Here is a 137,504-nt window from a genome sequence, read left to right as displayed (position 1 = left end):
ACACCTAGTAAGGTGTGCATACCAGTGATCCAGCAATTTTACTTCTAGAGAAACTCTCACGCATATGCACCTGGCGGCGTTTACAAGGCCATGTGTCATATCTTATTTGTAATAGTAAAACCATTGTAAACAATTCAAATGTTCATCGAGAGAACAGATATAAGCTGTAGCCTACTCACATAAGGAAATTACTATGCAGCAGGTACAATAAATGAGCCAGAGCTTCTTATATAAACGCTAGAGGCCTGGTGCACGAATTAGTGTATGGGTGGGGTCCCTTGACCTGGCTGGTGATGAAGCCTATCGGGGAGGCCAGTCATCTGGGGGGAAGGATCCCAGGAGGTGGGCTGGCCAGGAGGAGGGGCTGCAGGAGGTTGGCTGTGGGAGAGCACTGACCACCAGGGGGAAACTCCTGCATTGAGCGTCTGCCCCCTGGTGGTCAGTGTGCATCATTGCAACTGGTTGACCAGTCATTCTGGTTGTTCATTCATTCATAATGGTTGCTTAGGCTTTTATATATATGTAGATGGATAAATTTTGAAAACATACAGTCGACAGAAAAAAAAAAACCTTCCAATATGTAGAACATAAGGCCGTCTATGTAATACTGTTTGATGCACAAGATAGCACTGTGTATTGTGAATGAATATATACCTAAGCAGCAAAACTATAAAAACTTGAACAAGGCGATGACACATCAACTTCAGGATAGTGTTACCTGGAGGAAAACAAGTGAATGGGAAAAGGCAGGGGTACAAAGAGCCTTCAGCAGAATAATAGTTGTTAAATCTGAGTGCGGTGGGATCTCATGGGTGTTTCTTATATTAGTCTTTATACTTTCCCATATGTTTGAAATATCTCATCCTTTTATTTTATTTTTATTTTATTTTTTAAATATATTTTATTGATTTTGTACAGAGAGGAAGGGAGAGAGATAGAGAGTTAGAAACATCGACGAGAGTTAGAAACATCGATCAGCTGCCTCTTGCACACCCCCTACTGGGGATATGCCCGCAACCAAGATACATGCCCTTGACCGGATCGAACCCAGGACCCTTCAGTCCCCAAGCCGACGCTCTATCCATTGAGCCAAACCGGTTTCGGCTATCTCATCCTTTTAAAAATATGTAAAAGGGAGCAAGGCAATTTTTCAGTCTAGCAGCAAGAAGGTGGGCTGCCATCTTGGTTTCTGCACAGATCCCAGCTTATGCCGACCCTCCTTCACTCAACATTTCAGTGTTGCTCCAGCACTCTTCTCTGACCCAGATGACTCTGTCTTCATTCCTGGGCCTCCCAGACCTAGGCAGTCCTGCCCCTAGGGGTCAGGGGGGAGGGGACAATGTTTTGTGTGAACTTTTATCAGTTCCTGCCTGGATCCACAGATAACATTGAGATCCTAGAGACCTAATGCATTCCAGTCACTGTCACAAGGACAATCTAAAAAATGTATAGAAATCCCCACCCCACCCTTGTCTTTAGAAAGATGTCTAAGGGCCCCGCCAGTGTGGCTCAGTGTTTGGATCTCAACCATGAACCTGGAGGTCACTGTTAGATTCCCAGTCAGGGCACATGCCCAGTTGCAGACTCAATCCCTGGTGTGGGGCATTCAGGAGGCAGCTGATCAATGCTTCTCTCATCATTGATGTTCCTTTCTCTCCCTCTCCCTTCTTTTCCGAAATCAATAAAGATATATTGAAAAATAAAAATATGTCAAAAGTATCAAAATGTGTGATCTACTGCACCACGGATGAGAGCGCCCTTTCCTCACCTTCCACCCCACAACTGGCTAAGCAGATCTTCTAGAAACTGCCCACAAAACCTCTCTTCTATCCCTGTTCTAGCTGCATGGTCTTTCCCTCAGCAAGCAATTCTTCCTCCTCCGGTAACTGAAGTGGGCCAGTAGGGAAATCTGGCACAATTATTAACCCCCTTTGAGCAGACCAGGGGAGGAGGACATCTGTAAATGCTCACAGCACAGGGCCTAAGAGCATCTGCAACACGGCCGTCCAGCCTCCCTCCGCTGTCTCCCAGGGAGAGTCACGGCTGCCTTCACAAAGCCATTCCATCAGCCTGCAAGGCCAGCTGCTTCCAGATGGTGGGGTTCATGGGGAGACCTCACCCCATACTTCTCCAGCTGTAAGGATATGAAACTTTAGCAAGTTCATGAATGGTGGTACTGGCAGAAGCATGATACCCAAGTAAACTAAATTCAAATCCCACGTTAGCCTCTTCTGAGATACAGACAAGTTACCGATGACCTCACAACTGGAAAGGACTGAGCCTGACTGGTCCCTACTGAAATATGGTAGCACTCATACTTGGGTAAAAACTGCTGTTTGAATTTTAACCTTGCTATCTGACTTCTACCTTCATTTGCTTGCTTAAACAATAGGGTAGTTACAGGAGATTGACTCCCACTGACTCAGTAGCTTCAGGGGTAGAAACTGTAGATAACCTTTAGTTCTGCTTTTGTATTATGGGCAAGATAGGGCCACATCCAATGTCAAGCAGAGTGTGACTGGGAACCAACCCTGCAGGCCGTCCCCAGTCTTTAGAATTTAGTCCTGAGGGGCCAATCAGGGTTAGCCGAGGCAGTGACATCACCGACCTGAATAAAACTCCTGGACTGGGCGAAATTCGCTCTCTTCCGCCATGCTGCCGGCATGAGTGGGATAGCCTATGCTAGCATGGAGATGGCTCTTTTGTTTATTGCATCGGACTTGGCTCCCTGGTGGTCCTTGGGGATCATGACTGGAATCCCCAGCCAGGACCATGAGGGACCCCCATTCCGAAGAGCCTGACTGGCCGCGGTAGGTGTGTGTTTGTCTGTGTTTTTGTGTGAGCGCTCTGGAGGGACTGCCCCTCCATCAGGGCTCTTACCTGGGTGTTTGCCGGCTGCTGCATCAGCCATGGTTTGAGTCCAGATTCGAATCTGTAATAAATTTTAGCATGCTTAATCAAATTGGCTCCGGTGGTCCATCTCTTGGGGACTCGCTTCGTAACACCTACTGGATTCGGGATCGGTACCATTTTGCTGGCAGTGGGCACTCGGGTCAGGCCTGGTGGGACAAAGCCTTGCATGCTTCCTTTCTCGCCACAGTACCACTGTGGTCACAAGCCCACTGAACAGATGACAGACACCAGGCTGGCTGGGGAAGGAAGCACTGCAAGACTGTTTAGAGGACACAATGCTATTTGAGCTCCTCCAGCAGCAAGATGTTCCTTTGAGTCGGAGCTCAGGGCACACGGCGCCGCAGGACTGCCCCCACAGGGGAACGTGGCCTCTGTCGGTGATAAGGCGAGAGGCAATAAGGGTTGAGTAACCTCTGATAGAGCCCTATCTTAAATCAACTTCTTTCTCCTTGGGCCTCAAAAGCTGCTTTGTTTAACTTCGTGCTGTTTGGATGAAGATAGGATAAGGTCCCCAAGGTTTAAATAAACTTAGAAGTCAGCAGCGGTTACTACCCTCCATTCCCTGGAAGGTAGGCTTAGTGAGGGGAGGACACAAGACCCCCGAGGGGCAGGGACCTACGGCCTCCCACTCCTCTCTCTCCTGGAATCTGCAGCCTCAGCCAAACCCAGCTGAGGTTCCTTGAGTTTCTTTCTTTCCCTGTTTCTCATTTTGGTTGCAAGTAGGGAAGCCAGGGCCAAAACATGTAACTACAAAGCTTAAGCCAGAGCTCTCAAACTCAAGTGGCTACAAGGACCAAATGAGAAACAAAAATGCATGAAAGGAGCCAAGTGAGAGACAGTGGATGGGCGACTTCCACTTTCAAGAAAAGGGAGTAGGCAAAACCAGGGGACAACAAACAAGAGGAGATTGACTGTGGAGGGAAGGCAAACCAGCCAGGGACCTCTAGACACAAAGAGGTGTGACACCCTCGTCGTTGTCGCCATCCTGCGGCCACCCGCAGGCTCCTCGGGGCACACAGTGGGTGGCTTGGGTTCTCTTTTTCCCTCAGACATCCCAAAACACGGAACTGAAGAAGCAGGCAACTGAGACACGAATGGGCACAGACAAAAAACGTCCCACCAAAAACCTGTTTTCTCTAGTCAGAGAACCAAAAGAGAGGCAGACCAGAAACACAGAAAACTTTCTTCTTCTTTTTTTTTAATTTTTAAAAATATATATTTTATTGATTTTTGCCGAAGCTGGTTTGGCTCAGTGGTAGAGCGTCGGTCTGCGGACTGAAAGGTCCCAGGTTCGATTCCGGTCAAGGGCATGTACATTGGTTGCGGGAACATCCCCAGTAGGGTGTGTGCAAGAGGCAGCTGGTCAATGTTTCTCTCTCGTTGACGTTCGTTGACGTTTCTAGCTCTCTATCTCTCTCCCTTCCTCTCTGTCAAAAATCAATAAAATATATTTTAAAAAATAAATAAATAAATAAAAATAAATATATATTTTATTGAAAATAAATAAATAAATAAATAAAAATATATATTTTATTGATTTTTGACAGAGAGGAAGAGAGAGGGATAGAGAGTTAGAAACATCGATGAGAGAGAATCATCGATCAGCTGCCTCTTGCACACCCTCTACTGGGGATGTGCCCGCAACCAAGGTACATGCCCTTGACCCGAATCGAACCTGGGACCCTTCAGTCTGCAGGCTGACGCTCTATCCACTGAGCCAAACCGGTTTTGGCCACAGAAAACTTTCTGACAATAACCACTCTACTCTAGCCAAGGACCAGGGAAAAAACTGTGTCTCCCTTCCCCTCCTCCCCCCCCCCCCCCCCAGCCCACACCACAAAGGTCAGGTGCAGAAACTAGATCTCCATCCTAGTAGAGGCTGTAACAAAGCACACCAACACCCCCACCAGGGTGGTGTCACAACCCCCGCCCCCACAGCGATGGAGACCACGTGGTGAGTCTAGCCTTCTCTACCTACTGATAGTAAAAGGCACCCCACCCACTGCCCGCTGGGCTGGAATCATAGGAAGCCACCCAAACCACACAATCAGTGGAAAGCATCTGGGGAGCTGGAACTCCCACCCCTATTTAGCAATAACAAGGAACCACCTTCCTCCCTTGCCCCAGGTGTCAATCAAGGCTTCTAGGTCTACCTGGCAATATAAGGAAGCCCTTGGCCCTTCTCCCGTAGTGTCAAGCTAGTACAGATTTTGTAAGATTTAGACTTTTGGAACATAATACAAAACTGCCCAGGATCCCACTAAAAATCACTCATCAGACTAAGAACCAGAAAGATCTCAAACTGAATGAAAATAGGTGCCAACACCAAGATGACAGAGATTAGAATTGCCTGACAAAGATAATTTTAAACCAACCATGATCAAAATGATTACAAGAGTAATTATGGATGCACTTGAAGCAAATGGAAAATAGAAAAATTTAGCAAAAAAAATAAAAATAAAAAAGAGAGAGAGAGAGAGAGATGTAAAGAAGAACCAATGGAAAGTTTAGAACTGAAATAAAAAACTCAGCAGATGGCACAAGAGCAGAAGAGAGGAGGGTGGTAAACACACAATACAGTGTGCGGTTGATGTGTTATAGAGTTGTGTACCTGAAACTTGTACAATTTTGTTAACTAGTGTCACCAATAAATTCAATAAAAAGGAAAAAATAGATGCATTTTTTAAAAAGAGCAGCCTTTGTCAGTTTGGCTCAGTGAATAGAGCGTCGGCCTGCGGACTGAAGGGTCCCAGGTTTGATTCTGGTCATGGGCACATGCCTGGGTTGTGGGCTCCATCCCCACTGGGGGGCATGCAGGAGGCAGCCTATCAATGATTCTCTCATCATTGATGTTTCTATCTCTCTCTCTTCCTTTCTCTCTGAAATCAATAAAAATATGTTAAAAAGTAAAAAAAAAAAAAAAAAAAAGGCAGAAGGGAGATGACAGAGAAAATAATGAATGAGCTGAAAGATAGAAAGATAAAAATTACTCAAGAGTGAAAATAGACCGAGGAAAAAAATTAAAAAGAACAGAGCCTCAGGTAACTGTGGGACTATAACAAACATCTAACTTTTGTGCCATCAGAGTCCCCGAAGAAAGAATGAAGCGGGCAAAGTTAGAAAAATATTTGAAGAAATAATACCCTGAAAACTCCCCAAATTTGGCAAGAGACATAAACCTACAGATTTAAGAAGTTAAACAAATCTCAAACTGATAAAACCCAAAGAAATGCACACTAAGAAATATCATGATCAGACTTCTTAAACCGAAAGACTGGGGGCCAGGGGCAGGGAAATCTTAAGAGCAGCCATAGATAAATAACTTCTTACTTATAAGAGAAAACAATTAGAATGATAGCAAATTTATAATCACGTATCATGGAGGCCAGAAGGAAATGGCACAATATTTTTCAAGTGCTGAAAGAAGAGAACCTAGAATCCCATATTCAGTGAAAATATTTCTCAGGAATAAAGAAAATCAAGACATTTATGGGAAAAGGACAATTAAGGGAATTTGTCACAAGCAAATTACTATGACTCTCTCTTTCAAATTACCCAAAAAACTTACTATGACTCTCTCTTTAGAAAATCCCAAGAAATCTACAAAAAGCTCCCAAAATAAATGAGTTCAGCAAAGCCACAGGATACAGGATAAATATATATTGTAAAATAAAACATACAGTTTTTGCTCTGTGGAAGACCTTTTAAGAGGACAAAAGGACAAGCTATTGAGTGGGACAATAGTTGCTAGCCACACATTCAACAAAGGATATATAAAGAACTCTCAAAACTCAAGAATTTTTTTTAAAGTAAGGAATCCAATTAGAATATGGACAAAAAGCATAAAGAGACATGTCAATGAAGAAGATATACAGATATCTTCTTCAAATAAGCAAACAAGCACAGGCAACGATGTTTAACAGCATTAGTCACAGAGGAACTGCAAATTAAAACCACAATGAGATACTACTGCACACCTAGCAGGTGCTGGAAGTCAACTATACCCAATGCGGGCGAGGACACACAGAACCGAGGTCGCTGGTGGGTATGGACAACAGGAAGGTTTTGCTGGGAGCAACTCTGGAGAACAAGGATAGTAGTTTCTTTAAAAGCTAAGCATGCAGCAACCAGAATTTGCATTCCTAGATATTTATTATTATTATTATTAAATTGTTATCTGTGCATTCCTAGACATTTAGTCCATAGAAATAAATACATGTTCGCCCTAAAAGGTTTGGCTCAGTGGATAGAGCATCAGCCTGTGGACTGGAGGTTTGATTGGTTTTGATTCCAGTCAAGGGCACATGCCCTGGTTGTGGGCTCGATCCCCAGTGAAGGTAGGGAATGCAGGAGGCAGCCAATCAATGGTTCTCTCTCTCATCAATGATGTTTCTATCTCTCTCTCCTTCTTTCTTCCTCTCTGAAATCAATAAAAATATTAAAAAGAAAGAAAAAGAAATACATGTTTGCACAAAAACCTGATGTCTACTTCTTGGGGATTGGACACTTGGCAGGAGATAGGTAATGGACCAGTTTCTTAGCTGTGGCTACTCTTCTTTCAACTCCTCTCTTCTTAGCCCTTTGCTCCTTGGAATCACACACACACACACACACACACACACACGCACGCACACACGCACGCACGCGCGCGCGCAACATTCTGCCCAAATACGCCTTGTCAGCTCCACCAGCTAAATCCTTCTCCACCAACTCCTGCCCGACCTCAACCCGGCTGCAGAACTGCCCTTCCCATCGTCACGCACATGAGGGAGAAGCTAGGTCTCTGTGGTTTCGCTTTGCATTTCTCTAATGACTAATGATGTCAGACATCTTCTCGTGTGCTCTTGGCCATTTGTATATCATCTTTGTCTATTCTCAACGTCTATTTAGATTCTCTGACAATTTTCTAATTGGGTTATTTGTCTTTTTAGTATTGGTTTGTAAGAGCCATGGTATATATTGTATTAAGCCAAGGTTGCAAGAACACACACACACACACACACACACAAACGAATTGGAACTGCTTTGCCCAGAGCCAAAGTCTTCTTTGCAGAGCCCCTGAAGTTTGGCCCCGGGGTCATGAAGCTTTCTGCCCTCATCTCCTCACAGCCCTGCCCAGCAGACCCACCTAGCTGGGGCTCAGGAACAACGCACCTCTTTCTGCCTGCCCACCCCCCTCACTCCCGGCCCTAACCTGAGCAATCAGAACATACTCCTCTGCACACAAGAGGAAACTGAGACTAAAGGTGGAAAAGGACTTTCTCAAGGTCACATGACTGGTGGAAGTAGAGACAGGGCAAACTCAGGACTGCCCAGCTAAACCCCACACTTTCTCCACACAAGTTCCCTGACCTGGTTGTTTTCTGGTTAATTATGCACTTATATCACCTCTATCCTCATTACAACCTCGTGAGATGGGTCACATAAACATCATTTTCTTCATTTTACAAAGGAAACTGAGCCTAAGAGAGATGACATGACTTTTCCCCAGCCTCAGAGCCAGCAAGAGACGGAGCTCACAGCACTTACCCAGACACAACCACCGGGGAACCCACCTCAGCCCTCCACTAAGCCCATTCACACTGCCTGGGGGTTCTGCCTCCCTTCTGGGTCAAAGCCACCCCCACTCACCAGGAAACTAACAGCCCGCAGTCTGCTGAAACGGACCTAGCCCCTATGAACTTCCCCCACCCGCACCGCACCGGCTGGGCACTCCCGGCCTTGCCCAGCCCAACCCAATAGGCCCCACCCAAGACCTTTGCCCCTGTAAGAAGTAGGACCCTAGTTTCCTGGGCATCTGGCCCTGTTTACCTTATCTTTTTTTTTTTTTTTAAAGAAATCGTTTCGGCCGGGACTGGTTTGGCTCAGTGGATAGAGCGTTGGCCTGCGGACTGAGGGGTCCCGGGTTCGATTCCGGGCAAGGGCATGTACCTTGGTTGCGGGCACATCCTCAGTGGAGGGTGTGCAGGAGGCAACTGGTCGATGATTCTCTCTCATTGATGTTTCTAACTCTCTATCCCTCTCTCTTCCTCTCTGTGAAAAGTCAATAAAATATATTTAAAAAAAAAAAAAAAGAAAGAAATCGTTTCGTTGTTGTTTTTTGTTCTTGGTTAATCCTCACCAAGGATATTTTCCCATTGATTTATAAGAGAGAGTGGGAGGGAAAGGGAGAGACAGAGAAACAGATGTGAGAGAGGCACATCAAATTGGTTGCCCCCTGCAGGAATGGACCAGGACCAGGGATCGAGCTTGCAACCCAGGTACATGCCCTTGACCAGAATCGAACCTGGGACCCTTCAGTCCTCAGGCTGATTCCCTACCCACTGAGCAAAACTGGCCATCGCTACCTTATTCTTATATCATCCTAGGGCAGTGGTCAGCAAACCGAGGCTCAAGAGCCACATGCGGCTCTTTGGCCCCTTGAGTGTGGCTCTTCCTCAAAATACCACATGCAGGCCACATACAGTGTGATTGAAACTTCGTGGCCCATGTGCAGAAGTCGGTTTTGGGCCTGAGCGAGTCTATTTTGAAGAAGTGGCGTTAGAATACTTAAGGGGCCGAAGAGCCGCATGTGGCTTGCGAGCCGCGGTTTGCCGACCACAGGCCTAGGGCTTTGGCACTTATAGAAAAGGATACAAGCTACATGCCTGTGATTTGAGAGATATGGAGGAAACCAGAAAATCCCCCACTCAATGAGGTTTCTTTTGTTGTTGTTGTTAATCTTCACCTGAGGGTATTTTTTCCATTGATTTTTAGAGAAAGTAGAAGGGCCCTAGCCAGTTTGGCTCAGTAGCTAGAGCGTTGGCCTGCAGATGGAAGGGTCCCAGGTTCAATACCTGTCAAGGGCACATGCCTGGGTTGTGGGCTCAATCCCCAGTAGGGGGTGTGCAGGAGGCAGTGGATCAGTGATTCTCATCATTGATGTTTCTATCTCTCCTCCTTTCCTCTATGAAATCAATAAAAATATTTTTTTTTTTAAAGAGAGAAAGTAGAAGGGAGGGAGGATAGGAGAGAGACAAAGAAAGAGAGAGAAACATCCACGTGAGATTGACATGTCTATTGGTTGCCTTTTGCACACACCCCAATGGGGTTGAACCTGCAACCCAGTTAAGTGTCCTTGACTGGTCATTGAACCTAAGATCCTTCAATGAGAGATCAACGCCCTAACCACTTAGAAAACTGGCCAGGCGCAATGAGGTTTCTTATCTAGCTTGGACGTGTGCTTGGTTTCTGCCAGATTACAAAGCCCTCTGGTTCAGGAAACACAGTAGTGTCCTGTTATCAGTCATTTATGCCAGTAGGAGGGCCTAGGCAGGCAAGGCTGCAAGAGCACAAGAAAGGGATGTCCTTCCCTCATTCAAGTCATGAAACCAAGTTTCATGAAACCAACGTTTTAGTCACTAGAGATACTGCAGTGAATGGAACCAGCGGAAATCCTTGCCCGTCTGGGGACATTCTGGCTGTCCGAATGGAGCTGACAACCTGGAGCAGAGAGAGAATAAAAAATAACTAAGAGGCCAAAACCGGTTTGGCTCAGTGGTAGAGCGTCGGTCTGCGGACTGAAAGGTCCCAGGTTCGATTCCGGTTGGGGGCATGTACCTCGGTTGCCGGCACATCCCCAGTAGGGGGTGTGCAGGAGGCAGCTGGTCGATGTTTCTCTCTCACCGACGTTTCTGGCTCTCTATCTCTCTCCCTTCCTCTCTGTAAAAAATCAATAAAATAATAAAAATAAATTTAAAAAGGAGTGATTAAAAAAATAATAATAACTAAGAGGAATAAGGAGTATGGCAGGTGGTGTTAAAATCAAAAGAGAATATAAAGTATGTAAAAAGGACAGAACACTGTGGAGTGAGCAGTTGTAATTTTAAATAGTGTGGTCAGGGAAGGAAGGCCTTGCTGGGAACAAAAAGCTGAAAAGGTAGGAATGAGCCTTGTAAATATCTGCACGTGCCCCATTGTTGAATGCCCATGGGGCCGGAAGTGAGAGTGTGCAGCTTGCTGAAGGAAGAGCCCGGAGATCCCGGCGCTGGAGGAGGGGAGGAGAGGGATTGGGTGAAGGGGAGGGATAGCCCGGGTGTGGGAGCAAGGGGTTGCAGGTAAAGCCTCTGACTTCCCACTTTTGCCGGGATCCAATCTTTCACCACCATTTCATTAGGGTGAATCTCAGCACTGACTTGGAGCCCGGAGGGAGGGACGACAGGGCGCGAGGTGAGGGGAGCAGCTCCGCTAAAGGGATCCGGAGTCACTGCGAGGGATTAGAGTTGAGGATTAGGCTGGGGGTGGGAGTTTTAGTTCAGCACCGGCTCTGGGGCGTCTTCTGAGTGCTTTTGAGGGCGATCTCTGGCTACCAAGTCCAGATCTCTAGGGCTGGCAACCCCAGGGGCTTGAATCAGGCGGGTCCCCGGCGTGGCGAGCGCTGCTCGGAGAAGGCCCGGGGGGACGGGGGAGCAGGTGCGCCGCTCACGCCCGCGAACACCACGGCCACGGCCACGCCGCCCTCCCAGGCCACGGGGACCCCGGGCTCCTGGCAGCGACCCCGTCACCACGCGGGCGGCCGTGCCAACTGCGGAGTCTGGGGACCGGTCAGACAGCCTGTCGTGTGCAACCTCCCCCCACCTGCGGGGGAATGGTTACCTGGCACCCGGGACTCGGCGAGGGGGCGGGGCTCGGGCTCAGGCTCAGGCCCCGCCCGCCGTGGCCCCCCCCCCCCCCCCACCTGCGATCCGGCCGAGTCCCTCCTCCCCGGCCCGCGGCGCAGGTGGGCAGAGGGGCCACGTCACTGTGCCCAGGTCCCGGAGGACGCGGCCCCGCCCCGCCCGCCCCCGCTCGCGCCCCGAGCAGGACCGAGGACCAATCGGCCCCGACTCCGGGCCGGTTCAGTCGCCGCCGCCGCCGCCCACAAAGCCGCAGGCAGGTGCGGGCGCAGCCGCGGCGCAGCGGGCAGAGCGGGGCCGTTAGCGCGCGCGCGGTTCTTCGGCTCGTCGGCCCGTCGGTCCGTCCGTCGGGGGGGCGTCTTCCCAGTTCTTGCCCAGGCGGCCCCGCGGCCGCGCCCCCTCGCCGTCCGTCCCCGATCGCGGAGCCGCCCGGCAGAGCCGGCTTGGGAGCGGCAGCCATGTCCATGGGCCTGGAGATCACGGGCACGGCGCTGGCCGTGCTGGGCTGGCTAGGCACCATCGTGTGCTGCGCGCTGCCCATGTGGCGGGTCACGGCCTTCATCGGCAGCAGCATCATCACCGCGCAGATCACCTGGGAGGGCCTGTGGATGAACTGCGTGGTGCAGAGCACCGGCCAGATGCAGTGCAAGGTGTACGACTCGCTGCTGGCGCTGCCGCAGGACCTGCAGGCAGCCCGCGCGCTCATCGTGGTGGCCATCCTGCTGGGCGCCTTCGGGCTCCTCGTGGCGCTCGTGGGCGCGCAGTGCACCAACTGCGTGCAGGACGACACGGCCAAGGCCAAGATCACCATCGTGGCGGGCGTGCTGTTCCTGCTGGCCGCGCTGCTCACCCTGGTGCCGGTGTCCTGGTCGGCCAATACCATCGTGCAGGACTTCTACAACCCGCTCGTGCCCGAGTCGCAGAAGCGCGAGATCGGCTCGGGCCTGTACGTGGGCTGGGCGGCGGCGGCCATGCAGCTGCTGGGCGGCGCGCTGCTCTGCTGCTCGTGCCCCCCGCAGGAGAAGAAGTACGTGCCCGCCAAGATCCTCTACTCGGCGCCGCGGTCCGCCGCAGGGCCGGGCACGGGCACGGGCACGGGCACCGCCTACGACCGCAAGGACTACGTCTGAGGGGCCACCGCCGACGCGTGCAGGAGCGCCCACCCGTCCAGCCGCCAGCCTGGCATCGGAAACCGGCCCAGCTCAGACGTCCGGCAGCCCTCTCCCTGGACTGGCAGGGGCCAGCCCGTCGCCCCTTTCCCCAGCTGCCACTCCTCCTCCGCGGGCAGGCAGCGGTGGGACCGCGAAACCAGGGGAGCAGCCCGCATAGACAATGAAACCTCCCCCTCTGGAGCGCGGGGTAGGGTGGCCACGCTGCCCCAAAGCCCTTGTGGGGCAGGCCCCGGCGGCCCTGGAAGGGGCCACTTGATATTCTTCTTCAATAAAAGCCTTTCGTTTTGCAGTTGCCTGCGCCGCCTCCTTGCCCTGAGTTGCGTGCTCAGGGCTCAGGCCCCCCCCCCCCCCCCCCCCCCCCCCAAAAAAAAGACTTGGCCTGGGCTGGATTCTGCTAGGGATGAAGCTCAGAGAGGAACAGAGAGGTCCAGTAACCGGGAGGCTGCAAACTGAACTGGGTGCTAGCGGTCATCTGGCCTCCTCCCTGGGGGTTCAGACGGGTGAGAGGCAGGTGTGGGCACTCCGGCGCGTTTTGGTGGAGAGAGCCAAGAGGGTGGGGGCAGGGTGTCAGGGACCCCTCTTCTCCAGGCTGACGTTTGGGTTTGTGCTCCGAGGAGCGTGTTTTCCACAGCGGCTGCCTGCACCCCCCGGTCGTTGCCCCTGTGCTACATGAAAGAGCACATTCAATGCTATGATTTCATATTTGGAAAAGGAGAACACAAAGACCTATTGTGTTTGTTTGTTTTTTGCTTGGTGAAAGTAATGCTGGGCGGAACCTTCTCACCTGGTGGGAAAGATGAGAGAGGGGCCTCGTGTTCTTCTGGGGGGAAGGTGGATATTGAGGGGGGAGGGTTCTTAGAAGCCCTGGCATCTTGGAGAAGGTGCAGGAGGGCCAGGCCCTGGGAAAGGGGGCCTGTGCCCAGGGCCAGGCAAGAGAAATTCTGCATGGCAGGACAGATAGCAAGGTGAGAGAGGAAGTGGTGATGAGGCCCAGGGGTTCAGAAAAGACAAAGGCATGGAGAGTCTCCTGGGAGGAATGACAGACTTTGGACCTTACTCTGGTGTTATGGGAGCCATGGAAGGACGCGCCTTGTCAGAGGTATGCTCTCTAACACAGCCTCTCCAGCAGCCCTGCAGAGCTGGGGTTCAGGGAGGCCGGTGAAGGTGGAAGACCTTCTAAGAGGCTATGTAGTCCTCCCAGTATGAGATGATACAAACCAGAAGGAAAGCAGGGACAGCGGGACTGGGAGCAGGGCCTGATGGGGCTGTTCGCAGGGCCAGAGAACCATTTGGATACGCTGGGTGGGAAAGAGAGAAGGACTGGGAGAGCCCCGATTTTCCACCCTAGGTCACTGATTGCATTGTGAAGCCATTTACCAAAATAGGAGCCCAGGTTCCTGGGGGAAGATGATGGCGTTCAGCTTTGAGTGTACAGAGACTGACAAGCCTGTAGGACCGTCGGGCGAGATGTCCAGGAAATGGCTGGGCATATATAGGGCTCTGGAACTCAGGAGTGGTAAACTTGGCTATTGTTAGCATGCTGAAGGGAACCGAAACCGGGGAGTGGATGAGGTCAGTCTAGAAACCAAAGGGAGGAAGGGTTTCGAGAAGGCAGGCATTGGCCACGGTGTCCAAGGCTGCAGAAGTGGTCAGAGAGACCTGAGGCGTAGCTGTGAGATTAAAATAAGGTGACCGGACGTCCTGCTTTTGGTGGGACAGTCCCGATTTTTAATAATCTGTCCCACATCCTGGCACTTTTTTAAAATGCCGCGGGAACCGGGACAAATTGTTAAAAATTGGGACTGTCCCACCAAAAGCGGGGCGTCTGGTCACCTTAGATTAAAAGCAGCAGTGTGGCTCAGTGGTTGAGCATCAACCTGTGAACCAGGAGGTCACCGTTCAATTCTCGGACAGAACACATGCCTGGTCTTGATCTCCAATAGGGGGCATGCAGATGGCAGCCAATCAATGATTCTTTCTCATCATTGATATTTCTCTCTCCTTCTCCCTTCCTCTCTGAAATCAATAAAAACAAAAATTTAAATTAAAAAAAAAAACACAGCAAAGTGGTCACTGGTGGCCTTAGCAAGAGGTGTGGGGGCGGGGCAGACGTAGAGGACAGAAAAGTGAGTGGGAGAAGGGAAGCAAAAACAGAATATGTAGCCGAGACCGGTTTGGCTCAATGGATAGAGCGTCAGCTTGGGGACTGAAAGGTCCCGGGTTCGATTCTGGTCAAGGGCATGTACCTTGGTTGCGGGCATACCCCCAGTAGGGGGTGTGCAAGAGGCAGCTGGTCGATGACTCTCATCGATGTTTCTAGCTCTCTATCTCTCTGTACAAAATCAATAAAATATATATTTTTTTAAATCTTTAAAAAAAACAAAACAAAACAAAACAAAAAAACAGAATATGTAGACCCTGCATCCAAGAAGTTTGCTTATAAAGGTAATCAAGGCCAAATTAGCAACTTGAGGGGGAGTGAGGGTAACAGGACAGGTATTTAAAATTGAGGAAACTTGACATTATTTCAGCTAACTGTATCTCAAACTTCTTTGCCTGAAGCAAAATTAAACAAAAGGTCTCAGTGGCAGTCAAGTTTTTCAATAAAATATTCCACTTAGCTCCCCAAAACTTCTTTGGTGAAGGAACACTAACAAGTTACCTTATATGAGCCGAGGAAGAGGAAGTAGGTTCCTATGAATAGTAAGAAGACCCTAGCTGCAGGTCACCCTCTGTGAGGTTCAGGAAGGGACTTGGAATGTCATTACTCTCTCCACCCAGCTCCCCGGGGGAACCACTCTTCTAGTCACAGGGGGAGTGACTGGATATGAAGGTGAGGGGGACAGTTGATGGAGATGGGTCCTAGGGAGAGCTGGAGAAGGGATGTGGGCTCACAAAAGGCAGAAGGGCTCAGTGGGGAACCTCAGTGAGGGGAAGGTGGCACAGAGGAGGGAAAGGGCCCCATGAAATAGTGGGGCTCCAGCAGGTTTGGCTCAATGGATAGAGCATTGGTCTGCAGACCTGAAAGGTCCCAGGTTCAACTCCAATTAAGGGCACATGCCCGGGATGTGAGCTGGATCCCCATTGGGGGGCATGCAGGAGGTAGGGGATCAATGATTCTCTCTCATCATTGATATTTATATCTCTCTCACTCTCCCTTCCTCTCTGAAATCAATAAAAATATATTTTGGAAAAATAAAAGAAATGGTGGGGACTCAGCAAAGGGGGTCAGTGAAGGGGACGGGTCTCAGTGAGGGGAAGGGTCAGAGAGGGAGGAGGCTTAGCAATAGGTGAGGGAGAGGGAACCGGGAAGAGAAATGTTCTCTGGGCCTGTCTGGGATGGGGTTTGAGGGGTGGGCAGAGAGCCAAGCCTTTGCATCTCACTTGATCCCCACAGGCTCTGGCTAAGGTGCAGGTTAGGCCAAGCCAGCCAGCCCTGAGGCGTACCTGGTGGCTTCTTTGTCTCAGAGAGTCCTGCAGGCAGGAGCAAGGTTATTCACTTTCCACTACCCTCAAGAGAGCAACCTGGTCAGACACTGGTCAGAGCTGCAGCCTGCGGCCCAGAGCCAGCCAGCCCACTCCCAGCTCCTCCAAGCCAGAGAGATGTGGTGCAGACTGGATCCTTGGGTGGGGTGGGACAGGGTGGGGTGTCGCAGGGTGGTTTGGGAAGGGCTTAGAGACTCAGACTCTCCCTGGCTCCCAGGTCTCACCCTGAAGCCTCCTAGAGGGCGGTCAGGTATCCTGATCTATATTCCATCACCCCAACAGGCACACAGCCTTGCCTGGCTTAAGGGTCTGTCCTAATGCATTCTCTTCTGATCCCTTCTGGAGTTTAGACTCTAACCAGAGTTGGTGGAATTTTCAGCACAAGCTGAGGAGGATCCCACATGAGGGGCCCCAGGAAATCTCCAGATGGCTGGAGAAGAGAAAGGCATTGGTGTCAAGGAACACCCTGGCCTGGAGGTTAGCTGCTTTCTAGATCCACTCCTTCTCCTCTGTGACTGAGCAATTCTCTTCCCCTTCTGGCTCTCAGTTTCCCCGTTATTTCAATAAGGGAGGAACCAGATTATTTGTGAGGGCCTCTCTAACTCGTCTTTTCATCCTCATTTTTATCCTTTTCACCCCCTGCAGAAGAAAATTAGTCAGAACCAAAATGACCAGGAAGCAGAGCAGTGCACTCCTCTGAGCCTCGATTTTCTCATCCACAAAATGGGTACGATAATACTGGGCTGTCTTGTGGACTAGCTAAGTCATCTCACGGGTTCCCGTGCAGCCTACCTCACCCCATCACACATCTATCTTGTCTTTTGGTTTCTTCTCAGATTTCCCCACCAGAACGTCGCCTTCCAAGGTCAGGGAGAACTGGAAGCAATGGTGGCATGAAAGCAAAGTTAGGCCTTGATTGAGGTGCAGACCTTAATTGAGGTCAGTACATATTGTTAGTATTTAGGTGTATTTAGCCAGGCAGGTACCTGGAAACACGAGGAAAATGGCTGGGTCGTGAGAAAGTTCCTGGATTTCTTTACAATCCCCAGACCTGAAGCACACGGCCAGGCCCTGGGGCTCTGTCCCACCCCACCTTCCACTGAGGTGCCTCGGGCCTCCTGGTCTTGCCACACCTGTTCTAGCTCTTCCTCCTGCGGAGACCAAAAGCCAAGTGCTATAGCAAATAAACACAGCGTTTATTGTGGCTCCCTCAAGGTCTGCAGCCTGCAGGGAAGAACAGACAGTACTTTCCTTCTCCCTCCCCTACCAGGGCTCCATTAAAGGTCAGTCGTGCCAAGACAGGGAAAGAGCAGGTAGAGAGGTGAGTGACGGCACTGGCTCTGGCGCTCAACGAGAGACCTTGGGCAAGTCACTGGCCACCCGCACTCTCACCTCAGGGAGGACTGGGACCATCACTGTGATGCCCATAAGAACCCTCCAATGTAGGCATGACACCGCGAGGCCGATGATGAGACAGTAGTCTAGAAGGGAGCAACCGGGAGCCATGGAGACGTTTCTGCCTAGTAACTGTCACCTCCCTGGGGCCCTCAGGCAAGACGGTAGATGCAGCTTTTCTTATGGCTTAAGCCAGTTTGACTTAGGATTTCCAGCCAAAGGCAACCTAACCAGTACAACTTGGCTGCCATTAAAAAAAAAAAAAAAAAAAAAAGAATCAAATATAACGTCTCTTGTGAAATGGTCTTGCAGAAAAATCAAAACAATAAATCAAATCTGAATCTGATTGAATTTCTAGATCAGGTTTCAATTTACAGGCCATGCGAAGGAGAGAGGAACTCATTAACAGAGAATGCAATCAGCAAAAGCCAGGTGTGGAGGATTTTTATAGGACAGAGAAATGGGTTCTTCAATAAAAAAAATTTGCCAGGGAAACCAAAAAATGAGATGTAGGGAAACCTATATAGATCAAAAGACTTAAAAGACATATCAACCCATCACATTTGTGGACCTTAATTGGTTCCTGATTTGAACTGTTAAAAAGTGTATGGCATTTTTGAAACGATTAGAAATTTGAACGTTGAGTGAATAATTGGTAAGTGTAAACAATAATATAAACAGAGCCACTTTATTTTTATTTATTTGTTTTTTTAATGTTTTTATTGATTTTTTGAGAAAGAGGAAATCAGAGGGGGAGAGAGAGAGAATCATTGATGAGAGAGAACCATCCATCAATCAGCTACTTCCTGTACTACCCCCACCAAGGATCAAGCCCACAACTAGCCCTGGGCATGTGCCTGCCCTGCCCTGGAATCTAAAGGCGACCTCTCAGCCAAAACCAGTCTGGCTCAGTGGATAGAGCGTCGGCCTGCGGACTGAAAAGTCCCAGGTTCGATTCCGGTCAAGGGCATGTACCTTGGTTGTGGGCACATCCCCAGTAGGGGGTGTTCAAGAGGCAGCTGATCGATGTCTCTCTCTCATCGATGTTTCTAACTCTCTGGCCCTCTCTCTTCCTGTCTGTAAAAAATCAATAAAATATTTTTAAAAAATAAATAAATAAAGGCGACCTCTCAGGTGCATGGGATGACAACCAACGGAGCTAAAGAGAGCCACTTTAAGATGGAGCTGGAGCTGCCATACCAGAGGTGCACACCTTGGACTTCAAATAACCTCAGGACTGGGCCTCAGCAAACTTGTGCCTCAAAAAACAAAAACAAAAACAAAAACCTATTGGCAAAGATAACAAGATTATTATGAATACTGCACTAATGACTACTAGACTGAAAACTTTAAACATTATTTAGAATTAACACCACTATGTTAATTTCCTTCTATTGATGGGATTGTCCCCTTCATTTTCTCATAAATGCCTCTTGTGTTTATCACTTAGGACATTATCTGAGCTTCTGCCTAAATTAATGATTCCTGGATAGCTCTGTTGATCTCAAATGAACACTTGTTTGCCTCTCCCTTTGAAAGGCCTTTCATTTTTAAGTTATTACAAGGAACTATTACTTTTTAAAATGTGCAAGTGATATGGTGGTGGTTTATGTTGTGTTTTTTATTATTTTATTTTTTTTAATATATTTTATTGATTTTTTACAGAAAGGAAGAAAGACAGATAGAGAGCTAGAAATGTCGATGAGAGAGAAACATCGACCAGCTGCCTCCTGCACACGCCCCACCAGGGATGTGCCCGCAACCAATGTACATGCCCCTGACCGGAATCGAACCCGGGACCTTTCAGTTCGCAGACCGACCCTCTACCACTAAGCCAAACTGGTTTCGGCTATTGTGGTGTGTTTTTTTTTAAATAGTCATTACCTTTAATGGAAACATACTGAAAATAATAATAATAAAATAAAAGGCACATACCGAAATATTTACAGTTGAAACATTAATAGATATGATGTCTGAGACTTAGTTCAAAATAATGTGCAGGTGGGAGTGGAAATAGATGGAGCATAGATGAAAGAAGATTGGCCTTGAGAAGTCTTCATATATCAATAGTCACCCTAAATGTAAATGGACTGACCTCACCAATTAAAAGGCACAGAGGAGCAGGATGGATTAAAAAATAAGACCCAGCCGGGACCGGTTTGGCTCAGTGGATAGAGCGTCGGCCTACGGACTGAAAGGTCCTGGGTTCGATTCCGAGCAAGGGCATGTACCTTGGTTGAGGGCACATCCCCAGTGGGGGGTGTGCAAGAGGCAGCTGATCGATGATTCTCTCTCATCTATGTTTCTAACTCTCTATCCCTCTCTCTTCCTCTTTGTGAAAAATCAATGATATATAACAAGACCCAACCATATGCTGCCTTCAGGAGACCCATCTCAGCTACAAAGACAAACATAGGCTCAAAGTGGAGAGATGGAAGATAACACTCCTAGCAAATGGCATTCAGAGAAAAGTGGGTGTAGCCATACTTATATCAGACAAAACAGATTTAAAGATAAAAAAGGTAACAAGAGCCAAAACCGGTTTGGCTCAGTGGATAGAGCATCAGCCTGCGGACTAAAGGGTCCTGGGTTCAATTCCGGTCAAGGGCATGTACCTTGGTTGCTGGCACATCCCCAGTGGGGGGGTGTTCAAGAGGCAGCTGATCAATGTTTCTAACTTTCTATCCCTCTCTCTTCCTCTCTGTAAAAAATCAATAAAAAATATATATTTTTTTAAAAGGTAACAAGCCGAAACCGGTTTGGCTCAGTGGATAAAGCGTCGGCCTGCGGACTGAAAAGTCCCGAGTTCGATTCCGGTCAAGGGCATGTACCTTGGTTGCAGGCACATCCCCAGTAGGAGGTGTGCAAGAGGCAGCTGATCAATGATTCTCTCTCATCGATGTTTCTAACTCTCTATCCCTGTCTCTTACTCTCTGTAAAAAATAAATAAAATATTTTTTTTAAAAAAAGGTAACAAGTGACAGCAATGAACACCCTATATAATAAAAGGCTAATATGCAAATGATCTAGACAGCAGAACAACCGGTCACTATGATGCTCACTGACCACCAGGGGACAAACGCTCAACGCAGGAGCTGCCCCTGGTGGTCAGTGCGCTCCCACAGGGGAAGCACTGCTCAGCCAGAAGCCTGGTTCATGGCTGGAGAGCACAGCAGTGGTGACAGGAGCCTCTCTCGCTCTAAGGATGTCCACCTGCCAGCTTACGCCGTCAGTTGGACATCTCCCCAAGGGCTCCCGTACTGTGAAGGGGTGCAGTCCGGGCTGAGGAATACCCCCACCCCTGAGTGCACAAATTTTGTGCACCAGGCCTCTAGTATATTAATAACGAAATATCAGAAGAAGAAATGAAGAAAACAATTCTATTTACAATTGCAACCAAAAAAAAAAAAAAGATAAAACAACTAGGAATAAACTTAACAAGGGAGTAAAGGACCTATACAGTATACTGAAAACTATAAGACATTGTTGAAAGAAATTGAAGAAGGTATAAAGGAAGAAAAAGATATTCCACCCTTATAGGTTGGAAGAATCAACATAGTTAAAATGGCAACGTTACCTAACGCAACATATAGATTTAATGCAATCCCCATCAAAATCCCAAAGACATTTTTCAAAGAAATGGAGCAAATAATCTTTAAATTTGTATGGAATCACAAAAGACCCTGAATAGCCAAAGTAATCTTAAAGAAAAAGAACAAAGCCAGAGGTATCATACTCACTGACTTCAAATTATACTACAAAGCTGCAATTACGTTAAAAGCATGACATTGGCAGAAAAACAGACACACAGACCAATGGAACAGAATTGAGAACTCAGAAATAAACCCAGAGGTACATGGGCAATTAATTTTCCACAAAGGAGTGAAAACATACAATGGAGAAAGGAAAGACTCTTTGATAAATGGTGTTGAGAAAACGCCCAACCAACCAAGCCCCACTGGGCAGGGCGGTATTTCTGTTCTTTAAAAAGAAAGAAGTTTCCTTGACTTCACATCTCCAAACAGATACCACCCCATTTCTCTGCTCACCTTGTCAAGGGTTATCTGACCACCCAATTTCATTTCCTCCCCTCCCAAATGCCAATCAGCCACCCTGGTCTGCTCCTGCCCCCACTCTTTCATTACTTCAAGCTTCTCCTAGCAAGGTCCCCAGAGTTGCCATGGCCAACAGTCGCTTTTCAACCTGGAGCTTACTGGACGCTCTGAGCCATTTTGGACATAGTTGACTGCTCCTTTCCCTTGGAACTATGGCTTTTATATATATATATATATATATATATATATATATATATATTATTGATTTTGTACAGAGAGGAAGGGAGAGAGATAGAGAGTTAGAAACATCGATGAGAGAGAGTCATCAATCAGCTGCCTACTGCACACCCCCTACCGGGGATATGCCCACAACCAAGGTACATGCCCTTGACCGGAATCAAACCCGGGACCCCTCAGTCTATCCATTGAGCCAAATCAGTTTCGGCGGCTTTTTTTTTTTTTTTTTTTAATATTTTATTTATTTTGTACAGAGAGGAAGAGAGAGGGATAGAGAGTTAGAAACAGCGATGAGAGAGAAACATCAACCAGCTGCCTCTTGTACACCCCCTACTGGGGATGTGCCTGCAACCAACGTACATGCCCCTGACCAGAATCGAACCTGGGACCTTTCAGTCCGCAGACCGACGCTCTACCACTGAGCCAAACCGGTTTCGGCAACTATGGCTTATTCTACTCTTTGTGACAGCACCCCACCTGGCCTTCCTCCCCCTCCATGTCCACTCCTCCATCTCCCTTCCCTGGTCTTCCTCTACTTAACTCCAAGGGTCCTCTGTCCGGGTCCTCTCCTCTTCCTCTAACGTGCAAAGGACAATACCCTTTGATTGTCTCAACCCTTTCCCATGGCTTTAACATCCTCTGGTTTCGGCCCTTTGCCTCAAGCTCCCCATTCAGGCATCCAGTTGCCTCCTTGGATACCTTGGAGGTAGTGGGGGGCAGCAGTTTACAGCATGGCGCCTAGAGCTCGACCACGTGGGATTGGATCCTGGCCTGCAGCTCCCAAGCTGTGTGATCCTGAGCAATTAATTAACCTCTCTGTGGCTCAATTCTCTCAGCTATAAAGGAGGAACCATAAATAATACATATATATATAAATATACCCTCTCACAGTCATTATGAGGATTAAATGAGGTAATGGATATGAAGCACTTAGAACAATGTTTGGCACTTATTAAGCACTCAATAAATGTTAACTATAGTCTTCCCTCAAAATCCCCACTCGCCAGGGGATTGGTTCTAAGACCCCCACAGATACCAAAATTCAAGGATGCACAAGTTCCTTATATAAAATGGTGTTGTATTTGCATAGAGGCTACAGCAGAGTATGCCTACATATCAGTTCATTCATGTGGATTCCGCATAGTGCTCAGTGTGTGGCAAATTCAAGTTTTGTTTTGGGAACTTTATGGGATTTTTTTTCCCAAATATATATTGTTAATCCTGATCCAAGGATATTTTTTCCATTGATTTTCAGAGATAGTAGAAGGGAGGGAGGGGGGGAGGGAGAGGGGGGAAAAATTATTAGAGAGAGAGAGAGAGAGAGAGAGAGAGAGAGAGAGAGAGAGAGAGAGAGAAAGATTGATGTGAGAGAGCCACATCAATTGGCTGCCTCCCCCACCCACCCTGACCGGGGCAGGGATCAAGCCTGCAACCCAAGTACACGCCCTTGACCAGAAATCAAACCCAAGACCCTTCAGTGCATGGGCCAACACTCTAACCACTGAGCACACAGCAGGGCTTTTTCTGAATGTTTTCGATCCACAGTCAGCTGAATCTGTGAATGTGAGACCCAGAGATACAGAGGGCCTACTATATTATGACATCTCATTGGCATCTCAAACTTAACAGGCCTCACGTGGAACTCCTGACTCTTCTACCACTGGAACCCTAGAGAAAAAAATAAAATAAAAGTTCCTCCCCAGAATTTCCCACCTCAGCAGAACTACCCTCCGATGTGTTCAGTCCAGAAACATGGGGGTTGTCCTTGATGCCTTCCCTTTCCTCACCACCATCTCCCTCTCTACCCACCCAATTCTTAATCAAATCCTATTGATTCTAAGTCAAAATATATCTCAGATCTGTCTGTCTCTTCATGCCTCCACAGCCATCTCCCAGTCAAAAGTTACCATCATGTCCTAACTGCCCCCGAGCTGACTTTTCCTCCCCTCCTCCGTTTCCCTTTTATTCTGTCCCCCACCATCTGCCACGAAGCCAGTCTTATAAAAATGTAAATCATGTCTCTTCCTGCTTAAAACCTTGGATGGCTCTCATTTCTCTTAGACTAACAACCAAATCTCCTACCAGTTCTCTGCTTGGACCAACCCAAGCCCACCTCATATACAACTTTCTTTCCTTGCTTTCTCTGCTCCAACTTCCTCTAACAAGGGAAGGTCTTGTGCACCTCAGGGCCTTTGCACTTGCTGTTCCTTCTGCCTAGAACAATCTCCCGCCCCCCACCCCCCACTGTTATATGATTGCCTTCTTCTTATCCTTTACATTTCACCATACCTGAGGTCTTCCCTATCACCATACTTATTCCCTCCCACCCCAATTATTATTGAACACAGACAGCTCTCTGCTCCCTGAATTTATCACAATTTGTACTTACATATTTATTTCTTTGAATATGGCCTGTCTTCCCCACTAGAGAGTAGAAAAGCTGAGGAGGGTGCATGGGTGTTGTTTTTGTATTCCCTGAGCAGTAGGTTCATGTAATTGCCATATTCCTAGCTCTACAATTCATGTTTGGTATTAGCAGGGGCTCAGTAAATATGTGTTGGATAAATTAAACTGAATTTAAAAAGAAAGTCAGTTCGGCCCCAGCCAGTTAGCATGTTGGTTAGTGTCATCCCCAGTAGGACAAGGTTGAGAGTTCACTCTCCTGTCAGGGCACATCCAAGAAACGACCAATGAACACATAAACAATTGGAACAACAAAGTGATGTTTCTCTCTTCTTTCCTCTCTCTCTAAAATCAATGGACAATTTTTTTTTCCAGCCAGTTGACAAAAGTGTACGGTATGGTAGCAATAACGAAAGTCCACAAACTCAGATGTGCAATGACATTATTTCCTGGATACTCCGTTCTGCCCAGGCAGTTGGAAACGAGTTGAACTTTAATCCTCCTGAGGTCGGACACAGTTCTATGATACTCAGCCCCGGCCGAATTTGCTGGGGGAGGGGGGAGGGGTCAGGAATAAGGCTGGGGGTGGGGAGGTGGCGGTTGGACAGCATCCAGCCCTCAGGCAATGGCGATCACTGCTTAAACATCACCACCCTGTCTCATTGGCCCCTCAGTCTGTGGTTCACTGTGTCTGGTCTGGGACATGGGAATATTGTGTAAGCACTGCCTGCCTAGTAAGCCCAGGAGCTATTCCTCTCTGGGGACCCTGCCAAGAAGCAGGTGGCAGAACCCTCCCCCCTCCTATTCTTGGCCAAGACACTTGTCTCTGCTGCAGCATTCCTTTCCCCTCAGGGCTTCGGCTTTGAAACACATAAACCAGCTTTTCTGCTTTCAGGTCTGCCACATATGTGCATCCCCAGGGACAAGGAGCACAAAACCCAGAGCACACTCCGGGTGGGAATGGCTGGGGGGAGAGGGAGGGTCAGAGGGGAGGGGAGGAACTTTAAACAATAAATTAAAAATAAATAAATAAAAATTAATTGACTACTAAGAATATAGTAGACATTTATGTATAATAAATTGAAAATTCTTATTTTTAATAGACTCCGATCCTCCATGGAAAACATTATTATAATAAAGGAAACCTTACACTTCACTGTAGCTTTGATGTGAATAAAATGACCATTAAAGTTGGGGGGGGGGGGAAACAGAGCACAGAAAAATGGGAAAACATAAATAGGAAGAAAAATAGAAATACATTGTGTGTTTGGAAAAGATCATGCTGGTTACCATTAGGTACTGGAGTGGCCAAAATGGAGGAGACGGCAATGCAGGGGAGAGATGGGGCCTTGGAGATGGAGTGAAGCGGATGGACATCTGGGAGATAAAAACTATGTGAGGGACAGGGGTGGGGGAGGTAAGGAAGGAGGCATCAGGAATGACTCCTAAGACTCTACATTGGGAGATGGGATGGCTTTGCCATGGCACAAGGTGTTCCCACTTTGGGAACACTTGACCCCACTGTAACCCCTTCACCTGGCTGACTCCTACTCATCCTTCTGCTTTCCATTCAAGCACCACTTAGTCAGAGCCAGCCGCCTCACCTGACCCCAGGGCCTGTCGGATTCCTGCTTTACACTCTCGCTTTCCTTTGTGTATTTCCACAGTGTGTGACTGTGCTTCCATTAGTGAAGCCTCCACTGGACTACCAGGTCTCTGAGTTGATCTCCTCGGCTCGCCCTTGCATCCTCAGTACCTAGCACATAGTAGGTTTCAATAAATGAAGGCTCAAAAATGAAGGCAGAGGAGGCTGGAATATAGTTGCAGGCTGGTGTTTCTCAACGGGGAGAGAAGGTTGCGGAGTTTCAAAATACAAGGACTCCCAACAAACAAGGAAGATGTGGAGAAAAGGGAGCCCTCGCCAAGCCCGTGTGGCTCAGTGGTTGAATGTCAACCTACGCACCAGGAGGTCATGGTTTGATTCTGGGTCAGGGCACATGCCCGGGTTGCAGGCTTGATCCCCAGTGTGGGGTGTGCAGAGGCAGCGGATTGATGATTCTCTCTCATCAATGTTGATTCTATCTCTCTCTTACTCTCCTTTTCTTTCTGAAACCAATAAAAATATATATATATATTTTAATTTAAAATGGAACTGTCTATGACTCAGTGATTCCTCTTCTGGGAATTTATCCAAAGAAACCGGAAACACTCATTCGAAAGAATATATGTACCTCTGTGTTCACTGCAGTGTTATTTACAACAGCCAAGATCTAGAAACAGCCCAAGTGGGTGAGTCTGTGTGTGGGTGGGGTGGGAGGTGGGGAGACGGTGTTACATTACCAATGGGATACCACTCTGCTGGAAGAAGGAAGAGAATTTTACCCTTTGCAACAGCGTGGATAGACCTGGAGAACCTTACTCTAAGTCAAACAAGCCAGACAAAGGAAGACAAGTACCATATGATTTCACCCATGTGGAATTTTATGAACAAACTGAACTACAAGCAAAACAGAGACAGACTCCAGGGTGCAGGCAGACAGCTCTGGGGGTGGGGTTTGAGGGGGAAAAAAAAAGGATTCCCTCTTCCACCTCCACTCCAAAGGTGGGTGACCTCACCCCACCCACCTTAAGAATTTATGGGTGTGATGACTGTTCCTGAGGGTCAGAGACTCTGCCACTTGAGACTCAGGAGAAAGGAAGTTGACAAACAGTTGCTGCTCTTAGGGCCTGTCAGAGGTTCTGGAGCAAAAAAGTGAGTGGATGAAAGTAAGAGTCTGAGGATCCCTGGGCCTGGGGGAAGCTTGGAGGGGAGGAGGTATGAGTACGGTCTGGGGGAGGCAGAGAGGCCCCCAGAGATGTTCTTGACACCAGAGTGATGGATGACCCTGTGCAGTCCCTGCCTTCAAACCATGGTCCCCAGGGCTTCTCCATCCTGCTCTGAAGAAATAAACACTGCAGAATCCACTGTTGTGTGGTCCATGCGTTTGTTGTTTGTTGCACGGTTATGTCTAGACAAGAGCCTGTGTGTAGAAAGGCAGGTAGTCAAAAGGTTCCAAAAGTGTGGATGGATTGTTGAAGGAAGAAAAGCAGCAGCGAATGTTCTCAAAGCGCTCGGGGAATCTGGGGGAGACACAGGGGATTACCACGCCCACGTGGGGAAGGCAGATTAAATGAGGTAATAATGTGCATGAAAGTCCTAGCAGTTTAATAAACTCGGGTTCAAAATCTGGCAACAGAAGCTGCCCTGGGATGGAGCGGGGAGGGATGAGATGGGAGAAGGTGGGGGGCAGTCACACAGGGGCTCCTGGGGGCAGCTCCACAGGAAACCTCCAGGGGTCCTAGGGAGCCCCAACCCCCTACCCCCTGCAAGACTGACAGCGCTGCCCCGCCTGCGGGCCCGCAGGAATTTGCCCCGTGACCTCTCCAGGCGCACTCCTGTCACCATGGCGACCAACCCCGGAACAAGCGGCCTGATTGTCCCTGCTCAGCGGGGCAGGTGAAACCCCGGCCACGTGACCGATACTGGTCCAGGTGCGGTTACAGGACACCGGCCGCCTCCCCGCTTTAACCCATCGGGCGCCACCGCCTCCGGGGTGCAGAGTCCCAGCCTCCGCAGGCCACACCCCTGAGGCCCCAGTCACTCCGCCCGGGCAGGCATTAGGGCTGGGCGGAGCGATGGGAGCTGGGTTACTCCACCTCCGCCTCCCCATTTGCACTTTACAGGGAAGGCTGGAACTTCTGGGAACAGGGCCGCTGAAGGGTAGACCTTCTCGGAGGTAGTGAGTTGTTCTGCAACCTGGTTCTCCCCCCATCACCCCAGCATATCAGGGCTCAGAGGCCTCCCCTCCAGCAACGAAGCCCCCTGACCACCAGGGAGGCTCTCACCACCTGTGAGTCCACCAGCCTGTTCCTAACAAGCTGGGGTGGGGTGGGCAGCGCCCCAGGTGGACCCTTCTCGCCCAACACACTATCGCCAGAGTTCTTCCCAGGTGGCAACAAGAGCAAACTTCCAAAAGCCAACTGGTTTTTCTGCTTGCTGATCTCACCCTAACCAGCCACATGACATGGCTGGCGGGGAGGGGGCGTGGGATGGGAAGAAGGGAGGGTCTCAAAGTTGCTTCTGCCCTCAGACCCTGAGCTCTGGCTGGGGCTGATGTCAGGGTCTTGGGCCAGGCTCCGTTTACCAGACTAGACAGGTTGGCGTGAGGGTGGGGGTCAGCTCAAAATACTCCCTTTCTGAGTCACCAACATTATGCCATCTCCCTTCCCCTTCTTCCACCAACTCTAGAAAAACACTGCTGGATCCACTCTCTGAGGACCCCTCCCAGACCTTGGACCAATCCCAGTCCAGGGCTCAGATGTCCTCATCACTTCCCTAATGATTATTATGCTGGTAACAAACGATTACACCACCTGTGACTTGAAAGCCCTCCTCGGATTAGAACAAAAACACCTGCCAGCCCTCAGGCTGACTCAAAGTGGGAGCCGTTTATTTATGAGGCCTGAGAGTAGTTAGAGCGCCTCCTACTGGTCCCGGTTCCACCCAGCATTCCCTAAAGGGGGAGGAAGGCCCGTGTAACCCTTGCAAGCCCAGGTGTCAGCTCCAGGAAGGGGCACAGATCCAGCCACCAGTTCAACCTTCACCTAAGCCTCAGCTACTGCCCTGGATCTCTCCAAGATCATCCAGTAAAATTACCATTGCACTTAGCACCAGATGAACAAAACACGGCTCTGGGCCTATGATGGACACAGAGAAGGGCTGCTCTATAGTACTGTAGAGTGCACTCTGACGAATGGGGTGGAAGAAATTCGTTTCAATCGGGGAAATCTGGGAAGGCTTGCGGAGGAGGTGGCCGTTATCCTGGAACCTGGCCCGTGGCTCTCTGGAAGGCAGGGACAGCATCCCAGCAGGGGGAGTGGGTCACTGTGGTAAAGATCTAAAGGGAGATGTGCAGTGTAGTTCTCAGTGTGCTTCCTTGGGGAGTAAGAGAAGGGGGAGCATGGGTGGAAATGCAATCGTCCTGGGGGAAGCTTGGGATGTGGTGATGAAGTTTCAACTTTTTCAACTATGGGGAGTCCCTGAAGGGTTCTGAGCCAAAGGACGCTATAGAAAGGGCAACCACTCCCCCTGGTGAGGTAGCTGCTGGTTGGAGCACTGTCCTGATACACCAAGGTTTCAGGTTCTATCCCTAGTCAGGGTACATACAGGAATCAACCAATGGTTCAGTGGTGGAGTTTCGACCTATAAACCAGGAATTCATGGTTTGATTCCCAGGCAGGGCACATGCCCGGGTTGGGGGCTCGATCCCCAGTGTGGGGCATGCAGGAGGCAGCTGGTCGATGATTCTTTCTCATCATTGATGTTTCTATCTGTCCCTCTTTCTTCTTCTCTGAAATCAATTAAAACATTTTTTAAAAAAAGAACCAACCAATGAATGCATAAATAAATAGAACAACAAATCAATGTTTCTTCTCTCTGTCTCTAAAGACAATAAATATTTTTTTTAATTTTTTTTCAGTTGCCTGAGGAATAATTTTATTTATTTTTTCCTTTTTTTAATTAAATTATCTGTGTGCATATCTTACCATTTCCCTAAATAAAAAAATTTTTAAAAGAAAAAGTAAGCCACTCTTGCAAACTGCTGAAGGATGAGCTGCAGCGGAAGCCAACTGAGACCTGAGATAATACCACCAATGCCACCTCTATCACAGACGAGGGAGAAAAGATGGCAGCGGTTCAGCGTTCCAAAGAAAGGCGATTTCTCTGCAAGATGCGCTGAGATCTAGGGGTGGAAGGATTGTAAAAGGGGGAAGGAGGGAGTAGGGAGAAGATCTGAGTCATTTCAACTCAGATGCCCCACCAGTACAAACACCCATTTTTTGACTCGCATTTATGAATGGCAGACCTGAGGTTCCGGTTTGCTTCAGTTTCCCCGTTTGTAAAGAACGGGGTGGGGAGATGGTTGAAGATAACTCTAGACTAGTCCCTCCTAGCTCTTTCTCCAGTCCACGATTCAGAATGGGTAAGAGGTTTCTCCTTACAGCCCGTCCGGCGCCCTCCTCCCCATCCTGTGCCTCCAAGCAGTAGCTCTGACGTTGGGAGCCATCCCAGGTCTCCCTCCCGCGCCCCTCCCACCCCCCCTGGGCGGCACACAAAGTATGGCACCCACTCAAGACGGTGGGTGAGGGCAGGAGAGCGGACAGGTGCGGCTCCGGGTGCGGGTGCAGGCAGGGCCTCCTAGGCCAGCCAAGAGCCTGTCCCGCGGCCGCCCAGAACTCGCATCAAAACCTAGGACATCCATGCCGAAACCGGTTTCACTCAGTGGATAGAGCATCAGCCTTCGGACTGAAGGGTCCCAGGTTCGATCCTGGGCACGTACATTGGTTGCGGGCACATCCCCAGTGGGAGGTGTGCAGGACGCAGCTGATCAATGTTTCTAGCTATCCCTCTCCCTTCTTCTCTATAAAAAAAATCAATAAAATATATATTTTTAAAAAACAAAAAAAACAAAAACAAAAACAAAAAACAACAGGACATCCAGAGCAGCTGGGACCGGGTTCCCGGAACGCGGGGCCCAGACTCCCCGAGGAACTCCGCGTGGCCAGGAGGTGCTCCCGCCGGAGGGGCGGGGCTGGGGGAATTGACAGCTCCCTAGGATTACGTCAGGAAATGGGAGCGAAGGCGGGCAGAAGGCGGAGCTCCGATGGGCACGGGGCGAGGCTCAGCAGAGGCGGGAGGCGGGGCTCGGGTACAGAACGCGCTCGCGGGGTGCGTGCGGGGAGCGGCTCCCGGGCATGCTCAGCTGGGCTCGGACCTGGAGGCTCCTCCCTGGGGGGCTCGAGCTCCCCAGAATCTGCTTCTCCAGGGTGCCCGTCGCACCAAGCAGCAGCAGCGGCCGGAGCGGCGCCAAGCCGAGGTCAGTCAAGGGCACCCAGTGGGAGGCCGTCCATGAACCCTCCTCCTCCTCCTCCTTCTCCGGTGCGACCCGACAGCCCCACCTCCTCCGCCTGGGCCCGCCTCCCCCCAGGGCCCCAGGCCGCTCCCCTAAACCTCTCCCGGAGTCGGCTCCGATCAGCCCCCACCCTCGCCCCTTCCAGGAGATCGGTGCCGCTTTCCTACAAGCTTCTGGATGGGGAGGCGGGCCGCCCAGCCCTCGTCTTTCTGCACGGGCTCTTCGGCAGCAAAACCAACTTCAACTCTATCGCCAAGGCCCTGGCTCAGCAGACAGGCCGGAGGGTGAGCTTCCGGGAGAGGCGGAGTCCCGCGGGAGGTGGCGGTGGGGAGGGGGGCGGGGATTGGGGGGCATGAGGCTGAGGCGGGGCCAGCTCCTCTACCCTCACCGCTGGGACCGGGCTGAGCAGTGACAGGTGACAGGGAAAGAGCTAGGAGGGACTCTAGAGGTTACAGGGACCGGTCTTTCTGAAAAGAGAGGTTGACCTTCTAAAGATGCAGCCTGCATTCATTCCCTGGGGCTTCCATCCATCCAGTCCATCTTCATCTGCATGCTCCAAACTGAGTGAGGCTCCACTGTCCGATGCTTAACTGAAGACACCTTCCCCGCGCCGGGGGCCAGCCCCTTGCTTGTTCACCAAGGATGACAGGGGACTTAACGCCTCTCAGAGCAAACCATCCTCCTGTGCTTCAACTGTTGGAAATTCTTGGTGTCTTCTTTCTCTGGAGTTGCTACCCAGCCAGGCCAGACCTTCAGAGATGTGGTCACACTCGTTAGGTCTTCTCTTTTGTATCCGTGACCCCAGGTTCTACATCTGGGCCTCCTAGGTCTGGGAACTGGGCCTTCTCACTATCTGAGTCTTTCTTCTGCTTTAGGATCTCTCTCCAGGTTCCCCACCCCCTTGGCTGTCCATGCCCCAGTGTGAATGCCAGTGCTGCCCCCTCTCACCCCCTTCCCCAGGTGCTGACAGTGGATGCCCGGAACCATGGTGACAGCCCCCACAGCCCAGACATGAGCTACGAGGCCATGATCCAGGACCTGCAGGACCTCCTGCCCCAGCTGGGCCTCGCGCCCTGTGTCCTCATTGGCCACAGCATGGGAGGCAAGACAGCCATGTTGCTGGCACTGCAGAGGGTGAGCCGACCTTATCCAGGGCTTCTCCTCCCATCCAGTGTAGATCCTGAGTGCCCAGCTGGCAACCTGAGACTCAAAGGAGCCTGCCTGGGGAGGCCAAGTTCAGGACCGGGGAACCAGGCCTGCGACCCACTGTGCGTGCCCTAAGGCTGGATTGCCAGTCCAGTTCTCTCCTGCAGCCGGAGCTGGTGGAACGTCTGGTTGCCGTGGACATCAGCCCAGTGAACACTATAACCAGCTCAAACTTTCCAGCCTACGTGGCAGCCATGAAGGCCATAGACATCCCAGAGAAGATGTCCCGCTCCTCCGCCCGCAGACTGGCCGATAAAAAGCTCAGCTCTCTTATTCAGGTGATACCCTCAAGGCCCTGGGTAGTTTGGGTCTGGACCTGTCGAGAGACCAGTGGCAGCCCAAGTCTCACAGGGAGCCCTCCCTCCCCCCTCCTGCATCCCCTTCCCCCCCACAGGACACGGCTGTGCGGGAGTTCCTGCTCACCAACCTGGTGGAGGCAGACGGGCGCTTTGTGTGGAGAGTGAACTTGGATGCCTTGGCCCAGCATGTGGACGAGATCTTGGCCTTCCCTCCACAACAAGAGTCCTACCCTGGGCCTACCCTCTTCCTCCTCGGTGGAAAGTCTGACTTCGTGCAGTAAGCCAGGCTGAGTGGTAGACCCGGCATGGCTTGCTTACCCCAGCCCCCAGCCTGGGGAGCCTGCCTTGGGGAGGGCTCGGATGGGGGCAGTGAGCTCCTGAGAGCTTGGAAACACCACGGGGCGTATAGCTCTCCACCTCTTCCTGATGTGCCTTTGCTTTTCTTTCTCTTCCCGTCTCCCCACTTTCACCCCTTGTTGGCGGCCTTCTCCTCGACTGACAGTCCCAGTCACCACCCTGAGATGAAGCGACTCTTCCCTGGGGCCCAGATACAGATCGTGCCGGATGCCGGGCACTGGGTCCACGCTGACTGCCCACATGACTTCATGGCTGCCATCCGAGGCTTCCTGGCCTGAGAGTTGCCGGCCACAGGGGCCACGTTTGAAGCCCCAGGTGTCGAGGCCCTGCAGCTTGTTCCCTGTTTCCGCACAGGACTCAGGTGGGCACTGAGAGGGCACGAGGTGCGAAGGTGGTCAGGCCTCAAGTTTTAATGAATAAAAGATACTGTTCTCAAGGTTCTGGGCTGAGCGCTCTCACCACCAACGCCCCCACCAGCGCTGGGGGAACCAAACCCATGGGGTCCTGGCTGTTCCGGGCGGCGTGGGGGCTCTCCGAGTGCGGCTGGACTCTCTCTGCAGCTGACTCTCCACCAGCTGCCTCACCAGCCGCTGCATGTCCTCCTGGGGGCAGGAGAGAAGGTTCACAGGCAGACTCGGGGCCTGTCTCCCTGTCCCTCCCGGGCCCAGCTGGCATTCCCATCCTACCTCCCAGGCCTCCGCCTCCTGCCTCAGCCTCAGTTTCTCCTCCAAGACCTCCAGCAGCTGGGCCTCTGCAGCTCGTAACTTGGCTTTGCATGTGTCCAGCTCAGCCTCCACAGCCTGTTTCCTGCAGGTGGCAGAGAGAACAGCCCTGAGGCCCAGGGCTTACCGATCGATCGGATGCTGGGCCCCGGGGGGTGGGCAGATATGGCCACAGCCCCTGCCTTGTGACACAGAAAGCTGTTTGTGTGGCATTTCTTCCAGGAATGCCTGCCTTCCCCCGCCCCTCTTCCAGCCGGACAGAGCCCTGAGGGTGAGCCGGCACTGCCCCCGCAGCTCCCACAGGCAGCTGCCTCTCACTTGGCAATGGCTTCATCCCGCTCCTGGAGGACTCGGTCCAGCGAGGGCTCTGTCTGGGTGTCCCCCAGTGCTCCAGCCGCTGAGGATTCTGGGCTCTGTTGCAGGGTGGAAGAGGAGGGAACAGTGATCTTGGGCTTGCCTGGCTGAGGTGCCCCTCTCTGTGCCCTTCCGCCCTGGCCTTGTCCCTGAGCCGATAGCAGGAAGGGAAGGGTCTGAGACACTCCGTATCTGCCCCTTTGTTTCCCGGTCTCAGGGACCTGTGAAAGGAAAGCAGGGGCCTTCTGCCATGGTGAGGGGTAGCAGGTGTGGCCCATGCCCGGCTGAAGGGTAAGCAGAGAGGGCACGTGTTTGGACCCCCAAGGAGGAAAGGAGTTCTCACCTGGCCCCGAGGAAAGAGAGAAGGTGGGTTGAGGAGGCTACTTACCCCTCAAGGGCCCCAGACAGAGAAGGTGGCTGGTGACAGGAACTCTTGTCAGTGGGGTGAGGCAAGTGGAGCCCTTTGCCCTCCCTTCCTGGCACGGCACTCCCTGTTAAGCCCCGCCTTAGGCAGGCAGGCGAGTCCCTGCCTCCTCTCCCAGATCCTGGAACCCTGCAGCCAGGCCCCAGGCCTCTCTGCATTCCTTACCCAAAGGGGGCGCTCTGCCCACAGCGGGAAAGGAGAAAAAAGGGACAGAGCCAGGGCTGCCCCAATGCTGAGAAACAGGTGCCCAGCCCCCCAACTTGAAGGACTGGCATCTTGGTACCTTGGATGGCATTTCCACACATATAACTGTAACCTCACCTCAGCAGAAAACAAGAAAAAAGTTTAACCATTCCTGGCACATTCCTCCTAACATTTTTTCTTTTTTTAATCCTCCCCTGAGGATATTTTTCCATTGATTTCTAGAAAGAGTGGAAGGGATGGAGAATAGTGGAAGGGAGAGCAAGAGCATGGATGTGAGAGAGGCAGATGGATTGTTTGCCTCTCACACCCAATGGGGAGCCTGTAACAGAGGTACCTTGACTGGGAATTGAACCCTTTGGCCCAGGGGCCGATACGCTAACCAAGTGGTTCTCAACCTTCCTAATGCCATGACCCTTTAATACAGTTCCTCACGTGGTGACCCCCAACCATAAAATTATTTTCATTGCTACTTCGTAACTGTAATGTTGCTACTGTTATGAATCGTCATGTAAATATCTGTGTTTTCTGATGGTCTTAGGGTTGTGACCCACAGGTTGAGAACCGCTAGCAGGGTCACAACGAAATAATTTTATGGTCACAGCATTAGAAAAGTTGAGAACCACTGCCCTAATGCAACACCCCTTTGTTGAGATTCAGGGCGTTTCAAGAGGCTACTCTGTTCCATGGTCCAGACAGGGGTCTCCAGGGCTAGTAAAGGCAAAGCATAGATATGCTCAATAAGGGGTGTTGGAGGTCCAGGGGCAGTGGGAGCACAAGGGCCCCTCATTCCCAGTTAGTCAAAGTGGGTTCCACAGGAGCTTGTCCGAAATGAATCCAGCAGGTCAGCAAGCGTCAGCCAGGCAAACGGCTAACGCCTTTGCCATGTTTATTTTTTAATTTTAATTTTTTATTTGGAAACAATTTCATGCTAGTCTTTGATGTCCAAAAAAATATTATTTTAGGGTTCAAAAGAATCTAATATGGTATCAAGCGTTGTACCGGTTGTCATATCTCCCCAGCCTCCCTCATTCTAGAACAATTTGCAACCTTTGAGTTTCATGGCCTTGACACACTTGAAGATTACAGAGAAGTTATTTTAAAACTGTCCTTCGCCCTGGGTTGTCCAAACCTTTCTCATGATTAGACCACTGTTACACGTTTTGTGAAGATAAATCACAGAAATGATGATGCTGTATTCTCATATCCAAAATCATTGGGAACCAAAACTGGTAGTGCGAATGTTGATTTCTTGATCATGATTGATAAGTGTTGGGGAAGGGAGTTACTTTGAGATGTTGAAACTTCCTTTTCTTCATCCCATTTTCACCCATAGGTTTCAGCATCCATTGCAAATGATGCTTTCCTAATTTCACCATTTCGTCTACACTTGATTTGTTGGCATCCTATTGCAAAGAACTGTTTCTTTACCCCCATTTATTTATTCATTTATTTATATCAAATGGACTTCTGGTTTCCTATTTTATTGAATGCATTAGAACCCATTCCTATCGCTTATTTCAATGCTCACATTGTACCAGGTTTTGGTTTGGTCAATGGGTGCCCCTTGCTGACCTCTTGCCGCTTTGATGTGTGACATCGTCCTTTGAACACTGCCTTTCTTTCTGGCTCAACAAGATAGTCCCGGCTCCTCTGGTTTTACCCTGCCCCAGCCTTAGGATTAGCCATTTCTACAAGAGGCCGTGTGTGTGTGTGTGTTGATGGCAAATAGTATTTAAAAACCAAGATCTGGTTTTAGGTGTGCTTGTTGCATTTAGGGTAATCTCTGCTCCCCAGCCCACTCAGTAGCCACACATTTACACACAAAAACACACACAGCTTCATTTATTTTTTTTATCTATGCGATGGTTAATTTTGTGTGTCAAGTTGACTGGTTAAACATGACTTCTGAGTGTGTTTCTGGAAGAGAGTGATTTTTGAGTTGGTGGACTGAGTAAAGCAGATGGTCCTTCCCAATATGGGAGAGCACGATTCAATCCGCTGGTGGACTGAGTAGGAAGAAAAAGCAGAGAACAGTTATTCTCTCTCCCTGACCGCTTGAGGGGGGATACTGGTCTTCTCCTGCCCTGGAACTGGTCCTCACATCATCGGTGTTCCCGGTTCTCAGGCCTCTGTACTCAGACTGGAACTGTGCCACCAGCTTTCCGAGTCTCCAGCTTACAGATGGCAGACAGTAGGACTTCTCAGCCTCTGTAATCCGTGAGTCAATTCCACACAATAAATCTCTTTCTCTATATTTATTCTATTGGTTCTCGTTCTCTGGAGAACCCTAACTAATTCAATTTACATATATGGGGAAAATTTACATTTAGAGCTTAAATTCTAATCCAACAGCATGGGGTTCTTCCCAGCTTTCCTCCTTTACATATTTTACCCCCTTGCCACAATTGTCTTCAATATATTTCATAATTTTTTCAATCCCCCTGTATGTAGCTAATCTCCAAAAACAACTGGGCTCCCCCTGACTTAAATGCCCTCCTTAAAATAGGCACTGCTACACCTTGTGTCCCCCGACACAGGGCCACCCTCCTGCAGGGCCACCCTCCCGCCCTGTCCAGTGCCTTCCTCATGCATAGTCCTGGCTGCCAGTGGGCTGTCAAACATTTCTAAGGGCTTTCCATTCATTCATTCACTCATTCCACAGATATTTATTGAGCACATACTATGTACAAGGCATGTTTCCATGCGTACATTCCATGTACCAGGCATGTTTGCTCCTCTGCCCTTAGGAATGTTTCTAGATAGTGGACATAAAACAGGAAGACAGACAAAAACCACAAAGCTGCCTCCTCTTCCTCCTCCAGACTCCTACAGCCCTATACTTGCCCATCATTGTCTTGTCATTGCCAAGGTGTTTCTTCCACCAGTCCACAGATTTCTGAAAGGTAGGTGTTGACTGTCAGTCATCCCAACCTGGGCAAATGGGTACTGAGCTGTGATGGCATTGGTGAGGCAACACTGTTCATGACCAGCAGATGGCAGCAGTTATCAATATCTGGGATCCAGTGGGCAAGGGGTTGCCTCACCCGCCCAGCCTGTGCAATAGAAAAAGAGGGGACTTAGGAGTGTTAAAAGCCCAGCCATTCTCACAGTGGCCCTCTATGGGAACACTGCTCATTCCAGCATGCAGGTGTTTGCCATTCATTCCACAATACACTGGGCCAGCCTTGGAAGTGATGAGGCCATGACCTGGTTCCTTTCCTTCCTCTAATGAGGGACAGGCACCCAGGACAATAAGCGCTGTGATAGCACTAAGTGCTATTCTGCCCCTGGCCACCGATTCAAACGCCCTGCCTCTGTGAAGGGGTTCCGCACCCCAGTAAGCTGCCTGTTCTGGGGACACAAGGCATCTGGTGTAGCAGTGCCTATTTTAGCCCCTGCCACGTTCTGGCTCCTCTGTCTCTGCCCATCCCTCATGTGTGAGGGAATATTCCACTTCCACTTTTAGCCCTTGTTTCTTCTTACACACACACACACACACACACACCTGGACTGTGGCTCACTACTTCCATCTCTACACAAAACAGACCATCCCTGCCTCCCACAGCTCCAGCCGGTGTTCCACACCGACCCTCATCTATCTACATGTCTTCCTGGATGTCGGGCTACACATCCTGGTCTGAAGTCTTCCCCTCCCCTGGATCTATTCCTCTCCCAAGCACCAGTTCTGCTCTCATCTGCACAGAGTCACCAGGGCCTGTTGCCTCTAGTTCATAATATCTGTCATTGTTTTCATGTTTTACAACAGACACACTCTTTTAATTATTGAAATAAACTATAGTGATATTAAATAAATTCTTGAGTGCCTTTGACACTCTTCTGCAGTCCAACAGGTCCCGCTTTTATTCAGATCACGGTCTCTGGTCTCTCTCCTAGATACCACAGCAGCCTGCTACAGCCAGCTGTCCTTGATGCTACAAAGGGGCCTCTTTCCTGGCTTTGAGAAACTTCCATGCTAGCCACTTCCTGCCTGGACCTCCCCCATGAATTCTAGACTCTCCAATGGCCTACTTGCCCTCCCCATTGGGAAGTCTAATGTGCAACTCAAACTTTAATAGGTCCAAACCCCAAATCCTGCCTTATTTCCACCTTCAACCTGCTCCTCCTCAAGTTCTTTCTCCACCTTTGCAAATGTAACACCATCTTTCCAGGTGTTCAGGTCAAAACCCTTGTGAGCATCAACCTATAAACCAGGAGGTCACAGTTCAATTCCAGGTCACATGTCTAGGTTGCAGGCTCAATCCCCAGTAGGGGTGTGCAGGAGGCATTCGATCAATGATTCTCTTTCATTATTGATGTTTCTTTCTCTCTCCCTCTCCCTTCTTCTCTGAAATCAATAAAAATATATTTAAAAAACAGAACCCTTCACTCCAATCATCCTTGAATCCTCTTTTCCTCTGTGGCTCTACCTTTAAAATGTATCCAGAACATGACCACGTCTCATCATTACCTCTGTCATCACCTTTGACCTAACCACCTGAGATATTGCAACCACTTCCTAAATGATGTCTCTACTTCCTTCGTGTCTCCTTCAGTCTATTGTCCGCTCAGCAGTCCGAGTAATCCTGTTAAAGCCAAGATGGATCTCGTCCCTCCTCTGCTCAAAACCCTCCTGTGGCTCCCACTCCAGGGAGAGACTAAAAGCCAAAGGACACTATCACTTACAAGGCCCCTCCCTCAATTCTCTGACGGAAGCTCAGAGGAGCTGGTCCTCACCACAGTGCTCCAACCATCCTTGCCTTCTTGCGTTTTCTCCAACATGCTCCCTTCTCGTGGTCATTGCACATAATGTTCCTTCTACCCAGAATGCTTTCTCCCAGAGATATTCATGGCTTCCCCCCTCACCTCTTTCAGATATTTATTTATTCAAATACCACTCTCTCAGGCCTCCTGGACCTTCTCATTTAAATTGGAATTCCCACCTTGCCCTGGCCAGGTAGCTCAGTTGGTTAGAGCATAGTCCCCATATATATGACCCCAAGTTTGCAGGGTTTTTTCCCTAGTCAGGGCACATACAAAACAAAAAACAAACAAAAAAACAACAACCAATGAATGAGTAAATAAGTGGAACAACTGCTGGAGGCTAAAGCAAACATTGTTAGCATAAAAGTGCAAAAGAGACATTGGAAGACAATGGACTTTGATAGTCAGCAATGCTGAATAGTAGCACAAGTTTGCTCCGATTGAGATTGCAATGGCTCCACACGACTTCCTGACCTGATAATCCTTAGTTTACCAAACTTTACCTTTGATCTCCCTGTATGCATAGCTGAAGAGCAAATGTGTATTCAAAGTGAATGAAAAGCAGATGGACCCCATCTCTTGGTTCCTCTTCAAGCAACAGGTTTCTATCTGCTCCCCCCCCCATGCCTTCAAAATTCATATTTCTTGTACAGTGTACTCATTGTGTCATCAGCCCTCCGGCAAATCATCCTGAACTTGCTGTGCAGGTCACAGCAACAACAAGTTGTCTCTCTCTCTCTCTCTCTCTCTCTCTCTTTCTCTCTCTCAAATAAGTAAATAAATAAATAGGTCAATGGGGAAGGAGTTTAAAACTAGTTGAGTGCTATGTCCTGAGAATTTCTACTTCGTGAAATAAAGATCTCTCTTGATCAAAAAAAATATAAATATAAATATAAATATAAATAAAATAAGTAAATAAATAAATAAAATTGAATTTCCCACCTTAAACCCAGCACCCTTTATTCCTTCTTTCCTCCTTTATCTTCTCCATAGTATATTACCATCATTATATATGCTACTTAGTAGTTTATTTTTGTTTATCATCTCTTTCCTCTATTAATTGTGGACTCTATGAGGACAAGGACTTTCGTCTGTCTTGTTTTCTGCCACATCTCCAACATCTAGAACAATCAGCACATAGTAACTGCTTGATTAGTACCTTTTTATTAAAGGAATGAATTAGTACCTTTTTATTAAAGGAATGACTCTTGATTGCCTTCTCCTTGTATGCAGAATAAAATTTACCTTTCAAGCGGAAACTGGTTTGGCTCAGTGGATAGAGCGTCAGCCTGCGGAAGGAAGGGTCCCAGGTTCGATTCCAGTCAAGGGCATGTACCTTGTTGTGGGCACATCCCCAGTGTGTATGTGTGTATGTGGGGGGGTAAGTTGCAGGAGGCAGCCAATTGATGTTTCTCTCTCATTGATGTTTCTAGCTCTCTATCCCTCTCCCTTCCTCTCTGTAAAAAATCAATAAAATATGTTCACACAAAAAATATTAACATTCAAGGCCTCCCTCACTCACCTCTTACCCACCCTGTCTCTCATACCTACCTCAGTGTCTGGGCACACTCCTTCCCCTACCCAGGAAGCCTGCGCCCCACTCCCCAGCCCACCTCTACCCCCGCTGAATCCCACTTCTTCAACACCGGCTCAAACATCACCACCTCTGGTAAACTACCCTGGATCTCTCATCTCACATAGTGAAGCCATGTCTTTCCCACTACACTAGGAGCACCGTAACTACAGAACAGTGGCCCCAGGGCATGGTTTCCAAGGTAACATTTGATAAATGAATAAATGATTGCATGAAAATAAGACATACCAGAAAGGCAGAGTTTAAGGTGAAGGGCACAAGTTCATTCTTTATTCACTTTCCCATGTTATCATTTAACCCATTCCAGTGAGTAATGCTTGGCTTGGCACCTGGGCTCTCTGAGGGCAGGGGCTGTCTCCCCTTCTTGCCTCTCCCCACATGGCCAGATGTGATGTTGGGGTACACCTATAATTATGCTGCCTATAGGAAAGCACTCTGAAGCCAGGAAGCACCTGCCCTGCCATTTGTTCCCTGTAATCCTGATCAAATCCCTCTGGCAGGTGAGTCCTGGTTTTGCATCTGCCTAATGGGTACCATCAAAAGAAGAAGAAAAAGAAGGAGGAGGAGGAGGAGGAGGAGGAGGAGGAGGAGGAGGAGGAGGAGGAGGAGGAGGAGGAGGAGGGCCGGGCACCGCCAATGCTTGTTCTGTGGGACATTGAAGGTCTGGACAACTGGAAGAGGTGTGGCCATCTCTCAGGCCAGGCCACATCCGAGCTACTTTTGGGCCAGATTTTCCAGAGATGGCTGGAACCGTGTCTTCAGCCTGTCTGCCAGCTAGCTAACCTGTACCCACAGTCTGGGACAAGCGCCAGATCTTGACACGCTGGGCAGCAGCGGGCTGGCCCAGCTCCAGAGCAACACCTTGGCAGCCGTGGGGAAGGGAAGGGGGTATGCTTGGCTTGAGGTCAAGAGGGTATGGGCCAGGGCACAGAGGGGACAGCTGGTGTGTGTGTGTGTGTGTGTGTGTGTGTCAGAGAGAGAGAGAGAGAGAGAGAGAGAGAGAGAGAGAGAGAGAGAGAGAGAGAGAGAGAGAGAGAGAGAGAGAGAGACTATTGTCTCAACAAGATGCTGGCAGAGACCAGAAAAGGAGCATCTGCTCTGACTAGTGGCCCCCCCTGCTCTCCCCCGACATATAGTACTGCTAAGGTCTTCTCATTAGTGCCACAAGGAGCTGGGTCCCAGCTTCTATATAGGAAAGAGGATCCTAGGCTTGGAGCTGGGGCTCAAGGTTGGAGATACAGGGGTAGGGAACAGTGAGGGAGTATAACTTAGATCTCCCTTCCCCAAAGATAGAGGGTTCCTGTATCCTGCTGGGAGTGGAAATTAAAGGAAAGGGGATGGTCATCCAGCATCAGACCCGTGGACTGAGAAATTCTGGGGGAAGAGGGGGTCAGAGCCCGAGTCTATGTGAGAGGATGAGGAAAAGAGTAAAGGGCAGGGACTCAGAGGCTGGAACTCTGGAGGAGGTTTTCGGAGGGGTTGCTGGAGGGTCCGAGCAATGAAATCAAGGGCGTGGGGGTTTCAAGCTCCAGCAAATCCCAAGGGATGGGAGGGACTGTGGAGGTAAAGACCTAGGCGGGTCCAGAACGAGGCTGAAAGGCTGAGTCAAGGGAGGGTTGGGACAAGGGAAGGTTGGGACGAGGGAGGGAGCAGCGGCTCTGGGGCCTGATCCGGGCAGGAATTGCGCATCATCAAGGCTGGAAGACGAGGTCCCAGGGCAGGGACCCAACAAAGGACCCAGTCGGGGGTGTGGACACGGAGCCGCGCCCCCAGAGGCTGAGCCGGGCTGAGCCCCGGGGGGGCGGGGCGCGCGGGGCGGGGCCGGGCGAGGGGCCGGGCCGGGGTCCCGGGGGCCGGGGCGGGGCCGGGCGGGCGCTGCGCAGCCGCAGGGCGGCCGCCGCGCATGCGGGGCTCTCTGGGCTGCAGCCGGCGCCGCAGCCACTCCCGGGAGCATGAAGGACCGAACCCAGGAGCTCCGCACGGTGAGTCCGGCCCCCGCGCGCCGCCGCCCGCCGCCCGCCCGCGCGGGGCCGCTCCTCGCCCGGCTCCGGGGGTCACCGGGCAGCCAGCCACCCCTGCGTCCTCGCCCCGGTCCGGGGGGAGCGTGGGGGAGCCGGGAGCCCGGACCCCCCGGCGGATTCCACCCCTCCGACCCCCTCGGGGTCACGGCCGGCGCGAGCTCGGTCCCGCCGGCCCGCGGGCTGGAGGTTGGAGCCCAGGGTCCTCGGTGAACTTTTGGGCGCCTCCTTGTTTGGGGGGGGTGGGGTGGTCGGAGGGGTAGGCATCGGCTGTGGATGGCGGGGCAGAAGCCTGACCTCTGTCCCGGCCCGCGGGCAAGCCCAGCCTCTGCCCCCGCACGGCGCCTGGTGCTGGCCCTCCTGCACCCGCTCCGGGTGGACACACGGCCTGGTCGCGGCGGGAAGGGGCCCCGCTCCGGGGGTGCAGTGGGACCGGCGGTCGGGTGGGGCCGGGCTCCGTGGAGGACGCCACTCGGAGCCTCCTAGCTTTCCCCATCACCTTCCATCACCTCCGTCACCTCCATCACCTCCCGTCACCTGTAGCGCCCGTCACTTGTGGCTCCCCACCCGATCGAGATGGGGATCAGACCCGCCCCCGGTCCACCTTCGTGGCCTCCGGGCAGCCCGCCACAGCTTTTCCAGACCCTTCCTGGATTCTCCGGTCAGATTCGGACCTGAACCCGTTTTCCACCTGGGTCTCAGAAACCCTCGGGGTGTGTCTCCTGGGGCGGGGTTTAGGGGAGTAGTGGGGTGCGCCAAGGTTCTGAGTTAGCGCCCACCCTCTCCCGGACCCGATAGCGACCCCTGCCGCCTGCTCCTCTGAAACCCGCGCCCTCCCCAGGCCTCTGCCTTGCAGCTAGAGGTTTGCCCTTAGGGATGGCAGGACGGCAGGCCTGGGGGGTGGGGGGTGGAGGTGAGGAGGGAGTGGGAGCTGGGGGGAGTGACGAAAAATGAAGCCTGCCTGTAGCTCTAGACCAGGTTGAGTTGTGTCTGGTTCCCTGTCTGACAGCCCTGCTGCTAGGCCTTGTCGGCTGTTGTCTGGGGGAGCCTTAGGTCAGTGGCTCTCCAGAACCCCACTCCTGCTGCCCGCCTTGAAGCCAGAGACCTCGATCCCCTCATGTGGAAAGTTTCAAGTGTCCTTTGGGTTTGTCCTCACTGCCCAGAGGTTCCCCGTGTTCGTTTGTGCCTGGGACTGGGACCTTTCATTCCTGCCTTCATTTCCCCCGTGCTCTGGCCGCCAGCCCCTGCTCTACCAATTACCCTGAGTGCCCAGTCCCCAGGGTAAACCCCGGGAGGTTTCACAGGAAGAAGATGGTCCCTCATGCCCTGTGTATTGTCTAAACACCTCCCTGCCAGCCCATGTGGTTGCCCTTGGGTTTCCTGTGCTGCGTCGAGTCAGGAGGAGTTATCTTTGCATTGAACGGTCTTATGGTGCTTCTGCTGATGTTTGGGCGCCTGGCGGGACAGATAAGAGTACACGTGGCCACCAGTGGTCAGAGGGAGCACAGTCCTCCACATTGGACAGGACCTCTGGTTCATTAGCCTTTATCCCCTCTGCTGAAGGGGAAACTGAGGCACAAGGGAGAAGCAGGTGGCTTACCTTGTAGGTCAAGAGGGCTGGTAGAAAGGGGTTTTGCCGAGTCCTGAAGACAGGCAGACTTAGGCCTGATTGGGACAGGGCGACCCCCAGGAGAGCTTGAGTTGTAGAGAGCTCAAGCCCAGGTCTGTTGCTCTGGTAGGTGTCTCTCTGACCCTCTTCTTTCCCACCCCACAGCAGCCCCAGTGTGCCCTTAAATGGTAAGAACTGGTTTCTCTGTGAATCAACTGAGGGTTCCTCTCCCAACCCCAGCCCTCTGGTATTTCGAGCCCATGGATGCTGCCATACTTACGCTGGGAGGCATGCCCAGTAGGGGTTTCTAGCAGCCTTGATGGGGTGCTGGCAGGAAGCCACAATGGTGGGGTGGGACCGTTGGGGGCTGCCATTCCCACAAGTTTCCCTTTGAGCCTCAAGTCCCCATCTATGAAGTGGAGATAGGAAAACCTAGAACCCAGATTCTTAGGGCAAGAGGCGCAGCTCCTCCAGTCTCCTGACCCTGACTCCATATTTGGGGGGAGACTTGCAGGGGTCAGAATTTTCAGATCAGAATCCCCAGGAACCACGAGGCCAGAACTTCCCAGCCAGGTGTTCCCCAGCTGCTCCAGTGCGTTGGACAGAGGTGGTATTTGGGGTAACAGCTCCCACCCCCTCAGCCCTTCTTCCTCCCCCTTCTCCCCCCTTCCCCACCCAATGCCACCACATTTGGAAGGAAGGCCCGTTATTGATAAACGTCACACTTGGTAAAGGAGCTGGCACGTGTCCTTGGCACTCTGCAGGCCAGGTGCAGCCCTCCAGCCTTCTCCGGCCTCCTCCTCTCATACGGAAAGTGACGGGATCTTCAGGGTCAACACTGTAGGCAGCCCTCAGAGATCAGAAGGGCAACCGGAGGCTTCAAAGGGACAAACAAGCCCAGAGTCCTACAACCTGGGAGACTTTCTTAAAAATATAGATTTTATTGATTTTTTTTTTCCTTTTTTTTTACACAGAGAGGAAGGGAGAGGGTAGAGAGCTAGAAACATCGATGAGAGAGAGAAACATCGATCAGCTGCCTCCTGCACACGCCCCACCGGGGATGTGCCCGCAACCAAGGTACATGCCCCAGACCGGAATCAAACCTGGGACCCCTCAGTCTGCAGTCCGACGCTCTATTCACTGAGCCAAACCTGCCAGGGCCCCGGGAGACTTCTGAGGCAAGGTGTCTCAGGCAGCCCTGCCTGGCATGCAGCTGCCTCCGTTCCCCAATTCGGAAGTCTCCCTGGCTTCCTCTCCCAGAACTTCTTGGAGCGGATCCATCCCTCCCTGGACCCAAACACTGTTTATCTGCATGCTGGGCGGTGTGGGGCACAAGGGACCTGCTGCAGGAGCCAGAGAACAGGGAGAAGGGGGAGCTGGGGGTGCCAGACCTGGGAAGAAACCTGCATGGAAGATTGGGACTTGGGATGACTCAGGAGGAGGAGTTTGATATGAAGGGGGGGGGGGGGGGGGGGAGAAAGGTGGTCCTAAAGGAGGGACCAGACAGAGTGAGGACACGCAGAGAGAGAATGGTGGGTGGTCATGACACCTGGACTAGAGTGGGCCCAGCCCACTGGAGCCGCTGGGGAAGCCCTGGATGGGAAACCCAGTGTCCCCCTTGGCCCACCAGTTTCTCTCTTCTCTCTCACTGGTGGGAAGGGACTGGGAGTCCTCGAGCAATAACAGGCCAGTTTGTACAGGCCCAGGGGAGCATCTCCCTCCTCTCTCCTATTACCTCCTTCGGGTTTCCCAAAAGAAGCAATGTATTTGAGCACATTTTCATCTGGGATGCAGCTGAGATGTTCTTTGGGGACCATCTAGTCCAACCTCATAGCTTACAAATGGGAAAACAGGCCCAGAAAGGGCCAGGAGTTTACCCAAGGTCACACCATATCTAAGGGCAGAGCCCAGCCCCGATCCATGGCCTGAAACTGCCTGAGCTCCCCTAAGGCCCTGTTAAGAGAAGGGATCTGAAGGAGGAGGGGTTACACAGGACCGGGAGAGGCCTAGGGATCGGCCTGGAGAGCCCTCTTTCCTGGAGACTCAGCGTGGCCGAGAGGGAACAGGCTCTGGACCTCTCTCCTGTAGTGATCCTGACTTTGATTAGTCATTAAAAGGAAGAAGGGGAAAAAATAGCCGTGAGGCAGACAACAGCAACTCCTACTCAGTAGGAATGAATCAACCCTGCCGGCTGGCCTGCCGCCATCCCTGGGGACTGGCCCGCAGGCGCAGGCGCCTCTTGGAGGAATCAAAGGCTTGTTTCCTGGAATCCTGGAGCCTCTGACAGGTGAGACCACCAGGGCGGCCTGGCCTCCACCAGGGGAAGCTTAGGGTGTCCTGCCAGGGGCTCCAGCGGTGCCTTCTCATGCTGTGATGGGGGCAGTACCCCCTCCCACCCGACAGGTATTTATTCCTGGAGGTGGTGAGGCTGGAGCTGAGACAGCCCGCCTGTCAGAAAGGAGTGAGACCAGACCAACAGTGAGTTCTCAGTCCTGAGTGGCCTCCCCAGCCCCAACCCCCAAAATTCTGATCTGAACTCTCTGGGGTAGGACCCTGAAAGGTTTTTGTTTTTTTGTTTTGTTTTCAAATCCTGCCAAGGGATGCTGGTGCTGGACCAGGGTTGAGAACCATTGAGAGATGAACAGAAAGCACCAGGACAGATGGAATGTTAGTGGGATGTGAGAGGAGGAGGAAGTGTAGATGTTTCCAGGTTCTGACTTGAGGAGCCTTTGGGAACAGGGGTTCTCAGCAGGGAGTTTCCGAGGAGGAAGTTCGGAGAAAGAGGCGGAGCCTAGTGTTGGGCAGGTGGCAGGCAGGATGCCCACATGTCTTGGTGGACTGATCTCGAGGTCGTTTGGACCTTCAGGCTTGTGATTGCTCCCTGGCTCAAGCTGCCAGTTCCATGCCGAAGCCTCCCAAGTCCCCCGTTCCAACCCAGTCCTCTTCAGAGCTGTGACTGCCACTCGGAGAGGGTGGGTGGATTCCCAAGGGAAGTTGAGGCCCTAATTCCCATTCAACAAATACCCACTTTACGTTTGTGTATGGTTTTCCCTCTGGTCAGCCCAGGGCACTAGGAAGAGGGTGTGCCAGCCTAGTTCCCAGTTCCTTTTGGTCAGGAGTATGTGTCTGTATTGGGGCAGGGAGGTAGGGGTGCTGGCATCCTACATCCTTGTCCTTTATTCAGTGTCCAGTGAGGACCGATTAAGGGTCTGCATTAATCTGGAGACATTTCTAAGAAAGGTGCTACAGGGCTCTGGCCCAGATGTGGATGAGGTTGCAGGGGTCAACAGACTCACAAACCACATGGATCGGAACAAATGAAGAAATGAAATAAAAAAGTTCCTTTACTTGAGGCCTTCCTTGGCAGGAAGTGCTATCGGATCGCTTATGTGTTCAGTTTGCATCCTGCACTACAGGGGAAGACAGAGGTCAGACTGAACAAGCCAGGGGCAGGAGCTATAATTTAGGGCCCCTGAGAAAGATCTGAAGGGGAGGGAATGGTGAACCTGAGGGGGGAAAAACCCAAGTAGAAAATGGATGCTGCCTTCCAATTTTTGGCAGAGTCAGCTGAGGGAGAGGGCACCAAAAAGTGGCCTGGGTCCAAAACCAGGAAAGGGAAGGACTTCCTAACAATTGGGGCTGCCCACGATGGGCAGAGCTGCCTGGGGAAGCTAATGCGCTCACCGTCACAGGAAGGGTGCAAGCTGAGGCTGGAAGCTGGGGCTACAGTGACTTTTCAGATCCCTTAGGGCCTGATAGTCTGTGGCTCTGGCTCCAGTAGGAATGTGAATAGGGTATGGGGAGCCAGAGGAGCAAGATACTGTTCCAAGGGAGCTGGGAAGGCTTCTGGAAGGAGGTGGCATCTAAGGATGAGAATGTCAGGGTCATGGAATCAGCATCCCAGGCAGAGGGAACTGCATGGGAAAGCAGGGAGGACATAGGGTGGATTGTGGAGGTAGGGAGCTTGTTATAGGTGGGGTGTGCTGGGGTCAGATTTCGGGCTGGGGCGGCGAGGTGAAGAGGAGGGTGAAAAGTCCTAAGGAAGTAGGACTTAGGAAGGAAGGGGCCCTGCGGGATCCCCTTTCACGTCCCAGGTGGTTCAGCATTCAGGTTCAGGGTCTGGTTCTGGAGGAGGCCGCACACAAATGAAAGAGACTAGAAAAGTATTAATTGGGTGATATTTGGGGCCAGTCGGGAGCCCACCTCTATGGGGAGGACTATACCTTTTTTTTTCTTTTTCTTTTTTTAATATATTTTATTGATTTTTTACAGAGAGGAAGAGAGAGGGACAGAGAGTTAGAAACATCGATGAGAGAGAATCATCGACCAGTTGACTCTTGCACGCCCCCCCCCCCCCACACACACACATTGGGGATGTGCCCACAACCAAGGTACATGCCCTTGACTGGAATCAAACCTGGGACCTTTCATTCCGCAGGCTGACGCTCTATCCACTGAGCCAAACCGGTTTCGGCAGGACTACACCTTTTTATTAAGATTTGGGATCTACCCATAGAGGCAGGCAATTCCAGTAATAGCTAATCAGCAAGGATTTACATAAGATTGACAGGTGGAAGTTGCTTCAGCTACCACTGTCTCAACTAGATAGTGAGTGTGCGGCTCTGACCTTTCAGGGCTTCTCAGGCTAACCAGCCTTCGGGTTCCTTGCCCACACCTCTCTGCTAGTGGGGGCAATGGCCGGTTTCCGACAGGTCCCCGAGCATCCCCTCTAAGGTTTGCTTGGAGCCCTGGTTGGTTTGACCAAAGCTGCAAGGTCAGGCTTTAAACCCTCCAGTTTGTCTTTGGGTTCCATCTGGATGCCCCAACCTGGTGCCCCAGTCAGACCCCAGCCCAGGGTGTGCCATGCCCCAGCCCTGCCCTCCTAGATAGAGAGCCTAGAGGAGGGCCCTCCTGCCAACCTCCTTTTGTTGGAGAAACTACCCAAGTCCAGCCTTCAATCTGGAGAGGCTGTGGAGGGAGCAGGCCAGCCTGGCTGGACATCTGAAGAAGACAGGAGACCGGACAGGGGCACAAGACCAATTCCTAGGGGTCTCGGGTAATGACTCATCTCTAGGGACTCAGGTGCCCTTGTCTTTAGCTCTAGCTAGTCACTGCTCTTCCTGGGAAGGGAGCTGAAAAATTCTCCTTCTGCCTCTTTGAGTCCACCCCGTCCTTCTTTGGGCACCAGAAGAACAGAGAGGGCAGGGCGCTGAATGGCTGGAGCTCCGAGGGTCACTTGCCAACCTGGCAAGCTGCCCAGGAAGGGGAACTAGGCTCTTCCAGGCTGCACTCTGCCTCAGTTTTCCTAGGGGTGGAGGGCTGAACGTGTGGAAACGGCTGCTCGATTCCCTGTGTCTCTGGGTGGGCTTGGTGGGGGAAGGGGAGCCACCTGGTAGCAGCTGCAGGCACTTGTGTGAGCCAGGATTTATTTTAGCTGCTGGGGGAGGAGGTGTGATCTCTTGATGAGAGGGGCCCCTCCAAGCTGTCTTCATACATCTCCTCGCCAAGCCCCATTTTGGTGGGTAGTGGGACCCCGAGCGCTCCAAGGGCACAGCCCTTCACAACATGCTGCACCTCCCCACCCTTCCTCGGCCCTCCCTCCCTGCAGGCAGGGGTCTCTGTCCCCATTTTGTGGAGAAGAGATAGACCCACAGCGTAAGTCCCTTCATTTCCCTATCACTTGACCTCTGCCTGCCTCTACCCTGGGCCCTGATGTAAGAGCGTGGAGGTGAGGGCCAGTGCCTAGCCAGCTAGTGCCTCCTCCCCTTGGGGCACTGAGAAGTGAAGAGGCGCGACAGAGCCTAAGAATCCCAGTCCGAAGGGCGACAGTCCTGCCCTGGATATCCTGGCCTTGGCTGTGGAGAGGGGGCTGACCGTGGCCGAGTCAAGGTATGGGGTGGACAGTAATGAGCATGGCCAGAATGCTGGGAAGTCACAGGTATAATTGTCCCACCCCGTGATGAGGGTGGCTTTTGTACACCTGCTCCTAAGGCGAGCCCCGGCCAAGTAACATGACTGGCCTCTTGTACCTGTTGGACCCAGCTCTGGTCAAGGTCCCATGTCAAGACTGACCAGGAGAGAGAGGATCCTGAGAGAACCGAGTTGGTTAAGCAGCATGGCAGAGCCTGGGACAAAGGAGTCTCTCTCAGGCATGGCTGGGGTGCTGTGGGGATGGCCTCGTGTGTGTCTGAACCAACCAGCCTTTTGGGAGGGAGGCAATGACATGCCCAGCCTGGAACAGCCCAGGCCTCCCCTTCCAGAGCCCTTGGGGGAACGACAGCGTGGAAACGCCTCGCCAGAGTGGACAACGCTGGCTTCCAGGTGGCCGGTCCCAGGCCAGGAGTTGTTTTAGCTACTGGGGGAAGAGGTGTGATCTCTGGATGAGAGGGGCTCCTCCAAGCTGTCTCCATAAATCTCCTCGCCAAGCCTCACCAGGGGCCAGTTGGGGCCCCGTGGCTGGAGACCAATCCCTGAGGTTTTCTTGCCCAGCCAATGGCAGGGCCTCCTGAGCAGCACCCTAGAGTGAGGGAGGCTCTGGGAGGACCACCGTCCTGTGGGGAAGGGGCAGGCCGCTGGGCAGGAGGAGTCCCTGGCTGGAGAAGGAGGCTTGGCCCTGTTACCAGCTTGATAGGCAAGGCCCCTCTCCTTATGCTGGGTCACCAGGGATCTTTCAGCTCTCCCAGGGCTGGGAGCTGAGGGCACAGCCAGGGCTCATCCTTGCCAAGAGGGCAGAGGGGCATGGCTGGACCCTGGACCTGTAACCTGCAAGCCTGCTGTACGTGGATGTCAGGCAGTTTGGGCCCCTGGTCCAGTGGTCTCACTACAGGTATGCTCATGTGTCCCCACCCCCGCGCAGGCCAAGGACAGCGATGATGACGATGATGTCACTGTCACCGTGGACCGAGACCGCTTCATGGATGAGTTCTTCGAACAGGTGGGAGCCAGCACACCAGTCTCTCCCCATACGCTGGCAGGCCTTGGGTGACCACATCTCAGCTCGGAGCCAGGCCTTGCACTTACACACCTGATCCTGGCTCAGTGGCCCTTGGCACCAATTAATGAACCTATTTTGAGAGTGAATAGACTGTAGCTCAGAGGGGAGCAAAGTTTAGGATTGGACCACTCCTCCTCACCCCGGTCTAGAAGGAACTTGGAGCAGCTATCCCCATTACCACTGGAAGCCTGGCCCTAAGCCTGCCTTCTGGCCCCGCTCTGGACAAGCCATAGGCCCGAGAGGCCCCGCCTGTGCATTTTCTCCTGATCCCCTGGCTTTGGTCTGCAGGTAGAGGAGATCCGAGGCTTCATTGACAAGATCTCCGAGAACGTGGAGGAGGTGAAGCGGAAGCACAGTGCCATCCTGGCCTCCCCCAACCCCGATGAGAGTGAGTGTGTAGGTGTGAGGGCTGGGTTGTAGGCCCCATAGGGCTCTCCAGAAAGGCGCTGCTGCCTGGCCAGGTTTGGGAGGGCTCTGTGAGAACCTCAGGAAACCGCTGTCCCAGGCCCAGGATGGAGGGAGGCGGGGGTCAGTGCCTAGTTCCATACGCTGGACCCAGGTCTCCCACAAATACTTGTGTGGTGGGAGGGGTGGCCCTCCAGAGCCCTGGGCGGGTCAGGCAGCCAGCCTGCCCTCCCTAAGGCCCTGGGCTGGCTGCAGCCCTGGGATTCTGGGAGGAAGGCAAGGAGAGGGAGCTTACGCTCATGAATAGGAGGCCTCTCAGCCTCGCCCCTCCCTTTTCCTTGCCTCCCTGGGGAGCAGATGGCATCTCTGAAGCAGCAACACTGTAGGAGGGCAAGCTGGCCAAGCAGGCAGAGCTTCCGGAAAGAGCTGGCAGCCTTGACATCTGGCCCTTGGTACCCTGGAGCCAGGCATTCTCAGGACTCCAGGAAGTCACCTCTGTCCCTCTGCACAGGGAGCCTGCGTGTGTCTGCATTCTGCCCTGTGCCCAGACAGGTCTCCCTGACCCAGCTGTCACAGTCTCTGTTGAGGTGTTGATTATGACACTATTATGTGCCAGGCTGACAACATGCAGGCTGGAGATCCCCTTCCCTCAGCCCCAAGGGCAGTGACGGGCCAGGGCCCTGCAAGGCACTTGGGCTTGCTTTCAGTTTCATCTCCAGCACTGCCTCCCTGTTCATGGCCCCTCACCCCCAGGCCCGCCCACAGACACCCTCAATTACCCAGGAACAAAAATCTCTTCATGGCCCCAAAGTGTGCTTGAACCCAAGACCAATGCCCCTTCAACCAAACACAGTGCCAAGCTCTTGGGAAGAAAAATAAGTGAACTGGAGCCTGGGTGACTGTCCCAGAAAGGGGCACAAAGGAGAGGAGAACCACCCAAAATAGGGCCTATCTCCAGTGCAGCCCCTTCTCCCCAGACCCAGAGGCTGGTCTGGGACAGCAGCATGCGACATGGTTTGTCTATGTCCCCAGGTGTATGTGGGTCAGTAGGTGTCAGTGATGGGTCACGGCGGGTGAGAAGGGGCTGATTATGGGGCAGGAACTGTAAACAGCTGGAGACTTGGCCTCTCACCTGCTGGAAGGTGGGGTGCCCGGTGGGGTGATGAACTGCCTAGCTCCTCCCGGCCTCCCTCGTGCTCTTCGGCATTTCTCCCCGTGTCGGTCGGTCGGCAGCGACCAGTTCAGAATTGTCACCTGTGAGCTGAGCAGTCAGGAGGTCGCTGACGTGGGCTGGTAAAGGGAAGGGTTCTAAGGCAAAGGCGAGGAGAGTTGAGGAGGAGTCAGGAGAAAAGATAGTGGCGAGTTGGGGGGGGCACTTTCCCGGGCTTAGGCTGGCTCTGCCTCCTCTGGGAGCTGCTGTCTGGACTGGGCTATTTTGGGTCTGAGCTAAAAAGGCTGAGACACTAGAGCAGCTGGTAACCAAGTTTTCCTTTGTTCGAGGGAGAGACTCCCTCCTCTGCTCCTTAAGCCCCCGACTCCACCTCACTCCTGTTCCACTGGGGAGTGGCCTCACCGACCCTCCACTGTGAACGCCCCTCCCCACCCCCATAGAAGAAGCCCCAGCCCTGGAGGCAAGCAGAGGGTGGATGGAAAAGGTTGCAGCCAGGAGCTCAGTTATGGTTTCTCTGGGACTAGAGGCTGCCCTGAGGCTGGGGTGCTGTCAGGACCCATTGTTCCACCCAGCAGCCAACTTGGTCCCCTTTTGCCAACCAATACCTCGCAGGGAATGAGGCAAGTTGGGCACCCTCATGGCTTCTACCAGCTTTAGGGGGATGATTCCATTTGGAACAAGGGCCAGAAACACCAGCTACCGACCTTCTTCAACTTCACCCTCTCATAGGCCCTGCTGCCTGCCACCTCCGGAGCCAACCATGCTCTTGGGGGCTCACCTTTTTGAAGCTCTACCCCACCCAGGCCAGGTGCCTCCTGCCCCTATCCACCCCCTGGGCACTCAGCAGTTGGCCTCCACTGAGTTCAGCATCCGGGGAGAGGGGCTTTGTGAATAGAACAAGGTTTGTCCCGCTCAGGGTGCTTGATGTAGGGGCCGGCTCTGCCTCCCTGGTCCCCGGCCCTGTCAGCCCTCCGGCTGGATGCTTGCCCCCTAGCCACCAGGTAATGCTAGGTGAGTTCACCTCCCCCACCCCCCCGCTTCGACTCAAGCAAGTATCAAGTAAAGGCTCCCCAGTGCCAACTCCAGCAACACCAGCTGCTCCACGATTATTTCTGCCTTAAATTTAGACCCATCTGTTATCTGCAGGGGGTGGGGGAGCCAGTGAGAGAAGAAGGGAGGCTCCTTGGAAAGCAGCATGAGAGGGGGTGAGGCTGCAGCTGGTATGGCCCCGGCCCAAGACTGGAGGGTGGGGCAGGCAGAACCTTACTCAAGGAGGAAGGAAGACCCAGGTCTGTCCAGAGCCCCCCTCCATGGGCCCCTTGTGAAGGAGGCTGGGCCTGGACATTGGCATGGGGGAACCCAGGGTGTCTACCCCCACCCCTTCTGCCTCCCCAGAGACGAAGGAGGAGCTGGAGGAACTCATGTCCGACATAAAGAAGACAGCAAACAAAGTGCGCTCCAAGTTGAAGAGTGAGTCTGGGCTCCAGCCTTGTCTAAGGTGGGGGGCATTCCAAGCCTGCTTCCTCCACGCTGCCCATGGGGTTCCATCAACCGTGAGGGGTACATTGGGTCTTGCTTTCCTTTATGAGGCTACCATCCTGTGCCACTCACTCCACAGCTGTCTTGTTGGCCTGAGTGTGCCAGGCTCTGGGCTGGCCTTTGGCTTCGTCCAGGAAATGCTCCACTCTGGGCCTTGTCCCCCATTTCACCCAAAGAGGATTAGAGGAGCAGCTCGCACTGCCTAGTTCCACACAGAGCCTCCATATGGTTGTGTGAGCATAGAGGTGCAGGCCTGGAATACACAGACCTCGGGCTGTGTACCCTGCAGGTGGCGACCACCTGACCCTTTCCACTCGGGACATGGCCCCATGTTGGGTGTACAGCCTTCCTGGACAGGAGAGAGACAGCATGGGCCTGCGCACTGGGCCTGACACATAGTAGGTACTCACACTGAGAGGCGTGTGAGTGCCTATGTGCATTCACCTACTCATGCATCATGCCTAGAAGGTCCTGGCTGGCTCCTCCTCCATCAATGCCTGGCCCTCCTTTTTCCTCTGGTTCCCATGTGCTCCCATTTACAGGCCACACAAGTCTGCCCAGGGGAGTTCCTAAGCCAGATCCTCAAGTGTGCGGGTTGGGGGGTCAGTGGTGAATGGGGCAGATTATGGCTCAGCAGCCATCTGTTCCTCCAGGCATCGAGCAGAGCATCGAGCAGGAGGAAGGCCTGAACCGGTCCTCCGCTGACCTGAGGATCCGGAAGACACAGGTGGGGGCTGGACCTTGTGAGTGGGCAGCTGGCCTCTGAGGCTCTTGGGCCACGCGGGGCTTGGGCCTGACACCTGTACCCCTGTCTTGGACCCCTAGCACTCCACGTTGTCCCGGAAGTTTGTGGAAGTCATGTCTGAGTACAATGCGACGCAGTGTGACTACAGGGAGCGCTGCAAAGGCCGGATACAGAGGCAGCTGGAGATCAGTAAGCTCAGGGGGTGGGGTCAGGGCTGAGGAGTGGGGCCAAGGCTGAGGTGCAGAGCAAGGCTGCTGCTGAGCTCCCTGGGTTGGGCTGCCACTCATTGTGACCCCTGCTTGCAGCTGGCCGTACCACAACCAGTGACGAACTAGAGGACATGCTGGAGAGTGGAAATCCGGCCATCTTTGCCTCCGGGGTGAGTGTGGCCCCCACCCTTCCCACTCCCACCAGGACCCTGGAGTGCATGGTATGGGCAGTATTTGGACATGGCCACTTTGTAAGACAGTTTTTAGAGAAGGACAAGCCCCAGGGAGGGGCAGAGACAGGTCGAGGTCATACAAACGTTAGTGGCAAATGTCTGGTTCCTCTCAGTTGGACCCGCTTCCTTGCTGCCCTGCCCATTTCACACCAGCTTGGGCCTCCTTCCACCAGCCTCAGGACCTTTTTTCCCTCTCGGAGGGCATGGTGCCCAGAGCCATCTCTAAGTTCAGGTGAAGCTCGGTTCTCTGCTGAGCAGAGGACTTCCTGAAGAAACTAGTTACAAGTGAGGAGTTTCAGAGTGTGGGTGTTAGGAGAAAATGGGGGACAGCTACATCCAGTGCAGGAAGAAGAACAGGAGGAGAGGGGACAGGAGAAAGGCAGTTTAAGATCTGGGTCCATGGGGCAGTCATCTTGGGCTCTATACACCATTGGTGATAAGAACTATCACTTAGCAGTTACTATGCACACACAGGTAGGGAGTATTAATAGCCCCATAGTACAAGTCAGAAATAGGGTCTCATAACAGCTAGTAAGAGCTGAGCAGAAAGTGGGAAGAGGGCTAAAGCCTCAGACCCTCCTTCCAGAACATTCTGCACAGGCCACTGCCCATTCTAGCTGCCTTTGTAGTTGGCTTCCTGCTGTCCTGGTCCCCATTCCCACCCCCTTCTGCAAGTTCCTGGGTCCCAGCTCATTATTCCCATCCCTAGATCATCATGGACTCCAGCATCTCCAAGCAGGCCCTGAGTGAGATTGAGACCCGGCACAGTGAGATCATTAAATTGGAGAACAGCATCCGTGAGCTGCACGACATGTTCATGGACATGGCCATGCTTGTGGAGAGCCAGGTGAGGGCCTGGGGCCCCACTGCCCTGCCCCCCAGCCCATGGCAGCACCCAGGTCTGCCCTAACCCCCACCCTTTCTGCCCAACACGCTGCCCTGCCTGGGAGGGACCGAATTTCCAGGTAACTAGCCACCTGCTATTGAAAATGCCTTCAGGGCCTCCCTCACCTAACGGCCCCTCTCTGCATGGCTCTGCTTGGCCCTCCAGGATCCCAAGCCCTGCATGGCACTACCCATCTTTCCCTGTCTTACCCACCAGCTGTTTGTCTTGTAGGCACTGTGTATGGGTATTTTTCTAGGAGCTGCAGATATAGCAGTGACCAGGACAGCTGAGGGCCTGCTTCCTGGAGCTAATGTTTGTTGGATGAAGAGCAGCATAAGCAAATGAAAACTGGAATATTCTCCAGTTGTGCCAAGTGCTCAGGAGATGTTAGAAGGCAGCATGGTGAGAGAGCAGTGGTTCTCAAACTTTTAAAGTGCCCAAGAATCACTTGGAGGGCTTGTTTTCTTGTTTCTGTTTCAATCTCCATTCCCCGATGAGTAGGTCGGGTTAAGAGCCTATGAATTTGCATTTCTAACAAGCTCAAGGGTGATGCAGATGCTACTAGTCCAAGGGTCACACTTGGAATACCATTTTGATAGGGAAGCCAGTTTGGATGGCATGCCTAGAGAAGGCCTCTCTAAGGAGGTAGGTGTTGAGCTCTGGAGCATCCCAGAGGAAGAATGAAGAGTTGGCCCAGGCAGAGGGACCAGCAACACCATGGTCCTGCCATATTTGAGGAGCGAAAGGAGGTCCATGCAGCTGGAGCACAGGGGCAGCTGGAGATGAGCGAGACAGGGGGGCCTTGGCAGATGAAGTCTCTTCTGGATTGGCAGGTCGGATGTATGGGAATGTGTGACCCGAGTCAGGAAGCAGGGAGGTCACGAGGATGCTGCTGCTGCCATCCCAGTGAGATTAGGGTGACTTGGATGCCTGTGGAAGCGATGGACTTGGAGAGCTTCAGTTGTCAGCATGCTGTTGCTGGGAATTTGGGGCAGTGCCAAGAGGAAGATGATAAGATGTGGCTGGGCGGGGTCGGTGGAGGGCCTTCAAGGTTGAAGACCAAATACAGAGCTGGACAAAACCGTCAGGCCCACAGATGGAAAGGGGGCCTCACTGGTCACCTGTGATCTGTGGCCACAGTCAGGCCCACCTGCACCAGGCACTAAGGTTAGGGCCCCAGCTGAGTGTTCTTTGCATGTCCCCATGCCCTTGGCTGAGACTGCATGGCTAGTTCCCTCCCTAGGATGGCTGGCTACCCTGCAGGGAGAGGCCGGAGCTACCAGGGGTGCCTGGGCTGCAGGACACAGGTGAGAAGCGTACCCCATCCTCCTCACACTCCTCTCTCTCTCTAATCTCAGGGCACTTTCCTAAAGTCCTGCCTCAAGCCCCCTCTGAGCCTGAGGGCGGCCCTCTGGAACTTGGGTGCCCCTGGCCCTGCAGGGGGAGATGATTGACAGGATCGAGTACAACGTGGAGCAGTCGGTGGACTACGTGGAGAGGGCCGTGTCTGACACCAAAAAGGCTGTCAAGTACCAGAGCAAGGCGCGCCGGGTCAGTAGCCCCAACTCTACCCAACCACATTTCCTGCACACCCGTTAGTGACCACAGATCCCGCCTCACTGTGCCTCTGCCCCACTTCTCCCAGGTTCCAGTGCCTCATTTTAACCATCCTCAGGCCCATTCCAGGTCATCACCTTCCCTCCACATTAGCCCCCGATTCTCGAACTCTCAGTCCTCTTCCCCCCATAGCCCCGACCCCCTAAAAGCTCGGCCCACTTCCAGCCTCTCCCATGCTCTGAGGCCTTTCCTTCCCGCTTCTCTGGTGCAGAAGAAGATCATGATCATCATCTGCTGTGTGGTCCTGGGCATCGTCATTGCCTCTATCTTTGGAGGTATCTTTGGATAGAAACTAGCCCCACCTGCCTCTCCACTCTGGATGGTCCACACTAAGGAAGCTCCTTGGCTGCTGACTCCCTTTGGCTCGGAGCCCCCTCCTTTCTTTGCCATGGGGCCCCTCCATACCCACCCTGCCCTGAGCCGTCATGTGCATGATCTTTGTAACAGTTTGTCTATACAAGAGGCAGAGGGGAACCAGGCTGGGAGACCACCAGCGGGGTGGGGATCGGGTCAGCAAGGGACAGACTCAGGCCCTGGCCTGGCTGCCTCACCCTTCCAGGCAGAGCTGCCCAGGTAGCCATGTTCCCACTTCCTCTGCCTTCAGTAATTCCACTCTTAACCTGGGGCCTGCCCTCTCCCTGCATCAAGGCTCTCTCTACCCCAACCTTGCCTCCTGCTGATCCAACCATCTATCCTGTCCTCTCCAGCTGTCCCCCGTAAGCCCAGCCCCCTGAGGGGTGGGGATCAGCTGGCCACATGGTGCTGCTTTTCAGGTTAGGGGAGGGAGGGATGGCCCTGAGAGACAGCCCAGCTCTAAGCCTCTAACAGCCAGTCACTGCCAGGGAGGCTCAGGGTGTTGTGGCCAGGTAGCTTCTGGCTGTCAAGACCAGGTTCTCTCCCCTGCCTAGGGGCAGAGTCCAACAGGTCTTCGGCTGCCTCAACCTCCCCACATCCCTAGAGCCCCAGGAGCAACCCCCCTGGGCTATGCCTGACCCCAGACAACATTCTGGAAGAGGCTGGCTGGTGCCTGGTCTCTAGCCACCCTTAGAGCCAGGGAAACAGATCAGACCTGTCAGGCCAAGCCCACAGCCTGGACCAGCCATTCTCCCCAGCAGGCCTTAGCCGGGTCCTCAAGCCATTGTGTGTTGCATGTTTGGGACTGTAGTCCCCACTCTTGTGCTCTGGGAAGTCAGATGTTACTTCAGGCCTGCAGTCATGTCCTGCCCTTGCTGTTCCCCACTGATGTGCCACATGAGTGTCAGGTGTCTTGGATGCAGTATTCAGCAGCCAGCCAGGGAGGGGTACCTCTCCCCCCACCATCTCGGGGCTTCTCAAGTCAGAAACATGCCCTCACTTCAAGACCCCTCTCTTCCTTGTTGACAGGCAAGGAGTGTGCATGCGAGTGCATGCAATAGGGGATGGGGCCATGTCCAAGCCCCACCTTTCCTCAGCTTTGCTCCTGTCCAGTGACTGTGACCACTGTCCGCGTGTTGCCTTCTTTAACGACTTCCCTCCCCTCCTTTACCCCTTCACCAAAGGTCTTGGTACAACCAGCTGCCTGTTTTGTGAAATTTTTATGTAGAATAAACATTTGTATCTGTACCGTGCCTCTGCTCTAGATTTCTTACAATGGCATGGCCTTAGGACTTAAAGATGAACATGTATAACAATATGGGGAAGGGGCTCAGAGGGCAAATGATCCCAGCCTCCTTCCTCAGGCCAATAGGTACTTTGCATACATTTCATCCTGCCCATCCTTCCTAAATCTGCCTAAATTAAAGAAATCTACCTATTCCTTTAAGTGTATAAAAGCACTCTTAAGTTCTGTTTAGACCCATGGAATCAAGTGGTAGATACCACCAACAGAGGAACTTAAATTTGTTTAGGACCATAGAACTGGAAAATGCCAGAGTTCCATAGAAAGTAGTTTATTTTACAATAAAATAAGATGCATTAGAACTTTAAAGAAAATAGCATTAGAACTTTTTTGCAGTTGTTATCCTCACCTGAGGATATTTTTTTCTCTTCTTCTTCAGAGAGAGTAGGAGGGAGGGAGAAACGTTGATGTGAGAGAGACACATCAATTGGCTTCCTCCTGTACCCCCCCCCCCACAAGGGGTGGGGAGCGAACTATGACCCTTAGTGCGCAGGCTGACACTCTAACCACTGACTTACATTGGTCAGGGCTTTTAGAACTTTTCTAAACCCCATTTTGTCAGACGATGAAGTAGATACTTCAATATATAAAACTTTCCAGAAGCAAGTGGATCCCGAGCTGTCCCACCATTCAATGCAGCGAACTGCTTAGAAGTAGGGCTTGCGCTTGCGGCCAGTGTACTGAGTATCAGGTCTGACTTCCCTGTGAAGAAATAACGGGCAGGAAGAATAGAAAACTTTCAGAAGAACTAAGTACTTTGGGACCCCTCAAGTGTAGGTGAGCCTTTACTAGTCAAGACCTCCCTTTATCCCCAGCAGCCTACCCCTGGCCCAGGCACTCACTTGCCCTGGCGTCTACGGCGCTCCTTCTTCTCCAGCACCCACTCCCGGCTCTTCCTCACCAACCCTCTCCGTGCAATCCTGTTCTGGACCCTGTGCCGGAGACACAGCTGTGAACTGATGGATCAAACAGCCTGACTGGCACCCAAGTTAATCCAGGCAGGAAAAAATGGTGAACTTCCTTTGAGTTAGGGGCCTTAGATGCCCATCCTATATAATAAAAGCCTACTATGCAAATTGACTGAATGGTAGGAGACCGGTAGGTGAAGGGCAGCACCAAGCCAACCAAGGCAGGTGCCAGCAAGCAGGTGTCACTCACTTGCAGGTGCCATTCCCCCGATTGCCCTGCTGGTCACCTCCCGCAGAGGGAGGCCAGGGAGCAGGCCTAAGCAATCAGTAGGACATCTCCCAAGGGCTTCTAGTCTGTGAGAGGGTGCAGGCGGGGTTTAGCACACACACGCACGCGCACACACACACACACACACCCCGCCCGGTGAATAAGTTTTTGTGCACCAGGCCTCTAGTTCTACAATAAAAGTTGTATCGGCTGAAACCAGTTTGGCTCTGTGGATAGCGCGTCAGCCTGTGGACTGAAAGGTCCCAGGTTCAATTCCGATCATGGGCATGTACCGTAGTTGCGGGCACATCCCCAGTAGGGGGTGTGCAAGAGGCAGCTGATTGATGATTCTCTCTCATCGATGTTTCTCTCTATCCCTCTCTCTTCCTCTCTGTAAAAAAATCAATTAAAAAAAAAAATATATATATATATAAAAAATTTGCATCGTTGAACCACCCCCCCTCCACCACCACTTCCATCATGGTAACATCCACTGGGGTCAAAAGCAATTTATATAGGAGGGCAGAAGGTGCAAGGCCCCACTCACGTGCAGGCATATTTGCAGTAGATAACCAATTATTGGGTCTGTACACATCCTGCTTATGGAGCAGGCAGGCAGGGGACAAGGCTACATTTTGGGCAACCTAGGTCAGGATTGGTTCACAAGAGTCTAGCAATGTCCAGACCCAATGCCCACAGGTGCCACTTAAGGCCCAAGTCTGGTGGCGAGGTCAGCATACCCCATCAAGTAGGGGCTCTCAGTAATAAATGTCTGAAGTAGGAAAACAAGGCTGCCCAGCTCGTGACAGCCCTGACAATAACCCTCAAGGGTTGATCTCGGCCTCTTGCCCTGGCTGAGGAGAAAAGAAACCCCCTGCAGCCCCATGGAAAAGAGGCCCTGAGAACAAGGAAAAAGCCTGGGCACCCAAACCACTTTCCTACCTGGCAGTTGGGATTACACTGTTTCTAGTATAATTCAAATCAAGCAAAGATGCTTGCCATTTAAGTGACCACCATTTCCTGGTAGGGTGGAGGCCAGATAGCAAAAATTAAGGAATGCACAGTGGAACAATATTGATGCAAAAGAAATGTATACATTAGGTAAAGTTTCTGTTTTGTTAATCCTCACCCAAGGATATTCTTTCCATTGATTTTTTTAGAGTGGAAGGGGTGGGAGGGAGAGAAACACTGACATGAGAGCCACACACATTGGCAGCCTTCCACATGCATCCCAACCAGGGCTGGGGATTGAGCCTGCAACCAAGGTACATGCCCTTGACTGGGAATAGAACCTGCGACCCTTTGGTGAGCGGGTCAGTACTCTGACCACTGAGCATCACTGGCCAGGGCTAAGAATTTTTAAAAATATATATTTCATTGATTTTTTACAGAGAGAACGGGAAAGGGAGAGTTAGAAACATTGATGAGAAAGAAACATCGATCAGCTGCCTCTTGCACACCTACTGGGGATGTGCCCGCAACCAAGATACATGACCCTGACTGGAATTGAACCTGGGACCTTTTAGTCCGCATGGCCGACGCTGAGCCAAACCGGTTTCAGCATAGGGCTAAGATTTAAAAAATTTTTAAACTCACATATTTATAAGTGGCCAGATGTGATTAGACAGAAGTGATAGTAATGGGAGAAGCCCAATAATACTTGTAATAGGCAAGAGCCTCTCTCCTTTCCTTCCCAAATCTGGGAACCTGGAAGGGAAGAGGAAGAGCCTGCAGAACTAGGGGAGACAAGGTCTGTGCCAGGCATTGTGCTGAGTCCTGAACAAACATGCTCTCTACATAAGACCCTGCCCAAGTGGGTGGCAATATCCCCCCTTTTAAAATAGAAAAATGGATACTCAGGTCACAAAACTTATCCAAATTTACAGTTAGGACATATAGTCTGTAAACACCGGTGTGAGGACAAGAGGGATCCTAAGATGGATAGAGGGAGTTAAACAGCTTGCACTTCCTCTGTGAAGCAAGAAATGGGATCACTCACGGAGGGCAAGTGGAGGATGCCCTGGAGCAGAAAACATCTAGAAGAGCTAAGTCCCCATGGGGAATGGGCTGAGAAAGGAAGGTGAGAGAGAACTACTGAGGGACAAGCAATCAGACAGCATAAATCTGTGACAGACACAAAGAGCACAATCATGATTTTCACTACCAGTGGGCCTTCTAAACTCATTCAATTCTCTGCCCATTTTTCCTCTTAAATGTCTTCAAAGTCTTAACACCTTCCACCCATACAACCAGAACTAAGAAATAACTCCTTCACTATCTTGTAATTACATGTTCAACAAATACTGAATATCTTTAGCAAGATACTCTTCTGCTGGCAGGCACATAACCAGTCTCCACCAAGTTTTCATTCTAATTGGGGATACTAATAGCCAAGATCTAGAGAAAGGTAAGGAGAACTGAACTAAAGATAACGAACAGAAAAATGGCAAGATTTTTTTTTTTTTTTTTAAGAAAGAAAAGGGAAAGAGTCATGCTGCAGCACAAAAAATAAATGAAAAGAAACAAATACTAAAAGCAAGGAGACACATGGAGCTGCTTTCAATAATCCAGGCAAGACTGGTGGTGACTTAAGACCAGGTGGGAGTGGGGGAAAAGGTTCAAATTGGGATATTCATTGAGAAGAGGGATGCAGGACTTGCAGATGGATTGTTTGGCTATGAGATGTAAGGAAGATAAGAATAAGTGAGTATGTTAAAAAATGGAGAAAGGAAGTTGGGGGGTAAAAACCAAGAGCTCTGTTTTGTTTGAGACATCTGAGGGAAGTTCAGGTATGGATAGGGTGGGAAGTTTACGTATGGGTACTTAGAAGGTGGGTTGGAAATCAGAGGTGGAATTGAAGCCAAGGATATAAATCTGAGAGTTATAAACCTGTAGTTGGCGTTTAAGGCCGTGCAGAGAGAAGGGGTTCAGGCTGGGCCCCAGAATGCTCTAGAAAAGCAGTCACCTACCTTTCAGATCTCATGGACCACCAGTTGGCAACTGCTGCTCTAGAAGAGGGGCCAGCAGAGTAGACTGAGAAGGAGCAATCAGTAAGGTTAAGGGAAAACTATGATAGTGAGTGGGAAGCCAAGTAAGGAAGGTGTTAAGACAGTCATGGGCTGTCTTATTGAGTCAGGTCCTATTGAGCAGGCAAGATAAGATAAAGGCCCTGGCCAGTGTTCTCAGTGGTTAGTGTCAACCCACACACCAAAGCGTTTAGGGTTCAAATCCAGGCAAGGGCACATACCTGGGATGCATGTTCTATCCACAGCTCTGGGCAGGGCTTATGTGGGAGAGGCAACCAATCAATGTGACTCACATCAATGTTTCCCTCCCTCCCTCCTTCTCTTTCTCCCTTCTCCCTCTCTAAAAATCAATGGAAAATATCTTCAGGTGAGGATTAATGAAAAAAAGATAAAGTAGGGGGAAAAACAGAAGTGGCCATACATTTGGCAAGACAGGTTGGCGGTGGCCTTGACAAGAGCAATTTGTGAAGAGATAGAAGCATAAGCCAGAGAAGAGGACAGAGAGTGGTAGGAGAGGAAGCAAGAATAGGCAGATACGAGGAGTTTTGTGATATAAAGGGAAACAAATAAACAGGGTGGTAGCTTGGAGCTGTTAAGAAGTAAAGGGATAATCTCTTGGTAGACATGAGAAATTGTGTAGCATGTCTGTGAGCTGATGAAAATAGCCCACGGGAGTAAAGATGAGGGTGCAGGAGAAGGGACAGTCACAGGGGCCAAGAGGGGAGGGGGCCCAGGACAAGGGTGGCGGAGGCAGCCTCGGGAAGGAGGGGACAGCCTGTCAGGCACAGCAAGAGGAAAGGCAGAGAGTAAGGCTGCTTACAGACATCCCAGCCTAAAACAGTAGCAGGCACTGGAACAAGGGGTTCCTGGTTCTATTACCATGTTGGTGTCACTGCAACATCTGAACCCGGAACTTGGTGAAAGCAGAGAAAAAATGGAGTGGTCTTGCCACCTCCAGCTTCCTCTGCCACGTTTAATAAACCTAGTGGCAGTAACTCCCTGAACCTCAGGCAGGTTTACCTACGGTTCGCTTTACCTCCTGTTAGTGAATGTGGATTCCTTTGCCTCCTCTTCTTCCTTAATTTCATGTAGGCCCTGTAGGAACCAGAGTTCTTTTAGAGCATCCTAAACACATCTAGAGATCTCTAAACCCATCTGCCCTACCCCAAAAGGCCTGGACACCCACCAAACCTAAGCCCTTTCAACAGGTACTAGGCCCAGGCTCACAAGAAGGGAACCCAGAAGACACACACCTGACAACTCAGGGTCCCTCACCTTTGGCAGAAAGGTTGATGGCCCAGAAAACAAACAGAGGTAGAATCTAAAACAAGAAAAGTTCAAGGAGTCATAAAGCCTTGTAGTGTAAGTCAAGCCCTCGCCTTCCCTTTCAGTAGTGCCTCCTGCACTACTGCTCTGATCCACACCACCAACCTCTATCCAGCAGTGCAAGCAGCACACTGGCCCGCAGCACTCACTTCTTTGCTTTGGCACTGTTGGGGTAGTCCACCACCACGCCACCGGTGAAACCAGCCCTGATGGCCTGCGTCGTAATGAGCTCCAACTGAGGAGAGAACATTGGGGAGTCATAGAGAAGCTGGGGGAGCACACTGCTTTCCCTCACTCCTCTTAAGCCAGTCTGGTTCCAGGATGAACTGTGCCTGGGAGAACTAAAGGTCTTCTTTATTAGACTGTTCCCAATTCTGAGTCCCCAAAAGCCACAGAGAGGAAAGTGCAGGCTAGAGCCAGCCATGGCACACAGCCCCCTCAAGGGAATTACCGAACAAGCAATTCTCACTTTCTAGCCCAGGGATCCATCTACCCACTCAAATCTCAGGAAATGGATGGCCAATACTGGGGGCAGACTCATTCATGGTATTAGTCAGGGACAGCTCACAACTTGTCTTTCAAGTCAGTAACGCCATCCTCCTCATTCCTCCTTCATACTAAATTACACTCCATAGAACAGACAGCTGCTGATATTCTCTCAGGCCCCCACCCCTATTTATATATTTGGTTATGGAAATCAGTTAATATATCACATTAACCCTACTCCACACCCACCACTCCCCTTGGGATATCAAATCATAAAATATGTCATCAGGAGCCACAGGAACCAGTCTTACTCATTCTCTCCTTTTCCCACCAACCAGCATAAAGACCCTATTCTGTCACTTTCCAATAGTAGGAGGGCAGGTGAGTGAGGAGCAGGATGGAGGGCAGGTGATGAGGAGCAGGATAAGAACAGTTTACCTGTTCTAGGCCCCTCCTCCTTCCCTGCACCTCCAGCAGCCAAGAGGCTCACCTGCTCCGAGTTCTCAGGGTATAGCTGCAGAACAGCCCGGGCTCCACGGACCTGCAAGAAACAGAAACATTAACTATCTTACAAGTATCCCATGGAGTAACACCACCCTGCTCCCCATCTGAACATCAGCAGTGGGAGGAGCACGGGGTGGGAGTCGAAGGATGTGGGCACTCTGGAAGGTATGCTTTGTGTGTCCTGGACATGATGTCCCTGTCCTCATTCTGTGAATCTATGTCCCCAAACCAACTTCTGATTAAAATTCAGCACAGTGGACACAGGAATTTTAATTTGTCTCATATTTTGACATCAGGACCTTTTGCATTTCATTAGGGAGTGTCAGCCCACTGAGTTTTCAGTTCAGGCTGAGGATCACAATAAGGTTCTGCCATTCCATGCAGTCCCATCTCAATAGCCCTGCCAGGGACTCGTCTACTTCATCACTCTACCTGCAGGGCAAGGGAGGACAGGCGGCCAGCCCAAATGGGGAGATCTTATACTCACCAGCACAGAATAAAGAGAAGAAAAAAAGCAGTACAGGCGCTTGGCAGGAATGTCTGACTTCTTGTTAGCATTACAGAGCCACTGCACAGCAGAAATGCTAAAACAGAAAGGGACCTCATCAGGAAAGTGACCAGCACACCCTGCCTCTTCAGGACTCATACACCACACATCCTTGATATCCAGGTAGAACCCTCCTGCCCACTCCCTTTCTTGGCACTTGCAGGTCCACCCCAGGTCACTATTCTACAACACTGCACCAAACAGGGTATCCAGAAGGTGGGCATTAACTTCCTTGCAGTCAGTCCAAAGAAACAGTTTCTCAACCTTTTTCTACATGTATCTAAAGTTCAAAATTACTCATCATATCAAGGCTCTCTCTGCCACCTACCCTTTCACACTCCCTTGTTCCAAAATCAAGGGAAACATGTTTCACAGCACTTACAAAGCCCTTCATTCACTCTCTTCCAAAATCAGTTCCTTCTACTTAAATTTTCAAGCAGCTACTATGTCCTTTCTGGCATTCCCTTCCGCGGTGCTGTGAACACCCAACCCATTCCCAGAACCCCAAACAAACCCTCTGATTGGTCCCACTGCCTCTCCAAGCTTCTACTTTCCTCCACCACCCTCCTAGGTCAGAACTATGACCATCTCAATTGCTTCAACAACCTATCTCTCCTTTCTTCATCTCCTAAATAATTTTCCTAAAACAAAGTACTACTAAATAAAGCCCAACTTCTTAGGATGGAGTTTTAAAAAAACACCTTAGGCCCTAGCCACTGTGACTCAGTGACTAGAGTGCCTGCCCATGCACCAATCCATGTATCTCTCTCCCATGAATGTTTCTCCTTCTCTCCCTCTCTCCCACTCTCTCTCAAAATCAATGGAAAATGTATCAAGTGAGTATTAACAAAAATAACAAAAAATCTTCTAGGACCCAAGTCTATACAGTCTCAACTTCCAGGAAATCTCTCATTCATGCCCATGATCTCTCAGACTCCTTTCCCCACCCACTTCCATGGCTCTGCTCACACTATTCCTTCACTCAGAAACCCTCCTTGATTTTCCAAATTTCTCCCATCCTTCAAGGCCACTCCCAATCCTCCTTTCTCAAAGCTCTCCTGCGTTCTTTTTAAAGCTTTTTTTTTATTTTTTTATTTTTAATTGATTCTAGAAAGAGGGGAAAAACTCACCAAACACTAAACAGAACTTACCCACATAAGACAAAGAACTTTATGTCTTTTAACAGTAACATCAATGGTCTAAGATCCATTATTAAAGTTCTATGTACACACTCAAAACTTGACTGATAACCCAGAAAGGAGCCCTAAAATGCTGAAGAGACAGGAGCAATCTAGGAAACTCTCCACCAGAGTCCTTCAAAAAAGCAACGAGATAGCCACCAGGCCCCCCAAGATGGTTCCTAGTGGCCTAGAAGACCACTCCTCTCCTACCACACACACTCACAGCAGACAGAGAAACTATATCAGAGGTGCCTGAACCCCTGACAGTGCAGGAGAATCACAGTAGATAGTTTTGAAATACAAAAAAATACCTATTTGGGGGCCTTCCTCTGACCTTATTAACCTAAAAATCCCATAAGATGTATAATTTTCAGTTTCCCACATGACTGCTGCACTGCCAGGTATGGGAAGCAGTGGTCTGCAAACAAAGAGCAAAGCATGAAGTCTCTTACCTGATACAACCATCAAAGGAGCCCGGTTTGAAGGGAATGCCCTGGCCCATGTCCCCCAGAAGCAGGTCTCCTTGTGCTTCTCGGTCCAAAGCTGCATCTGCATCGCAGAAGAGTAAGTGAAGGAAACAGACAATATGCATAGCTGCTCCATACTCATGAGGGTAGTCCACCCCAGTGCCAAATAGAACATACTTACCCAGCATGGCAAGGCTGATGTCGATGCCCACCCAATAGTGCCCCTCCTCAGAGAGATAATCTCCACTCAGGCCAGTACCACAGCTGGAAGATACAATCAAACAGGGACTCAACAGTGTGAGAAGTAAAGACGCCTTACAACCTGGGAATTTGACTGGGCCCCAGGATCTCACCCAATATCCAACAGGAAACAGGGCTTCTCATCAGGCAGGTCAAGGAGCTCCAATGCTCGCCCAGTCATCTTGGTCTGCACATCAATCATCCTAGAGCTAGAAAGGCAGAAATACTAGCAGGTGGTAAGGTTTTGAGCTAAACCTGTACCGAGACCAAAACCAAACCAAACAAACAAACAAACAAAAAAAAACACCAAGAACTTCTAGGAAAAAAGAACAAAGTGCTCTTTCCTGGTCAACCAACTCAACTACAACTATTTAATATACTTTTTTTTACTGGGCATGCAGAAGGTGGCCGATCAATGATTCTCTCTCATCATTGATGTTTCTCTCTCCCTTCCTCTCTGAAGTCAATAAAAAATTTAAAAAAAAAAAAAAAAAGAGAGAGAGAGAGAGAGAGAGAGAACAAGCTTTCTGGAAAAATTACCCACCACAGTGACTCTCAGATATAAGGATCAAGAATGCACAACAAAAATCTACATAAGTGCTGTCCAAGGGAAACATAATACCGTGTTTCCCCGAAAATAAGACATCCTCCGAAAATAAGACCTAGCGCATGGAAAGATAAGACATCCCCTGAAAATAAGACCTAGCTCAACTTTGGGAGAAAAAATTAACATAAGACACTGTCTTATTTTCGGGGAAACAGGGTACAAGCGACATGACTTTCCAATGCCCACAGTTAAAATGAAATTAAATATGTAAAATTAAATATGTAATTTTGGTTAACTAAGAGTTAACCAAATCCAATGCATCTAATAATTTTTCTTAAGATTTATTTATTTTAAAAAAATATATATATATTATTGATTTTTTACAGAGAGGAAGGGAGAGAAATAAAGAGTTAGAAACCTCGGTGAGAGAGAAACATCGACCAGCTGCCTCTTGCACACGCCCTACCCGGGATGTGCTCGCAACCAAGGTACATGCGCTTGACCGGAATCGAACCTGGGACCCTTCAGTCCGCAGACCGACGCTCTACCGCTGAGCGAACCGTTTCGGCGCATCTAATAATTTTTAACCCAATATGCTCAAATTATTTCAACACGTAATCAGCATAAAAAATGATTAATAAAATATTTTACATTTTCTTCATGCTAAGTAATCCAGGCACTGATGGCTACTGGTTACCGTAGCACAGAATAGGTCTATAATATATCTATCTGGCTTTCCCAAGATCAAGTATCTGTAGAATTTCCTACGGAGTGGTTGACCAAAGGTCTGGAAGTCTGTTGTAGCCTTCACCTAGTTACAGAGATAACTACCCTCTATGGAATTCAGAAACTACTACACCAACAGTTGTCAAGAGGGTCTAGTGAGATTATACAAACAGGGGCACACAGCAAACATTTATGAATGTTTTCTTCCCCCCACAAGAGCATTAACCACTTCTACATATCCACTGCCTCCTGCCTATTTTACCACATGTTTAAAACAAGCTGTCACAATAAACTGAAAGCCCAGATAAAAATATGATCACTCCCATACTTATGCTGAAGTCACTGCGGCCCAGGTGGCTCAGAGATTTAACTCAACTTGCCTTTGCCAGTGTAAAAAATGGAATCAAATCCAGGTCCCTTCCTCCCAACACAATCGCCCCAAATTCTTCATGTTTCCCACGCAATGCCCCCAAAGGAGGGCAACCTGCGGGGTTCCCACCCCCCGACGCCGCGCAACATCCAGGCTCCCTTACTTGCGCATGTATTTCTGGGCTTCATTCTGGTCGTAAAACTGCGGGAAAAGAGAAAGAGAAAAGGGTAGTTGGGGGAGAAATCAAGACGCTGAGGATCTTTCAGACAGAAAGGTGCCCGAGGGCCACGAGACTCACCAGCTCTGGGGGTCCGCCGTGCTCCGGCCGGCGCCCGCGACACGCCATGCCCACGCCTCCGCCACACGACTGCTGCCGGGGGCTCCGGAGTCTGACTCTTATGTCATCAGCGCGCCTGCCTCGTACTACGCATGCTCCACTCCTCTCCCCGCCTCCTCTCCTACCCGATTGGCTACGAGGGTGACGCTCTGCGAACAACTTACGCCTCCCATTGGCCAGTTCCCCTTTGCTCCGCCCTCCAGATCACGCAAGATGGCAGCAAGACACGATCTGAAGTGGCCGCGGGTGTTGCTGTGGAGCCTGTGGCAGGGTCGGGGCCCTCCGCAGAGCCGGGTATCGTGCGTAGGCTTCGAAGCGAGGACTTACTCGCGGGGTGACGGCCCGTACTCGCGCACGGCGCTGTACGAGCTGCTCGGCGTCCCCCCCACGGCTACGCAGGCGCAGATCAAGGCCGCCTACTACCGGCAAAGCTTCCTCTACCACCCGGACCGCAACTCCGGGAGCGCCGAGGCCGCCGAGCGCTTCACGCGCATCTCCGAGGCCTACGTGGTGCTGGGCAGCGCCACCCTGCGCCGCAAGTATGACCGCGGCCTGCTCAGCGACATGGACCTGCGCGGCCCCGGCGTCCGGCCCTCCAGGGCGCCCTCGGCGGACTCCGGCGCGGCCCGCGCCCCTTCGCCCCCCTCTCGTACCCACACTTCCGGCCAGGCCGCGCCGGGCGACAGCCGCACCATGTTCAACTTTGACGCCTTCTACCAGGCGCACTACGGGGAGCAGCTGGAGCGCGAGCGCCGCCTCCGGGCCCGGCGGGAGGCCCTCCGCAAGCAGCAGGAGGAGCGGGCGAAGAAGGGCTTCAGCTGGGACGATATCCGAGACACAACTTTAGTCGTCTTTCTCCTCACAATCTTCATCGTCGTAGGCATTCGTTCTTGATCGAGAGAGAAAGGGAAGGGGAGCAGCCCCCCCCCCCCCGCTCCCCCCAAGCCACACCCCAGAAAATGGCCTTTCCTGTTTTGAACCCTTCGCTTTCCACAGTCTACCTCTGCTGGGGTCCGAAGGAACCGCTCTCTCTCCCCCTTCGCTTCCCCACTCGCCCAGCTTAGCCTTTGACCGGCACATGCTCTCCCTGCGGTCCAGGAAAAAAAACAAAAAACCGATGCCCAAGAAGGAGATCCCAACATGAACACCCTGAAAGCCTGAGTGAAGCGTTTTCTGTAGTCCCTCGGGCGCCTTCCTGATGTTGTCAGCTTCTGGAACACTGGGCTCTGGCTTTGTTGTCAGACTCTAAGCAAAGAAATGTCTGCTCCTGCCCCATGTTTGTGCCATGGAGCTCTGTAACCTTGAAACGTGCAATGTGACCAATTGTTAGCTGCCAAAAGAAAATTTCTGAGGTGTGCAACCTTGTCTTTCTGTGAGTTCCCCAAGCCACAGGTGAGACCTGATAGAGGCTAAAAATGTGATGTAAGGGAAACCTTGCTATGGTCAGCCCCAAACCCCTCTCCCCCTTCTGCTGTTGGCATGAATGAGTCCGGAAAAGCAAGGTCATCGAGCATAAAAAATGAGTGTTTCTGTGCCCATACTTACATGACCTTGAAGAAGTTACTCTGTGGACGTGACGCTAGAGAGCAAACCATTTGCTCTCTTGAGGTTTGTCACACTTTTACTGTCCATAGTTCTAATGGGCTCAGTGGTTAAAGACATGCTAGTAGAGTCAAGTTTATCCTTGGGATAGTGTACCTGTCACCTGGTTATCCCTTTACCGGCTAACCCTGCCCCTAACCATGCTGCCAGCCAGTCCTTTCCTGGAGATAGAGCTCCTCTGAGTGTGGCCCATCCTGTTTATCTTGAGTGCTTATTGCAGGTGGTACAAGCCAACCGGAAACATGGATGCTTGAGGCTCTGGGGAATTTGGGGAGTTCAGAGGTGGTGGGACTGCTGAGGATCAGGCCTGTGGTGGAAATCCCTTGTTTAGAACTGCTTGAGGCTTTTTTCTGTTTCAGCCGTGGGTCAATCATCACTTGACTAGAGAAGTTGTAGTCAGGCTCTCTTAACCCTGAGTCACTGCACATCCCTATGGCTGTGCAATTGTCAGTGCTCAAAGATTTATGCACTGGGGCTGAGTGGAAAGCTTGGGATAGGAAAACCTTTTCAGGAGATCTTCCACAAGGGTGCAGGCCTAAGTCTAGAGTCTAAACAAAAGCCAGAGGTGCTTTAGTATAGTAATACCAATTCCTGCATTCACATTCTTGTGTGAAATCCTTGTGTAAATTGGGATAAAACCATAGCTAGTTCAACTTGATCTCTTGGATTCTCTCTAGCCTTAGATGTCAGGGACAAGCCCTTAATCATGACTTTGCAGTGACCACATGGTTCAATAGTAAAGATTTGAGCCCACCCTGATTCAGGCCCACTGTGCTCAGTAAGCCTTGATTTGGGGGTGGGGCATATGTTCTTTGAAAAAGAACAAATGTTATTATGTTTCATACTTGAAAAACAAGAGGGAGAAGTGTTCTTTCTATTTTTTGGTAAAGAATTATGAATTTATTAGGTCATCTGGAAAACCAGGTGGGCTGAGCCCCCAAATGGTGCCAGCTGAGTATTCTTTTTGAAATATAAACTACAATAGTGAAGCTTAGTAAAATATGCAGAAACCAGTGATTCTCGATCAAGGAGATGGTGCATAACAGTGTCCTTTGGGCAAGATCCTACCAGAAGGAATTGGAGTTCTTTTGGGTCTTGTTTGTAAAAGCACTAGTGGCCTGTAATTGCTGGGACCTTTTGCATGGGCTCCTTGACACAGACATTTCAAGTTTGTTTTCTTTCTATGAAGATCACAATCAAGAGCATTTCCTGGGGCCCGAGAACATGGAAATAGATAAAAAGCTCAAGGAGGTTTCAGGTATGTGTGTGGGGGTGGTGTCCAGGCAATGTGAAACTTCTGGAACATTCCAGAATATATATGTCATGCAGGGTAGTCAATAACATTTATTAACCATCTAACTCGGTTTCTCCTTAGGCCTAGAGCTAGGACTAGTACTGAAGTGCCATTCTGCTTGCCTCAGGGTTTTTTAGGCCAGGTTTGAACTCTGTAAGACCCCACTCCCTACCCTCCCTAAACTGAGTCCGGGCTTTTCATGGAAGGAGAGATGTGTGGGAGGCTTTTTGAGGGCCCCCCTCCAATGTTACCTTGTCCCCATTGCAACATTTTCCCCTTCCTATCCTGGAGAGAAGAGGCTGAACTAAGCTGAGGAGATTAGCTGCCTTCAAGGCACTGTTCCCCAATTCCTGATAGTAGAGGAAGACTCAGACATGCTCAACTTTAGTCCGTTTTTGACGGGAAATGGACAAGAGGGGCCCAGCTTGTCCCAGGCTATGCTTATTGGGGTGAGGATGAGGTTGCAAGTATAGTACAAAGTTGATTGAGCAGCGCACACAGTTCCTAAATGGGGAAACTCAGACAAGACAGGATCAAAGGTGTATATGTCTAGGTAATTGTCTTTGGACTTAACCAGGACTTTATTTCCCCTAAGCCAAACTGCTTTTCCCTCTGTTGCCCTTTATTTATTGCTGGGTGAAATCCTTTACTCATCCCAGTACTGAGAGAGTAGGATTTCTTGCTTCCTTCTGAGGTTCTAAACATTTGGTTCATAGAATGTACCTTGCCTACGATAATATAATGATTCTAGCATGAGCCAAAATATATAAGAATAGCCTACCTAAAGATAATGAGTTGTCCATTTAGTCATTATTGACTCCACATATATATAAAATCATATGTAGAGTGTGAGAGAGAGAGAGTGTGTGTGTGTGTATATGTGTGTAATAGCCTGAGGCTGAGGCACTAAGGGTGGAGCCCAAATGAGGGCCATCATATTCCCTTTTTGGAAAAAAGGTGAGGGTAGGAAGCTATGTCTTAGACTAGGGGTGTCGAACTCAATCAGAGAAGGGGCCAAAATCTAAAATCCAGCCTAAATCGCGGGCCGAATGGTTTACTGAACAGTCATAAACTGTCATTGTGATGGAAACGCAGCGGAGTGCAGTGATGACAGCGCGGTGCGGGCCACATTGCAAGGCCTGGCGGGACGGATTTGGCCCGCGGGCCTTGTGTTTGACACATGTGTCTTAGACCTTTGGACTTCCTGGAAGGTCACCAGATCTCATGAAGAGAGGTTGAGAAAAGGGACAACTGGTAAGTGGTGGTGCTACTGCAATTCTCTCTTGAATTCAGTGCACTAGAAAAGTGGGCTTTCTCCTGGCCTTTGCCTCTTCTCAGTTCCTTCACCCTATGATGAGGTCACACACTGCCACCCGACTATGGTCAAGATCACAGAAGCCTTGCCTCACCTGCCGTCAGGCCCTGCTTGTAGCCCTGGCAGCCACTGGGTTGAGCAGAGCAACGGAGGGTCCCTCTGTTAAGGACCCCAGTTTGGACTTCATGCACTTGCATATGCTAGAACCCTCGGTGCACTCATCCCCAAAGAAGCCAGTGCAGAGTTCACCATGTGCCATGAAATCATAGTGTCACTATGTATCAGCCATCATGCCACTCTCTTAAGGCTGTCTGAACCTGAGGTCCTGACACTAGTCTTGAGGTAGGTTGGCCTTCCCATCCTGCCTTTGCTTCATCAGCATTCTTATTTTCAGTTCTGGAGGGGACTGCTACTAGACAAAAGAAGGCCTGTTTCAGAAAGACCAAGAACAGACCAAGATTCATGGTTCACACAGTGTTTGGCTGTGGCTGGCACAGTGTCTTAAGATAACTTTAGCCAACATTCATAACTGAGGGGACTTTGCATAGAAATCAAGATTTTTTACTTCTCTCAAAAAAAAAGAGAAATTATTCCACAATTGAGCTCAGATACCCACTTTAGTGCCTGGGAGAAGCTGACATCTGCCTTTTATGTTTTTATTTTTTTAAATATATTTTATTGATTTTTCACAGAGAGGAAGAGAGAGGGATAGAGTTAGAAACAGCGATGAGAGAGAATCATCGGTTAGCTGCCTCTTGCACGCCCCCCACCGGGGATGTGCCCGCAACCAACGTACATGCCCTTGACCAGAATCAAACCCGGGACCTTTCAGTACGCAGGCCGATGCTCTATCCACTGAGCCAAACTGGTCTCGGCGACATCTGCCTTTTAGAAAAGATATTTCACTGCACTCCCACCATCAGAGGGAAGGTATACAGAGCCTTGATACTTTCACCATTTTGCCCACAGTAGAGAAATGTCTCTCTATATCTATCAAGAGGAGAAATGTTTTAAAAGGACTGTACATTTCCAGAAAAAAAAAATGGGAGAGGGTGTATTTCTTTGTGGGAATGATCTGCTTTGCACCTCTGTGATTTTCCTGGCCCCTACAGGCATTTGAGTTTACATCATATGTAAGAGCTTACACTTTATGCGGAGAGGCAGAGTGTAAATCTTATTTTCGTGTGGGACAGGAAGAATCTTTGAAGAGGTCTAAGCAGTGGTAAGGTTCTAAACAAAGCCAGAGGTCTCCCTCTGCAGAGTACTATAACCCCAATTCCTACACTCAGTCTTTTGTGTACAATCTTTATATGAATTGAGATAAACCCACAGCTAATCCACCTTGGTCTCTCGGAAACAATTGGATACTCTAACCTTGGAGGCCAGGGGCAAGTTCCTAGCTGTGGTTTTACAGTGACCACATGACTCACTGGTAAAGAGTTGAGTCCACTCTGGTTCAGGCCTGCTTAGGTCAGTAATCCTGGATTGGCAACAAGCAAAACAAAAACACATTTAATGTTACATTTTGCATTTGGAAATCAAGGAGAAGCTTAGGGAAACATGCAGAAGCTAGCGATAACTAAACAAGGAGGTGCACATAACAGACTTTCTTGAGAGGTAGGAACTCTGTTTTTATCAAAAAGGGGTGGGAGTTTTGTTATTTGGACCACTTTTTGCTTTTGGTTTGTACAAGCTCTGGTGGTCTGTAATAGGTGGTTCCTTACTCATGGGCTCCTTGATGTAGACCCTTGTTTGTTCTCTCTCACACAGGATTATAGTCAAGAATATTCCCTGGAGCCCCAGAATCTGGGAACAAAGTTCCAGAGGGTTTTAGAAAGAGAGCGCTGCCTGTAACATTCCAGAACATTCCATGTATTTTCCAGCAAGGGAGTTAATGCAGTTTATTAACCATCCAATTCTAACCCTTTCCCATGGCCCAAAACCAGGCTCACTTCACTCTGGTGATACCTGTACCATCTGCCTTAGTCTTTTTCAAGGCTGGAGCTGAACACTAAGGGACCTCAGTCTCTACCCCCTCTAAAACAGTCTGAGCTCTGATGTAGGTGAGGACTTTTATATATATAAAATTTATATATATATAAAATTGATTTTTTTACAGAAAGGAAGGGAGCGGGAGAGAGAGCTAGAAACATCGATGAGAGGGAAACATCAATCAGCTGCCTCCTGCACACCCCCTACCAGGGATGTGCCCATAACCAAGGTACATGCCCTTGACCAGAATTGAACCTGGGACCTTTCAGTCCACAGGCCGATACTTTATCCACTGAGCCAAACCAGTTAGGGCTTTTGAAGAACTCATACAGTTCCATGGAAACACTTTTTCTCCCCTTCCTGTCCCTCCATTGCTCGGGTCATTCCTTTCTCTTCTTACTTGCCCTGGGGAGGGGAGGCTGAACTCTGCTTTTATGAGGCTGCTCCTCAACTCATGATCGTGGAGGAAGGCTCAGACATGCTCACTTAAGCCCCCTTTCTCCTTTTAGTTACAAACTGCCTAGTAGCATGAATCCAGAATGGGAGATGAGGGCAAAAGGGCCCAGCCTGCCCCAAGTTATGCTTAGCATTTAGGTTTTCCAGAGCTGTTCTGTCTATTGTCCTCTCAGGCAGAGATGTTTTGGTGTCCCTCAGCCTCCAGCAGCTCATGTGCTAACAGGAGAGTAGAACCAAGGCCAATATGGACGAAGGGTCTCAAGTGGGCACTAGTTGTGCTTCCTTTGACCATGCCCCTATGGGATAAATCTGTCTGGGCCTGAAGAGCTCTCAAAAGTTCAGTGGGCCAGTCCCTCCCAACTATTGCCTTCATCTCTAAAGATTAAGCAGTCACTCAGGTGCTGTTCACAAAATTTGAGAAAAGGGGACCACCTACCTTCAATAGTAGCCCTAACCTACGAGTCTTATAATGAGCCCAAACCTGGTTTCCGCCCATTGGTCTAGGCTCTGACCGCTGGGCCTACATGGGTCCCTCAATTGTTCACATAGGACTAGTCTCAATCCTTTCTTATTGTTATTACTCCAAACATGCTGTTTTGGTGATCCCTCTTAGAGTGTAAGATTTCAGTGAAAAGTTGAGCCAGCCCAACACTTCCCTCTTTCTAGATGGTTTATTCCCATTAACTTGTACCAAGATTAGATTTGCTTCTACAGCACTGACTGTCCCCTCTTATTTGTAAGGCCATCCATGCCTCCCTGCCAAACTTCATCTCATCAGACTTGACCTAAGCTGATTTCTGCTTTCCCATCTTTATTTTTTTAATCCTCACCTGAGGATATTTTTTCATTGATTTTAGAGAGAGTGGAAGAGAGAAACACATCAATTTGGTAGCTCCTGCACGTGTCCTGACCGGGGCCTGGGCTAGGGAGGAGCCTGCAATTGAGACATGTGCCCTTGACCGGAATCAAACTGGGACCTTCTGTCCGAAGGCCAACACTCTATCCACTAAGCCAAACTGGCTAGGGCTCCTTTTCCATCATCTTGTCCCACACTCATCAGCCAAGCCAGCCACCTAGTATTCACCCTAGCTGAAGACAAATAACCTTCAGCACTATACAGCCCCCTCCATCACTCTGGCGGTGACCATTTCGCAGGCCAGAGAAGAAGCAGGTACTATCTTGATTGGGCTTACAGATGACCCGGGAAAAGAAATTGCGTACAGGTGAGGCAGTTGGAGAAAGTGAAGTAGAGTGTGCTTCTGGCCCAAAGTGCGGGAAGTTAAGAGTTAGGAAGGTCTCCCACAGATTGATAACCAGAGAAGGCTTCATGGAAGAGGCAGGAGCAGTGCTGGACCTGAAGGACAGGCGGGCTTTGGATGGGCAGAGAGGAAGGAAGGGCATCTCAAGAATAGCAAGCTCAGGAGCTGCCATGTAGAGGTGGCAACAGCAGAGTGGCTGGTTGAGGGAGCAGAGAGGAGTCGGGCAGCATCGTCATCCTCATCATCACATTTATTGACGGCCCCTGGGAAGCGGGGCTGGGGACAGAACATACAAAGACAAGGACCTGCCCTCAAAAAGGTTCCATTCTAAGGAGACGGGACAGAAAAATACAGAATGGTCTTTCCTGGGGATGGCCCACTCTCACCTGTGCAGGTCAGAAGCCCCTGGCCTACCTCGCCCCAGTGTCGGGAGCATGAGTAGGGCCCCAGGGCCATGGTTTCCTTGACCCTGCTGCTGAGACCTGACCACCTGGCTCCTAGGTGGTGGGCCCCAGGACTGGGAGGAAGGTAGGCTCAGTACATGATGGAAAACACTCCTGTCAGCCTTGGCATTGATTGTGCCAGCCCAGTGGAGTGGCAGGGTGTGATAGGCTCCCAAGGCAGGGCCTTGGGGAGAGCGGGCACCTTCCTAGGTTGCCATGAGTCAAGTTCTTTCACTGGGTCTTGCCCATCACCTGGGGGGAAGGGGTCTCAGCCAGGGCCAAAAAAAAGGCAGTTTCCTCAATGCCAGAGGCGTAACACCCTGCCCACCCACCCCCAGCCCTCTCAGGGCATCTTTCAGGTGACCCTCCTCCCCAGCTTAGCCTCCAGGGCCAGGGCCTGCCTGAGGCCAAGGGGAGGGGCCTGCCCCTCCCCCCACCCAGGCAGTGGGGGAGGAGGAGGAGCCACGCATCAACTTTGTCTGGGCCCCCCATTGGGGAGCCATACCCTGGATCCTACCGGTGAGGGGGCTCTGGCTGCGAGGGCCGGGGGCTCAGCAGAGGTGCTGGGCCAAGGGGGCACCCGGGGGAGCCCTTCAGCGGGGGCACTGGGCGGGAGTCCAAGGGGGGCAGGCTTCGGGGCACTGCTGGTGGCCCCCGGCCGGCCCCGGTGGGCAGGACAGCTGCAGGGGGGAGAGGTTTGGGGGGATCCGCAGCAGCAGTGGGTGCTGGCTGGGCAGACCGCTCCCGGCGGCGCAGCAGCTCCTGCAGCTTCTCAGCCTGGGTCCGCCTCAGGTGGGCCAGGGCACGGCCTCGCTGGAAAGCGGGCAAGAACGCCTCCAGGCTCTGCTCCCCCAGCAGCAGCTGCTCCATGTGCTCCTGGGACGGGAGGAAGGCACAGTTTGGGAGAAGCATGACCAAGACTGTGGACTGCCTCTATTCCTCCCCCTCCTCCCCCAAATCCCTTCTAATGGTGACCACAGCTGGGCGTACCTCTGACTTGCTGAGTGGCTGTAGACAAATGTCCTCTACTCTCAAGCCTCTATTTCATTTCTATCACCAGACCCGCTGGGTCAGAGATGAGGCAGGATCAGAGATGGGGACCCAGGTAGGTAGACTTAGGTGCTGCCCATCAAAGCTAGGGCCAGGCCCCCTCCTAACCCGCCTCCATTAACTCACTGAGCACTATACCCCAGCCCAGCACTGACAAGTCTGTGCCAGTTCCTCTTTAGACCCAGCCTACTCTGCCCTGAGACATTCACAGGGGGCTCTCTCTCCTGGGGGCCTGGCACAGACTTCCTGGAGAAGGGGCTCTCAAGCCTACTCTGTACGAATGAAGTGGGGGGGAATGATAGAATGGGTCTCTCCTGTCCCCCAGGCCCAGCCTCGCCCCCCTCACCTCAGCCTCCTGCTCAGCCTCTTCCAGCTCAGCCTGCAGCCAGCCCAGTGCACAGTGGGGGCTCCAGCGATGCATGCTCTCCTCTGAGGGCCACAGAGGGACAGAGTGAATGGCCCCTGCCCTTAGGGCCTGTCACGCAGGACAGAAAGGCCAATCCCGGGGCCCAATCCTGACTCTCACTGACCCTGTGTGTGACTCTGTGTTTCCGTTTCTCTGTTTCCTCATCTGTACAATGTTCTTGGGATCAGTTTGTGCATCTTCCCGCGAGGTTCTGCCCCCCGTTTTAGTGCAAAAGAGGGAGCAGGGGCTCTGTCTCCTAGGGTACCCCAGGCCCTTAGATATTGGGCCCCCTTTTCTCCCACTGCCAGGGCCCTCATCTGGCCTCTACAACCCAGCTCTGCCCACCAACTGTTCACTTCCCCAAATTAGTTTTCCAGGAGTAGTGCCCCCTCAAACTTGCCTGCGGAATAGGTCTGCCCAAGTCCCACCTTTCAGAGCCTCGCACTTCCCAAGGCCAACCAACCAGAGAGCCAGCTGCCACCCTCCCAGGCAGTTCTCCCAACCGTCCCCTCACCCAGTCGCTGCAGCTTGTCCGCACAGCTCTCGGCCACCTCTCGAAGTTCCTGGTACTTGATGGCCAGGGCTGCCCGGCCCATCTCGAGGCGGGGCCGCAATGCCAGGTTCTCCTTGGCTAGTGCGTAGTTGGAGGCCAGGCACGCCTCGCGCTCCAGCTGCAGGCCCTGGAACTGTCACCGGAGAAGAGCCAAGAGTGCACTCAGGGAGCCTGCCTGCTTCCACCTTCTGCCACCCCGAGCCACAGCGCCCAGGGTCAAGCCGAAAGCATCCCCCTCTCGGGACGAGGAGCCAACAGGTGGAGACACTGCAAGAGGCCCAGGTGGGGCTTTGCCTGGAGCTTCCTCTCTGGGCCTCAGTTTCCTCCCCTGCAAAGTAAGCTAAAAACCACTACCTTACAGGGCGGCGGGGAGACTGAGGAGAGGAAAACTATGAAGGCCTCTACAAATGTTAGTTAATTTTTAATTTTTCAATTAATATGTCTGCCCAGGTCCCCGAGGAGTCCCCCTCCCTCCTCTGTCCCATTTTCCATGCATGGGCAGCTTCCCTCTCATTCCAGGCCTTTGTCTGCCTCCTCCTCAGGTGTTTGTGCTAAAAACACTCCCACCCTGGCCCTGACTCTCCAGAGTGGTCTTCACTCTGTCCCTGCATGGTACCCCCTCAAGCCGCCCTCTCCTCCCTGCACCCCTGTCCTTCTGCCCTCCAGTGGAATCCCCCCCCCCCCGGAATACACACCCCCTTTCCCTCCCAGATTCTCTAGCACCTCCCTCCCAGCTTTCCTTCTCTCACAGAAAGCAGAGCCCCTTTCTTTCCTGGCTCTGGAGAATGCTTTTTCCTTGTTTCCTGGAGTGCCCAGCCTCCCCTCCCCGCCCCTAGAGAACACACTACCCTCCATCTGTCCCCTATAGGATGCCTATGCCCCTCCTGCCTGCCTCCCTCCGACACACACTTTCCCTTTCTGCCCCCCACAGCCAGCCAGCCCCGGCCTATCGCCTGTGAATATACAACTTTCTCTTATGGTGGCCTATGGAATATACAGCTCAGCTCTCAGTGCCCCTACCCAAGGAAAGACACAAAGCCGCCTCCTGCACCCTCCAGATGCGGGCGCTCCCTCATCGGTCCTCCCAGGTGTCAAACAGGCCCCTAGTTCTCCCTATGGAAGGCGCCTCCCCTTTCTGGCCCTACAGAACGTGGGTGTGCGAGCCAAGGCCCCCCACAACACCACCACCCCTGCCCCCAGAACACACCTCCCCGGAGCATCCGCCGTAGGACACGCCTCGCGGCCATCCCGGGGGTGCACAGGCGCCTCCCCGGGTCCCCGGCGCCCCACCCGCCCCAGGCCGGCTCCGGGCGCCCCCTCCCCCGGGGGCGGCTCCGCGGAGCCCACTCGTACGTGCCAGGCTCCCGCGCCCAGCGGCGGCCCCGCGGCCCGGCCCGCGCGGCCCTTTGGCTGCTCGGCAGGTCCGGCAGGCCGCGGCCCATTCCCCGCGCCCCCCGCCCGCGACCCCCGCGCTACCTTCCTGCTGAGCCGCACGATCCGGTCCAGCTTGGGTTCATCCTGAAGCAGGTCCCGGAGCTGCCCGGTGCTGAGGATCCCAAAGCGCCCCGGGCTGCCGGGCTCCGGCCCCGCCCGCGCCGCCCGGGCCCGGTACATGCCGCCCGCCCGCGCCCCCAGCTCGGCTGCTGGCTCGGCCCGTTCGGCCCGCTCCGCCCCGGCTCCGCTCCGCTCCGCTCCGGCTCCGGGATCCGGCTCCGGCTCCGGCCGTGCGCGCGCCGCTCCGCCGCCAGAGGGCGCCCTGCCCGCCCTTAAAGGGGCCGCGGTGTTGGGGCTGGGGGTGGGGCGGAAAGGGGGCGAGCCGCACCCCAGCCCACTGGGCAATGCAGCGCCTCGCTGGGCCTCCCGCACCCGCCGATCGGCCCGCAAAGCCATCCTACCGCCGCCATCCGGATATCTGGGGCGGCTTCTCCCCGCACCCCTCCTCTTGGCCATCCATCATTCGCCACGCCCCCCAGGCAGGGACTCTCCCACCCCAGGCGTTTACAATTTGAGGGACTATTTCACATTTCCCCTCTGGATTCGCACAACAGTTTTCTGAGTTTGGCTGGGCGCCAGGTGCTCCTGCTCTGCGGCTAACGTGAACAAGTCAATCACCTCCCCAAGCCTCCGTTTTCTCTTCTGTAAAATGGGTTGATGATGCACAAAGTGGAGATTAGAGATAGTGTGTGTTGAGAGCTTTACCTGTAGTAAATGAGTCCCTAATATGTTGTCATTTTACAGATAAGGAAACAGATTCACAGAGATGATGTCACCTTCCCAAAGTCACATTACAGGTAAATGACAGGCAATTTCAATTCTTCCCTCTGTTCAGGGCCCACAGAGCACATGATTCCTAGTCACTGGGCTAGAACCTCTCTGCAGAACTCATGGATTTAGGACGACAGAGTCCCATTCTCACACAGCTTACTCTAGGACAAGTCAGAATGTCAAGTTTCACCACCCAATGGCTTCCTAAGTGATTCCATGTGATGCCAGAGGATTATCATTTGCCTTTATCTTTACCGCTAGACGTGGCTAGTGTCTGTCAGGAAACAGACACTCAGAGACTAAGCCACTTGTCTAAAATCAAACAGTAATGAGTGAGCTTGTTCCGCTTTATCACACGGCTAGGAAAGCACAGAGGTAGGACCAGGGCAATCAGAAAGGCTCACCAGAGGAGGTGACATTTGCTCTGAGTTTTGAAGGATGAATAGGAGTTCTGCAGTTAAAGGAGAAAATAATTAAACTAAAGAGAAGTCCATAAGCCAATGTATAAGGGCTGAAAGAACCCAACAAGGACTCTTCCAATCCATCCGGAGCACAATGGGCAGATATCTAAGAGAGACAAAACTGATGAGTAGGATAAGAAAGACTTATTAGTAGACGATAAAGCCAATACTTCTTCCAAATTTTTATATAACTGAAATTTGGCTTTCCCTTTCAAGACTCAGCTGAACCATCACCACCTCCTGGAAGCCCTCCGCTTACCCAGGCTGGATTATGTGCCCCTCTCCTCTGGGCTCCCACAGTCCCTGCTCTCCTTCCACCATGGTCCTGGGCATTATCAAACGTCCCTCCACACATCCCAGTTCCCTGGCTGTGACCTCCCTGGCTCTGCTCTGCCACCTCAGAGCTCACCATTCCCACTAAGCATCCAGGGGTCTTCCAGACAATCCTACATGGCCCTCCTTTGGCCCCTTCGCCTCTGGACTCTAGGCCTTATTCACCCTAAGAGTGCTAGTAAGACCTCAGCTTGTCCCCTCTTTCTCACCAATCCCCCTTTGTTCAGCCCAGTAGGCACCGTGTTGAAAGCCCCACAACCATGTTCTCTGTAAACCTTCCCCCATTCCAGCTGCCCACCACAGAGAGAAGCTTGTGCCATTTTCTGCCTCGCCTCTTTGGATTTTCCTGTATATGCCTCAGTGCCCTTCCTACCCTCCCACCTCAGAAACAGCAGCCTCTCCTCCTTCCAAAGCCAATCCAGGTACCCTTTCCACAGGCCTCACCTTACCTGCCTGCTCCAAGATGCCTTGCCCTGTTCCATCAGTGATGTCTTTCTTTCTCCCTACCACCAGACTGATAACCTCCCTTTCATTCATCCTCCAATATTTTGAAAGCATCCTGTTATGGGTTGAATGTTTATGTCCTCCCAAATTCATGTGTGGAAGGCCTAACCCCTCAATATGCTACTTGAAAGTGGGGGGGGGGGGGGGGGCGGGTGGCCGAAACCGGCTCAGTGGATAGAGCGTCGGTCTGCGGACTGAAAGGTCCCAGGTTCAATTCTGGTCAAGGGCATGTACATTGGTTGCGGGCACATCCCCAGTGGGGGGTGTGCAGGAGGCAGCTGGTTGATGATTCTCTCTCATCAATGTTTCTGACTCTCTATTTCTCTCCCTTCCTCTCTGTAAAATATCAATAAAATATATTTTTTAAAAAAAGAAAAGAAAGAAAGAAAATGGGGCCTTTGGGAAGTCATTAGATTTAGATGAGGTCATGAGATTGGGTCCCCCATGGTGGCATCAGTGTCCTTATAAGAAGAGAAAGGGAGTGGAGTTCTTTCTCTCTCTCCATGTGAGGACACAGCGAGAGCGTATAGCTGTCTGTAAGCTAGGAATCAGGCTCTCACCAAAAACCGAATCTGCTGGCACCTTGATCTTGGATGTCCTGGCCTCCAGAATTGTAAGAAGTTAATATCTGTTGTGTAAGCCCACAGGTCTGTGGTATTTCTCTGTGGCAGCCCAAGTTAAGACACACCCTTTACACTCGGCACTGCCTGTGTCCCTTTCCTGGCCCTCCTTGTTTCTTAACTGGGTCTGACTTTACTCCCTCTCCCCACTTCACAGGGAACTGCTCTAGCCAAGGTCATTGACCACATTCTTACAGCCAGAACTCCTTTTTTTCACATCAACGCGACTGGTCACTGTCTCTTTCCTGACCACATAGCAGTAGAGCCCAGGCATTTCACAGCCACCAGGTTAACAAAAATGAAAAAGTCAGGTAATAGCTAGTGTTGATGAAAATGGGAGGGACAGTGCTGGAATGCTTATGTAGTCCTGTCACTCCCATTTCGCTGTGGAGAACCAATTCACTGTGGAGAGCAGTTTGACAAACTCCTAATTCAAAGATGCTCAGGTCACATTGCCTAGTGGTTCCCTCTGTGGTAGATGGAATAATGACCCCCAAAGATGTCCACATCCTAAACCCAGAGCCTGTGGCTGTGTTGTCTTCCACAGCAAAAATGAATTTGCAGATGTGATTAAGTCAAGGACCTTGAGATGGAGACTTTGTCCACCCAATGTCCTTAGAAGAGGAAGGCAGGAGAGTCAGAATCAGAGAAGATGTGACAATGGAAGCAGAGGGTCAGAATCAGAGAAATCTGGAGATACTGTGTTGCTGGCTTTGAAGATGTAATAAGGAGCCACAAGCCAAAGAATGTGGGTGGCTTCTAGAAGCCAGAAAATTCAGGGAAATGGATTCTCCCCTACAGAGGGACAGTGACCTTGCCAAAACCTTCATGTCAGCCCAGTGAAACTGTTGGGACTTCTGACATCCAGAGTTGTAAGATACTATATTTGTATTGTTTTAACCCACTAGTATTGTGGTAATTTGTTACAGCAGCCATAGGAAACTAGTACACACTCGTAGGAATGTTCACCCTCTTGAATTAGGAGACATGAACAAGAATGTTCACAGCAGCTCGATTTGTCATAACAAAAAACTGGAAGCTACCCAAATGTCCAACCCCAGGCTAGTGACAAGAACTAGTATACCTTTATATAATGGAATGCTTCGTACTCTATGGCAATGGAAATGAATAGAGTATGGATACACTTGTCAATTTTTATGAATCTCACAAACAATGCGGAGGAAAAAGGCAGCCTCAGAAGAGTGCATTCAGTATAATATGATGTTTATATAAAGTTAGAAACATGTAAAACTATACTTCACATTGCTTGGAGTTACATATGAAGTGAAGTATGGGAACAATAAATACCAAGTCCAGAAGCATGGATATATGGCAGAAGAGGGATGAGATGAGAGAGGAGACAAAGAGGGCTGCAATGGTGTTGCGAGAGAATTCAATTTCTTAAAAAATATATATATATATATATTTTTTTTTAATTGATTTCAGAGAGGAAGGGAGAGGGAGAGAGAGAAACATCAATGCTGAGAGAGAATCATTGATGGGCTGCCTCCTGCAGGCCCCTCTACTGGGAATCAAGCCCACAACCCAGGCATGTGCCCTTGACCAGAATTGAACCTGGAACCTCTTAGTCCCCAGGCCAATGCTCTGTACACTTGGGCAAGAATTCAATTTCTTCAGCTGAGTGGGGTGTACCCTGTATTATTCTTTACACTTTTGGTTTAAACTTTTATATAAAATTAAAATTTTTTTAAGGTCTGTTTTTAGAACTTAGCTTTGGAGTTAGATAGACTTGGGTCTCCTTCTGAGCTCTGAACTTCCTATGTGACCCAGAGCCAACCACTTAGTTATATCATATGTAAAATGAGAAGTTGAAGGATTAAGTGACTTTATATAAGTGTCTAGCATGATGATTGGCACTAGTCAGTGCTCCAAAAACAGCAGCAGCAATGGGCTTATCTTTCTGGAAGTGCTCTCTTGGTTTGTAACTAATGGAACAATCATCTTCCAAGAAATTCCAGGAGTTGACTGTGCAAAGGGACGCTTCAACTCCGTGGTTCTCCTCCCTTCAGCAGTCTTTAAATTTATTGTTCTCCAGCCCTTGCCAGTTTGGCTCAGTGGATAGAGCTTTGGCCTGTGGACTGAAAGGTCCGGGGACCACTTTTGGTCAAAGGCACATGCCTGGGTTGTGGGCTCAATCCCCAGTAGGGGGCATGCAGGAGGCAGTTGATCAATGATTCTCTTATCATTGATGTTTCTCTCTCTCTCCCTCTCCCTTCCTCTCTGAAATCAATAAAAATATATTTTAAAAATTAATTATTTTCCAAGGACCTGATTCCCACTCTCTTTTTAAAAATCAACTTAATTATATATGCATAACTCATGGACACAGACAGTGGGGTGGGGATGGCCTGGGGTAGGGAGCAGGGATGACCTGGAACGGGTTGATGGGTGAAAAGGAGGACATATGTAATACTTTCAACAATAAAGATTTTTTTTAAAAATCAGCTTTATTGATATTCACTGAGTGGCCAGATTATAATGATCTGGCCACTCAGTGTGTGTGTATATATATATATATATATATATATATATATATATATATATATATATATATATATATTAGAGGCCCAGTGCGTGAATTCGTGCATAGGTGGGGGTCTGGCCAGCCTGGCCAAGGGGAGAGGACATGGGTGGTTGGCCGGCCTGCCTGCTGATCAAACTCCTGGTCTAGGGGACAAATTTGCATATTAGCCTTTTATTATATATGATATACACACTGAGTGGCCAGATTATTATGCATTCAGAGATCATAATATCTGGCCACTCAGTGTATAGTTCACATGCCATACAATTCAAATTTAAATTGTATGATTCAGTGTTTTTGGTATATTCAGAGTTGTGCAGCCATTGGCACAATTAATTTTAGAACATCTTCCATCATCTCAAAAAGAAACTTTGTACCCATTAGCAGTCATTCCCATTCTCTCCAATCCTACCACCACCACACCCTCAGCCCTAAGCAATCATTAACATACTTTCTGTCTCTATTGATTTGCCTATTCTGGACATTTGATACCAATGGAATCTTATCATAACCACTAATTATTGTCTTTTTTTACTGGCTTCTATCATTTAACAATGTTTTCAAGATTTATTGATATTGTAGCATTTATTAGTACAAGATACCTTTTCATTTCTTACAATAAAATATACGTAACATAAAATTTACCATTTTAATCACTTGCAAGTGTACAGTTCTGTGACATCAAGTACATTTACACTGTGCAACCATCACCATCATCATCTCCAGAACTCCTTTATCTTCCCAAACTAAAACTCTGCACCCATTAAAATAAAAACTCTGCACCCGTTCTCCCCTCCCCCAAACCCTTGGCACCCATTCTACTTTCTGTCTCTATGAATTTAACCACTTCAGGTAGCTCATGTAAGTGGAATCTTACAGTAGTCTGTCCTTTTGTGACTGCTTCTTTCTCTTAGAATAATGTCCTCTAGCTTCATCCATGTTGTAACATGTGTCTGAATTTTCCTCCTGAATAATATTCCATCATATGTGTAGACCACAATTTGTCTACTCATTAATGGGTTGATGAACATTGGGATTGTTTTTTGACTATTATAATAATGTCACTATGAACATTCATAGAAAACTTTTGTATAACGTGTTATTTTTTTCTCTTGGTTATATACTAAGTAGTGAATTTAAAATTATTTTATTTTATATTTTTATTGATTTCAGAGAGAGAAACATCAATGATAAGAGAGAATAATTAATTGGCTGCCTCCTGTGCACTCCTGACTGGGGATCGAGCCAGCAACCCAGGCATGTGCCCTGACAGGGAATAGAACTGTGACCTCCGGGTTTGTAGGTTGATGCTCAACCACTGAACCACACGGGCCCGGCAAGAGAGGATATTTGATAACTCTATGTTTAACCTTTTTTAAAAATATATATATTTTATTGATTTTTTTACAGAGAGGAAGAGAGAGGAACAGAGAGTTAGAAACATCCATGAGAGAGAATCATCGATCAGCTGCCTCCTGCACACCTCCCACTGGGGATGTGCCCACAACCAAGGTACATGCCCTTGACCAGAATCGAACCCGGGACCTTTCACTACGCAGGCCGACACTCTATCCACTGAGCCAAACCGGTTTCTGCTGTTTAACCTTTTTTGAGGAAAGGCCCAACTATTTTCCAAAGTAGCTGCACCATCGTACAATGTATGAGAATGCCAATATTTTCACCACCACTAGTTATTGTCTATCTTTTTTTTATTATAGCTATCCTAGTGAGTGTGAAATAGAATCTCATAATTTTTATTTATACTTCTCTAATGACTAATGTTGGTCCTTTCAAATAATAGCTTTATATTAATATAACCAATGGACACAGACACTGGGGCAGTGGGGTCTTGCCCAGGGTGGGAATGGCTGAAGGGGGGCAGGGGATGGTGGTGGTCAATTGGGGGAAAAAGGAGACATATGTAAAACTTTAGACAATAAAAAAATAAAAATTAATTAATTAATTTAAAATGCTTAAAATGTTTTTTATAATAAAAGAATAGCTTTATCGAGGTATAAATGATGCACAATAAATTGTACATATTTAAAGTATGCAATTTGATGAGCTTGGATATAGCTTAAGAAAGAGACAGAGGCCGAAACCGGTTTGGCTTAGTGGTAGAGTGTCGGTCTGCAGACTGAAGGGTCCCAGGTTCGATTCTGGTCAGGGGCATGTGCGTTGGTTGCTGACCCATCCCTGGTGGGGGGTGTGCAGGAGGCAGCTGGTCGATGTTTCTATCTCATTGACATTTCTAGCTCTCTATCTCTCTCCCTTCCTCTCTGTGGAAAATCAATAAAATATATTTTAAAAAAAGAAAAAAATATATATATATATATTTAAAAGAAAGAAAGAAAGAAAGAAAGGAAGAAAGAAAGAAAGAAAGAGAAAGAAAGAAAGAAAAAAGAAAGAAAGAAAGAGACAGAGACTGAAACCGGTTTGGCTCAGTGGATAGAGCATCGGTCTGCGGATTAAAGGGTCCCAGGTTCGATTCCTGTCAAGGGTATGTACCTTGGTTGCAGGTACATCCCCAGTAGGGGGTGTGCAGGAGGCAGCTGATAGATGTTTCTCTCTCATCGATGTTTCTAACTTTATCCCTCTCCCTTCCTCTCTGTAAAAAAATCAATAAAATATATTTTAAAAAAGAAAATAAAAGAAAAAAGAAAGAGACAGAAGCCCTGGAGAAAGAACATCCTAAAACCATAACTAAAATCAAGGCAATGAACATATCCACCACCTCCCTCCAGTCTCTCCCATGCCCCTTAACTCCATCCCCAGATAAACCCAGATCTGCTTTCTGTCACTACAGGTCACTACAGGTTAGATACTCCAACCAGTAGGTTAGCTTCCTACTGGGGTCTGGCCAATCAAGACTGAATGAGATGGGCTGAACACGCCCTAGAGCCCTCTGGGGGTTCCCTCCCCTGATGACCAATCTCCCACATCCCTCCCTGGCCCGGATCATGCACCTGTGGGGTCCCTAGGCCTGGCCTGCACGCTCTCACAATCTGGGACCCCTCGAGGGATGTCGAAGAGTCAATTTTGACCCAAACCTGCAGGCCAGGCCGAGGGACCCCACTGGTGCACAAATTCGTGCACCTGGCCTCTAGTTTTATATAAGTGGAATCATACAGTATATACTATTTTTTGTATACTATTCATTTAGAATAATTATTTTGATATCCATCTATTTATCAGCAGGTTGTTAAATAGAATAGTGTTCCATTGTATGGCATTCCATTGTAGTATTTGCATTGTATGAATATACTACAATTTGTTTATCCATGGACATCTTAGTTGTTTCCAGTTTCAGGCTTTCACAAATAACGCTGCTAGGAACATTTGTGTACAAGTCTTTGCACCGATATACCCTTTCATTACTCTTGACTAAGTACCTAGGAGTGAAATGGTTTGGTCAGACAACAGCTGCATGTTTGTTTGTTTTTAATACATTTTTATTAATTTCAGAGAGGAAGAGAGAGAGATAGAAACATCAATGACGAGAGAGAATCATTGATTGGCTGCCTCCTGCACACTGGGGTTCAAGCCGCAGCCTGGGCATTGACTGGAATTGAACCCAGGACCTTTCAGTCTGAAGGCCAACGCCCTATCCATTGAGCCAAACCTGCTAGGGCAATAGTTGCATGTTTAACATTTTAAAAAAGCTACCACAGTTTTCCAAACTGTTTTAACATCCCCAGTACATTGTGTCAGTTGCAGTTGTTCCACATCCTTACAAACATTTTATTTTATTTATTTTTTAAAAATATATTTTGTTGATTTTTTACAGAGAGGAAGAGAGAGGGATAGAGAGTTATAAACACTGATGAGAGAGAATCATCTATCAGTTGCCTCTTGCAAAGCCCTTCCTCCCAAAGTCTGTCCTGAAGCTCCTAAAGAACTGACCCATCCTTCCTGGACTCGCACACACCTCCTCCTCCTCAGACAGAATCAGTCCTCCCTCCTGGCACGCTCTGCCTACTGGAGATGTGCCTTGCAACCAAGGTACATGCCCTTGACCGGAATCAAACCTGGGACCTTTCAGTCTGCATGTCGATGCTCTATCCACTGAGCCAAACCGGTTTCGGCCCTTACCAACATTTTATATGATCAATCTCTTTTCCTTTTAGCCATTCTAACAGGTGTCTAATTCCTTTGTTTTGTTAAAATAGCTTTATTATGCAGGTACGTACATCTAAACAATATATTAGTTGTAGCTGTCTTTGAACCTCATAGAAAGTGAAGGCTCTCACTTTACCTCTTGTCTTTCTGCTGCAGGGACAGCCTCCTACCACATTATAGTCATGTTCACACCACACAGGCCTAGGCACACAGGAGGCATTAATCCAGGCTGAAGAAACCAGCATCCTAACGCTATCAGCTGCCTCACAGCTCAGATCTCACCTGCCAACCTGAGGACCAAAGCCTACTGGATGTCACCCAGTGGGCACCCTATCTCCCACCTCTGCCCACATTCAGTCTCTCCTCTAGCCCTTTATTTGGTTTAAGGTAGGGGTGTCGAACTCAATCAGAGAAGGGGCCAAAATCTAAAATCCAGCCTAAATCGCGGGCCGAATGGTTTATTGAACAGTCATAAACTGTCATTGTGATGGAAACGCAGCGGAGTGCAGTGATGACAGCGCGGTGCGGGCCACATTGCAAGGCCTGGTGGGACGGATTTGGCCCACGGGCCTTGTGTTTGACACATGTGGTAAGGTATCAGTAGCCTTCCAGATGCTGAGGCTCAAACCAGGAAAGTCTCCTGAATCCTTCGCCTTTCTCACCCAAACCTTCCATCTGTCTCCAAATCCTCTCCATGCAATTCTGCTGACATTTACAAGCACGTTATCTTGTTTCAGGTCCTGTTCTGGGGCTGGATCCAGAGTTGAATGAGACTCAAGCCCTTTGGAGAAGCACATGCCGAAACCACAGCAACAGTCTGTCCCTTCACTCCACGGTCTTCCATCCACCTCCTCAGTGGGCCTCGCGGTAGCCCGGCCACTCCTGGGCTGACGCACCCACCCCATGTGGACCCAGGTCCTCCCGCAGTGCATCTTCCCAGCTGCAGCCCCAGCATCCTCCGCTGATCCTACCTTAGCCCGACACTCTTCCGTGGCTCCCTGTTCTCCCCTGGATGGAATCTACATTCCTCTGTTGGACTGCTTTGCTCTTACCTGAATCTCTCCCTTTTTTCTTTTCCCTGATCTGATACTCATCCTATAGACAATCTCCCCTCCAGTCAGGCCAGACTCCTATTACCCAACTTTCTACTGCATTTCCACGCCCCGCCCCCCCCCCTGCTTTTGCCCAACATATTCCTCTACCTAGAAAGCCTGTCCTGAAGCTCCTAAAGAACTGACCCATCCTTCCTGGACTCGCACACACCTCCTCCTCCACAGACAGAATCAGTCCTCCCTCCTGGCACGCTCTGTCGCAGCACTGATCCCAGCCTGACCTGCATTAGAATCATTAAAGACTCGCCCGTTTCCTGCAGTTAGACTAGAGGTCTCCTGAGAGCAGGGACAGCATTTATGTCATCTTTCCAGTCCCAGCCTCCAGCACAGGATCTACTACACGGCAGGTGCAGGGCCAGGACTCCTGGGCTCAAATTTCAGCTCTGCCACCTGCCACCTGGACAAACCTCAGAAAAATCACCCAACCTCACGGTGTCTCTGTTTTCTCGTCTGTAAAATGGGAGAAGATACCCACCCATCTGGCCGTCAAAGGGACTTGATGAATTAACCCACATAAAGTATAGGAGCTGTAGGTGGAGCCTTGGCAAGCAGCCAATGCCTGGCAGATGTGAGCTAGAAGGGATCGTGATTTGTTGAGTTACTATGAGACCCCACCCTCACTCTAGAGAATCTTCATGTGAAGGAGCAGATACCTTCAATTAATCTTCAAGGGACTTTTAAAAAATATATATGTATATATATCTTATTGATTTTTTACAGAGAGGAAGGGAGAGAGATAGAGAGCTAGAAACGTCGATGAGAGAGTAACATCGACCAGCTGCCTCTTGCACACCCCCTACCGGGGATGTGCCCGCAACCAAGGTATATGCCCTTGACCGGAATAGAACCTGGGACCTTTCAGTTCGCAGACCGACGCTCTACCACTGAGCCAAACCGGTTTCGGCTTCAAGGGACTTTTAAGAAGGAATCCCCATGCCTCCCCAACTTCCCTTGAGGAAGGGGGAGCCTTCTACCAGGGACCACCTAACCCTTCTTTCTCAGCATCAAAGTAACCATGACATCTTCCTCCTGAGGAAGCCTTCCAGCCTTGGCTTGCTTCGAAGAACTCCTTCCCTTGGCCTTGCTCTGAGGTGAAGGCCCCGTGACCATCTTCGCCTTGCTCTCCCCTTATGCTGCAAGGGATGCAAGCCCTCCGAGGGATCCGGACCACTTGCAGGTCAGCTCGAGGGTCTTCACGGGCTGCAGCTGCGAGAGGCCCTGGAGAGAGAACATCGTGTCCAAACCTCCCCGCCGCCCCTGTTCTACACACGGACAGGATAAGCCCCGGGTGCTCAATGCATGAGAAACTTAGACGGCGTTATGAATAATCCTTTAGTATAAGTATGCCCCAAATAGTACATGAGGTTTGATTATACTTAAAAAATATTTATTGCTTTTCAAATTTAACTGGAAATTCTGGATTTTTTGTTTGTGATATCTGGCAACCTTATGTAGGGTGCAGGGTGAGGGTGGGGGTTCAAGGATAGGAAGGGAATTTAGGGGGAGAGAGGGACTCAGGGTGGAGAAAGGAGGTCAGAAAGAGGGTTCCAGGAGAGTGTGGGAGCTCAGGAAGGGTAGAGGCTCTGTGGGTGGGGGGGGGGGGGGGGAGGTAGGGGCCCCTTCAGGCTTAGGGGTGTGAGAAGGAGGACACTGCTCAGGGAATGGAAATGAGGAAGAGACTCAGAGGCCGGAGAGAGCTCAGAAGGGATCATGGAGCTGGTGCTCAGGGAATGAATGAATGAACGGGGTTCAGTGAGCTGGCGAGGAGCTCAGGAAAGAGGGATTTGGGGACTAGAATAAAGCTGGAAGATAGGCTGGGGCTCGGTAGACTGGCACTGGCACTGGCTCTGCCCACTGAGCCTGGCCCCACACCTGTGGCTCCTCCCTTCTCAAACCCAGCTCACAGTTTGGGAGCAGGGGAGAGGAGGGGTAAAAGGTGAGCAGGCATGAGCAAGTCCCAAACAGGGATTGGCAGGCACCGAGGCCCATGGTCTGGGCCATGACTGCTCCACAGGCTGCCAGCACCGTGAGCAGCTGCCACCCACGTGCTAAGGAGAGAAGGAGGCACCAGATCTAGGGGGCAAAGGACACCCCGAGCAGGCATCAGGCAGGTGGGGCGGGCAGTGCCCACATCCACACCCACTGCTAAAAGCAGGGTCAGCACAGCCAGCGCAGCACACAGAGCCCTCTGCCGCCGGAGCAGAGAAGACATCTAGAGCAGCTGCCATCCCAGCATCTCACGGAACCCGGGGGACTCCGCGGTCCTGGCGGGGACCCATGCTACTTGCAGACGGCACGGAATCCAGGTGAGACACGGGGGGGATCAGGTGGGTGCGGGTGCCTAGCCCGAGGGGAGTCAGAGCCTCTCACCTTTCAGGTAGGGAGGAGCAGCTCTATGGCTCTGCTGGGGGGAAGGACTTCATACTCCTGTGGACCTGCCCCCTTACTCAGGCTCAGCTGCCAGGTGGACAGAGGCAAGTTCTACCTCAGAGAGGTGCTCAGGATCAGGAATGCAAGAGTTCATCCCGCCTGCCCTTCCCGGAGCAGAGGGTGACGTGCACGCAGGTTCCTGCTGCCTCTGAATCCCGCTGGCGGGGCTGGGGTTGACTCGTGGTCTTAGAAGCTCAGCGTGGGCCCAGGAAGGCAGAAGGGAGGGCCTGCAGGTGTAGAGAAGAACCAGGAGAGAAGCTGGTTCCAGGTGGGCCCTTGGATCGGGGGCAAGGACGGAGAGCTCTCCCTGCCTGGACACGGAGAAGGCAGATGTCACAGCGGGGCAGGGAAGCCAAGCAGATTCACAGCCACCAGGCGTCTAGCCAACAGGTGGAGGCTGGAGAAGTGGTGAAGGGCACTTCCCCTGGTCGGGCAGAGAAGGCCAGGACTTCCCTCCAGCTCCAGGCACCCTGCCCCCACCCGAGTTCCTGAGCCTTTCTGGCAAATTATCAAACCTGAGGAATCCCCGATTTCTATAGCCTGTTGGCCGGAAGTACAGATGACAGCTTGAACTTGTGATTGGTGTCTGAAGTGGGGGCAGGGTCGTGGGACTGAGCCATGCACTTGTGGGATCTGACACCAACTCCAGGTAGAGAGTGTCGGAACTGAGCCGAGGTGGAGGACACCCCGTTGGTGTTGGAGAATTGGAGAATGGTTTGGCAAATACTGGTGAACAGTGGCCGTGGACATGCTTGCAGACTGACAGACCCTTGGCCTGACAGCTCATCTTGGTGAAACGCTAACTCCAGATTGACCCCCACCCCCTGCCCTATGTGAGACTGACAGCCCATTCTCCTCCCAGGCTGTTCACCACGTACTGAGGGGCTGGGCTCTTCTTCCTGTTACCGGGAGGCAGCTGAGGCCCAGAGAGGCTGACTGGCTTGCCTGGCCCTTGGGACCCTGATGAACCAGCCCCTGAGCCCTTCCTTGAGCCATAAAGAGAAGCCTCCCCACTCCCATCATCACAGAATGAGAATGAGAATGAGTGTCAGGCATGTAGGGGTGGGAAGCTGCACCCTCACCTTCCCCAGCGTCAGGCTAGCCAAATATTGGAGGTAGAAAGCCTTTCCTACTGCTTAGACAGCTCTGATCTCTGGACTTTGGGGTCCTCAGAAAGAGAAGAGGGGGTTCCCATGCCATCATCTACTCCACTATCTTCTCTTATTTTCTTTACTTTTTTGGAGGTTCCCCCCTCCCCCCCTTCTGGTTTCAAAACCAATACACTGGTATTATGCAACTTTAAAATTTATAGAAATTTGATTGGCTACCTCCCACATGCATCCCTGACCAGGGCTGGGGATCAAACCTGCAACCGAAGTATGTGCTCTTGTCAGGAACTGAACTCATGACTCTTCTTGGGTCTGCTGACCAACGCTCCAACCACTGAGCCAAACCATCCAGGGCTAGGATGGGGTGTTAAGGAAGCAGCCAAAGTGCTGGAGAAGGGGATGTTCCTGGACGGATAACCCTGCTACCAACCCACCACACTCCTACCCCACTACGGTCTGTACCCCAGGGCCCTATGGGAAGGGCTTTCATCTCCTCTTACTATCCTATTTAATAAAAGCCTAATATGCTAAGTGTCTGACCATAGACCGTTGGAATAGTCACTATGACTTGCACTGACCACCAGGGGGCAGATTCTCCAACTGTCGGTTAGCTTGCTGCTGGGTCCAGCGAATTGGGGACTGGGCAAGATGGGCCAAACATGGTGGCTCAGTCTCCTCTGCTGAGTTGCTTGCAAGCAGGAATCATGTTATAAGTATCTGAGCATCCCCCTACACTCCCATCTCTAGCTTAACTGAGGACCTGATACCAGCAGGCAGTTAATACGTGTGCTGAATGGGCAGATGAATGGGTGAGGGGATGGATTTAAAAATGGAAGGTTAGATAGATGAATAGATAGAAGGATGAAGGGACAGATGGACACATCAGTAGGAAATGGATGGATGACTGAATGGATGAAAGAAGAGATGGATGGATGGGTTAACAGATTATGAATGGATAGACAGGAGATGAATGGACAGATTGACTATGAGAGAATGGATGGAAAGATAGGAAAATGAGTAAATGTACCGATAGGTGGAGAGGTGAGTGATGGATAGACAGATGGCTGGATACTCACGTGAGCTTCATTCTGTTGTGCTTCTTCCTCTGCCTTCCCTGCCCTTTCCCTCCCACTCCATTCTCACAATCTCAGAGCACAATGATCAATGGTTCTCAGTTGGGATCAGAGATAGTGTACACAGGAATTTCTTTTTAATTTGGTATTTTCATAATTTAAAAATATATAAACTATCTGACTGCTACTTCTATAGTATCACTAAACATAAATGTAAAAGACAGTCTATAAATGTAAAGTGTGTTTTTGTTGTTGTTGCTAATCCTCACCCAAGCACCCAAGCATATTTTTTCTATTGATTTTCAGAGATAATAGAAGGGAAGGGGAGAGACTGAGAGAAACATCGATGTGAGAGAGACACATAAATTATTTGCCTCCCATACGTGCCCCAACTGAGTGTTCTTACAAAGGAAAGTGTGTGTGTGTGTGTTTTAATTCCTAATATGTTTGGATCTATTTTTTCTTTTCTTTCTTTTCTCTTCTCTCTTCTCTCTTCTCTCTTTTCTCTCTCTCTCTCTCTCTCTCTCTCTCTCTCTCTCTCTCAAAAGAGAGGGAGGAAGGGAAAGAGGAGAGAGAGAGGGAGAAAGAGAGATTGATGTGGGAGAGACACATTGATCAGTTGTCTCCTGCCTATGCAACCAAGGTATGAGGAAAATGCTCTTGAAAGGAATTGAACCTGCGACCCTTCAAGTCCTTGGACTGGTGCTCTAACCACTGAACAACAAGCCAGGAAAAGGAAAGTGTGTGTGTGTGTGTTTTTTTTAATTCCTAATATGTTTGGATCTATTTTTTCTCTTCTTTCTTTCTTTCTTTCTTTCTTTCTTTCTTTCTTTCTTTCTTTCTTTCTTTCTTTCTTTTTTGAGAGAGAGAGAGAGAGAGAGAAGGAGGAAGGGAAAGAGGAAAGAGAGAGAGATTGATGTGAGAGAGACATATTGACCAGTTGTCTCCTGCCTATGCTCCAAGCAGGGACTGAACCTGAAACCTAGCCATGTGCCCTCACTGGAAATGAACCTCAGACCTTTGGTACACAGGACCACACTCCAACCAACTGAGCCACACCATCCAGAGGAGACCTGTATTTTTGATAGAACAACTGCTATGATATGAAAAGTAATATCAATCCATCTTCCTCACTTTAATGCGGTCATATTTATCCATTTTTCCTTCATGATTTGTTCACCCATTTCACCAAGGCAGGAACTGAGACGCAGCTAAGAATCCTCTCATTCTCATCCACCTGCCCCATCTCTGCTTTCTCAACTCACTCAAGGCCTCTCCTCCCCACCAAAGCAGGTTTTAGTGAGGCTGCCTGGTTGGGAATGTGTGTGCATGTGAAAACTGGCTTCTCTTTTAAAAGGTGTTTGTCTAACATACATATTAAAAAGTATGAAAAATAAAAAAAAGCCGAAACCGGTTTGGCTCAGTGGTAGAGCGTCTGTCTACGGACTGAAGGGCCCCAGGTTTGATTCCAGTCAGGGGCATGTACCAGTAGGGGGTGTGCAAGAAGCAGCTGGTCGATGTTTCTCTCTCATTGACGTTTCTAGCTCTCTATCTCTCTCCCTTCCTCTCTGTAAAATATCAATAAAATATATTTTTTTTAAAATATGCACATCCGCCGGAACTGGTTTGGGTCAGTGGACAGAGGGTCAGCCCGGGTTCAATTACAGTCAACGGCATGCACCTTGGTTGCGGGCACATCCCCAGTGTGGGGTGTGCAGGAGGCAGCTGATCGATGTTTCTTACTCTCTGTCCCTCTCTCTTCCTCTCTATGAAAAATCAATAAAATATATTTTAAAAAATAAAAGGTATGCACATCATATGTATTCACAGGGAACACATTCGTGTAACCTGAATTCAAATAAAGAAACAAAATGTTAGCAGCACCCCAGAAAACCCTTTTTAATCCCTTCTAGTCACCAGCCGGAACACACCTTGACTCCTAACACCATAGATTAGCCTGTTTTGGAGTTTTATATAAATGAAATCATACAGCATAGACACTCCCATGTCAGGCTTCTTTTGCTCAACATGTTGTCAGTGAGATTCATCCATATGGTTGCATTTGGTTGTATAGTGTTCACTCTCATTGCTGTATTAATATTCTGTAGTGTGATTTTTTAAATATATATTTTATTGATTTCTTTTACAGAGAAGAAGGGAGAGGGAATTAGAAACATCGATCAGCTGCCTCCTGCACACCCCCTACTGGGGATGTGCCTGAAACCAAGGTACATGTCCTTAACGGGAATGGAACCTGGGACCCTTCAGTCCGCAGGCCGACGCTCTATCCACTGAGCCAAACCGGTTAGGGCTCTTTAGTGTGATTTTACTGCAATGTATTTATCCACTCACTTGTTAATAGACATTTGGGTTGTTCCCAATATTGACTAATAAGAATAATGTTGCTCTGAATAGTCTTGCACCTGTCTTTTGGTGCACGTATATACGCATTTCTGTGGAATTGCTGGGTCAGAAGCTGTGTAGAGACATTCAGCTCTAGTAGACACTGACAGATGCTTTTCCAAAAAGTGCCTGTGCCAAGTTACAGTGGCAGCGGCAGTGGTTCACGGGATGGTGCTTGCTCATATCCCAACAAATGATTGCTAATCCCATTAATTTAAGATGGTAGGTGCTTGTGGGGCAGGTTGGCATCAGGTTGCCTGCCTTTGAATGTCAGTTCTCTTCTAACCTTGAAACTTTCAGCAAAGTGGGTTGAAAACCATGGGGCTCTTATGAAGACAGCATAGACCATTTATGTTAAGCCCCATAAGTATTAGCTACTTAGAGTTAATTCCCACAACAACCTATTGTATCACTTCACCTCTCAGAGCCTCAGTTTTTCCTTCTGTAAAATGGTGATAAAAATACGAATACCCAGATGCATACATACACAGTTGAGAAGATTATCAACAATTGGAATTGCGTATTAAAGTGCTATTTTTGCCCGACTGTCATGGCTCGGTGGTTGGGCATCAACCTATGAATGAGGAGGTCCCGGTTTGATTCCCGGTCAGGGCACGTGCCCGGGTTGTGGGCTCAATCCCCAACCCAAGATTATCTCTCATCATTGATGTTTCTATCTCTCTCTCTTCCTTCCAGTCTGAAGTCAATAAAAATATATTTTTAAAAAATAAAGTACTATTTTTTCTAAGATATAATACACATATAAAATAAATACCTTTTCAGCCGCTCTTAATATATCCACAAAGTTGTGCAACTATCACCACTATCTACTCCCACAACATTTTCATCACCATAAAAGAAACTCCATACCCATTAGCAGTCAATCCCCATTTCTTCACACCCAACTACTCCCAACCCCCCCCCCGGCAACTGCTAATCTACTACTTATCACTATGGATTTTTAAAGTTCTGGATATTTCTTTTAAATATATATTTTATTTATTGATTTACAGAGAGGAAGGAAGAGGGATAGACAGTTAGAAACATCCATCAGCTGCCTCCTACACGCCCCCCACTGGGGAAATACCTGCAACCAAGGTACGTGCCCCTGACAGGAATCGAACCCAGGACCCCTCAGTCCACTGGCAGACACTCTATCCACTGAGCCAAACCAGTTAGGGCCTGAATATTTCTTAACTTTTGCAAAAGTAAAATACCTTGTACTGGGACTGACACATATTATACATGTTATAATAAACGTTATCTGTGTGTGGGTGTGTATGGATAGATAGAGCAACTTAGTAAATAGATATAATGTAAACTCATTCATTCCACAAATATTCACTTGCACTTGAGAGGGAAAGGGTCTGTAGAGAGAAACAGGTGTGATTTTCATGTACAGGGAATTTGCCATCTAGTGGAAAGAGAGGTATGTGCACCACTCATGGTGAACGCTGAGTGGGATGAAATTAGAGTTGTATTTGAACAAGGGTTGTGATGGTTGAGATTTCCTGACATGGAGGAGCAGTCTGGGGGACAAATCCCTGAACTAAGACTGGGAGACAGCCCTGGCTGGGTAGCTCTGTTGGTTGGAGTGTTGTCCCATATACCAAAAGCTTGCAGGTCAGATTCCTAATCAAGGCATATACCTAGGTTGTGAGTTCAATCCCCATTCAGGACTTGTATGGAAGGAAACCCATCCCTGTTTCTCTCTCCCTTCCTCTCTCTCTCTCTAAAATCAATTAAAAAAAAAAAAAAAAAAAAAGCCGAAACCGGTTTGGCTCAGTGGTAGAGCGTCGATCTGCGGACTGAAAGGTCCCAGGTTCGATTCCAGTCAGGGGCATGTACGTTGGTTGCAGGCACATCCCCGGTAGGGGGTGTGCAGGAGGCAGCTGATCGATGTTTCTCTCTCATTGACTTTTCTAGCTCTCTATCTCTCTCCCTTCCTCTCTGTAAAAAATCAATAAAGTATATTTAAAAAAAACAAACAAAAAACACCACCCTCAGGTGAGAATTAAAAAAAAAAAAGTCTTAGAGACAGGCAGGGTATGGTGTCAGGTGGGATCACTGAGACAAGGATTTTGTCCTGCACCTTCGGGACCCTGAATGAGACTCCCGTGTAGTGATAAGCTGTAAACACCGAGCAGAGGGAGATAGAGGCCAAATGGGGAATGGAGGAAGAGGGTGAGTGGGGTCAGCTCATACAAGCCTGTGCTGTCATCTGGGAAGAACACCCTGAACCAGCTGTGCCCACTGCCAGGCATGCCAGGGCCCTGGTGCTACCAGCTGGTTTGACTTCTCCAGTTGCACTGTGGCCAGAACCATTTTTAAGAGGAGAGGGCCACAGCCTCCTGGGTGAAGGAGGCTGGACCTCAGAGTCAGGCCTGGTTCTGCCCTTGCTCAGTAGGGGAGCAAGTGAATCCCTCTATGAGCCTGCTTCTTCACCTGTGAAATGGAAGCGATATTACTTACTGCAGTGGGGTTAGAGATGATGGCTCAAAGTGTTGAAATACAGTGCCTGGGCTGAGGAGTGCACGCTTCCTTAAATGGCCCAACAGATGGTTGGGGAGGCTGGCCAAGGCAGATGAAGCTCACACTCAAAGCCCCAGCAGTGTTGGGGGGAGTGAGAGTATATATGTAATTTTAATTGAAGATGTAGTCATAAGAGACATCAGAATTTGTGAACTTCACTGCACATATTGTACAGTTCAGTGTTTTTACACCAGGAGGATTGTCTTTTCAGTTCTTAAGCCTCCAAAGGTGCTATCAGGCCGAGGAGGGCAGAAATGGGGTGCAGATGCCTGTTAGGGGCCAACTGGTGGCTTAGAAGGGGAGGAGCTTAGGGTGAGGGACGGTCTCTTGAAAGGAAGGAGAATTCAACTGGGACATTTTCTCCTGGAGACAGGAGGCCTGGTGGAGCACAGTGGAGTGAACTGGGGCTGTCGATAGCAGAGACTTAGAACCAGAGGTAGTGAACATTGTAGGACCCTGAGAAGTCACTGAATTCAACTTCGCATTTTATAAATGGAGATATGGAGCCATAGGTGGATGGAAGAGCCGGTCTTTGAGCAACCTTGAGTAAGACAGAGATTTGCCCCCAGGTTCATTCATAACATTATGGGTGGAGTAAGGATCATTTCAGGTCTCTGCTTAAGCCAGAACCCCTGAAGCTAGAAGATTCCAAGGGGCCCTGCTTCCTACCCCTGACATCCCACAGAGGCCACCAGCTCCTCTTTAGCATCAGGGCCTGCTCCAAGCTTTTCCCAAGTCCCTGGGTACCCCGTGTGGGGGTTCAGAGACCCTGGGACACAGTCCTGCCTCATGGCCCTCTGGTCAGGGAAGAAGCCAGAGAGGCGCATAAAGCATAAGGATGACCCTGTGGGACTCTGTGCCAAGGATCCCAAAAGGGCCTCTGAGGGATGGCTCTCCCCCCAGAGGAGGCAGGCTGAGGTTGGTACCCGAGGCCTCCAGAATTTGATAGGGATGTGCAGGGAGAAGGCACCTCCCACAGGGAACTGCAGGGAACCAGCGGAGGAGAGCAGCTGGGGCTCCCGGGAACATGAGGTGACTGTTTGGCAGGGACAGGGACAGAGGGTACCCAGCCAAGGGACTTAGGTGGGTGGAAGGGCTGGTGTGTGAGCAGCTTTCAGTAACAATTTCAGCCAGGCCAGGGGCACTGTCATTTGATCGTGGGAGCTTTGGGACCCTGCCATGGAAGAAGCCACCTTATTTATGTAACCGCATGTAAGCCACGTATTTGTCAAAAACCAAAACGGGTTAGCATTTGCCTCCAGCCTACCCCTGCTCCCCACCAGGGATCGCCCTGGGTGGGAAATCTGGAATTCTTTGAGACCAGGCTGTGTTGCTGTTCCTCTGCAAGTACTTGGGGGGTTTTCCACTCCTGTGGAGTCTGGTGCCCTAAGAAAGTGGGGCAAGAACCCCACCTCGAAGGATTGTTAAAGGTGCCAGAGAGGTGACAGGTGTGAATGCCTGAGGCCAAACATCCCGGTTTACATCCTCAGGGTGAGAGAGCAACTTCAGAAACAGGAACATAAGCTGGACCTCAAAGTGGGTGGGAGGAGATGGCCTGCCTGGGGGATATCCAGGGGAGGGTGACAAGGATTCACATACCCTCTGGGGCTCTGTGCGGGTGCAGTGATGACCAAAATGTCAGCTGGGGGGCCTGAGACCTTCCAGTGGACGGACCAGGCCACACAAGCCTTCTGAGCGGTGGGTGCGTCCAGCTGTGTGGATGGCGGAGAGGGGGTGACTGTCAGCTGGGAGATCAGAGGTCAGGGGGGTTGTCGTTAGGTGAGGGGCTGCATGGGAAGCCGTCCCTAGAAGCTGGAACCCCAGGCGCTGAGGGTGCTTTCAGGATCAGGAGTGCATGGCTGGAAACCCACTTTGGGTGAAGCAGGGGCGCTTCTGCCAAGGCTCTGCATGGTCACTGCGGAGGAAAGGCTTTTGGGAAGACAGGGACCTCCTCCTGCTCCAAATTGTAGCCTCAGGAGCACCTACGTGGTGTTTTATATTAATGTAAGCCCCGCCCGGAGCCCTGCGGCCCCGCCCCGCGGAGCCACCTACGGGGACCCGGGGGCCGGGCGATGCTAATGAGGGCTGCCGGCCCGCAGCCTCCCGGGCGGCTGCAGCGGGCCCGGGCCGGGGAGCGCCGCCATGGCCACGGCCGGGGCACTGGCGGGCCTGGCCGCGGGGCTGCAGGGCCCCCGGACGGTGCCCGGCGCGGACTCGGACTCAGACACGGACTCGGAGGACCCGGGCGCCCGCCGCGGCGCGGGCGGGCTGCTCCGCTCGCAGGTCATCCACAGCGGCCACTTCATGGTGTCGTCGCCGCACAGCGACTCGCTGCCCCGGCGGCGGGCCCGGGAGGGGCCCGTGGCGCTCGCCGACTTCGGGCCGCGCAGCATCGACCCCACACTCACCCGCCTCTTCGAGTGCATGAGCCTGGCCTACAGGTGAGGGCGGCGCCGGGACCCGACGGCCCCGGCCCTCCAGGCGGGACCGCGCGCCGAGGCCCCGGACACCCGGCCCGGTTCCGCGCCCTGGTCCCCGACTGCCCTGCCCTCGGAGACTCCGGCCACCTCCTGGACACCCTCTCCCCGCGCCCGCCCGCGAGCGTCCTCGGACCCTGGCCCAGCCTGCTGATCCCAATCGGGCCTGCGCGCCTGCCGGTTTCCAGGTTCCCATCCTCAGCACCAGCGCTCTGCCCAGGGCGCAGACCTCCACCGCGGCCCCCTCCCCATGCCCGCTCCTCTCTCCATCCCCATCCCCAAAGATCCGCCAGACACTCCCTCGCGCTCCTGGGGTCCTAGGCCATCCTGCCACTCCCACCCTCCACCCGGGGGCCCCTCCACGCGACCACCTGCAGCCCTGGCCCACACCCACTCTATTCCTGCGCCCTCGCCGTGCGCCTGGCGTCCGCGGATGTCCCAATCCATAGCCAATTGTCGATCGAAACCCAGTCTCTCATCCTGCACAGCCCCCACCCCAATTGCTGGGGCACCTGTTTTTGATCTGCCGGGTCGAGGGTGGCTGGAGGGGGTGCCCCATGCTGGAGAGGGTTGCTGGAGAGGGTGCCCCAGGCTGGAGAGGGTGGCTGGAGAGGGTGCCCCAGGCTGGAGAGGGTGGCTGGAGAGGGTGCCCACGGGTGGGCGCAGCTCGCAAAGGTGCCCCGCTGTCTCCTCCGGGCAGGGGGTGCGGCGAGCCGGAGGGGCTGGTTCCGGGAGGCCTGGGCTCGCCTTCCCGGTCTCTTGGAGGCGGAGCGCCTAATCCTGCCCAGATCAGAGCGCGCGGGCCGCCCAGCTCCAGCGCCATGCCCGCGTCCCAGGGGAGGGCGCGAACCCCGGTCCTGGCCCGGTGCCCCAGAGCAAAGTTCCCGGGAGCTGAGAGGCCAGGATAAATTATCAACCGAAAACCGTACGGGATGAAGGAGGGGCGGGGGCGGCCGGCTTTGATCTTTTCTCTGCAAAGATTCCGCTTCCTCCGAGACACTCCTCCCCTTCAGAGAACGGTTGTCTACCGATCGGCACTGGCTGCTCCGACCCGGAGCCGAAGCCAGAGCCCGAGCTGAGGTGGGAATTGCGGGGGAGTGTTGCCCACTCCCAACAGCTGCCCCGCAGCCGCGACCCCATTGGCTGGAGGCGTTGTAACCTTGGCCCTCAAGCTCTGGCCCCGGGCCCGGGTCATGTTGCAACCTGACCGTCTCAGGCGCCAGACCAATGTGGAAAGTTCAAATTCCCATCCCTCCCCCCACCCCTCCTACCCCCACCCTCGTATCACACCCGGCCTGGGCAGGCCATCTAAGGTCCTAGTACACCAGGTGCCGGCACCCCTCCTCCCTCAGGGCCCCCCCACTTCTCACCCATTCTTAACTTCAGCTTCCCGGGTTATATTACACACACCTCTCTCTCTGTCTGGGCTGGCTAACACCCACCCCTAACCCCAGACCATGGGTGACCAAAAGGGGGAGGTTCGGAGAAGGTGGCAAGGTAGGAGGCAGAGCACATTTTAAGAACTGCCCCCACTGAGAGGCTGACTGGAAGCTGGTGTGACTCCAGTCAGGGCCAGCTGGGATGGAGAGAGAGAGCTGTGCTTTCTCCCTAAACAACCAGGAGACTCACTGTCTCAGGCTGCCCTGGTTGGCCTTATGCTCCAGGGATGGAAGCGGAGCCTTTGGGTTCCCCCATTTGGTAGAGAGAGAAAAAACAACAACACTGAGGCTCAGCTTGAGATTGTGTTTTAGCCCTTTAGACCCCTCATTATTGGGGCTCCCTGGAGGGAGAGAATTGGGGAAGCAATCTCTAGGCCCTAGAGTCTATGGTGTCCCAAGAGAGTGGGTGGATGGGAAGGGACAGCGAGGTAATGGGTCCAGAGGTGTTGGGAGGGACTGGCCAGCTGGGCCTGAAGGAGAGCCTGTGGGAGCCTGGCCAGCTTTCACCTCAGATGGGCAGGTGGGCGGAGAAAGGACTCTTCCAGGAGGAGCCCCATGTTCCATGGTTCTTTGGGTGGAAATCCAGGGAGGCAGGTCCTGGGAGTCCTAAGCATACACTTTGTCCATGGTCAGAGCCATGGAAAGAATGGCCTCAGGGAAATGGGGGAGCAAGCAGGACCCTGTCCGGGAGACCATGTGTGGGAGTATGGGGAACTGAACTAGGAGTTCTGTTCCCCATCCCATCCCCAAGCTTTCCAGATTTTCTCCTGGTCTTAAGAAATCCTTGAACCCTGGCTTCAGGCTTTTTGCTTCAGGTTGCTGCCCACCACCACCCCCTACCCCGGAACCAACAAGTTCATCACAGACTTTCCTCCTGGGCTTAGATGCTGTCATTGAATCCTCTCCTCTAGCCTTACCTGGCCACAACACTATACCCTAGCAGTGTTTCCCAAAGTGCGGTATGCGTGCCCCCAGGGGTACGGGAAGAGTTTGGTGGGGGTACACGTTGCACCGGAGTTTGGTGGGGATATGCACTGCACCTTGCTTAGCTGCGCCTAATTCTACATTCTCATGAGTACGAGGGGTACTCAGTGTTACGAAAATTATAGAAGGGGTACACATATGTCAAAAGTTTGGGAAACACTGAAGGAAAGGCAGGCAGGCTGGAGGTGGGCACTGGGTGACCAGAGTGGGCCCCATGGGAGGTTGCTGGGATACAGGCAGGGGCAATAAGCTTAGGAGGCCCCCACAACCCTCCAGGTGCCACAAAAGAAGCTGGCCTAAGAGGTGTCTGAGTGCTCTCCCATTTCTCCGGACAGATGGTGTTTATCTAACTTAGGAGGGCGGGGGGCCAGCCGGCGGGCCTGTGTGCCTGGGTTATGTACTCTCTTTGGGTAATGAGGCCTGATGTGCCCTAGGGTGGCAGTTCACCCCTCTCCCTATTCCAAAGTAAACACAGGAGCCTGGAGACCAGAGAGGGGAGGAGAGCCAGAGACCTGTGCACCTAAGGGGCTGCAGGAGTGAGACTGCCACCCACCTGTACCTTACCCCCTGGATTAGAGCGAGGCCCCTCGACAGAGCAGGCCTGGTGTTCTGGAAGACTAAGCCTTGAGGCCTCAGCCTTCTGTGTGGAAAAGGGTTGGATAAGGTGGGCCAGAAGGGACTGGTATACAATCCTGGCTTGTGGACCATGAGGAGGCAGGGGACGAGCAGGGGTCTAAAACCCTGAACATCTTGACCTCCTAGGTCAGCTCCCTGGAGGTGGCAAACTTGGCCTGTGCCCAGAGGACCCTGAGAGGCAAGCTCCTCGTCTGTGTTGAGCCTTTTCACTTCATGAATGTAATTGACCGCTAGGGTTAGGTTTAGGGTCAGATGCTGCCTCCTCGCTGCTCAGCACTCCATCATTCTAGATGCCTTCCTTTGGATCGGATTGGTATTGTCTTGGGCACACCCCTGAGAAGGGGCATACCTTCCAGCTCAGTCCAGATTGCCATTCTAGGATTTGGGGCTGGGCAGATACCAGGAGGGCAATGAAAAGGCAGTGGCTGGCTGCTTGGAGGCTACCTCTGGTGGAGAGGCTTCCTCTCCTCGCCAGACAAACCTTACCCATCCCCTTGACCTAGGGAGCCAGCAAGACTGGTAAAAAAAAAAAAAAAAAAAAAAAAGAAAAAAGAAAGAAAGAGAGAGAGAGAGAGAGAGAGAGAGAGAGAGAGAGAGAGAGAGAGAGAAAGAAAGAAAGAAAGAAAGAAAGAAAGAAAGAAAGAAAGAAAGAAAGAAAGAAAAAAAGAAAGAAAGAAAGAAAGAAAGAAAACACCACAGGGTCTGGGTGAGTCTCTGCCATATATCAATACTTGGGCATGTCCCTCTCCCTTCCTGATCCTCAGTTCCCTTCAGTAACAACTGTATCTAGCTGGCCTACAAGACAGTTGCTTGTAAGGCCACTGGATAGTATTATGAAGATTAAGCTGATAAGCAGGCTCCAGTCCTGGCTCTAGTTCTGGTAGCAGGTTAACAAGCAGATCTCACAAAGAACACAAGGTCCCCTAGTGGGGAGCTGGGAGGGTATTTTATTACTTTTTTTGTTAATCTTCACCTGAGGATATGTTTTCATTGATTTTCAGAGTGGAAAGGAGGGGGAGAAACAGAGAAATGTTGATGTGAAAAAGACCCATCAATCGGTTGCCTCCCTCACACACCCCAGGGTCGGCAGCATCCTGACCCTAAACCTAACCCTAGCGGTCAATTACATTCATGAGATGAAAAGGTTCAACACAGATGAGGAGCTTGCCTCTCAGGGTCCTCTGGGCACAGGCCAAGTTTGCCACCTCCAGGGAGCTGTCCTGAGTGCTCTCCATTGAACCTGGGGCCCCTCAGTCCGTGGGCTCTATCCTCTGATCCAAACTGGTTAGGGCTGAGAGGGTATTTTAAAGCCTGACTTTCAAGGTAGGAATTTTAGGCAGGTTACAGTGAGGGGCAGGATGTGAGTGGGTCTCTCAGATTGCCCTCCATAGATGAGTGCCTAGTGCTTGTGTAGAGCCAGCCTCTGCAGAAGTCCCTTTCCCCACCCTCAGCCCTAACCCAGCCCTCTCCCTCTGACAGTGGTAAGCTGGTGTCTCCCAAGTGGAAGAATTTCAAAGGTCTCAAGCTGCTCTGCCGAGACAAGATCCGCCTCAACAACGCCATCTGGAGAGCCTGGTATATCCAGTGTGAGTGGGTACCATGGGCCACCCCAGCCCAAGAGCTGTGGGAGGGCATTGGGGGTGGGAAATGGCTACCCAGGAATCCCAGCTTGCACCAACAGAGTGTTTTGGGGAGTGTCAGCACAAGCACCCCTGAACAGCTTCTGACCCCCAGAGAGTCTTGGCGAGTGACCCTCTGAGAGTGCTCTCCATTGTAGTGTTGGGCACAACGGAAGTCACCCCTGGAAGTCCTAAGTTGGCCTGAGATTTGGGAAACCGTTCAAGACTCATTCTGCATCCCGGTAGTGTAGCCAAGTGCTTCAAATGCCAGGTTAGAAAGAAGTATTAGACACTGTCTGGGCCAATTCCATCACTTTGCAAAGCCTCCTGCATGGCTCTCTTCCAGCCTTTCACTAAAGTCCTTACTGAACTCTCACCAAGTGACCCCATGAGATTTGGGGGGATGGGGCCCTGAGAGGCCACATGGTAGAGCGGAAGAACTCCAGAGTTACTCAGAGCTGGTTTCCCATCCTGTTCTTGTCACTTGCTGGCTGTGTGACTGCAGGCAAGTTGTCTAGGCTCTCTGAACCTATTTCCTCATTTCTAAAATGAGGCCAATAGCCCTACTTTTCATGGTTGGTGTGGGAATAATGGGTATGAACAAGCCTGGCACAAAGTGCTCAGTAAATGATGGTTGAAACTGAGGTCCCCTTGAGATCATAGTCATTCATTTAGGGATACCAGACCTCTTCTCCTTCCCTCTGGCAGGACAGCAGAGGCTGAGAACTATCAGACTAGTTGGCCCCGTGCCAGGACCTTGTCCAGCTTAGGTAGGTCCTGCTGCAGGCTCAAAGGCTGTGCTGAGCTGGGAACACATAGCCCAGGAGGAACCAGTATTCTCTGTACTGGCCCCACGAGATCCCACCTAAATAGAGAGAGTGTGTGTTTTGGGTTATTATTCATCTGTGTGCCCAGCACTTTCCTAAATCATCTTAACTGAGGCTTCCTAGCATCCCTGAGAGATGAGTATTATTACCCCCATTTTATACATGAGCACGTGAGGCCCAAAATGCAAGTGACTTGATCTGGCCAAGGAGCATAAAAGTAGCAGAGCTGGGAAGTCCAGGGCTCTCCAACTCAGAGCCCAGTGCTCCTTTTATTGAATCCTGCTGGCTGGCTTTCAGACCTCACCTGAGAATGGGCCTGACCAAACCAGGGAGCTGTAGGCCAGGGCAGTGGTCGGCAAACTGCGGCTCGCAAGCCACATTCGGCTCTTTGGCCTCTTGAGTGTGGCTCGTCCACAAAATACCACATGCCGGTACGCACCTACAGTGTGATTGAAACTTTGTGGCCCATGCACAGGAATCGGTTTTCGGCTCTCAAAAGAAATTTCAATCGTTGTACTGTTGGTATTTGGCTCTGTTGACTAATGTGTTTGCCGACTATTGGACCAGGGGAATCAGTATCCCTATCTGTCTCCCCTTTTCTACAAAGCTGGATGGGGTGCAAACCCAGGTTCCTCACCCAGACAGACTGTGGTCTCCAGCTGTTGAACAAGTTGTTAGAAGGACCCCAAGTTCTGAGTCATGCGAAGGTGGGTTTGAGTCAAGTTCTAGTATGCCCCGCTATGTGAACTTTGTAAAGTCCCCAGCCTCCCCTCGCCGAAGCTTGCTCATCTATAAGGCAGGTATGATAGTAGGTCTTCCTGCTGAGGTCTGCTGTGAGTTTTCAGTGTGATCACATCTCAGCACCAGGCAGTCACACACACGGGCTCCCTGAGAGCAAACCCTGGGGTCTATCTCTATTGCTGTGATAACAGCAAGAGCATAGACAGGCAGAGAATAAATGTCAGGGCTCTCCCTCCTCCCTGAGCACCAGAGATTTGGGGGTGAGCTTCAGAAAACGAGGGGGGAAATGACTGCTGGAGGGCTGCCCGGCTCATCCCCCAGGCACCTGCCACACCCCTCTGCAGGCTCCTGGCCTCCAGAACCGCTTCCTTTCCCCAGACTCATCTCAATTCCCTCTGAACTCCCAGAGCACTGTGCCCCTGTCACGGGCAGAACCTCCACCTGGCATCAGCTCATGTTATATGTGTGCTTTCCTCCTCTCGACCACCAAGCTGTGAGCTCCCTGTGTCAGCCCTGGATTCAGACCCAGCTGTTTTCCCAGCATAGGTGCAGGGGCTAGGCTGCTGCATGAATGGATGAGTTTCTCATTGTTAAATAAAGCCTGCCCCACCTCCAGGTCACTGCCCTTTTGTCCAGAGCACAGTGTCCCTGGGTGGGGGAGGAGAGAGTAGGCCTGGCCTGCTCAGCCCTGACTCTGGGAGCCCTGGGCAAACTTACTCTTTTCTCCTGCTCATTTCCTCATCTGGAAAGCCAGGGACAGGTGCTTTTTGAGACCCTTATGCCCCTGGAGTCCACATACCTAAGGGCTTTCCCTTTGTCTTCTGTCCAAGCAGGCTCAGCAATCCTCCTCAGTCTCATAGGGATCTCATTTTAGAGAATGTCCTTTGAGTCAGAACTTTGTTGACTGTCCCAAGAAATGTCATGTTCAGGTGCTCCCCCTCCTCTGTGTCAATAGTCCCAGAGGCACTTCACTCAGGGCTTCGGCAGATGGGCCCCCACGGACACCCCTGAAGTCCTTGGTGTCAAGAATATCAGAAAAAGTCACTGCTCAGGGTTTTGAAGTCCTTCTGTGTGCCAACCTCTGTGTCAGAGGCAGGGATTCTGGGCTAAAGGGCACAGCTCCTGCCTGCACTCCCAGCGGCGAGGCCGGCATTCAGAGAAATGGCTGAGGCAGGTGAAGATGAAGGCAGGCCTAACCAGAGAGGTTCAGAGAAGGACAGGTTTTTTGGAAGGGGAGCTGCTCTGGGCAATCAAGGGAGGGGCTTTCCATGTAGAATAAAAACAGAGGTTAGCTGAAGCCAGTTTGGCTCAGTGAATAGAGCGTCGGCATGCGGAATGAAAGGTCCTGGGTTCGATTCCGATCAAGGGCATGTGCCTTGGTTGCGGGCACATCACCAGTAGGGGGTGTGCAGGAGGCAGCTGGTCAATGTTTCTCTCTCATTGATGTTTCTAGCTCTCTATCCCTCTCTCTTCCTCTCTCCTGTAAAAAATCAATAAAATATATTTTAAAAAAAAACACAAAAAAACACACAAAAAAAACACAGAGGGTAGTCTGGTGGGGGGAGCAGGGAGGAGCTGCCTGGCTTCCAGGTGGGGCATTAAGGAGACAGAAAGGCCGGAAAAGCAGTGGAGCTAGACCTGGAGGGTTTGGAAGCCACTCAGGGGTGTGGACTTCCCTGTGGAGGTTTAGGGAACCCTGGAGAGGTCCAGGCCTGACCGCACTGTAGGAAGAATTGACCTGGCCGCAGCAGGAAGTGGGCCAGAGTGTGAGACTGGAGTCAGAGAGGTCTGGATGAGAAATGACAACAGACCAGCCGGTTACCGTGAGAGTGCGGGGAGGGGGGAAGGGACACTGGAAGAAATGTCACACATCCTCAGGATTGAGACGGCTAGTCCATGGATTAAACAGGAACTGGGAGTAGGTGCTGGCAGTCCAGAGGAGGCTGGAAAGGGAATGTCCCAGACATCTGAGAGGACACGTTTTGGGACATTCTAGTGTAGGGTCCCTAGCAACTGGGGAATGGGTCTGAAGCTGGCTGGAAAGGGGCAGGATGAGCGTGGCTGGGAGGTGGCCTTGGGGGCAGATGCTGAGAACAGAGGTGACGATGAGACTGGGAGGTACAGAAGTGGAGGTGGCAAGTGACATGCTTGTTCTAGAGTTTGAAGAGAAAGCAAAGGAGTGAAGCGGGAAGCAAAGGGGTTAGCTTGTTGGGTAGCATAGGGAAGGAAAAGTCTGGGAGGTAAAGGAGAACCTGGAATGTGTTTAGGGGCACAAGGAAAAGGAGAGAGATCAGCATTGGAGATCGGGAAGGGAGTGGAGGAGGTGAAAAGGGGGCTTGGGTAGGTGGCCTGGAGTGGTTCTCTGAGATCACATTGGGCTGTGCCAAGGAGCCTGAGGCAAGGGCCAAGGGCTCAGGGCCCTTGGCCTGCCAATCTGACCGGGATGTTCTAGAGGCCAATCTGACCGGGATGTTCTTGAGGCAGCTCCCTCGCTCCCTGTGGGCCCAATCCCGTTCAGCCAGCATTGCTTTCACACCTCCTGGGTTGGGTTCGTTTCAGAGGGTGCACAGAAGAGGGAGATGAGGTCCTGCTAGAGAAGAAGGCAAGAAGGCTTCCTAGAGGAGGTGACACTTAATCTGAACCTCCAAGGCCAGGCAGCATTTTTAAGGGTGCACCTCAGTCCCAGTCTTCTGGGGAGGGTGAACGCTAAGGGAGCTGAGCATCCCTGACCAGGCCCCCTTCTTTAGATGTGGAGAGGAGGAAGAGCCCCGTTTGTGGCTTTGTGACTCCCCTGCAGGGGCCTGAGGCTGATGCGCATCGGAAACCGGAGGTAGGTGAGACTGAGGGGGACCACCGCCCACCGGCCTCCTCCCCAAACCCGGCCCCTCCCTCGGACCCCCGCTGCACTGGGCGGGAGGGGCCAACAGAAGGGGATTGGGTGAGGGGTGAGATCAGTGCTCCCCTCTCTCTGAGCCCCCTCCCGGTCTTCCCCAGGCTGTGGTCCTGGAAGGAAACTACTGGAAGCGGCGCATCGAGGTGGTGATGCGCGAGTACCACAAGTGGCGCATCTACTACAAGAAACGGGTCAGTGGGGGACCCCGGGGGAAGGCCGGTGCTGGCCTCTGCTGCTCTTGGAAGAGCCCACGGAGGAGCCCCCGCCCTCCGCTAAGACCCAGCCTGACAGCGCCACCGTGTGGCCTTAGGATCTTCTCGCAGCCTCCTTACTTCCCCGGGAGGAGGAGCTCCTGAAGGGAAGTGGGGGTCCCTTTGATTTGGTGGCGCTTCTGAGTAGAGGAGGCCTTGGCTGGGAGTGATGGAGGAGGGGCAAGGAATCCAGGGTTCGCGTCTGTGTATTCCTGCAGCTCCGTAAGTCCAGCAGAGAAGGGGACCTCCTGGCCCCAAAACAGGTGGGTGTTCCCTGGACCCAGAGAATAGACAGCGCCCCTCTGGGTGGGCAGGGCAGTGGCGAAGTGGTAGGTGTGAGGGTGGAACATGAGGGAAGATTCTAAACATTAAGGCATGGCCTCTGTCCTCTGGCTGGTTAATTGAGCCCTCCTCACCTGGCAGCAGTGGTGGGAAGACCCTAAGGCTCTGTTTGACTGAGCAAGTGGTGGGGAGGCACGGGGGAATACAGGGTCCTAAAAACTACTCTACGATCCCTGGCAGGAACAAGTATAGGAGGCAGGAGGTGGTACCCATATCTCCCCATCTAGCTCCTATGGGCAGTTGTTAGAGGCCAAGGGGGTGACCCTGGTCTTCCAGGCAGTCAACTGGGCCCACCAGGAAGAGGTGAGGACTGTGCAGAGAGAGGCCGTCTGGCTGGCTGGCTGACTGACATCCCCCAGGCAGGGGGCGATATGGAAGGGCCGGGGGAAGTGGGAGACCCCTGTGTCCCCAGTCTAGGGAGGAGGAGGAGCCATGGAGCCCTCAGGCTGCTACCGCTGGCTCTGTCTCCCCAGGTGGAGGGGGGATGGCCGCCACCAGAGCGATGGTGCGAGCAGCTCTTCTCCAGCGTGGTGCCCGTGCTGCTGGGGGGCCCCGAGGAGGACCCCGGCGGGCGGCAGCTGCTGGACCTCGACTGCTTTTTGTCTGACATCTCGGACACACTCTTCACCATGACCCAGCCCAGCCCCACGCCCCTGCAGCTGCCCCCTGAGGACGGTGAGGGCCTGTCCCCTGGAGAGGAGGCCTGTGAGAATCCAGGCAGCAGGGAGGGTGGCCGGGGACAGCTGTCCCCACTCCACCCTGCCTGCTGCTCCTGACATCGCCACTGCCCCCTGCAGCCTACGTGGGCAATGCTGACATGATCCAGCCGGAACTGACGCCTCTGCAGCCCAGCCTGGATGACTTCATGGAGACCTCAGGTGGGGCACGCCCCTCCCCTGGGCTGGGCGGGCAGGGTCAGTGCAGGAGAGCCCCGGGTTGACCTCAGGCCGGTTCTATGCCCCTCCAGGAGGGCAGACGGTCTGAGTGACTTCTGAAAGATTTTCCTGGTGTCCCTTTGTCCGGCCTTGGGGCGAAGCTGGTGTGGTTTAGGTGAGAGCAGGGCCAGACCTCGGTAGGGATCAGGGGACCAGGGTCATTGAAGCTTCAGCCTCTGGGAGCTGCCAGGAAAGCGGTGGATGCTGGGACTCTCTCAGGGGAGAGAAGGGACTGTATCTGTTTGAATCTATTTATTTACATCATTCGTTTAAAAAAACACAACTATTTATTAAAGAACATTTCAAACACACAAACAGAGCGTTCGATAAACCCTCATGCAACGATCACTGATTTCAACATTTATCAGCTCTTGGTCAGTCTTATTATCTAGACCTCTCCCACTTCTCTCCTTCCATGCTATTTTGAAGGAAATTTCAGGGATTATATCTGGTAAAGCATTTAAAATATATATATATATATATATATTTTATTGATTTTGTACAGAGAGGAAGAGAGAGAGAGAGTTAGAAACATCGATGAGAGAGTGTCATCGATCAGCTGCCTCTTGCACACACCCCCCACTGGGGATATGCCCGCAACCAAGGTACATGCCCTTGACCGGAATAGAACCCGGGACCCTTCAGTCCCCAAGCCGACGCTCTATCCATTGAGCCAAACCAGTCTTGGCTGGTAAAGCATTTTTTTTTTTAAGTTGTATGTTTCCCCGCCCACCCCCCCCCGAACCCCAGGGCCACCAGGTCACAAAAGTATGTCCTTCCAGAGATGCTGTATCTCTATAAAATGAGCACCCACAATAGACTCTTCCTCACATTGCTTTTCTTCACTTAGCTATGGATCCTGGAGACCACCCCTGAGATTCAGACATTGAGGTGCCTTCATAGCCAGTTAGTGGTCACGTAGACATCGGGTCTCAGCCAAGGCCTAGGGGGCAGAAAGGGCACTCCTGGGATAAAGACTTAGCTTCGGTGACCCCCTTCCCGCCTTCCCCACGGGGTCCCTGGCCTATCAGTCAAGAGGTGGAGGCCTATGGGGCGGGGACTAGGGAATGAGGAACCACCCCCACCCCTGCCTCAGATCTGGACAGAGGTGGGGGCAGAAGTGTTGATGGCAGTGCCCTGGGAGCAGACCAGCCAGGGAGGGCAGCCGCCCTGTCTGGGCACACAGACCCCTGCCACAGGTAGGCGCTCAACTGCCCCTACCCTGGGATCTGGGCAAAACCTGGGGCCAGTAAATGACTTCTCTCAGCCTAGGGTGGCTACCGGGGTGGGGATGGGGAGCAAGTATGGGTGGCCTGTGGTAAGGGGTGTCACGCAGAAGCGGTGGCTATGTGGCCCCCTCCAGCGCTCCGTGCGCTTGGAAGGCAAGGAGCACTGGGGCTACCATGGCTGCCGCTGTGATTGTCCCCAAGAGCTCCTCCCTGGAGGGGGCTGGTGAGGGGCGGGTTCAGTGAGGGGAAGGGGCTTGGTGAGGGGTGCTCAGGGAAGAAAAGGGAGCTTGGATGAGAGAGGGGCTCAGAGAGAGGACGGTGGGTCAGTGGAGGGAACCGAGGCTAGGGAGGGACCTAGTAGGTGGCTAGGGCTAGCAAGCAGCTTCTCTCGAGGCTGGGTGGGGACATGCCCACAATCTCAGATAAGGGGGTGGTGGTGACTCAGTGATGAGTTGGGCTCGCAGCTCCATGAGGCCTGCCGAGCCCTGTGGAGACAGCGACAGCATGGTGCAGGGGCTGCTCCGTGGCCCTCAGCATCCTGGAGCCAGGCCCAGGTCAAGGCTGGCTCTAGAGCCCAGGCTTCAAGGGGTGAAGCGAGGAGACCTATAGGCCATAGGGGAATGGAGGACCAGGGATTGCTCACCCTTTGCCCCCTAGTCATTCATTGAAAGGAGGCGGCAGTTCAGTAAGAATACCTCTTATGACTGTGGGGCCACGAAAACACACACACACACACACACACACACACACACACACACGGGCACAGGGCAGATATGCACACACCAAGCACCTCACATTAGGGCAGGTACACACAGACTTACAGCTACAGACAGTGGGACAGACAGGGAGGGAGACAGATGCTGCCTGAGACCGTGCACTGATTTGCGGAGCCAGCTGCTCTGTCACATGTGAGTCCCAGAGTCAACAGAGATGTGTACACACAGGATTGATGCCCATCAGGCTCAAGGTTCGGTGTGGTCTTCTCCGTCTCATTCCTGGGTCCCCTTTAAGGGGGCCTTCGGGGCAGAGGTCTTACTAGCTCCCTTGGCTGGGGGGCTGGGGTCTGCCCAAGGCCAGTGGGGTCGGGTCTGACCAGACAGGAAGGCCTTGGGAGCTGGTGCAGACTGAAAGCGGACCAGGGTCAGAGAAAGGTGCCCGGAAGGGAGCGGATGGGCAGGCGGCACCCATGCCCGGGATGTGGTTAGGCCACAGGCAGCTGCTTCCCAAAACCAGAATAGCCTGGGGCTTACACAATCTGCACCTCAAACAATCTGACTGCCCCCGACCCCCAGTTCTTCCTGGCTTTCCAGAACCCCTCACTGCAGCCCCCTCTCTGAGCCCATCCTCTGACCCCTGCTATCACCCCCCTTAGCTCCTTCACCCCACTCCTGGATTCTACTCTTGAGGTCCCATTTGTTGACTTTCCAGCAGACCTTGTCCCAGACACACTGACCTCCTGACCTTTCTTACCCCTAATTCACCTCTTGAACTTGAGTCACTCTGGGGCTCCTCCCTTGGACCTCGCCTCTTCCCCTCCCTGACATAGTCTATTACCTTCCCCCACATCAAGTTCCCCAGCTGGGCTGGTAGCAGGAGCAGACAGAGGGAGGCCCAGCCCTGGGGACGGGAAAGGGTGGCTTCGTGAGCCAAGTGGGGTGCTTTGGGCACAGGGCAGACACAGTCCCCTGCTGTCTCCCACTCGGGCCCATCCCACCCGGGCCCATGTTGCTGCTTCCCCTAAGTGAGACAGAAACTCTCACGGTTTCACAATCTCCTGTGGAAGCGCCCCCCTCCCTCCTGTCCCAGCCCAGCCTGGGGACAGGGCACGAGGCCCGCTCTCCTCCCACAGCTTCCAGCTGCCACGGCCTTAGCCCTAACTGCCGCCACCCTGTGTGTCTGAATTACAGATTTCTTCACCAACTACCGCCCCCCTCAGACTGCCACGCCTTCAAACTTCCTGGAGCCCCCCAGCTTCGGTCCCATGGCTGACTCCCTTTTCAGCAGTGGGATCCTGGGCTCAGAGGCGCCCCCCGCCTCCTCAGGCATGACCCTCCTCTCAGGGCATACCCACCAGCAGGTGAGTTCAACCCACCCCACCCAGCCCTGCCTAGCTCACCTGCCCATGTCCAGGAGGTATTCTGAATACTTTCTGAGGGCCCAATCCTGTGCTTGTTTGGTCCAGTAGGTGGTACTGGAGGGGAGAACGATCCTGGGAGGGTGCCGTTCAGCGGGAGAGGAAAGCTCCTCATGAAGCAGAACTGACCAGATGGCTGGGGGGAGTCAGGCTGAGGGCAGGAGGGGCATGGAGCAGGCACCCCCAAGGGCTGGGTTGCTGTGGAAAGCTCTCAGGAGGCCGGGGAGTTCGGGGCCTTAGAGTACAGTTGGGGTTTGGACAGAAGAGACCGGTAGAGGGCAAGTCAGATGGGAGGAGAAGCTCAAACGAGGGCCTGGAGGAGGAAAATTGAACATGTGTGTCTAGGAAACAGTGACTACCATTTTGGCTCAAGAACTCCCAGACCCAATTCAGACATTGTCTCCCTGCTGCTTGGTTAGATGCCTTTCCCTCCATCATTAGACTTTTCAGGCACTGATGTAGTTATTCGTGAGGGGTCTCTCTCCTGGAATAGACAGTGAGCTCCTTGCTGGAAGAGCTATGTTGTGCTCACCACTGCATCTTCCATACCTACCACTGTTCAAACAGCTCTAGGTAAATGATTGCCCAATGATGGAGCAAGTGAGTGAATGAATGAGTGTATGTATGGATGGGTCTATTGGTGAATGGATAGATGGGTTGCAGATGAGGCTAGACACTTACATGAGTTGGTGTATATATAGGTAGGTGAGTGGTTGGTTGGATGGATGGAGGAATTCATAGATGAAAGAATAGTTTGGTGGATCAATGAATGGGCTAGTGGGTGGATACATGGCTAGTCAATGTATGGTGGATGAATGAAGGAAGCATAGATGTTTGGATGGATTGGTGAATAGGTTAGTACCTGGTGGGCTGGTAAAAAGATGAACTCAGAGCTTAGAGATGAGAGAATAAATAGGTAGGGGGATGGCCGAGACCGGTTTGGCTCAGTGGATAGAGCGTCGGCTTGGGGACTGAGGGGACCTGGGTTCGATTCCGGTCAAGGGCATGTACCTTGGTTGTGGGCATATCCCCAGTAGGGGGTGTGCAAGAGGCAGCTGATCGATGACTCTCTCATCGATGTTTCTAGCTTTCTATCTCTCTCCCTTCCTCTCTGTACAAAATCAATAAAATATATTTAAAAAAAATAGGTAGGGGGATGGATGGATGGAAGAATGGATGCATAAATTAGTTGATGAATGAATGAAAGGTCAGGAAGACTGATGCTCTTTCTCATGCCTCATTTATGCCTAAATGTGTTCCACTCCCTACCTTCATTAGATATAATTCCCCTGCTGTGTGGATCAGAGGGAAGGGACCATTTCTCTTATGCCTCCCAGTGCCCAGTCCAGAGCCAGGGCAGGAGGCTGCCTGGGTGGCTATAAAGGCCAGCTCTCTCCCCTGCTCTCTGTCTGTCCCCCCAACCAGGCTCGGAGAAGCTGCCCTGGCTCCCTGGACTCCAGTATCTTCCTGAGCTCTGACTTCCTCCTTCCTGAAGACCCCAAGCCTAAACTCCCTGCCAGTCCCTCACCCCCACCCCTCCTCCAATACCCTGCCCCTGCCAGAGGGCCTGGCCCGGAGCCCTGTCCCCCACCCCTCTTCCCTTCCATGGCCCCACCCGCTGCTGTGCTGCAGGAAGAGCCTCTCTTCTCTCCCAGATTCTCCTTCCCAACAGTCCCTCCTGCGTCAGGAGGCTCCCCACTGCCTGCTCCCACAACCTTCCCACCTACCCCACAGTCTGGCACAGGCCCTGCCCCCACTCACTTCCCCATGGACCTTCTATCCTCGGGGTATCCAGAGCCCCTGTTTGGGCCTCACTTCACAATGCCTCAAGGTGTGCAGCCCAGAGGCAAGCCCCCTACCCCATCCCCTAGGGAGCGGAAGCCCAGCCCTCGGACCTTGGCCCCTGCCATTGCTGGGGGCAACAATTCTTGCCTCACACAGCTCCTCACAGCAGGTGAGATAGAAGGGGCAGGGTTGACAGAGGGTGAGATGGGAGCCAAATGTGGAAGTGGGGAGCCTATGGGTTCAGAGGGTAAAGGTTAAGCGGCAGACTCATCTGGGGAAGACAGGGTGGTGAGGAATTAAGGACATGAACCCTGAACCCGAAAGGAGTGTGGGCTATTAGGAGTGGAAAGATGGGGTCTTAGGAGATAACTCTGAGAGAACCGTCACAGTCTGCTTGTACGCAGCCAAGCCTGAGCAAGCCCTGGAGCCACCTCTTGTGTCCAACGTCCTCCTGCGGCCCCCAAAATCCCGGGTAAGATGGCAGACCCTGGGAGTGGAGGGGAGCCTCAGAGCTTCACCCCAACTTTCCATTCTTCTCTACCTGAGAGCTTCACCCCAACTCTCCACCCTTCTCTTCAGGAGACGGTCCCTGAATTCCCCTGCACCTTCCTTCCCCCGACTCCGGCCCCCACACCACCCCGGCCACCTCTGGGCTCGGCCACACTGGCCCCTCCCAGGCCCTTGATTGCCCCCAAAGTAGAGCGGCTGTCACCCCCAGCACCCAGCGGTAAAGAGGGGTTGCAGGGATTGGAGGGAGGGGAAGGAAGAAGGGGGGGCTATATCTGGGGCCAGGACGAGAGGGACAGGTCAATGGGACCTTCTTTCCTGTGTTGGCTTGTCTGTGGGTCTGTCTGTCTCTGCCTCAGGCGGTGAGCGGCGGCCGTCCGGGGAGCTTAACTCCATGCCGGGCCCAGGGACTCTGAGTGTCCGAGTCTCTCTGCCTCAGCCCATTCTAAGCCGGGGTCGTCCAGACAAGGTGGCACTATCCCCTCACCCTAAGACCTCTTTGCTACCCTACGCCCTCCCACACTCCTTCCTAGGCTCACCCCACTTTTTGTCCCTGCCCCTCTCCTCCCCCCCAAGACTGAAAACCGGCGCATCACACACATATCTGCGGAGCAGAAGAGGCGCTTCAATATCAAGTTGGGATTTGACACCCTGCATGGGCTGGTGAGCACGCTCAACACCCAGCCCAGCCTCAAGGTGAGCCCCCAACCTAGGCTGGTACCCCCTCTTCAGGAACCCCCTACATAAGACCAAACCTCAGGACCCTCCAGATACCTGGTTGCCTCCTCCCACCTCCCCAGGGCCTGAGTGGGTCCCAGCACCTGACCCCACACTGGTGATGCCCACAGGTGAGCAAAGCAACGACACTGCAGAAGACGGCCGAGTACATCACCATGCTGCAGCAGGAGCGGGCGGCCTTGCAGGAGGAGGCCCAGCAGCTACGGGACCAGATTGAGGAGCTCAATGCTGCCATTAAGTAGGCAGAAACCTGCAGGTGCTGGGGCTAGGGGGGCCAGTTACCTGAATCTCAACCCCTGACTCTCTCCATGCCCCCAGCCTATGCCAGCAACAACTGCCGGCCACTGGGGTGCCCATCACACACCAGCGTTTCGACCAGATGCGAGACATGTTTGATGACTATGTCCGGGCCCGCACGCTGCACAACTGGAAGTTCTGGGTAGTATCCTCACTTTGCCAGCAGCTGGCCTGGCCTGGCTGCAGGCTCAGCTTTGCAGGGTCTCAGCAGGCAGGGGCTCGGAGCTGCTTCCAGGGGAAGAGACTCCAGTTCCAACTCCTCCTTCTAGGCCTTGGCATCTTGGCCAGCAGGATTGCCCAGTGATGGGCTGGGAGCAGAGGGAGGAGCCCCTGGGTGGGGTGGCCATAGCCCGGCCCACAGGAAGTCCCAAGGGAAGTTTGGGAGTGGCATGAGTGGGCTGGACCCTAGGCAAGACATGGAATTGCTTACCCTCTTACCTAATCAAGCTCTTGACTGAGCCAGAGCAGGAAGCCTAGGAATGTGGGATCGTCCAGCCCAGAAGAAGGGCCATGGCGGAGCTGAGGCAGTTAGCTGGTCAGGCCTTGTCAGAATGAGAGGGCGGCTGCAGTGGGGGTCCTTGGGGTTCAAGGCTTCACTGACACCAGGCCTTTCCCCTGGTTTGGGCCAGATGTCAGGCCTACATGTGAAGTGGGTGAGGATACTGGCTGGACAACAGGCCTGTTCCTTGACCTGGGCCAGTTCAGCATCCTCATCCGACCTCTGTTTGAGTCCTTCAACGGGATGGTGTCCACGGCAAGCTTGCAGAGCCTCCGTCAGACCTCGTTGGCCTGGCTGGACCAGTACTGCTCCCTACCTGCTCTCCGGCCAAGTACGTGAGCCACCTACCTGCCCAGTGGGATGTCCAGGCCTCAGGGCAGAGGATTCCACTCTGCTCAGACCCCAGGGACAGCCTGCCTTCAAAATAGCCTAGGGTTTTGGCCATCCCATTCATACTTTCTGATGGTTCCCCAGCTGCCAAGACACTACGGACAGTCTAGCCCACCAGCATTTCCCCATACCTCCTTGTCTTCAGCATCCAAGGGTAGGTCCCTGACCACAGGAGGCATCTTTCTCTTTTCACAGCTGTCCTGAACTCTCTCCGCCAGTTGAGCACATCTACCAGCATCCTGACGGACCCAGGCTGTATACCTGAGCAAGCCACACGGGCGGTCACAGAAGGCAAACCATTATAAAGCTGAGCAGACCCTGCCATTCACTCAGCTGCCCTGGGGACTACTTTCCTTGGATGTGGGCTCCAGACACAGCTTCTGGGCTCTCCCTTCCTGCCCCCGGCCCTGGTTGTCCCCTTTCCTGAGAGTGAAGCAGGCCCCTGGCCTCTGCCCACCACCTGGAAGTCAGAAAACACTGAGTTCCAGTGCCTGCTCTTCCAGTGACTACACTGTGACGTAGGGGACTTGTATTCCATCTTTGGACCTCCATTTTCCAGTCTGCAAAATGGGGGTGAGGAAGGCTCAACCAGATGATGATCCCAAGGCCTTAGCAGCTGTGACACTTGGGGCCTAAACTGGCAACTCAAGGAACTTGAAGGAGAGAATGGGAAGATCCTATTCCTCTGTCACTCCCATCTGCTCCCCAACAGGTAGAGCACATGCCTCTTGTTTCTGAGCAAAGCAGAAAAGGGGGTTCTCTCTGTGCCTTCACCGGTAACCTGGGGGCGCTGCAGGATAGCACCCCTGGGTGGATGGGTGGACGAAGCCTGGAAATTCTGGTCCCAGGAGAACACCAGCACGGGTGGTGGCCAAACCAAGGCAGGCATCGTGCGTGTGTGTGTGTGTGTGTGTGTGTGTGTGTGTGTGTGTGTTTTGTAGAGAATTTTGACCAATAAAAACAAACTGTCAGGGATGGTCAGCGTATCTTGCTCTAGATTGGAGAGTCGGTTGGCAGTGGGTTGTGGCTTCTGAGCTGGAGAGCCACTGGAGGGCTATGACTAGAGGCGGGACAAGATTCGATGTTAACTTCTTCTGAACGGGATTCCTCTGAGTGCCAAGTTGAGAATAGGCCACCACGGGGCAATGGTGAAAGTAAAGCAGCCGGATTTGAGGCTATTGCTGTCATCCAGCCGGGAGATGACACTCACCTCGGAAATCCTCCCTCCCTGGCCAGGAGAGGGTTCATAAGAGGCTCACTACTTTCCAAGGTGGAAGAGGGCAGAGCTGGGATCCAGGAGTGGAAGTGACAGGGCCATCCATCAGAACCATCCAGGAAGAGAACGTGCTGCTGCAGAGAGCAGTGCCGTCCCCACTGTGCAAGCAGACCGGATAGCCATTGGCTGGGATGTCTTAGAAGAAACTGATACTTCAGGTGGGAGTTGGGGTAAAAAAACCCAATACTTCATTGATCCTTTCATTGACCCATTGAACAAACATTCCCTGAGGGCCTGTTGTGAACAGGCGATGTCGTGGCTCTCGGGGTTCTGTTCTCTGCTGTACTCCTCTCATGGAGCTGACCATTCGGGCCTGGCAAGTTTGAATCCTCTCACATCTCAGAACTTCTGGAGGCATTTGCAGGATATAAACACAGTCTTTTGTGGGCTTTGCCCTTCTTATTCACATAGAATAATAACAATAACTGCATAACTATCCAGTGTTTACTGCATGCCAAGCTATCGTCAGGGCTTTATCCCTACTCAGTTAATTTTTACCATACCCACTTCTACAGGCCTGTTGTGAGGATTTGAGAGTAAATACAAGCCCTGGTCGAGTGCCAGGTAGCTCAGTTGGTTAGAACACCAAAGGTTGCAGGTTCAAAACACCAAGGTTGCAGGTTCAATTCCCAGTCAGGGCACATATAAGAATCAACCAATGAATGCATAAATAAGTGGAAAAACAAATTTCTCTATTTCTACCTCTCTCCTTTTTTCTTTTCTTTTTTCTTTTCTCTCTCTCTCCCTTCCTCAGAGCAATTTTTAAAAGGAGTAAATATATGTAAAGCACAACAGTGCCTGGCAAAGAACACTACATAAGAGTTATAATATCCCCATTTCACAGATGAAAACTTGAGGCACAGAGAGGTTAACTGGCCCCAGGTTGCATGCTTAATGAGATGCCCACTCAGACTGACATTTCTGTCTTCAGACACTTCTCTTTACTGTGCAGTGACAGGTGCACACAAACTTAAAGTGCTATTTGCTGCTGCAGACCACAACTTGAAGTGACTCTTTGAAAGGTAAAATCCTGGCAGTTTGTGCTCTGCTGTTTTTCACCTACTCATAACCCACCAGGGAGATGCTCATAAGACATCCCCTTGACTCTGTATTCTCTAGATGCCACTGTCCTGTGAAGGAGTTGTCTTGCTCTCCCCCACCCCTGCCACTTACCCAGCTGCCTGCCTTTGGGCTCCTCCTCCCACCTTCCAGCACAGCCTACCCCAGGACTGATTCTTTCACCGAAGTCCCTTGCCTCCTTCATTGCCAAATCCAACAACCACTTTGTGTGCTCTTGTCTTTCCCCCAGCCCTTACACCACCTTCTTCAACCACTCTCCCTTCGAATCCTGAATTCCTGGCAGGCTTTCCTCCCTCCTTCCTGACAGTGCCTTCCTGCTGTGGGAGCCTCCTCCACCAGTCCCTTTTCCTGGCCTGCTTCCCTCTCACTAGGGCAAGTCCCAGGCAATCCCCTCCCCTCCACCTCTCTCCTGAGGACCTTGTGTCTATCTTGCTGGGCCCCCTGGAGCTACACAACCACATATCCAACTGCCACCCTGACCCCTCCCTCTGAATGTTACACAGCTTCCTTAACCTTGAAGGGGTCAAAACAGAACTCATAATTTCTAAGACTGTACTCCAAGTTTTCCCCCTCAAACCTGGTCCTCTCCACGCACTCCATCCTCAGGAAAGATGCCACCATTCAGACACTTGCATAAGCTGCAAACAGTCATTCCTGGCTCCTCCCCACACCCCACTATCCTACAGTATCTGTTACAGAGGCCTGGCCAGTTGACCTTGTAAGCATTCATCTCCACAGTCACTGCCCTGGCCCAACAGAACATTGTCTTTGCATGGGCGTCCTGTGTCCCTTACAGCTGACATCAAACTTAAATGTGCATTTAAATAATTTGTTTTTGGGAGGGGAGTTTTAAAAAAATCATGACCAAGCCCAATCTGGATCAATTAAATCAAGCTCTGGTTATGGGGTTTAGACATCAACATCTTTTAAGATATTCTCAATATGCAACTAAGATTAAGAACTACTGTAATAGAGGCTTTCACCTGCAAATTATATATGTCTGGAGCTCAGGTTAGTTTAAATCTGATTCAGAGACTTTAATGTGTATCAGAAATCACTTAGTGGGCATGTTAAATACAGATTGCCAGACCCCCACCAAAAGTTTCTGAGTCAGCTAATCTGAGATGAAGTCTGAGAATTTGAATTTATTTTTTAAAATATATTTTTGTTGATTTTCAGAGGAAGGGAGAGGGAAAGATAGAAACATCAATGATGAGAGAGAATCATTGATTGGCTGCCTTCTGTATGCCTCTTACTGGGGATCAAGCCTGCAACTCTAGGCATGTGCCCTTGACCAGAACCGAACCCTGGATCCTTCAGTCCTCGAGCTGACGTTCTATTCACTGAGCCAAAGCAGCTAGAGCAGAATTTGTATTTTTAATGATGCTGGGTCCAGGGCTCAAACTTTGAAAACCACTAATTAAACAATGATGAAATTTAGCGTTCCACCTAACACAGGCCAGGGGTAGAGAAGACTACAGTCAATGCAAGGTGGATCTTCAATTGCAAATTAAAGTTATGTTTCCACTACTTCTTTGGCTCCATTGCCAGGTTTTTGACCAGATGTTCAAGGTGCTTTGTGACTGAGCCCTGTGACTGTTCCATAATTACCAATTTGTACTTAATTCCTTCACCTTTTTCATCCATCTCTCTAACCCCCTCCCATCTTTTGAAAACCCAGTCCCCCAACCCTCTTCCTCTCAGACTTTGTGTCTGAGTCTGTTTTGATTTTTTTTGTTTTATTCTTTAGATTTCACATATCAGTGAAATCATATGATATTTGTCTTTCTCGAAGCATAATACCCTCTAGGCCACATGTGTCAAACACAAGGCCCGCGGGCCAAATCCGTCCCGCCAGGCCTTGCAATGTGGCCCGCACCGCGCTGTCATCACTGCACTCCGCTGCGTTTCCATCACAATGACAGTTTATGACTGTTCAGTAAACCATTCGGCCCGCGATTTAGGCTGGATTTTAGATTTTGGCCCCTTCTCTGATTGAGTTCGACACCCCTACTCTAGGCCCTCCATGCTATCACAAATGGTAAGATTTCATTCCTTTTTTATGGCTAAGTAATACCACAGCTTTTTTATCCACTCATGGATGGGCACTTGGGTTGCTTAACTTGGCTATTGCAAATAATGCTGCAATGAACATAGGGATGCATATATTCTTTTGAATTAGTGTTTTGGGTTTCTTTGACTAAATCCCCAAAAATGGAATGGCTGGTTCATATAGAGACCTAGATTTTTCTGTCACCCTGAATATACACACCCCTCCTTACCGCATCCTTTCTCTGATCCCATCTGCAACACTCACCCAGACAGGCTGTCATAGTCACTCCCTTCTGTACAGGAATCAGTTCTTCCTTCATACCTTTGCTCATGCCTCGTTTCCCACCTAGAATTCCCTCCTATTTTCTGCTTCACATGTAAAAATGCCCACCTCTAAAGGGCAGATAGCCAGATCTCAACACCCCTCAAAATCCATTGGCAGATCTCCCTCCTGATCTGCCCAGCTTTATCAAATCCTTCCAAATGTTGGCCTTGGCTTCTAAGTGGAATTGAGGATAAGAGTAAGACCTTATTTACCACAACCCAGTGTGAACTAGGAGTGTAGCAGACCCAACTTTGACTCTGGACTCTATCCCTGGCTTCTTTGTTGACCTTGGGTAAGTTACTTGACCCGAGCTTATTTTTTTCACCTGTTTAGAATTATTTCATGGCATATTAGAGTGCTCTATAAAGAACAACTAATCCCTGGCCGGTGCACCAGGAGGATTTGGGTTTGATTCCAAGTCATGGGTACATATCTGGGTTGCAAGTTGGTTCCCACCCCACAGTCAGGCACTTACCTTAGGGAGGCAACCAATCAACGTGTCTCTCTCACAGTGGATATTTCTCTTTTTCCTCTCTCTCTCTCTCTCTCTCTCTCTCTCTCTCTCTCTCTCTCTCTCTCTCTCTCTCTCTCTTCCCCTTCACCTCTCTTCCACTCTCTCTAAAGATCAATGGAAAAATATCCTCACTCCTCAGGTGACAATAAAAAAGAAAAAAGAAAAAGAACTGAACTGAACTTGTGATGTGAAAGAATTTTGTACTGAGCTGTATACCACTGAGCCCTACTCTTGCTTCTCTCTGTCCCCCACATCAATAGATTGGGGTCATAGACCTGCATGTGTACCCAGGTTCACTCTTCACCTGTGTGACCTTTGAAAAGTCACTTAATGAGCACCTCCTAGAGCATCAGTCTCCCAATTCATAGGATGGGAATATGAGAAGATTAAATGAAATGCAAAGTTCCGGGATCAATCAACGCCACATGCAAAATGCGTGATGAATGAAATTCTTCCTAAGCACAGCTTTGTCTCTAGGTAGTAAAGAAAGTGGTCCTTGGCTGGGCCTATAGTTCCAAAAAAGCAAATTAGGAGGAAAAGCTCCAGGATGCTCTGGGCACCCCCTCTAGCCCTCCCTACCCCACTGCCCACAGCTCAGTCAATGCCAACACACACACACACACACACACACACACACACACACACACACACAAAAGGGAAGGAAATGAGGCCGCTCCATTTGCTCTCTGACTGATCTGCTTCCTCACCAAGCCTATGGGTATGTCTCTGTCATATAGTCTCTGAAGCAGCCTCTCTCCTCAGGGGAACTTTCTCAAAGACCAGAGTCTGCACTGTCAGAAGAGGCTCCCAGGTGGGCATGGAAATGTTTGAATATGGAATCTCTAACCCTAATACTTCAACTTGCTGTGGGTTTCAGGGCTGGGAGGCCCACAGGGCATGTCTGTTCTGGAACTATTCCCACTCCAACCAAGCATGTCTAATCTAAATTCTATTATTAGTCTTTCAAAATATCTTCCTTTTTTGTGAAATCTGAATAAGTTCTATAGATTGTATCAATGCCCTTTTCCTGGTTTTCATATTACACTATAGTTATGGAAGATGCTACCATTGGGGAAAACTGGGGAAAATTTTGTTCATTTTTTTCAACCCATTGTGTATTTTGTTTCAAAATAAGAAATGCCTTGCCCTGGCCAGGTGGCTCAGTTTGTTGGGAGCGCTATCCCATGCACCAAAAGATTGCAGGTTTGATCCTTCCAGGGTTGGTACAAGGAGGCGACCAATCAATCTCTATCTTTCTCTCTAAAAATCAATTTAAAAAACACACATATTCTTGGGTGAGGATTAAAAAAAAAAAAAGAAATGTCTTGTTTAAAATTTTTCAAATTCCTCTCTACTCCCCAGGCTGCCCTTAAGTCTAGGCCCTTATCGTCCCCCTCTTGGATCCTAGTAAACACCTGATGGTTTCCCTTTGTCTTTGCTCTTGGCACCCACTGGTCTATCCAGAAAATTTTGAAGATACCAATTGTGCCCTTTTTTTTTTTTTTAATTTGGGTAATTTTGCCCTCTTCTTCCTGTAATAACCAGTGGAGATTCATCTCTGCTTGTTGGATTGAGCTGGCTGGCCCTCAAAGCCCTCTAGACCTTTCCAGTCTTACTAGCAACCTTTAATATATATATATATATATATATATATATATATATATATATACATATTAAAGGTAGCTATTAATATATATATATATATTTATTGATATATTTTAAAAGTAGCTAGTAATATATATATTTATTGATTTCAAAGAGGAAAGGGGAGGGAGCGATAGCAACATAGAGAATCATTGATTGGCTGCCTCCTGCTCGCCCCCACAACCTGGGCATGTGCGGTTGACCAGAAGTGAACTCGGGACCTTTCAGTCTGAAGGCGGAGGCTCTATCCAAACTGGCTAGGGCTTACCTGCTACTTTTTAAAAATATATATATTTTATTGATTTTTTACAGAGAGGAAGGCAGAGGGACAGAGAGCTAGAAACATCAATGAGAGAGAAACATCGACCAGCTGCCTCCTGCACACTCCCTACCGGGGATGCGCCCGCAGCCAAGGTACATGCCCTTTGACCAGAATCGAACCTGGGACTCTCCAGTCCGCAGGCCGACGCTCTATCCACTGAGCCAAACCCGTTTCGGCTACCTGCTACTTTTTATTTTGATCATGTCCTGCCTCCCCCACAGCATTCCTCCTTCTCAGGTCTTTGCTGAGGCTGTCCCACACTCCAATTCCAGGATTACTCTATTCCTTCTCCATTAATAGTAAAAGCCTATCTGAATTTCCCTTGATGCTAAGACTCCCTCCCAACCCATTAACCACCACACACCTGCCAACGGCCAGGCCCCGCCCCTGGGGACCCTCCAGTGGTCAGGCCCCGGCCCCGGGGACCCGCCAATGGTCAGGCCCCACCCCTCGGGACGCTCTAATGGTCAGGCCCCGCCCCTCAGGACTCTTCATTGGTCAGGCCCCGCCTCTCGAGGTGTTTTAACGGTCAGGCACCGCCCCGCGTGCGTGCGTGCGTGCGTGCGTGGCCCTGTGGTACGTGCCTGCGCCGTCCGCGTAGCCTGAGGCTGAGGTGGCATCCCTCCGGCCAACATGGAACTGCCACAGATGCCGGAGCTGATGGGAGTGTCGCTCTTGCTAGGGCTGCTGGCCCTGGTGGCGACGGCGGCGGTAGCGCGGGGGTGGCTACGCTCAGAGGAAGAGACCAGCGGCCGGCCTGCCGGTGAGTGGGGCCGGGGCGGGCAGGGGCAGCCTGCGGCGACCTCGCTTCCGACTTCCCAGGGATCCGACCTCCGGCCTAGGCTCGAGGGGGTGCCGGCTCCCCCTGGGCCTCAGCGTCTCCTCTTGTGGAATGAATGAGCTTCCGGACCAGAGATACCGCCCGTCCCGGCTGGTCGCTCCCCTTCGGAAAGACTCGTTCGAACCTGGGCCCGCCGCTGCCGCTGGCTTGGTTGGCCGAGGCCAAACCGCTTTGCCTTCTGAGTCTCAGCTTGTCCCCAGGGTTGCTGCGAGATCGCCTCTAGACTCCCAAGCGCTCTACTTGCTCGTTATGTTATGAAACTGGAGGGAAAGTGGGGTAGGGGAAGGTGAGGGACGGACTGCCATTCATTTGTAAGCACCTTGACCAGTTCCCTGATTTATTGTCTACCTACTGTTGTGTACCTACTGTCTCAGAAGGTTTTGGGGTCTTTCCTTTAGGGAGTCCACAATGGGGTAATGGAAAAGAACATCTAAAAATGTAAGAAAAAAATATAGTGTAATAGGTTTCTTAGAAGAGGTTAGTACTAGACACAGGAAACCCAGTGGTGGGAATGGTCAGCCCTCCTTTTTTATTTATCTATTTTTGGTGGGGAGGATGTCGAGGAAATCTTCACTGAGAGCAGGGAACACAAGAGATGTGGTCTTACGGCAAGCATGTCAAACTCAAAAGGCCAACACAGGCCAAATAAGGTTGAAGTCTATGTGGGCCGCAAAAAAAACAAAAGCTTCCATTTTCATAGAAACGAAGGTTTATTTTATTTTTTTAAAATATATTTTATTGATTTTGTACAGATAGGAAGGGAGAGAGATAGAGAGTTAGAAACATCGATGAGAAAGAGTCATCGATCAGCTGCCTCTTGCACACCCCCTACTGGGGATATGCCCCCAACCAAGGTACATGCCCTTGACCGGAATCAAACCCGGGACCCTTCAGTCCCCAAGCCGACGCTCTATCCATTGAGCCAAACCGGTTTCGGCCGGAAGTTTATTTTGATAGAAACATGCTGAATACAAAGGGCTGAAGTAAATGAGTAATCATTAACATAAAATAATAGAACACTTCGATAGTGGCTGGAGAGGTAAGCAGAGGGCACATTGTGGCTATCTTTGCATTTGGGCCTCAGGAGGTTGTTTTTTCTTGTAGGAATTGAGGAGTGTCTGTGGTGACTGTTGGATCACTTTGCACCTGGCCTGATTCTCCATTAAATTAATTATTTCATGCAAAAGTACCTGGTACTGTTTCTGGCGCTGGGTAACTCTTATCCCTCAGTTCTGAGTCCTTTGAGCCTTTAATGCTTGTGTTGGGTCCTTTACTTGTCATTTTGTATGTATTATCCAGTTCTCATAATTTTAAGGAAACCAAGGCCCAGAGCAGTTGAGTAAATTACCAAGGCTTGGTTGTGCACATTATTCCCTAAATAGGGATGTCTGGTCAAGGATCTGCATTCCACTGGCCATGCTGTGTACCCACTGAACTGTACCAGCCCAGAGAGGATGCCTTTTCTAATTTGCATTGAGGTGCTGAATTGACTGAGTAGCAGCAAACAGCCTCCTCAAGGTCACAATCCAAAGCCTCCGATTTTGCCTGTTATCACCACTCCTTGTTGAGGACAGGGGCCATATCTGGTCATCTCTTGTTGCTTCCCTCAATGCCTGGCCAATTATAGGTAGTTAGTAAATGCTTATTGAGTGAATAATGGATGGGTGACGTGGCCCTTCTTATAGGCCAAAAAGCAAATGGACTTCCACTTGACAAGTCCTTGAAATCCAAGAAGCAGAAACAGCAACAGCGTATTCGTAAGGAGAAGCCTCAACAACACAACTTCACCCACCGTCTCCTGGCTGCAGCACTGAAGGTACATGGGTACCATGCACAACACACATGCAGACTTTTCCTTTGTAGTATTTTGTATATAGTTATAGACCCCTCGGTCTCTGACCAACATCAGTCTGGATGCCACATTCTGTCCTTTCTCATCACCTCCCATCAGCATCTTGCTATTAATCCAGGCTACAGGGCCCTGGAGTCATGGCTGCATAATAGGGTTCCCCATCTGCCCAAGGGGTTCCTGTTCATGCTTCCTGCATCCCTTTCCCCTAGAGCCACAGTGGGAACATATCTTGCATGGATTTTAGCAGCAATGGCAAGTACCTGGCCACCTGTGCAGATGACCGCACCGTCCTCATCTGGAGCACAAAGGACTTCCTACAGCGGGAGCACCGCAGCATGAGAGCCAATGTGGAGCTGGACCATGCCACCCTGGTGCGCTTCAGCCCTGACTGCAGGTGGGACAGGATGGAGCCTCAGGTTTGCCTGTAGAAGCCCAGTTCCAAGCTTGTTTGTGGCTTTCCCATATCTTGTTTGGGATAGTGAGGGCAGGGACTCAAGGTCTTCCTTTGGGTAGCAGAAAAAAGAGCATCCAGACAGATTGAGTAATGCTTGGGGAGCCCTAGAGCCATGGTTGCCAAACTGCGGCTCATGAGCCACATGCAGCTTTTTGGACCCTTGATTGTGGCTCTTCCACAAAATACCAGGGCCTGGGTGAGTCTATTTTTATTTATTTATTTTAATATATTTTATTGACTTTTTACAGAGAGGAAGAGAGAGGGATAGAGAATTAGAAACATTGATGAGAGAGAATCATCGATCAGCTGCCTCTTACAAACTCTTTACTGGGGATGTACCCTTGACCAGAATCCAACCCGGGACCTTTCAATCCGGAGGCCGACGCTCTATCCATTGAGCCAAACCGGTTTCAGCTGGGCGAGTCTATTTTGAAGAAGTGGCATTAGAAGTTTAAGTTTAAAAAAGTTGGCTCTCAAAAGAAATTTCAATTATTGTACTGTAGATATTTGGCTCTGTTGACTAATGAGTTTGCTGACCACTGCCCTAGAGGGTTATGCTGCTAAATTAAGGAAGTGACCTACAAAGTACCAAAGTCAGGCTTCCAGATTAGTCTTGGGAGCTATATTGATTTTCAGAGCCCTAGAGAAACTAAATGAGTAAAAGCTATTAAAGGTCTATCTTTTGGGGAGTTTTTAAGAGATTTTGAACCAAAGGGTAAAGTCAGGCTGGATAATAGGGCATGAGGGGAGGTCTTGATTTTCTTCAGAATCTAGCATAGATAGGCTGGTCCGAGTGCAGTGGTGTCTTACAACTAGAATCTAGCATAGGACCTGGCATACATAGGACTCTGTTCCAATGCATGAATTACTTACTTGTCTGCTACCTGTCTTTAGAGCCTTCATTGTCTGGCTGGCCAATGGCGATACCCTCCGTGTCTTCAAGATGACCAAGCGAGAGGATGGGGGATATATATTCACACCCACCCCAGAAGATTTTCCTAAAAAGCACAAGGCACCTGTCATCAACATTGGCATTGCTGATACAGGTAAGAGACATTCAGAGGGTGGACCTTGCCCAAGGCAGGAGGGCATGGCCCTAGTTACTGGTTTATGTGCTGAGTGAGTTAATGCTGCCTTTCAGCATTTTGCTCAGCCCCAGCATGATAAGGGGCTCTGTGTTCCCCTGGAGTCTGGGAGCCATAGTAAATTAATTAGGGAAGGCAGGTAAGAGCCACATTTAGCAAAATCTTTATCTGTGTTGACCCTTGGCCCTGGAGGGGAGGGGAGCAAGGATACTTTGGGCAGCAAAGGCCTTCATAAGTGTCTCCTTAGAGATTGATAATTGGTCAAGTAATTGACCTCAGCTTATATACTCCTCACTCCTCAGGAAAGTTCATCATGACTGCTTCCAGTGACACAACTGTCCTCATCTGGAATCTGAAAGGTCAGGTGTTGTCTACCATTAACACCAACCAGATGAACAATGCACATGCTGCTATATCCCCTTGTAGCAGGTGAGGAAGGAGGGACTTTGGCATCTGGGATGGGTAGAGGTTGGGGCTGGGGGCTGGGGACTGAGGACAGAGCAGTGAGCCAATTATAAATAATGGAAAGAGCATACAGTGTGAAACTGGGACATCTAGATTTAAGTCCTCTCTATTTCTTCATCTATAGTTTTTTGTTTGTTTAAAATACATTTTTTATTGATTTCAGAGAGGATAGAGGTGGAGAGAGAGATAGAAATATCAATGATGAGAATCATTGATTGGCTGCCTCTTGCACAACCCCTACTGGGGATCAAGCCTGCAATGCAGGCATGTACCCTTGGCCAGAATCGAACCTGGGACCCTTCAGTCTGCAGGCTGACGCTCTATCCACTGAGCCAAACAGGCCAGGGCCATCTATAGTTTTTAAATGGGACTACTATGTATCTTATAGCATGGCTATGTAGGTAAACAGATGTGTATAAAAGCACTTTAAAAAATAATGTTATTTAGGTATAAGATTATTAAATTTCTCAAGAAAGAGGCTTAATTAATGGGTTTGCAGAAACGAGATGCCCTTAAAATAAAGTTTTAAAGGAACCCGGCTTATATGGCAGGTTTGTGGCCTCATGTGGCTTCACCCCGGATGTCAAAGTTTGGGAAGTCTGCTTTGGGAAAAAAGGTGACTTCCAAGAGGTTGTACGAGCCTTTGAACTGAAGGGCCACTCAGCAGCTGTCCACTTCTTTGCTTTCTCCAATGACTCCCGAAGGTGAGTGAATTCTCTGATTTCTTACCAGTGGCTCTCAGCCCTTCTTGATAATCAGGGTCTTTCCAACTACCTGCAGCAGCTCTAAAGTGGGTAGGGTGCCTGACCCTCACTCAGCAGGAAATAGACATCGCAGTGAAGTTGGCTTCCTAATTGGAGCCCTTAGTGCTGCCCGAGTGCTCTCTGCTCCAGGGTGAGTTGGCACTAGAACTATGATTTTCCATGCTGCAGGATGGCCTCTGTCTCCAAGGATGGTACATGGAAACTGTGGGACACAGATGTGGAATACAAGAAGCAGCAGGACCCCTACTTGCTGAGGACAGGCCGCTTTGAAGAGGCGAGTACCAACCCCTGCCGCCTGGCACTGTCCCCTGATGCTCAGGTCTTGGCTTTGGCCAGTGGCACCAGTATTCATCTCTACAATACCCGGCGGGGTGAGAAAGAAGAATGCTTTGAGCAGGTCCATGGGGAATGTATCACTGACTTGTCCTTTGATATCACTGGCCGACTTCTGGCCTCCTGTGGGGACCGAGCAGTGCGGCTGTTTCATAACTCCCCTGGTCATCGGGCAGTGGTGGAAGAAATGCAAAGCCTCCTGAAACGGGCCTCCAATGAGAGCACCCGCAAGAGGCTGCAACAGCAGCTGACCCAGGCCCAGGAGGCCCTGAAGAGCCTGGGTGCCTTGAAGAAATGACTCTGAAGGGTGTAGCAGGAAGGATCTGGCCTTCTGTTGCCACCACTGCTGACACTTTTCTTTCCCGTACTCACCAGCTGGAAACCTTTTGAAAGGGGTTCCTGATTTTTTTTAATGGTGGCCCCTCTTCTCCCCTTTCCATTGAAGCTGTTCTTGCCTATTTGATCTCTTTCTCTTGTTGCCGATTGACTCCTAGCCTTACTTGATCTTCCAACATAAATGACCAAGGTGCTTTTTCCTGAATCCAAAGGGCAGAATCTGTCTTCACTGGTCATTGAGGAGAGTGGTAAATAGAAGAGACAGGAAACATGGTCTTTGACCTTCTGTTACCCAAAGAAGTTTGAATGCCCAAGTACTGCCCTGGCCAGTATTTCTCAGTGGTTAGAGCATTTCCT

The 137,504-nt window shown here is 51.1% G+C and overlaps 8 protein-coding genes, 2 long non-coding RNA genes and 1 other non-coding gene across 23 annotated transcripts; 7 read left to right on the top strand and 4 right to left on the bottom strand.

The window, feature by feature from the left end:
* Positions 1-11,775: 11,775 nt before the first annotated feature.
* CLDN3 (claudin 3) lies at positions 11,776-13,028 on the top strand. Its single transcript, XM_036411061.2, has 2 exons — positions 11,776-11,807; positions 11,934-13,028. Exon 2 carries the CDS (start codon positions 12,026-12,028, stop codon positions 12,695-12,697), a length of 672 nt encoding a protein of 223 aa, XP_036266954.1. The 5' UTR covers positions 11,776-11,807; positions 11,934-12,025; the 3' UTR covers positions 12,698-13,028.
* A 13,977-nt stretch (positions 13,029-27,005) lies between these two features.
* LOC118703818 lies at positions 27,006-29,583 on the top strand. Its single transcript, XR_004983151.2, has 3 exons — positions 27,006-27,067; positions 27,328-27,490; positions 28,604-29,583. It is a non-coding gene; the product is annotated as an uncharacterized LOC118703818 (long non-coding RNA).
* Positions 29,584-31,034: 1,451 nt separating this feature from the next.
* Positions 31,035-33,566, top strand: ABHD11 (abhydrolase domain containing 11). Of its 5 annotated transcripts, none has more exons than XM_045571184.1 (6): positions 31,037-31,232; positions 31,414-31,552; positions 32,229-32,402; positions 32,582-32,752; positions 32,869-33,050; positions 33,253-33,566. In XM_045571184.1, the coding sequence occupies exons 1-6, from the start codon at positions 31,111-31,113 to the stop codon at positions 33,296-33,298; spliced, it is 834 nt and encodes a 277-aa protein (XP_045427140.1). In that variant the 5' UTR covers positions 31,037-31,110; the 3' UTR covers positions 33,299-33,566. The 5 variants fall into 5 exon arrangements, with proteins under 5 accessions (XP_045427141.1, XP_036266947.1, XP_045427140.1 ...); XM_045571183.1 differs by having other exon boundaries at positions 31,039-31,232; positions 31,417-31,552; positions 33,276-33,566; XM_036411052.2 differs by having other exon boundaries at positions 31,039-31,232; positions 33,276-33,566.
* Positions 33,526-34,720, bottom strand: LOC118703817. Its single transcript, XR_004983149.2, has 4 exons — positions 34,595-34,720; positions 34,171-34,265; positions 33,817-33,937; positions 33,526-33,732 (listed from the first exon to the last, which is right to left on the bottom strand). It is a non-coding gene; the product is annotated as an uncharacterized LOC118703817 (long non-coding RNA).
* An 8,298-nt stretch (positions 34,721-43,018) lies between these two features.
* STX1A (syntaxin 1A) lies at positions 43,019-60,217 on the top strand. Of its 3 annotated transcripts, none has more exons than XR_004983148.2 (10): positions 43,020-43,171; positions 51,673-51,750; positions 52,099-52,198; positions 54,782-54,856; positions 55,579-55,652; positions 55,751-55,859; positions 55,976-56,049; positions 56,822-56,959; positions 58,357-58,549; positions 58,827-60,217. XR_004983148.2 is itself a non-coding variant. In XM_036411058.2 (10 exons), the coding sequence occupies exons 1-10, from the start codon at positions 43,142-43,144 to the stop codon at positions 58,902-58,904; spliced, it is 867 nt and encodes a 288-aa protein (XP_036266951.1). In that variant the 5' UTR covers positions 43,020-43,141; the 3' UTR covers positions 58,905-60,217. The 3 variants fall into 3 exon arrangements, 1 of the variants encoding a protein (XP_036266951.1); XM_036411058.2 differs by having other exon boundaries at positions 58,439-58,549; XR_006739659.1 differs by lacking the exon at positions 58,827-60,217 and having other exon boundaries at positions 43,019-43,171; positions 56,822-57,077.
* Positions 60,218-60,527: 310 nt separating this feature from the next.
* Positions 60,528-71,320, bottom strand: BUD23 (BUD23 rRNA methyltransferase and ribosome maturation factor). 3 transcript variants are annotated; one of them, XR_004983147.2, is made up of 12 exons: positions 71,167-71,320; positions 71,032-71,069; positions 69,339-69,434; positions 69,167-69,249; positions 68,971-69,067; positions 67,278-67,374; positions 66,777-66,827; positions 65,950-66,035; positions 65,750-65,795; positions 65,511-65,569; positions 61,115-61,221; positions 60,528-60,974 (listed from the first exon to the last, which is right to left on the bottom strand). XR_004983147.2 is itself a non-coding variant. In XM_036411055.2 (12 exons), exons 1-12 carry the CDS (start codon positions 71,212-71,214, stop codon positions 60,920-60,922), a joined length of 846 nt encoding a protein of 281 aa, XP_036266948.1. In that variant the 5' UTR covers positions 71,215-71,320; the 3' UTR covers positions 60,528-60,919. The 3 variants fall into 3 exon arrangements, 2 of the variants coding, with proteins under 2 accessions (XP_036266948.1, XP_036266950.1); XM_036411055.2 differs by having other exon boundaries at positions 61,115-61,204; XM_036411057.2 differs by lacking the exons at positions 60,528-60,974; positions 61,115-61,221 and adding an exon at positions 61,222-61,249.
* LOC118704029 lies at positions 62,215-62,346 on the bottom strand. The gene has a single exon (XR_004983259.1). It is a non-coding gene; the product is annotated as a small Cajal body-specific RNA 20 (non-coding RNA).
* A 19-nt stretch (positions 71,321-71,339) lies between the features above and the next one.
* Positions 71,340-72,544, top strand: DNAJC30 (DnaJ heat shock protein family (Hsp40) member C30). The gene has a single exon (XM_036411060.2). The coding sequence runs from the start codon at positions 71,419-71,421 to the stop codon at positions 72,097-72,099; it is 681 nt and encodes a 226-aa protein (XP_036266953.1). The 5' UTR covers positions 71,340-71,418; the 3' UTR covers positions 72,100-72,544.
* A 6,811-nt stretch (positions 72,545-79,355) lies between these two features.
* VPS37D (VPS37D subunit of ESCRT-I) lies at positions 79,356-83,316 on the bottom strand. The gene is made up of 4 exons (XM_036411059.2): positions 83,052-83,316; positions 81,537-81,708; positions 80,963-81,045; positions 79,356-80,442 (listed from the first exon to the last, which is right to left on the bottom strand). Exons 1-4 carry the CDS (start codon positions 83,187-83,189, stop codon positions 80,080-80,082), a joined length of 756 nt encoding a protein of 251 aa, XP_036266952.1. The 5' UTR covers positions 83,190-83,316; the 3' UTR covers positions 79,356-80,079.
* A 21,853-nt stretch (positions 83,317-105,169) lies between these two features.
* On the top strand, positions 105,170-124,779 carry MLXIPL (MLX interacting protein like). Of its 3 annotated transcripts, none has more exons than XM_036411048.2 (17): positions 105,171-105,522; positions 110,097-110,203; positions 114,552-114,634; positions 114,799-114,888; positions 115,167-115,211; positions 115,764-115,965; positions 116,088-116,168; positions 119,362-119,531; positions 121,014-121,542; positions 121,778-121,845; positions 121,953-122,100; positions 122,240-122,349; positions 122,457-122,576; positions 122,729-122,856; positions 122,937-123,060; positions 123,616-123,745; positions 124,000-124,779. In XM_036411048.2, exons 1-17 carry the CDS (start codon positions 105,224-105,226, stop codon positions 124,107-124,109), a joined length of 2,544 nt encoding a protein of 847 aa, XP_036266941.1. In that variant the 5' UTR covers positions 105,171-105,223; the 3' UTR covers positions 124,110-124,779. The 3 variants fall into 3 exon arrangements, with proteins under 3 accessions (XP_045427138.1, XP_036266941.1, XP_045427137.1); XM_045571181.1 differs by having other exon boundaries at positions 121,763-121,845; XM_045571182.1 differs by lacking the exon at positions 114,799-114,888 and having other exon boundaries at positions 105,170-105,522; positions 121,763-121,845.
* Positions 124,780-131,577: 6,798 nt separating this feature from the next.
* TBL2 (transducin beta like 2) lies at positions 131,578-137,269 on the top strand. 3 transcript variants are annotated; one of them, XM_036409389.1, is made up of 7 exons: positions 131,579-131,780; positions 133,544-133,674; positions 133,920-134,104; positions 135,059-135,210; positions 135,552-135,678; positions 136,266-136,418; positions 136,647-137,269. In XM_036409389.1, exons 1-7 carry the CDS (start codon positions 131,651-131,653, stop codon positions 137,107-137,109), a joined length of 1,341 nt encoding a protein of 446 aa, XP_036265282.1. In that variant the 5' UTR covers positions 131,579-131,650; the 3' UTR covers positions 137,110-137,269. The 3 variants fall into 3 exon arrangements, with proteins under 3 accessions (XP_036265283.1, XP_036265282.1, XP_045427136.1); XM_036409390.2 differs by lacking the exon at positions 136,266-136,418 and having other exon boundaries at positions 131,578-131,780; XM_045571180.1 differs by lacking the exon at positions 133,544-133,674 and having other exon boundaries at positions 131,642-131,780.
* Positions 137,270-137,504: the final 235 nt, after the last annotated feature.

Source organism: Pipistrellus kuhlii, unplaced genomic scaffold (assembly GCF_014108245.1).
Source record: "Pipistrellus kuhlii isolate mPipKuh1 unplaced genomic scaffold, mPipKuh1.p scaffold_m20_p_4, whole genome shotgun sequence".
NCBI lineage: Eukaryota > Metazoa > Chordata > Mammalia > Chiroptera > Vespertilionidae > Pipistrellus > Pipistrellus kuhlii.
Note: the sequence above shows the minus strand (reverse complement) of the source record. Positions and strands in the feature narration are given on the sequence as shown.

Bases quoted from the DNA above. Each gene is read 5' to 3' on its own strand.
- CLDN3 (XM_036411061.2), top strand. From the start codon at position 12,026: ATGTCCATGGGCCTGGAGATCACGGGCACGGCGCTGGCCGTGCTGGGC.
- ABHD11 (XM_036411052.2), top strand. From the start codon at position 31,111: ATGCTCAGCTGGGCTCGGACCTGGAGGCTCCTCCCTGGGGGGCTCGAG. The intron at 32,403-32,581 runs GTGAGCCGACCT...TCTCTCCTGCAG, and splicing joins TGTTGCTGGCACTGCAGAGG to CCGGAGCTGGTGGAACGTCT. The intron at 33,051-33,275 runs GTAAGCCAGGCT...CTCGACTGACAG, and splicing joins GGAAAGTCTGACTTCGTGCA to TCCCAGTCACCACCCTGAGA.
- STX1A (XM_036411058.2), top strand. From the start codon at position 43,142: ATGAAGGACCGAACCCAGGAGCTCCGCACG. The intron at 52,199-54,781 runs GTGAGTGTGTAG...CTGCCTCCCCAG, and splicing joins CTCCCCCAACCCCGATGAGA to AGACGAAGGAGGAGCTGGAG. The intron at 56,050-56,821 runs GTGAGTGTGGCC...TCCCATCCCTAG, and splicing joins CGGCCATCTTTGCCTCCGGG to ATCATCATGGACTCCAGCAT.
- BUD23 (XM_036411055.2), bottom strand. From the start codon at position 71,214: ATGGCGTGTCGCGGGCGCCGGCCGGAGCACGGCGGACCCCCAGAGCTG. The intron at 67,375-68,970 runs GTAAGAGACTTC...TTTCTGTTTTAG, and splicing joins TCCTTTGATGGTTGTATCAG to CATTTCTGCTGTGCAGTGGC. The intron at 66,036-66,776 runs GTGAGCCTCTTG...TTCTCTCCTCAG, and splicing joins ACCCTGAGAACTCGGAGCAG to TTGGAGCTCATTACGACGCA.
- DNAJC30 (XM_036411060.2), top strand. From the start codon at position 71,419: ATGGCAGCAAGACACGATCTGAAGTGGCCGCGGGTGTTGCTGTGGAGC.
- VPS37D (XM_036411059.2), bottom strand. From the start codon at position 83,189: ATGTACCGGGCCCGGGCGGCGCGGGCGGGGCCGGAGCCCGGCAGCCCG. The intron at 81,709-83,051 runs GTAGCGCGGGGG...CTCCGGTGACAG, and splicing joins TCGTGCGGCTCAGCAGGAAG to TTCCAGGGCCTGCAGCTGGA. The intron at 81,046-81,536 runs GTGAGGGGACGG...TGTGGCCCTCAG, and splicing joins GGACAAGCTGCAGCGACTGG to AGGAGAGCATGCATCGCTGG.
- MLXIPL (XM_045571181.1), top strand. From the start codon at position 105,224: ATGGCCACGGCCGGGGCACTGGCGGGCCTGGCCGCGGGGCTGCAGGGC. The intron at 115,966-116,087 runs GTGAGGGCCTGT...TGCCCCCTGCAG, and splicing joins GCAGCTGCCCCCTGAGGACG to CCTACGTGGGCAATGCTGAC. The intron at 116,169-119,361 runs GTGGGGCACGCC...TCTGAATTACAG, and splicing joins TGACTTCATGGAGACCTCAG to ATTTCTTCACCAACTACCGC.
- TBL2 (XM_036409389.1), top strand. From the start codon at position 131,651: ATGGAACTGCCACAGATGCCGGAGCTGATGGGAGTGTCGCTCTTGCTA. The intron at 133,675-133,919 runs GTACATGGGTAC...CCTTTCCCCTAG, and splicing joins TCCTGGCTGCAGCACTGAAG to AGCCACAGTGGGAACATATC. The intron at 135,679-136,265 runs GTGAGGAAGGAG...CTTATATGGCAG, and splicing joins GCTATATCCCCTTGTAGCAG to GTTTGTGGCCTCATGTGGCT.